At 36.9% G+C, this 144,179-nt stretch overlaps 10 protein-coding genes across 13 annotated transcripts; 9 read left to right on the top strand and 1 right to left on the bottom strand.

Moving 5' to 3' along the window:
• The first annotated feature begins 27,778 nt into the window (after positions 1-27,778).
• Positions 27,779-33,043, top strand: LOC110698022 (probable serine/threonine-protein kinase WNK5). Its single transcript, XM_021875431.1, has 6 exons — positions 27,779-28,250; positions 28,379-28,458; positions 28,535-28,677; positions 29,119-29,694; positions 29,826-29,890; positions 30,071-33,043. The coding sequence occupies exon 6, from the start codon at positions 31,088-31,090 to the stop codon at positions 32,249-32,251; it is 1,164 nt and encodes a 387-aa protein (XP_021731123.1). The 5' UTR covers positions 27,779-28,250; positions 28,379-28,458; positions 28,535-28,677; positions 29,119-29,694; positions 29,826-29,890; positions 30,071-31,087; the 3' UTR covers positions 32,252-33,043.
• A 3,838-nt stretch (positions 33,044-36,881) lies between these two features.
• LOC110697577 (putative F-box protein At3g21130) lies at positions 36,882-37,814 on the top strand. The gene has a single exon (XM_021874954.1). The coding sequence runs from the start codon at positions 36,882-36,884 to the stop codon at positions 37,812-37,814; it is 933 nt and encodes a 310-aa protein (XP_021730646.1).
• A 3,342-nt stretch (positions 37,815-41,156) lies between these two features.
• Positions 41,157-42,338, top strand: LOC110697570. The gene has a single exon (XM_021874944.1). The coding sequence runs from the start codon at positions 41,157-41,159 to the stop codon at positions 42,336-42,338; it is 1,182 nt and encodes a 393-aa protein (XP_021730636.1).
• An 11,469-nt stretch (positions 42,339-53,807) lies between these two features.
• Positions 53,808-54,563, top strand: LOC110697553 (serine/threonine-protein kinase WNK8-like). Its single transcript, XM_021874923.1, has one exon. The coding sequence runs from the start codon at positions 53,808-53,810 to the stop codon at positions 54,561-54,563; it is 756 nt and encodes a 251-aa protein (XP_021730615.1).
• A 2,558-nt stretch (positions 54,564-57,121) lies between these two features.
• LOC110697546 (probable serine/threonine-protein kinase WNK5) lies at positions 57,122-58,402 on the top strand. Its single transcript, XM_021874915.1, has one exon. It carries the CDS (start codon positions 57,122-57,124, stop codon positions 58,400-58,402), a length of 1,281 nt encoding a protein of 426 aa, XP_021730607.1.
• A 1,093-nt stretch (positions 58,403-59,495) lies between these two features.
• On the top strand, positions 59,496-60,902 carry LOC110697541 (probable serine/threonine-protein kinase WNK11). Its single transcript, XM_021874909.1, has one exon. It carries the CDS (start codon positions 59,496-59,498, stop codon positions 60,900-60,902), a length of 1,407 nt encoding a protein of 468 aa, XP_021730601.1.
• Positions 60,903-62,591: 1,689 nt separating this feature from the next.
• On the top strand, positions 62,592-67,515 carry LOC110698014. The gene is made up of 3 exons (XM_021875419.1): positions 62,592-63,106; positions 64,390-65,995; positions 67,060-67,515. Exons 1-3 carry the CDS (start codon positions 62,723-62,725, stop codon positions 67,317-67,319), a joined length of 2,250 nt encoding a protein of 749 aa, XP_021731111.1. The 5' UTR covers positions 62,592-62,722; the 3' UTR covers positions 67,320-67,515.
• A 15,140-nt stretch (positions 67,516-82,655) lies between these two features.
• On the top strand, positions 82,656-83,834 carry LOC110697238. Its single transcript, XM_021874601.1, has 2 exons — positions 82,656-83,243; positions 83,325-83,834. The coding sequence occupies exons 1-2, from the start codon at positions 82,803-82,805 to the stop codon at positions 83,748-83,750; spliced, it is 867 nt and encodes a 288-aa protein (XP_021730293.1). The 5' UTR covers positions 82,656-82,802; the 3' UTR covers positions 83,751-83,834.
• Positions 83,835-93,192: 9,358 nt separating this feature from the next.
• On the top strand, positions 93,193-101,956 carry LOC110697986 (transcription factor BIM1-like). 2 transcript variants are annotated; one of them, XM_021875395.1, is made up of 12 exons: positions 93,193-93,727; positions 94,056-94,331; positions 94,494-94,568; positions 96,767-97,138; positions 98,258-98,351; positions 98,434-98,558; positions 98,800-98,908; positions 99,531-99,600; positions 99,675-99,770; positions 100,249-100,703; positions 101,104-101,233; positions 101,338-101,956. In XM_021875395.1, exons 2-12 carry the CDS (start codon positions 94,292-94,294, stop codon positions 101,437-101,439), a joined length of 1,668 nt encoding a protein of 555 aa, XP_021731087.1. In that variant the 5' UTR covers positions 93,193-93,727; positions 94,056-94,291; the 3' UTR covers positions 101,440-101,956. The 2 variants fall into 2 exon arrangements, with proteins under 2 accessions (XP_021731087.1, XP_021731079.1); XM_021875387.1 differs by having other exon boundaries at positions 93,194-93,727; positions 96,761-97,138.
• Positions 101,957-103,190: 1,234 nt separating this feature from the next.
• LOC110698001 lies at positions 103,191-107,327 on the bottom strand. Of its 3 annotated transcripts, XR_002506636.1 has the most exons (3): positions 105,508-107,327; positions 104,778-104,952; positions 103,191-103,474 (listed from the first exon to the last, which is right to left on the bottom strand). XR_002506636.1 is itself a non-coding variant. In XM_021875405.1 (2 exons), exons 1-2 carry the CDS (start codon positions 105,785-105,787, stop codon positions 103,401-103,403), a joined length of 354 nt encoding a protein of 117 aa, XP_021731097.1. In that variant the 5' UTR covers positions 105,788-107,327; the 3' UTR covers positions 103,191-103,400. The 3 variants fall into 3 exon arrangements, 1 of the variants encoding a protein (XP_021731097.1); XR_002506628.1 differs by having other exon boundaries at positions 104,778-107,327; XM_021875405.1 differs by lacking the exon at positions 104,778-104,952.
• Positions 107,328-144,179: the final 36,852 nt, after the last annotated feature.

Below are 144,179 nucleotides of genomic sequence, written 5' to 3'. Positions count from 1 at the left end.
GCCATTGGGTAGATGATCAATGGTTGTTACAAAAACGAATAATCCATTTCAAAATGGTGGAATACCCCCACATCGGTATTAACATTGCTCACCATTTAATGGAAGCAATAAATGAATACAACATTCGAGAAAAAATCATGTATATGACATTTGACAATGCAACTTCAATGACATATACTGCTAATTATGTCAAACAAAACTTGACCGATGTAATATTAGATGGTGATGCACTTCATACTAGATGTGTTTGCCATGTTCTTAACTTATGTGTACATGATGGAATTAGAGCAATTGGTCCATACTACAACAAAATTCGAGATGCTATTATGTCTATTAATAGCTCAAACATGAGATACCAAGAATGGAAGAGTTTTCTAAGACAACAAAAGATAAAAGTAATAAAAATCAAAACCGATTGCCCAACTAGGTGGAATTCCACCTATGACATGTTAACCAAGGCAATTGAGTACAAGAATCCGTTGACAATTTTTTACAACGGAAAATTTCCAAACAATGCTATATATGAGGATGAATGGGATAAATGTGAACGATATATGCAATTTTTACAGTTATTATATAACATGACGTATTGTTTTTCTTCTGTTTATAATCCTTGTGCTCAAAATTTTCTTTCAAATGCATGTTTACTCGCCCAACTTTTCGCTGATCATCGCAACCAAAGTGATTATGATTAGTATCTTCTAGCAATGGAAACAAAGTGGCATAAATATTATAGTGAAATTCCTTTGATTTATATTTTTGCTTCCATATTAGATCCTAGGCAAAAGTATGACAATACATTTATGTTAGTTGACATTTACTTTCAATGCATGCTTCTTCACGATGATGTAGAAACTTATAAGACTAATGTGAAGGATCAGTTTTTTGCTTTATATAGAGTCTATGAAACCAAATATGGCACCGTTCCTCGCTCAGGCCCTTCCCAACCATCCAAAAACGTAAGTAAGAAGGCCAAACATTTATTTTCACTATCTACTAACTTGATTTCAAGGTTTTCAGGTGATTCATCAATAAGGAGAACGCAAAGCGATGTCTCGGAGTTGCAAATGTACCTGAGTTACGACTTCACCAAGGACATGGACGACGATGAGATAAACAACCTCGCCTCCTCGCATGGTGGAAACAACAAAGCACGAAGCATCCAACTTTGGCGGCAATGACACGAGACATTCTTGGTATCCAAGTCTCTTCTGTTGCCTCCAAACGAGCTTTCAGCTTATCCGGGAGGGTTTTAGACGATAGGAGAACGAGTCTAAAACCCGAAACACTTGAAATGTGCGTGTGTTTCAAAGATTGATTGAATGCGGAAAATCACTCACAAGACCGTTCTTACGACGACAACGACAACGATGAAGGAACCTCCGCTTCTGACCGTTCGGGTTCGGCTAGTTCCCAATCTATGCAACTATGGCCTTGAAGCCGAAGACGAAGACGACCAAGAAGAAGAAGAAGAATAGACAATTTTTGTATATTGTACGATTTTTATCATTATCAATATTATCATTTTACGATTTTTATCATTATCCAATTTTTGTTTAATATCCTTGTTCGATTTTTATCATTATTATAATTGTACAATTTTTTAAAATAATAATAATATGAAGTATGCATTATTCACATCCAAAGTCCAATTTACCTTTTTTTTCCCGTTATGTTATAATTTGAAAATTAATATATCAAAAAAAATTATAATAATTAATAATATAAAAATAAATATAATAAATTATAGACATTAACTATAAAGTAATAGTATAAACTAAATATATGAATATAAATATTAAGTATAAAAAATAATAAAACATAAATATTAAACTTAATTTGTTTTTGAAAAATAATAATATAAGATTATAAGTTATAAACTATTAATAAATAATAATAATAAAAAAAGGCGGCAGCCCAGGCCAGCACGCAGGCCAGCCCGGTATGAGCCCATTAGGCACTTGGGCTGTGCCGTGTCATGAGCTTACCTGCGATTTTGGCCGGCACGGCACGGCACGCTGACTTTGGCACGGTGGCCCGCCAAGCACGGCCAGCCGGTACCTGTGGCCCGCCAAGCACGGCTCGCGGCGGCACGGCCCGGTACGGTGCCCACCTTTATTCTTCTCCCTTCCTTAACCCCACTTGAAGCACTCCCCTGCCGAAATCAACTCCCATTACCTGTCACCCCCCACATGAACGGTTGAACCGTCACCTGAATCCAAGCTCTTACCATTTCATCATTCTTACCACTAGAACTCCTCTCTCTCTTACTTCTCCTTTGAAGCTCTTAACAATGGCGTCTCAATTTCAGTTTACCATTTTCCTCTTCTCAATTTTCACCTTTGTTTCACTCATTTCTGCCATTAAACAACTTCCTCCACCTTCACCTTCTTCGTCGCCATTTCCGTTCACCTTAGTTTCCATCATTCTCGTCGCCATTGACCTCGATTTCTCTCTCCTCTCACTACCATCACCAAAAGTCGTCAGTGATCTCGGTTACCATGAGCTTGCAACGTCATACTTTTTCTAATGGAGGTTCGAGGTTGGGTTAGCTGGTTTTTGGGGTTTGGTGAAGGGGGTTCGATGTCCAGTGTGGAGGGTCTAGTGAGAGTGCTAGGGTTTGGTATTTTCGGGGGAGGGGGAACGTTTTTGAGGTGGGCTGGGTAAGGTGAAGGGGTCATGGTGGGGTGTCGAGGTGAGAGGGTGGTGGCCAAGGTGGTGGTGATAATGGTGGGTGTGATTTGTGAAAAGGGGTGGGAGGAGAGATTTGAGGAAAAAAAAAACTGTTGAAGAGGTTGAAGGGTAAAATGAATTATTTTGAGCAGCAAGGTGGGATTGTTTCAAGAAAACTAAAGATGGGATTGTTTTGAACAGAAGTGGTGAGGGTGAGATAATTCTTTTCAAAAAAAAATTCCCTTTTTTTCAATTTTTATTTATTATGTTGTTAATCTTGTGTGTATTTTTGTTTTGATCTTGATTAATTAGGCGTCGAGGCATTGGAAGTCGCTGGAGGAGGGGGAATGGGTTAATTATTTGAGTGGGGGGGTGCTAATCAGTTTGACGCCGTAGCTGGAAACTGCAATTGGGCTGGTGGAGGAGCAGGAGGGGGGTAGGGCCCATATGCCTTAGGCCAACGAAAGATGCCGAAGGCGGTGGAGGAGCGTAGTGGGTGGAGAATGAGGAGCAGTTTGAGGAAGAGGATCAAATGAATGAGGAAAAAGAGGGTAATTATGGGAATAGGATGAAGAGTAATCATCAGTGAAAAGGATAGGAGTTGGCGGAGGCAAAGGGTGGTGTAGAAGCGTAGTTGTGGCAGCGATGGAGAAAGGAGGGAGATATCAGGGGCAGCGTAATATTGAGCTAGAGTGGGTGCTTTGTGGTGGTGTATGGGGTGGTGATAGTGAGGAAGGGCGTTGAATTCGTTGGCTTGCTGCATGGGGTTTGATTGTTGGCGATGAGATTCATTAAGTTGATGGTCGTTACTCTTATGATCCCTCGATCTCAAGAGTACCGCTGCCTTGCTAATCTTCGTCAATTTTTGGGTATTATTTTCACTATAGCTCCCCTTATGTCACTCCTAATTACTTTGATCTTGGCTGTATATAAGTTCGAATGGCAAAAGAAGCATGGTATTTGGTGATAGTTCTCTACTTATTTATCATAATCGGTTCCTCACCTATGACAAGCTTTTAACCGACCTTTGTAAAATTGCTTAAAATAGATCTGCTGAACAAAATCTAAGGAAGACTAATATTGCTTGAACAAATTTAGTAAATAAAAAATGATTCTGAAATATGATTTGCTAATTCTTTTGCTAGCATGCTGGCATAAAAACGAATTTGTGGTTGGTATTTTTGGATGACAAAGATTGTTGATTTGATGTACTTTAAAGTATGCTTTGTGAAAGTTCTTGTTTGATTAGCTGATGTGTTGAAGAAAATAGTCCGAATTAGCAAGCTCAACCCTCTTCTCACAGCAGAACACCTGAAACAACTTTTGCCTTTTGTAGTACTTTAGTGGATTGCACCATTACCGACTCAAAGCACTCTGTTTACATAGAGTATACAAAACCTGAAGAGGCAATGGTTGCGCTTGCTCTCAATAACATGGATGTTTGTAGCCCCCCCTTGAATGTTGAGATGGCAAAATCACTTCCTTAGAAACCTGTTGCCTTTTCGGCTTCATCCATGATGGAAAATCACTTCCTTAGAAACCTGCTGCTTCTTCGACTTCATCCTCGCCAATCATGATGTAGATATAAGTAGCTATGCAACAGATGCACTTTCAGCGAGCAATGCTGCATGCAGCAGACGATGCCTGCACAGCAATCAAGCAGTCAACCATGCTGCTGCGGTGAAGTCTGCTACAAATTTAGCATCTGCTAGAGCTGCAGGGCTGATGATTTTGTAATTGATGAAAAAGAACTTGGGAAAAAATCTAGGTATGACTTTGGATTTAGTTTGAATAAGTCATGCTATTTTGGTTGTTTTTTTTTTATTATTGATCTAGTCATTTAGGTTTTTTTTTTGGGGAGGGGGTAGAGAAATCGTATAATCAAGGGTTAGGGTTTCCCCAAGTGGTTTGTGTTTGAAAATTGTTCAGCTTGCTGCAATGGGGTCTGTAGTAAGGTTTGTTTTACTTGGCTGTATCCGTTTTTAGTGTTGAAATGGGCAGCTTGGATCAAACATAGTTATTAAATGCACCATTTCTCTTTATATGTTATCACTCCCATTAATCAACCTTTTTGTATTTCGGTAGCTAATTTGGATTTGCCTGTTTGGCAAGTTGCTGGGGGAGATGTTTCAATTGGATGGGTACTTGGATATCTGGGTGAAGCCTCACAAACAGTCTAGAACTTTGATTCCTTCTCTCACAGTCATTTCCCTTGGCATAGGGAATGATCTGTCCAGAAGTTTTGGCTGGGGTAGATCCTCTCTTCTTTCTCATTTTTCCTGTTAATAATGGAGCTTTTTTGTTTATTGTTATTACCTAGATTGATTTAGTTCCTTAACAGTTTGACGCCATAATATTCTATTGGGTTCAAGCATTTATTTTCTGATGCGAGTAATCTGAATTTAATTGTTTTGATCATTAATTTATAAAGTGAATTATGTTGTCTAAGATACTCGAATATTCTTATGTGATTTTGTTGGTTATGGTTTTGATTGATTTTGTTTTTTTATTCAAATGAGCATGAAGATCCAAAGAAAACAAGAGAAAAGAAAAACAAGAACAGCCCAGCTACCACACTACTAACACCCAAGAAAACAACTACCTAAGGAGGGATAAGACGTGGGAAAGCCACGCTCCGCTCCTAGTATCCTGCTCTAAAACTTTACCAAGCTCGACAGGATTAGCATTATAAATAAGGAGACGAATGTCTTATGTAACCCCGCGGTTGGCCAACCAATCCACCACGCTTACCTTCACGATAAATGTGCACAACCCGAACCTTCCAATTGGCATTGTTTAGCATGTTTAGGCATTGATTTATATGATGAGCACACTCCTTAGTCCCCAACCCTTGCTTCTCCTCTGTGGAAGACTTGAACGCAAGCAAGTTTGTCAAGCTGAACCTCTAGCTGTTGTTTTTGGAGGTTCTGGGCTAGTTTTAGTCCACAAGTAAGGGCTAAAAAATTTCAGCTTTAAAGGCTATACAATGGCCAAAATTTGCTGAGATGCCTGAAATGAATTTGCCAGTATGATCACGAATTGCAGCTAGTAGTATAGAGTAAGACTAGTAGTAACTTTGGGCCGAAAAGTCCGTGCCCAAACCCGCCCGAAATGGACGGGCCAAAAAATAAATTAAATTTGCATAAAATAATATTTCCAATCCCGTTCAAAATTTCTGAAAAATTGGATCGGGCTGGATAATTATGCCCAAACCAGCCCAAATTCGGGTAGGGTCGGGCCTATCTAGCAGCCTAGGCCACTTTTGATCAGCTTAAAATCAAAGACATTGAATCAAACAATCAACATTGCAATTTACATTTCAATTGTTTAGGTTTTATAGTTCTTAGTGTTTTAATGTTTTAATGTTCTAGAACTTAGTAGTTAGATTAGTCATGAACCAATATTTTATTTCCTATACCTAACGTCTATAATCCTCTAGTTCCATTCAATTCTTTTCTAATATTTCATGCATGCTCCTACAAACTCAAGTTGCATGTCCTTAAATATTTTGATCGAAGTCGTCTATGGTCTTCCGATCTTCCCTTGCCTTTTCTAAGATCCACTTGCTACCAATCCTCAACTTTCCTTACTAGCGGGCCTTTTGATCTTAGCCTTACAAGCTTGAACCAATGATACTAGTTCTCCATTATCTCATCTTTAATGTTCCTAACACCAACTATCTGTTATGGGTAAATTTTAGAAAGTCAAAGTCAGCGCAAGTCAACAAGGGTCAACGACGAAGAGGGAGATTGGTGATTAAGCCAAGACTCAACGGACGAAGCAAAGGTAACAAAATCCCTTATTTTCTAGGAGGTGATAAGCTTCAAGGACTAGGTCTTCTACCAGCTAAGTTAAGTCGTTAGTGGGCTGGGTTGAGTGCCAAAAGTCAAGGAGATAAATCCGAATATAAAGGGGAGCATCTTATCACTTTGCAACGGCTACAACAAACCCTAAGGATCATCTATATAAGGGAAAGGCACCATCGACGTTAGACACAATGCAAACTAGCTACTAAAAACACATTGATCATACATTGTAATCCTTTTCGTTCAATATTTTACATAGTGAAAGTTTGGTAGATCCTCATTCTACCCACGGTTTTTACCTTCTTTTCCGCGTCACCAATTTCTTGTATCATTTCTGTACTTTCTTATTGCTCTCATTTAAGGTTTTTTTAGTTAATTCTAACCTAGATTTTGCTATTCAATCCCACTTGACGAAATTTAGCATAAAAAATTTGGTGCCGTCTGTGGGGATACAACTAGATAAAACCCCCAAAACCCTAACCCAACATTTGAAATGACATCTGATGATATGACCCTTGAGCAGATGAGAGGGGCCTATAAAAAAACCAAGGCCAACCTCCTCGCAGCCCAGGAATCCAACGAATGTCTCAGTCGAGAGAAAGAAGCGTCGGCATTTGATGCAGCTACCCTCCGACAGCAGCTGGAGTCCGCCTTGAGCAAGCGTCGTCGACGCCCAAGGTAACTGGAGATCATACCGCGTATGCGTCAGTTAAAAGTGTTGGACTCCCCGCATGATACCGATACAGAGAATAGTGGCGACGAAATAGATGCTGAGGCCCAAATCCCGAATAGCGCGCAGCAAGGAAGCTTCCAAACTCCAAGGAACGAGGAGCAGACTAATAATCGTGAGCCGAACCAGACTGAACTCCTACTCCAGAGGCTAATCGCTCTAGAGAAGCAGAACTCCAAAGTGCTGACCATGATGAAGAGGATGTCTGGCGTCCCGATCCCAGTCTAGAGAGAAGCTCCCAACGGATTCGCAGCAACCCCGTTCAGTGATGAGTTGTCTAGAGCTCGCATCTCCAAAAGATTGTCGCTGTCGACATTCACTTCGCTTTATGATGGCACAACCTGTCTAGAGCAACATGTCGAATACTATAAGCAGGGGATGTGGCAAGCTTTAATTTCGTTTGAGTGCTGGAAAGCATGCATGTACAAATCCTTTGTTGCGACACTGACTGGTCCCGCCCTCAAATGGCTCGACCAATTCAAATCAGGTAGTATCACTAGTTTCACTAGTTTCACTCTGTTAATTAATGAGTTTATTCACATTTGAAAGCAGCAGGAAGTTTGGCAAGCAAACAAGTGACCTATACTTGATCGTCCAAGGACCAAAGGAGAGCATCGGGAACAATTGGACCAGATTCAACAAAGAGAAAGTCTTGATAAAAAATGTCGACAACAAGACAGCCATCGAAGCCTTCCGTCGAGGACTGCATACTGACTCAGACTTATACAAGGACATGGTCAAATATCCCTGTTCAACATTTGAGAAAGTCCGGACGAGAGCGGTTGCCCAGATGCGCTTCGATGAGGATTTCGTCAACCGCAGTTCTAGCAATAGCGTCAGAAGTTCAACTGATCGAAAGGCCCAAAGCAATCAGCGTGGATCATGGCGTCACCAGCCTTACAAAACTTTAAGTAGATCACGATTTGTAAATAGTGTGCAGGAAGGACAGGTTGCCGATGCACCAGAATACCCAAAAATATCAGAATATGGGTTCGACGTCAATATGGTAGCAGTGGCGCTGGAGCCTTTAGGAAACAAGGTTTGTTGGCCGATGAAGAGCAACAAGCCAGATTCTGAAAAAGATATGAGCAAATGGTGCGGATTCCATAGCAACCATGGGCACAAGACGGAAGATTCTTGTGCTCTGCGAAAGGAAGTGGCCTTCCAGCTGAAGAGAGGCAACCTCATGGGAAAAAAGAAAGGAAGCACAACCAGCGACGCAAAAGCCGATTCAACAAACAGGCTGCCCTAATCGCCTGCACCTACGATAGTTATTAATGTTATTTCCGGTGGTTCAGATATTTGTGGAATACCTATTCTGCAGCTAAAAGAACTGCAAAGATGTCGTCAAGTGATCCTGCGGCTCCAGAAGAAGCAAGAGACCCTTTGGAGAAGAAGCTCGAAGCAATGGCCATCACTTTCGACGACGATGATATCAACAACATCAACAAAGAGCATGAAGACTCCTTGGTCATTTCATTGATGGTTGGGAATTGTCTGCTTAAAAGGGTGCTGGTCGATAGGGGAAGCTCCGCAAATGTCCTGTTCCAGAAGACCATGGAAGAGATGGGGTTGAAAGAGAGCTACGTCACCAGAAGGTCAACAGTATTGGTCGGTTTCAGTGGCGAGACAATGTCGACTCTCGGAGACATAACCCTACCCACCTATGCTGGCGGCCTAAACCCTCAAACCAAATTCAACGTCGTAGATTTCCCCTCAGCCTATAACGCCATCATGGGCAGACCCTGGATTCTTAAACTAAAAGCCATCCCTTCTACCTATCATCAAACCCTCAAATTTCCAACTCCTTAGGGAATCCAAGAAATTAAAAGAGAACCCCGCGAAGCTAAAAACTGCTACAAAACAACCTTTAAACCATGCATGAAGTCCACCTGGCAATTACATAAAGGCCCGACACCAAACAATCCCAACGATCTAAAAATCGACAAAATACCCCTGAACCCTTTAAAACCAGATCAAACCGTCCGTGTCGGAGCCAACCTAACACCTGACCTCAAAAACACCATCCTCGCCTTTCTCTGAGAGAATAAAGATAGTTTCACCTGGTCGCATGAAGATATGACGAGCATAGATCCAAGCTTCATCTCGCACAAGTTAAATGTTGATCCGAGTCACAAGCCTGTGAAGCAGAAGCGTCAAAAGTTCGCCTGGCTAGAATGAATCAAAATTATCAACGATGAAGTGCAACAGCTGATCGATACAGGGAAAATAAGAGAAGTGAAATATCCAGATTCGCTCGCAAATGTCATCGTCATCAGCAAGAAGAATGACAAGTAGAGAGTATGCATCGATTTCACCGATCTCAATAAAGCATGCCCCAAAGATCCGTTCCTGTTTCCGCACATCGACGCCTAGGTAGACGCAACAGCAGGTCATGAGCTCGTGACGTTCATGGACAGCTACTCCGGATACAATCGAATTCTCACGGACCCCGACGATTAGGAAAAGACGGCCTTCATGACAGATATAGGTATATATATTGTTATAAAGTTATGCCTTTTGGACTAAAGAATGCAGGTTCATCATGAGACTCGTGAACAAAATGTTCAAGGATCAGTTAGGCGACACAATGGAGGTGTATATCGACGACATGCTGTGTAATACTCCGTATTTTTGAAACGTATTTAATTAATTAATTATTATTTTCAAAAAAGGGTATTTTAATAATTTATTCTACTATTTGAATTTTGGAGCCAAAATGATATTTGAATTTTGGCGCCAAAAGTATTTTAAAACTTAATTATTATTTTTGGATTTTGAATAAGATTTATTATCTATTTATTTTATTTTAAAAATCAGATTATTTATATATTTTGGATATTTTAATTAAACAAAAGTATATTTTATTATTTATTTATAATGGCTGAAAAATCTTAATTCAATTACTATGATTTTCAGATTTTCTATGTGTAGAAAATCTGATTTTCTTAGTTATTTTATTTAGTGAATAATTGGTATTATCTTAATTAATTATTTTATACAATAGATATTATCTACACAATTATTTTTAAGCCTTAAATCTAGAAAAATATTTCCTAAATACTACAAGGATGTCCGAAATTTTGGAGCTATGGAAGGTCAAAAATTTCAGCCACTTGGTTGGATTTTTGGCTGATTTATTTTGGTAAATTGTATTTTTAATTATCTCTTTAAAATCTCTTATTTTCCTTAATTTTGTTTTTCACCTCCTAAATTATTTGATCATCTTATTTCCCTACTTTATTTTATCTTTGATTATTCCCCAAGTAAACCTCCTTTGCCATATTATTTTTCATGACAACATACTTTCCTTAATTTTATTATTCTTACTCACATGAATATTAAACTTTCCATGATTATTAAGCTCTCTTCTCCAAGTAATTTCCTTAATTCTTTTTACCATAATTCTTCCCACATTATCTTTCCATAATTCTTGCATGAGCTAGCCTATAAATACCCCCTCATACCTCTCATATTCTTCACACCAAAAACTCAATTCTCTTCTTTTCTCTTACTCTTCTTCTCCTCTTTTCTAAAAGAAAATCAGCCCGTATATCTTTGGAGCTAAGTTTCGGGAATTTCCGGTCAGCTTTGGGGTTTTAATATTTCACGGAAAATTGTTCCTATCTAAATATTCTTGAGGTTAGGCTCAAGAATCACCCAATTCGAAGTTATATTAAAGGAGTTATGGCCTCTGCAAGTTTTGCCTATTCTTTCCAACGCAAATCCAATTCTCTTTAATTTCTCTTCTCTTTTTCTTTTCTTTTCTTTCTTGCACCACCACCACCAATCACCACGACCACCACCTCCAGCCACTTTTCGGAAGGCTGCCCCACCTTGCCGCCACCTCTCTCTCTTTTCCTTGGTTTTCTACCTCTTCTTCTTCTCTTCTCTTATTTAATTAATTATTATTATTATGGGGGATTTATAAAAATTATTATGAGTAGTTTTAATTAAATAAAATCAGATTTTTATTCATGTTTATGAAATATTATATAAAAGGTTCATGTACATATAGTTGGGGGGTTTTTAATTTAATTGTTGTGATTATTTGTTAACCATATATTAATTAAGGTTATATTTATTTGTAGGGTGTGTTTGATCCAAGTGCTTGAAGTTTCTTTGTGTTTGCTAAGCAAGGACCAAATGTACGTTAGGTGGCTAGATACTTTTGAAATTGATTGGATTGTATAAGCATGTTTTGCATGATTTTTATGATGATTGAATTAAATTGAATTAAATTATGATATGAAATAAAGCATGTTTTAAATAATTGGTTTGATAAATAAATTGAAGGATTAATGTTATGTTTGAATGGTTTATCAAGCTGAATAAAGAAATTGATTTGAAAAGTTTGATGAATTAATAAAAAGGTTTTTCAAAGGAAGAATTATTGATTTTTGAAAGGTTATCAATATGAGATTTAATTCTCAAGTATTTTTTAAAAGGTTGATTTTAAAAGCTTATTGAATTAAATACAAAAGGAGTTTTTGAGTTATTATATTATAAAGGTTGATTTTTATTCAAAGAGGAGTTTCATGAGAATTATTGAATTATTTATTTTAAAAGCTTTACAAGCATAATTATTATATTAATCCCACTATGCGAATTCATTAAAGACTATGGACTTTGTATGACCTAGTCTTTCTCCAAGAATAGCCTTGAAATAGTAGGAGACTAGCTTTAATTGGGGGGTGTGCTCACTTAGAGAGAAGGTTGAGTTTTCGAAAATAATTGGTTTGACTAATCATTATTATTAAGTTATTGAGTTATTGGAATTATTTTGAGAATATTGAGAATTGGTTTTCAAAAGAGGAATTGGTTTTATAAATTGTTTCATCGAATTATTGAATTATTGGGAATTAGTTTAATCATGAATTTTGGAATTCATTGGATTGATTATTGGAATTTGTTTTTAAAAGCATGTTTGCGAATAAATTGAATTTACTTATCTTGCACTTATCGTACTTAGCATATTTTGCTAACCCGTATTTCTTATTTGTTTTGGTTCGCCCTGTTTACCGTAATGGTAAGCAGTGTTGACTAATTTCAGGTGGAGTCAAGGGAGTCTCGGGAATGTTCTTCACCTAGATTAGGAATGTTGGTCTTTGTTCAATTATGAGTACTCATGACTATGGTTACTATTTATATTATTATTAATAAAGAAGTATTGAAGTTCCTGCTACAAAGTATTAGTTTTGGTTAGTAAGTTTGAGTAGCCTTGCGTAATCACGCGGCGGTAATACGCCTAAGTCTATCGCTATGGTATAATTATACGTATTATACTAGTATTTTCGTAGAGGGAGATTTGGGGGTGTTACAAAGTGGTATCAGTTTTCAAGGTCCTAAAAAGATTAAAATTGGGAATAATAATAAAAATTGTGTGTAGACTTAAGAGGGCATATAGGATAGATAGAGTTTCGCATTTGTGTGTGAAAGTCAAAAGCTTTATTTTTATATAAAAACTATTTTCCTATTTGTGGAAAGATGATTGAGAAAAGGATTCTCGGGTTCTCTACGGAGGCTTATAATGGGTACACCTCTCCGTCTAGGAAAGGCTCTCCTCGACGCTGTAGGTAACTTTCCTGGGAGACGCGGGCTTGACCGTCCTACATCATGACTCAAGTACATTATTATTATTTTCGAAAACAAAAAGAATTGAAACTATTTGAAACTTGAGTTGTGTGATTATGTGTGCATTAAATTTGGTGTTAAAACACCTTAGGGTATAGTCTATGGTCCGAAATTTGTGAGCTATTACCCATGATTGGGTGATCTTGAGTTATACTTGGTTGATTGAGTTATGAATTGCTTATTGCAAATGGATTTTTGAATTGAATTGTTTATGTGATTTAGCATTGAATTGATTGTTTTGCATGTGTATGTGAAACAGATGGAAAGGATTGATGATATAAGAAAGAATTACTTTAACTTGCATTACTTGAAAGATGATGGAGTCACAGTTAGTGAGTTTATTACTGAAATTGTTGCTTTGGCCTTAAACCTTTATGAGAAGTATAATTTAGAAGCTTTGAGCCAACCACCTTGGATGGTTCTTTTGGCCTTAGCCCATCTACCTAGAGTTCCCAAATATCCCATTCTTTGACATGTATGGGGATGTGATCAAGAAGAATGGGTTGTGGAATGAAAAACACCATCATGAGGGGAAGTGGTTAGCAAGCATGTCTAGCCTTAAGAGAGACTTGCACTATGTGGAGCGTAAGTTTGAACCTAGAATAAGAATTGTGAGGTTCCCTAAACTCCCATCCAACACTTCATTGAGAGTAGATGAGCAAATGTACTACTTAAATGCCCAACTCCCTTTTTCATACTGAAAAGACCCTCATGAGTTTGTGTCATCCAGTGATGAGTCCATAATATACCACCTCTTGGTAGGATCAAGAATTACCTAGAATGAGAATTGTGAGGTTCCCTAAACTCCCATCCAACACTTCATTGAGAGAATTGAAGATGAGCAAATGTACTACTTAAATGCCCAACTCCCTTTTTCATACTGAAAAGACCCTCATGAGTTTGTGTCATCCAATGATGAGTCCATAATATACCACCTCTTGGTAGGAGCAAGAATTACCCTTCTCCTAATCGTACTTCAAGCTATGAACCTCTAAAACATCCAAGTCCAAAAGTTCGCTTTCATGTTGCAAAAAGGCCCAAAACTCGTACCCAAGCTGTCAATCAAAAATCACCTAATCCAAAAGTTCAAAAGCCCAATGCTTCTTCAAACCAAGCTCGTGGTGAGGTGAGCCCAGCCAAAAGTCCAAGTTACACTCCAGGCTCGGACAACAATCTAAGTGAATCTGGGTCAAGTTCATCAGGCCGTACTCCAAGCTATAGTGGCTATAACCCAACCTTCTTGACTGACCCAAGTGATAAAGATAAGTCCAAGCGAGATGATCCTGAATATGACCCGGATGAAGATGACTATGCTGAAAGTGTTGCTTGAATGATTGAACTATGATTATGTTTATTGTTTTCACTAATTGTCTTAGATGGCAAAGTTTTATTTTTCTATAATTGTTAATGAGATGAGATGATTTTTATTAAAATTTTCTCTATGTTACTAAGTGAATTAAATGCTTATGTGAGAAGAACTTTTTTTAATTTTCAAAGTATACCCAGGAAGTATGTCTTCAAGGATGAGAGAATAAGTGAGAAGTAAGCGCACTGGTTCCAAAGTAGGGAAGCTCCTTAGAAAGTTAACCCATATCACTGAAAACATCACCAAAGTGGTGAACAAAGGAAACCAAAATTCTGACCTTGACTCTCATAGTGAAGTTCTTAAGAGAGTTGCTGCAGTCAAACCACCTGTTTACTTGGGAAAGGAAGACCCAGCCAGTCTTGAAAACTGGATTAGGGAGTTTGATAAGTTGTTTGATGCAATCAATTGCCTAAGTGAGCTGAGGGTGAACAATGGTGTTTACTATTTGAGAGAGGAATCTGACTTATGGTGGGCCCAAAGAAAGGATGAGCTATTGAAGAGACCAAAATTTGGGTGGGAGGAGTTTAGGAAGCCTTAAGGGAGAAGTTTTACCCTTCGTACCTGAGAAAGCAAAAATGCATGGAGTTTACCAACCTGAGGATGGGGAACATGTCTATCAATGAGTATTACAACAAGTTCATAGAGTTGATGAGGTTTGCCACGGAAGTAGTCCCTACCAAAACCATCAAAACTCAGAGATTTGAGCAAGGTCTAACCCTGACCCTCCAAGGGAAGCTAGGGGGAGTTACCTTTGAGACACTAGACAAAGTTTATGGCCGTGCACCTCATCTGTTCGGGATCAAGGGGAGGGAGATGGAGCATTTTGGAGAGAAAAGGAAGAACCCAGACTCTTTTCACGGGGGTGAAAAGAGGCATAAGCCCAATGGTAACCACCAAGGGAATTCTGGAGATATGAGGGATAACAAAGGGAGCTTTGGGAAAGGGATTGGAGGCCAATCGGCCAATGCTAGGGGGAGTGGGAACCAAAAGGGTAAGAGACCTAAGAGGAAGTATATCTGCAAGCGGTGTGGGAAAGACCACCTAAGAAGGGACTGTGAGGGGAACCTGGTAACTTGTCCTTATTGTCAGAAGTTGGGACACCGTGAGTACGAGTGTTATAAGAAAGAGGCTGACGGTTAATTCAGGGAAGATGAAAAAGTCTAGTGTTCCTAGCAAACCACCTTAGTCTAGTGGACCTACACCCAAGGTTGGAACCAGTAGCGTTGCGGGAAGTGCCCCAAACGGTCGTGTGTTTGTGATGAGCAATCGTGAGGCTGAAACTGCTAATAATGTGGTAATTGGTGTTATCCTATAAGTTCTTTGCCTGAAAGTTTTGTTTGATTCGGGGGCATCCCATTCCTTTATTTCTAAGAGAGTAGTTGGAAGTCTCGGGTTAGAAAGTCCTGAGTGAGTCTCTCTTTAGATGTGTCTATTCCATCTGGGGAAGTGAGGATTTGTTCCAAGTTTTGTAAGAGTGTACCTATTTCCATTTTTGGGGTAGAATTTATGTCGGATTTGATCGAGTTCGATTTGAAGGATCTTGATGTAATTCTGGGTATGGATTGGTTAGGGAAGTATGAAGCAAAGATTGATTGTGCAGCTAAAAAGGTTACTTTAACTAGCCCAAGTCCAGAGTGGTGTATAAGAAGGAAGGGAAAAGTTCAGGGTTGAGAATAATTTCTGCGATGCAACTCCAAAAGCTTGTTAAAAAGGGTTGTCCTTTGTTTTTGTGTAGTGTTCAAGAGATTGACAATGGAGAAAAGAAGGGTGATGAAATTATACATGTTGTAGAGGAGTTTCCTGATGTATTTCCAGATGAGATTCCTGGTATGCCACCAGTAAGGGATGTTGAGTTCACTATCGAGCTAGTGCTTGGTACTGGACCTATTTCTAAAGCTCCATATAGGATGGCTCCAGCTGAGATGAAGGAGTTAAAGACTCAGTTGGATGATTTGTTGGAAAAGGGTTACATTCGACCTAGTTCCTCACCTTGGGGAGCTCCAGTGTTGTTTGTAAAGAAAAGGGATGGAAGCATGAGGTTGTGTATTGATTATAGAGAGTTGAATAAGGTGACAGTGAAGAATAAGTATCCACTACCAAGGATTGATGATTTGTTTGGCCAGCTGAAAGGGGCTGAAATATTTTCAAAAGAGACTTGAGATGAGGTTATCACTAGTTGAGAATTGCGGAGCAAGATATTGCAAAAAGTGTTTTCAGGACCCGTTATGGTTATTATGAGTTCACAGTTATGCCGTTTGGTTTGACCAATGCACCAGCAGTGTTCATGGATTTGATGCATAGGGATTTCAGGCCATATTTGGACAAGTTTGTAGTGGTATTTATTGATGATATCTTAATCTATTCAAGGGATGGGAGGAGCATAAAGAGAATTTGAGACAAGTGTTGTCATGTTTGAGAGAGCATCAGTTGTATGAAAAGTTGTCCAAGTGTGAATTTATTGATGAATTTTGGTTGGAAAAAGTAGCATTCTTGGGCCATGTGATTTCCAAGGAAGGAGTCTCGGTGGACCCAAGTAAGATTTGAGCTGTCAGTGATTGGCCAACCCCAAAGAATGTGTCGGATGTAAGAAGTTTCTTCGGTTTGGTAGGCTATTATAGAAGGTTTGTGAAGGATTTTTCAAGGATTGCAAAACCCATGACAAGTTTGATGAAAAAGGAGCATAAGTTCTCATGGACTCAGGAGTGTGAAGAGGCGTTCAAGACCTTAAAACAAAGGTTAACCTCAGCACCTGTGATGGCTTTGCTGGATGGAAGTGATCTATATGAAGTGTATAGTGATGCATCAAGGTTTGGACTTGGTAGGCGGTCGCACACCTAACAAAAATAACAAAAACCTAACTAAACCTCCTAATATGTAGTAGGGTAAGTCAGGGTCGATCCCACAGAGAAGGTTGGACTAAACAATGGTTTCTATGAATTACAATAGCCGAATCAAGATAAAATAATGAGTTGAATAATATATACTATGAACTAACAAAATAAATCTAATAATAATAAAGACTCTAGAATTAAGTATTACCACTAATAAAATCAATACAAGATAAATTCCTACCCCAATCAATTAATTATATGCTCACAAGGAAAAGTAATCCCTAAATAATACCAAGGACCTCTCTCGAGTATCAATGGCTTCTCTAACCCACAATCAAGCCTATTCTCATGGAATCATGCAAATTAGAGACATTAAGCACATTACTCTAACTTCCTAATTATCCATTCAACTACTCTCGTGATGAATATCAAACCCTTAATTGATCTATTCAAATCCGTTAAAACCCAACTCTCGCTGCGATTAAAACAATGGAATAATAACAATACTAATTATCTCTAATCTAGTATTGGCATAAGCGCAATCAATTAAGCATGAACAATATAAAAAATTAATTGAGAATTTAAAAGAATAAATCAAGTATTAACCATATTAGGGTTCAACCTAAATCTAGAACAACAATCTACTCTAACATATTAACAAAAAAAAAAAACAAGAACAATAAATAATAAAGAAAACATGAATAAATAAAGAGATTAAAAGAAAATACCGAATCTTGAATTGAATTGAAGGTAGAAAGCTTGAATCTTGAATTACAAAAGTAAAGGAAATAAAAAATAGAGAACTAGTTCTTAAAAATAGGGATTGAAAAATAAAATAAACTTAATGAATAATAGATAAAAAAAAAAGAAAAACAAGGCTAAAAAGATATATATACAAGCCCAAAAAGATAAGAAAATCGGCCAAGCCTTGGCGCACAAGAATCCCAGGAGGCACGGACGTGCCTCTCCATAGGCACGGACGTGCCTCTCTAGAAATAAAAAAACGCTGCAGAGTCTGTCTTCCAGGCACGGACGTGTCTGACTGCTGGGCACGGACGTGCCTGCTCTGCTGCGCGTATCACTCATCTTAAATCAGTCATAACTTCATATCTGGAGCTCCGTTTGAGGCGTGTAATATATCGTTGGAAAGGTCTTCAAGTCTACTTTCCAATGCAATTTGAATCACTCTATTATCATTTGTATATCAAAAGTTATGAGCATAATAGTGAACAGGTGTCATATTTGTCAAGTATTTCATCAACGTTTTGCTTCATTTCCACTCAATTACTCCGTTAATCCTGAAATACATCAAAAACAACGAAACTACCCATAAAAGCATCGAATCATCGAAACTAAACCAAATTACACCAAAATGGACTAAAACACTCGACTAAGCTAATAAAACCAACCAAAAATAAGCTAATAAATATGCACAAAACACGACTTATCAAACTCCCCCAAGCTAGACTAATGCTTGTCCTCAAGCATTTAACCATGAATCAAAAGGGAGGAGAATGACAACTCCTCAAACAATCACAATGTGCCATCAAGTTCAAAACCACGATAAAAACAAAATCAAGAGTCAACTTACACAAAAACCACCATTCATCTCATATACTTGGGCTTGACAACCAATCTTACCACACATCTCCCCATACCTACTCACACAAACATGAATAGTTCTCACTTTAGTTGTGAAAAATAAAAACAATAACGCTCATGTGTTTTCGGGATGAAAAATGATACCACTCAACCTAAGCATAGAATGCATATCAACTTCACATGAATCAACCTCTTTAGGCTTGCAATGTGACTTTCTCCACTTCTAATGATTGATGCAATTACGAAGATCATGAAATCCATATTAGGGTAAGCTTGGTAAATAAGGGCTGGACGATATAATTCGGGAATGTGATGCTCAAAATAAAACAAATCCTAATCCCACTACACATTCAAATGTCGGGTTCAATCCAACCTTATTTCCTCCAACTCCATATAATTATAAACATAGCCCCTTTTATTCTTTCTTTCCTTTTTTTCCTCTTTTTTTCACACAGAGAGGAAGGGATTAAATAAAAATATAATGGAAGACTTCTCTATTTTTTTCAAAGGCCTTTGAGACCATATTTCTTTTCTTCCTTTTCTTTTTTTTTTTCTTCCTTCCTTTTCTTTCTCATAATTCCCTTCTTTTCTCTTTGTTTTCTTTCTCTTTTTTTTTTCTTTTTTTTTCATTTTTTTTTCGCTTTTTTTTTCAACATCATTCACACTCATAGGGCTTAACAAATGTAAAATACCTTCAAAATAAACCTAGAAAAATAGCTCTAAGGCTTTAAATGTAGGGTATCAAGAAGGGGTTGATATGGCTCAAATTGGCTCAACCTACGGGTGAATGAAAAAATAAAATTTATATAGGCCTAGAATGTGGAGGCTCTATTCTCTACAAGGAAATTTCAATCATTTTTTCGCAACATGCATCATTCAAGTCTCAAACAGTCAAAGAGCAAGACCAAGAATTCAATTATGTGAAGGACAATCTAATCGCACATGAAGAAACACGACTGAGGTAGAGTGAAATCAGTTAAATATGGCTCAAAACTCTCACCGGGTACACAAACTATTCACATAAGTAAAGCGAGGAGACCATCCTGGCCACAAACCAACTCAATTCCAAGCACATCAATGAATGGGTTTTCAAAAACTCTTTTCGCAAAGCACACATATATGATTGTTATCATAGAAGTATAGGCATGTAATGGCATATCAATCAACACTAAAAAGAAATAAACTAACCAAATACTAAAAGAAAACTAATATATACATAGTGAAAAGTGAATCCTCCCCCAAGCTAAACCATACATTGTCCTCAATGTATGCATATAACAGTGTAGATGGACAAGGGGAAGGGGAAACAGTCTTACCACAAACCATTGCCATAAAAGGTTATATACCGTCTTACATAAATAATAATCAATCCAATGCCAATCAACTCATGACAAAAACAAAGAAAAAAACAATTTATTTTCATTCATAATCACTTGTTTCACAAATTGAATTGGAAATTCAAATAGGACAAGGATGACATCTAATGCTACACGGCATGAACAAATCCTAATCTCATAATCAAGTCAAACCAATATCCATGGCAAAAAGAGAGATAGATTCTCACAAACTTGAAAAGATAGATAAAGGGAAGAGTATACCAATGGTGTGGTGGGTGAAAACCCGCAAGTGAACCTCTTGAAATAAGATCAAGGACCTAGAAATAAACTGCAATGAACCATAGTAGGAACTCTTCTTAGATCATCACTTGCATAAAACACTAAAAGTTAGATAAAAATAAAAATAAAAATAAAATAAAAAGAAAAAGGAAAAGCAATGTTAGTAAGCTTGGTTCTCCTTGTTAAATAGCTCATCAATGCCCTTAATAGCTTGTCAAATGCATCTGCATGCATCTCACAAAATATTAGATAGCAAAATATAAGGGAAAGAATATACAAGACACAAAGAACTCTAATAAACTTCCAAAAAGAAAAACAAGACTCAAAAGAAGACTCAAAATAAAAAGAAAAGTTATTTACAACTGTATTAGACTCAATAGGAATAACAAAAGACATATTTACATTAGTGACACCCAATTGAGAATCCTTATCTGCAAAAGTATCATGGATTGATGGAGGTGAAAGGATGAAAGATGGAAGATGGAAAGGTAGAGAAGTAGGAACATCAAGTTTCCTTGCGAATGGGACGTGAGGCTCAAAAAACAACGTCTTGGATAAAGACTCACTAATCTCCTCTCTCAAAACCTTACATTCCTCAATAGTGGGCCTCTCATCCTTAAAAACATTTATTTCACCTTTACATTCCTCAAAAACCTCGAGATTCGAAAAATTACCCTCATCAACTTGACTTTCATCCACAATACTCCCTAAATCATCATCATCATCATCTACATATCCAAACTCAAGAGGACTAACAATACCAACATTGGTCTCAAATTCACTAGAAAATTTATTAGACTCTTCCTCATTCCATTGAGCATTTTTAGTTTTAAGATCATGAATTATAGATGATAATTTAGAGTTCATACTAGTAAAACTAGCACTTATCTCTTGTAGAGATATCTGGTTACTACTAAGGCTAGCACAAAACTCTTGTGTAGATCTCTCAAAACTCTCAGTATGATTTTTCATACTCTCAAAATGGTTTTTCATATTAAGTTCTGCGGAAGATATGAGCTCTTGCAGACGAGAGACAGTTTCAGAATCATATTGGGGCTCTTGTGGATGAGAGAGATTTTGGAAATCATAATAGCTGGAGGGGTCATAATTGTGCACATAAGAATCACTGTACGGGACATGAGATAAATTATAGGAATCCATGCAAATATTTTGAGAATTTTGATCAGATGTATCGAAATCAGAAACATGATAATCCCAAGCATTATAACCATAACCCCCATAATAACCATAAGGATAATCCCCATTATAATGATTCCAATCCATGATTAATTAACAAATAAGCACAAGGAATTAAACGAAAAAAAAAAATATTTACAGACTAAACTAATAAACTCAAAGAAAACCAAATTAATCCGTTACCTTCCCCGACAACGGCGCCAAAATTTGGTAGGCGGTCGCACACCTAAAAAAAATAACAAAAACCTAACTAAACCTCCTAATATGTAGTAGGGTAAGTCAGTGTCGATCCCACAGAGAAGGTTGGACTAAACAATGGTTTCTATGAATTACAATAGCCGAATCAAGATAAAATAATGAGTTGAATAATATATACTATGAACTAACAAAATAAATCTAATAATAATAAAGACTCTAGAATTAAGTATTACCACTAATAAAATCAATACAAGATAAATTCCTACCCCAATCAATTAATTATATGCTCACAAGGAAAAGTAATCCCTAAATAATACCAAGGACCTCTCTCGAGTATCAATGGCTTCTCTAACCCACAATCAAGCCTATTCTCATGGAATCATGCAAATTAGAGACATTAAGCACATTACTCTAACTTCCTAATTATCCATTCAACTACTCTCGTGATGAATATCAAACCCTTAATTGATCTATTCAAATCCGTTAAAACCCAACTCTCGCTGCGATTAAAACAATGGAATAATAACAATACTAATTATCTCTAATCTAGTATTGGCATAAGCGCAATCAATTAAGCATGAACAATATAAAAAATTAATTGAGAATTTAAAAGAATAAATCAAGTATTAACCATATTAGGGTTCAACCTAAATCTAGAACAACAATCTACTCTAACATATTAACAAAAAAAAAAAAAAAAAACAAGAACAATAAATAATAAAGAAAACATGAATAAATAAAGAGATTAAAAGAAAATACCGAATCTTGAATTGAATTGAAGGTAGAAAGCTTGAATCTTGAATTACAAAAGTAAAGGAAATAAAAAATAGAGAACTAGTTCTTAAAAATAGGGATTGAAAAATAAAATAAACTTAATGAATAATAGATAAAAAAAAAAAGAAAAACAAGGCTAAAAAGATATATATACAAGCCCAAAAAGATAAGAAAATCGGCCAAGCCTTGGCGCACAAGAATCCCAGGAGGCACGGACGTGCCTCTCCATAGGCACGGACGTGCCTCTCTAGAAATAAAAAAACGCTGCAGAGTCTGTCTTCCAGGCACGGACGTGCCTGACTGCTGGGCACGGACGTGCCTGCTCTGCTGCGCGTATCACTCATCTTAAATCAGTCATAACTTCATATCCGGAGCTCCGTTTGAGGCGTGTAATATATCGTTGGAAAGGTCTTCAAGTCTAATTTCCAATGCAATTTGAATCACTCTATTATCATTTGTATATCAAAAGTTATGAGCATAATAGTGCACAGGTGTCATATTTGTCAAGTATTTCATCAACGTTTTGCTTCATTTCCACTCAATTACTCCGTTAATCCTGAAATACATCAAAAACAACGAAACTACCCATAAAAGCATCGAATCATCGAAACTAAACCAAATTACACCAAAATGGACTAAAACACTCGACTAAGCTAATAAAACCAACCAAAAATAAGCTAATAAATATGCACAAAACACGACTTATCAGGACTGGGATGTGTTTTGATGCAAAGTCGAAGGGTGATTGCGTATGCTTCAAAGCAATTGAAACCGCACAAAGGGAATTACCCAACCCATGATTTGGAGTTAGCTGCAATAGTGTTTGCTTGAAGATTTGGAGGCATTATTTGTATGGGGTGACTTGTAGGATTTTCACGAATCATAAGAGTTTGAAGTACATTTTCACCCAAAAGCATTTGAATGGGAGGCAGAGAAGATGGTTGGAGTTTCTAAGTAATTATACGTTGGATATTCAATATCACTAAGGAAAGGCTAATGTGGTGGTACATGCGTTAAGCCGGAAGTCTGAACATTCAGTGAATGTGATGGTAGTGCCAGATCAGTTATGTGTGGAATTCCAGAAGTTGAATTTGGAAGTGATGGAGCATGGAGAAGTGACTAGGATGTTGAATGCCTTGGTGATTCAACCATCCATTTATGATGAGATAAGGGAAAGTCAACTGGAAGCTGAGAAGTTAAAGGCGATTAAGAAAAAAATCGATGAAGGTCAGGTGTTGGATTTCACCATTGGTGATGAAGGATCAGAAGTATTCGTTTTAAGGGAAGATGGTGTGTACCGCAGAGTCGTGGGGGTTTAAAGCAGAGATTGATGGAAGAAGCCCATAATTCTCCTTATTAAATGCATCTTAGAGGGGATAAGTTGTATAAGGACATGAAAAAGACTTTTTGATGGCCCAATATGAAGAGAGAAGTAGCTGAATTTGTGGCCAAGTGTTTGACATGTCAGAAAATGAAAATCAAGCATCGTAGGCCTCAAGGAAAGGTCCAATCTTTGGAGGTGCCCAAGTGGAAGTGGGGCTCGATTTCTATGGATTTTGTTGGAGCGTTGCCTAAGACCAAGGCAGGGAATGACACTATTTGGGTAATAGTGGACAGGTTAACGAAGTCAGCATCATTTATACCCATGAGAAGTACTTGGACTATGGATCAGTTGGGAAAAGCTTATGTGAAGTTCGTGGTGAAGTACCATGGGTACCCACAGATATCATTTCAGACAGAGATTCAAGATTCCTGTCCACATTTTGGCAAAGTTTGCAAAAGGCGATGGGAACAAAGTTGTTGATGAGCACAACATTTCATCCTACGACGGATGGTCAGACTGAAAGGACAATTAAGAAATTGGAGGATATGTTGAGAGCTTGTGTGATCGAGTATCAAGGGTCTAGGGAAGACCACTTGGATTTGATAGAGTTCTCTTACAACAACAGCTATCATGCAAGCATTAAAATGGCACCAATTAAAGCTTTGTATGGAAGAAGGTGTAGAAGTCCAGTTTGTTGGAATGATATAAGTGAAACTATGGTACTTGGGCCAGAGATGGTTGAGGATATGGTGAAACAGGTGAAGTTGATCCAAGAAAAGATAAAAGCAGCCCAAGATGACATAAAAGTTATGCTGATTTGAAAAGGAGGGAGGAAGAATATGAAGTAGGAGAGAAAGTCTTGCTGAAAATTTCCCCGTGAAAGGTGTAATGAGGATTGGTAAGAAGGGAAAGTTGAACCCAAAGTACATAGGGCCATGTGAAGAAGGGATCGGACTTACTGTTGGGAACTTCAAGTTCGTTGAGGAACTTGAATTGGAGATAGAGTCTTTAGCTTGTAATAGGTTGATTTCCCTATTCAAGTAAAGAATATTTCCCAAAATCCCAAGTGGTCGTGGTTTTTCTTCTTGTTAGAGCCAAGAAGTTTTACACGCTAAAATCTCTTAGTGTGACTTTGAGTTCCATTAGCTTAGTTTTTATATTCCACAAAAAGTTGGCTAATTCCCTTCGTATTACAATTCACCCGCCCTCTTGTAATATTCTTCTAAAGTAACATAGTTACTGATTAATACTTTTTCAATAATAAATTCACTTTTTAAATAATACATTTACATAATCAGTTTTTAAATGATATAATCATATTTGATATGATATAATCACATTTAAAAAAAAGTTAAACTGTATAGCTGATAGATAAATATGGGAGTATATATCAATATATCATTTAGTCACAATAGATTTTAACAGAAAAAGATAAATATACTACAACATACATATAAATTCATGGTAAGATATAATTTTGTGAAAGATATGATATACATGGAATAAATACATTTTAATAATCTTAACTATAGGCGATTTACTTCTAATACTCCCAATTAAAATTTATTTTTCAATAATTCTAACTAAATGTTCAAAAATATAGGCGTGGTGCACCTATTTTAGGTGCACCATGGTGTACCTTAAAATTTGCGTAGGTTCGGTTTTCGTATGACGACTTTTAGCAGATTAGAACTTTTAGTCGGCCTAACCGCATAAATTGGTTGAAATGAGCTTATGTTTGGGCGACAACCCAGTCTGTTCAATTATCATAAAGTGTATACGCATGTTCAAGTGTAAATTTGTTAATGGAAATTTAAAACATCATTAACTTGTAACTGTTGTAAATTTATATGAGTTACTAGTCTTACTATGGAGTAGTTACTACTATAGTACTATAATAATTACAAAATAAGTACTTATAAAATCACGGTTCAATCTTTATTTTATCCATTAGTAGTAGTTAGTTAATTCGGCTATCAATAAATTTTAGAATTTCAAATATATTTTTTTTTGAAAGTTGGTTATCAAGATCAAGTAATAGAAAATGTCCTTTCTCGATTTTTAATTATTTTTTTTTATAAATAATTCTTTGATGTGCCATACAAGTTTAGAATATTGTGTGAGTGCGCTATTACATTAAATCTAAAATGGATGTTAGACGGAATTTAGGGATTTTCAATTCATGTTCATAAAGATATCATTTTACACAATAATGTTGAGAATGAAATGGAAAGGTTGATAACAAAAAGTTACACAGTATACGTTATAAAAAAGTTAAGCTAATGAATAGGTATAGGATAGGAGTATAATTTAAAATTATATACAAGTAGATATTTATAGAAAAAGATAAATATACTACGAAAGTACATATGAATTCATGGTAAGATATACTTTTGTGAAAGATATGATTTGTGTTAGGATATAATTATGTTGTGAGATATATTTTGTGTATATATTTGTATATATCTTGTTAGGAATTTTTGGCTTGTTAGGTTAATGTTGTAAGCCTATATATATGTGTTTAATGGTAAAGGCTCATTAAGCCGTTTTCTCCTAAATTTCTTGTGAGTTTAACAGTATTAGTTCCAATCTCCCGTAATAACTTCAAATACTGACTCAATGGCGGAAGCATTGCCGGGTTTAACGATGGATATGTGGACAGAGATCTTAGCGAGGCTGCCGGTGAAAAGCTTAATGAGATTAAGGTGTGTTTGTAAAAGCTGGTGTTCATTAATTGATTCCTCTTATTTCAGTCTTTTGCATCTTCAAATTTACAACAACAAACCCAAGTACGCGATAGCCATGAACTGCGACAAAACTGCAGTTTATAGTATCGACACATTCAGAAAAATTGACGAAATATTTAAAACTCCTTTTAATTGTGAAGTAATATGCTGCGAATATGGATTAATTTTGATGTATGCGTTTTATGCAATTACGCCGGACGAGGTCGACGAGGATGAGATGGTATTTCATAATCCCTGTACTCGAAAGTCCTGGTCGATCCCCCGTTGTCCTTATATGACTTGGACATATCGGCTAGGTTTCGCTCCGTCTACTAATGATTATAAGGTTGTTGCTTTTGTTTATGATAATTCTTCGATAGTGGTTTATTCATCAAATGCTAACCTTTAGAGGATTAAAGATAGGTCGGATGCTCACGTTCGAGGCCTTTTAAGTTTTGAAGATGCGCATGAATTTTATTGTAAGGGTGCTTTGTGCTGGTTAGGCTTTGAAAAGGATAAACCTCCTGGCGTACATAATCATCTTGTATCGTTCGATTTTGATTCCGAGGAATTCGTCTTCGTGGATTTGCCTGATGCTCTTAAACAACCAGGTCTAGTTAAAATTAATTTTGTCCTTGGTGAGTCTGTAGCAATTTTCGCTATGTCTTCTCATAGTGCCTGCATATGGGTTTTGGTCGAGGATGGTGTAGATAAAATTAAATCATGGCGGCTTTGGTATACTGGAGATTCAAATTCAAAAGCTCACCGGTTTCTTACAAGAAGTTTTCGTACGGATATTTTCAATGTTGAGAAGAATACATTTATCTTTTCTTTTAGGAGTAATATATATTCTTATAACTTCAGAAGTCACCGGATACAACATTTGGAAGATGATTATTATAGCTATTTTGGCATTTATATGGAGAGCTTAGTAGTGCACAACCGAAACCAAAGGAAGATTTTGACATACCATAATGTGAATGGTGAAGAAAGTACAGAATTGGTCCGTGTTTAGACCAAATCTTTTACGGAGTACTCGTGTCAGTGTTTAATTTGCCTTTGGCTTTGCAAAAATAGAATAATAATAATAAATTCTATGATTTTCTCCTTATAATCGGGTGTTTTCCATGTCCTTGGTTTAGCTTATCTGGTTAGAGTCAGTACTACCAGTTTAATTTTCGTCGATCATATGAATGTCTGATGAACACAAAACATACAATATTCCGTACAATTTATATCTCGGTTGATTTCTGTATACTACGCTAATGTATGGTATAGAACGATGTATACTTGGCAAACAATTTATACCAAATAATATCAGCTAACTTTGGTAGACTCTAGCTTTCCTACATGATTGAGAGATATTGCTGACCTTTTTATGCTCAACTGTCTCGAAAACATAATTAATGTTCAGTTCACTTCCTCACTAAAATCTTACTTAAAAAGGAAGTAATCAGACCAACTGACCAATCAGATAAAAGGTAAAAGGTAAAATGGAACATGAGATATGAAATATCTCATGACACACCTAACAACCCCAGGTGAAACAATGCCATATATGATCTCATCTTTATCTGTTTTTTCACAACTATCCCTCAGTGTTTCTGCTAAAAAAACAGAACATGAGGTGTAAAACATGTGTACCTTTCATCCAAAAACACGTTGCGAAAGAAAGGAATATGCAATGCCAGCGCCAATATTTAGTTGCACAAGCTGAACTGAAGTTCGCGCTCTATGTTGCACTTGCTGTTCTCATGCTTTCCTATCATGCAGGTAATGCTCTGAGCTTGTATTCTTGTAAACACTGATAATTTTGCCAGAATAATGTTTATTTTATGATCTTCCTATCAACTGAATCTATTTGTATGTTTTCTTATTCAATTTATTCCCCAACATTACAGAGGCATATGATCCATTAGATCCAAACGGTAACATAACAGTCAAATGGGATGTTATGTCTTGGACTCCAGATGGTTATGTGGTAAGTACTGAATTTCTCATCTTGTTTAAGAAATCAACTTCTTAAACACAAGACATATATGTTGCACTTTTAACAGGCAGTGGTCACGATAAACAACTTCCAAATATATCAGAAACTGGGTCAGAATGCAAAGTCTAAACCTGATATGGATTTTTAAGGACATGCTGATCATTAAACCAAAGAGCTGTCGAGTCTTCGTCTGTGGGCAAGAATCCGCATGTAAACTCCTGAACTAAAGTCACCTTAATTTTGCTCTTCTTTTATCTTCAGTCATTGTTCTTATCTGCACTACTTATATTAAAACAAGAGCAATTAGTTCCATTTCTGAAGGTTACATGCACTACTTATATTAACAGTCATGAACTCATGATTTTATATAAATTATCCGTTAATTTAGAGATTACTAGCATAAAACAAACATAATCAGGTGCTTGAAAAAAAGGCTATACGTTTTCAGAAAGCCTTCCATAATTCAAGAGACTATAAATAGACATTACAAGATACCTTCATGGCTTAGCTCTTATATGGAGGATTTAATTTTATAAGAGGTTTTCTGATGAATAAATCATGGGTTAGTCACTTAGTCTTATGTATACCTGACATAAGAGTAATGAAGATGGGAGAAAAAATATGTTAAGCTAATTGCATTCAGTATTGCAGGTAAAAGTTCACTTTGCAACTCAAATCTCCTACAATTTTTCACCAACCAAACTACCATATGTAAACCAAGTCCGAACTTTGGTGAACCCGGTTGAACAAGCAATCAAATCAGAAGGGATGAAAATCAGTAGTTTCAAAGATGAAGACACTAAGATTACTATCTGGTATCTGGCTGGTCAGCAAGAACTGTATTCTCTGCATGACCTTATGTTCCCAGGGCATGGGAGTGCATCATTTTTCTTAGTTTTGTTGAGTATGTTCAGAAAACCGAGCAACAAAGAGATGAAAGATCCGGCTGAAATTGAAGAAGACTTGAAGTACTGGCTCAGATTCATCGTCTCTAATTCAAGGAGAGCAGTCCAACAATGCATGCTTCCGAATGTGACCATAGTTCTAAGAAATTACCAGGCAGGTTGATGCAAGACTCATTGAGCATGTTTCATCTTTGGAGGGCTTCACAACAGATGCAAAACGAAAATGGCAGACATTCTCGATGCAGGCTGAGAGTAATACGAATGATACTGTTCATTTATCAGCAGCTCAACATTGTAGCATGGAGTTGCTTTTACAAAAATGGTTGGTCTTCTGATCATCAATGGGCATGCATGTGTTCATTGTGGAATTGTATTTAGTCATTTATATATAATTTTTATTGGTTTTATCTTGCACAAAAATATTTGCTGACCTTTCTTTTATTCTTATTGAAGACAACTCATGAGTCTGTAAATGAGGAGTGCAGTAGTCAAGCTTCAATGATGGTATCTTTAGTGAGGTCAGTATTTGGTTACATATGCTATCAAGTTTTTGGGATTTTATTATTGATGCTGCTGCATATTGCATGCTCTGCCAGTCATGATTCTGGCTAACGTTTTTGATTAAGAGAATCACTATTGAGCTATCCAGTTTATTTTGTCGATGATACTATGTCATATATCATATTATCTATGTGCAGGAACATGTTAGAAAGCCTTGAGCAGCATGATTTCTCGACATACAATAACGATCGAAACACAAAACGATAGGCGCAGGTCTATGCTAGTTATTGAAAAAACCTTCTTCACAAAAATGTTAACATTTTCCAATAGTGTTCTTTCATATATATCAGTACTCACAAGTCACATCTTTCAGTATTTTCCACAAACGATTTTTTGGTAGTTAAACTAGTTATAAACTAGTCATTTTAATAAAAACTGTTAAACAAATAAAAGAAATATTAAAGGGCAAATTAAAGATTTTTTTAAAAATAAAAATTAAAATCAAGAAAGGGGATTTTCTAATTCTTGATCTTGATAACTGACTTAACTAACTACTATAACAAATAGATAAATTGAATATTAATCAGTTTGTATATATATTATGGTTTGGATACTAGTGACAACCAAGTACTAACCATTATAAATACCCTTGTACACTACCATTCTAATTCCTTTAATCTTCAACCCATTATCTCAAAATATGGAATTATGAACACCAAAAAATTTATTAAATAATGGACAAATTAAAGAAATTTATATCATAATTTGAAAACAATTAGAGTGTTTTATAAGCTTTCTCTATTTTTGTTAGATACTAATCACTTATAAGAAATATCTATCTCTTAAATAAAAAAATAAAAAATAAAAAAATCTTTATTGAAAAAAGGGGAAATCAAAAATTCAAGAAAAGGGTATTTTCTAATTCTTGATCTTGATAACTGACTTAACTAACTACAACAAATGGATAAATTGAATATTAATCGGATTATATATAAAATAGTTTGATTATAAGTAACAACGAACCAAACACTAACTATTATAAATACCCTTGTACACTACCATTGTTATTCATTTCATCTTCAACCCATATTTCAAACGTTCTGTTTTTCTCCTGATAACCCAACAAGAATTCCATCTTCAGAAATCAACTTAATTAGCTTGATTCCATTGCAATTCTTTCTTTAGTTCTGTTTTGCTGTTGTTATTAACTAGTAATGGCGGCTTCGAGTTCACGTGGAGGGAGAGGAGACGATTATACGATCATGGAAACCGATCCATCGGGGCAATACTCAAGATATAATAATGTGATCGAAGAATCTACGTCAAAAGTTGTATTCAAGGGATATGATAGGCTTAATGGGAAAGAAGTGGCTTGGATAAAGAAGACTGTTACAGAAAGTAGCTTTAGGGCTTTGGTGGCAGAATGTGATATGCTTTGCAAATCTAATTCTCATTATCTCTTGAAAGTTTTTAAGCATTGGATTGATTTACAGGATGGCGTTGCTGTACTCCATATGATCACCGAGTATTATTCTAATAATTTGGGGGAATATTGCAAGATTCATAAGATTTTGGGGGAACACAAAAAAACTTGCATTGCTAGGTGGTGTAAACAGATTTTGTTAGGCTTGCAGTTTTTACATGAACAAGATCTAGTGATTGTGCACTCTAACATAAATTTGAATGACATTGCAATTTCGGGAACTTCAAGCACTGTCAAGATAGCAGACTTGACTTCTGCAAAGTCTTTTCTGAAGTCTGATTCTGATTTGGATCATGTAAAAGAAGCACAATATTCCGAGTTGCGTTCTTTGGGACTGTGTGTACTTCTTATGATACGTGTTAGCAAGAAGTATGCAGATCCTATGAGGGCATTAGGTACAATAAACCCCCCAAAGCTGAAAGGGTTCGTTGACAGGTGTTTACGCTGTAAGGAACTGAAAGCTTCTATAGGTAATTTGTTGAGCAAAGGGTTAATGCAGTCAGTTACTATACCTGTTCCTGGTGTCCGAGCTCATGTGCTTAGATTACCCGCACCGCCTCCTACTGATGATCCTACGAAAAAAGTACTCATAGGAAAAAGGGTGGGCAATGAACTGTCTGTGACACTGAGGAGTATTGATGATGCTGAAGTTTTGCTCACACTCAGTATTGATACCCTTCCAGAAATGGACGGATTAAGAGGCGAATTAATTGGCATGTCAGAGGAAGACATCCGTTGGATGGTTCAAGGGGCTGAACAGGTCATGTCTGAATTTAACGATGAATTAATTGAGCCTATTGCAAATGTACACCATGACTCCGACACTTCTGAAGAAACGATTAGACGGCATGCTGATGTTTTCAACTTGGATGATCAGGAAGCACTTGCAAGGTGAGACGTCTGATGGGAGTGATTAAGATGAGGGAAGTGGCAACAGGAAGACAGAATATAGTTGCTTCAGAAATCTGTTATATCTTGGCATGTCAGTAGCTTATTTCTGGATTCGTCAGTTTAATTGGATTCATCAGTTTAATTGTTTAGTACAAAATTAGAGTTTGGTTTATGTCATAGTACAGAAATGTTCTGAATAATTCTAGGTATGTTAGTGATACTTAGTGTGTCAATAAGTATGAGTTCTCAGTATTAGGTCCAACGAACTGAGATTAAGTTCTTTTATTTCTTATTTGATCGATTTACATTTGTAAATGTGTGATTTACATATATGAACATTGGTAAATTTAGTTGTAAGATTTTAAAAGTTTGAGATTATGCAATTTGTTTTTCTTTTTTTACAAGTATATGTACCACCTCTTTAATTTTTAATCCTCTCATCTCGTTAGTCTATAATTAACTAATTTGAGAGTGATTGACCAAGAGCTTTAGGAGTTCATTCAGAAGTGTGTAGGTGGTGTAGATGTCAGACGTACTGCGATTGAGCTCTTGAATGATCCGTTTCTTGAACTGAGTATTGAGGATCCTAGCATGTATTTAAGACTAACTAGTATAGTGGAATTCCCGCCTCCTGGCTCGAGTGATTAGAGGCTAAGACCAGTACTGCAATATGAAAGGGAAATAGAAAAGGTAATTGATGATGACAAAGGAAATAAGAAATTTGGATTGAAAGGAAAAGTGAAGGACCGCAAAATGATACACATGGACTTCATAGATTATGATCATAAGAGGAATAAGTTTGATTTCTCACTCGAAACTTGTACAATTCTGCAAGTCATGGAGATGATCAAAGAAAAATTTGGCTGGTCAGCTGAAAATGCTGCATCAATTTGTCAGAGTATGGAACAACTGATAACAGAATTTGTGCCTATGAAAATATTAACAATGACAGTACACAGCTACAATCTCTGAGAATGCTCCGAATCATTCGAATATATCTACCGAGGAAACTTCTGGTGGCGGTCGAAGGACACATGAGACATCAAGAATCCAACACTGCCGCCAAGGCATGAAGCAGAAGCAGAAGCAGAGGTGGATATGTTAATGTCGTAAGACAAGTAATTAGGATGAGGGAAGTGAAGTGAAAACTGGAAGACATAACATAGTAAAAAGTGTCAATGTCTTAAATTAACTTGTGTTAATTGCTTGTCCTAACATTATAATTATTTTACTTATTAATTTAAAGCCAACACAGCAGCCTTGTTATCCATCTGAATTTGCAGGAATCCCCATTCACCTTTCCAGCTCAATAACATACTCAGCCTTAAATGAGTTGCACACCCAAAGCTTCATAGCATATGCATGCCGCATCTTCCTTGTAAAGCATGTCTATAGGGAAGGCAACAGGACTGCTGACTGGCTGGCAAACAAGGGTATCTCTCAAGGAAATCAGATTGATCTCATTCAAGCCCACCCCCCCCCCCCCCCCCTTGGCCTTAGGCCGTTAATTCATGATTAAGCCTTTGCTGGAATTATGTTTACACATTTTGAATGATATAATTGACATCATACTATTCAAAAGAGGAATCTTGTACCTTTACAAGGTATGGATGGATACAAGTAGGTATTTTTTGAGTTTTGAACCATTATTAAAATTAAAGCAACTACAATAATTAATCGGGTGATTTACCTAGAATAATCCCAACTAAGGATTATTATATAATAATCCCAAGCCAACTTTGGTACTTGTTAAATGATATAATTATCTTTCGAATAATATGATTTGTTGCCCTTGATGTTTTGATGATAACACAAGTCAAACTTATGATTGGACTAATGTCTTGATAAGTTGTGTAGTTTGATAAGTCAAAGATTGCAGAGCTATTCGAGGCAAAGGAACTGGAGCTTACAGAAACAGAAGATTAGTAGCAGTGTTCCTTTGAAGGAACAGAAGCTCTGGAGAAGAAGTGGGAGAATGAAGGCTTGGAGCAGAGACTTCCTAAGAGAAATTATAAAGTCTAAAGTATTTTATATTTAAGGTTTTATGTAAGTGAAAGTAATTTGAAGTTGGATGCTTAGTAGAATGCGATTAAAATTGGTTTTAGATAGAATTTAAAGATTGCTGAATTATAGGGAAGTTTGTTATTGAAAATATCTTTATCTGATTTGATCTCAAATTAATATCTTTTATTTTCGAAAAAAATATCTTTCAAAAAGCTTGCATAACTGATCTCCTAAACTTCCGCAACTAATGTTGATTAAGGGCCCGGCCTGTTCACTTCAGTTTAATTTCAGTTCAGTTTAGTTCAGCTCCTATCAATTTAGTTCAGCTCCTAATTTCCCTAATTCTCTCATAAAATATTCATTTCAGCTTTATTTAGTTCAGTTCAGTTCAGCTCCAATCAGTTCAGTTCAGCTTAGTAAATGGGTGAACAGGCCCTAAGTCTTCTCCACTTAATAAAGAAACTACTTCAATGAGGCTCAACGTGCCCTGGGTTCTAGGACATGTTTGAAACTCTGGAAGTGGTGGAGATTAGTGGCGTTGATGTGCAGCAGTAGTGGCGTAAGTAGTGGAGGTTGTGGCGTTTTGATCAAGCTATATTTTCCAATAAATATCGAAGTTGTTTTCTGGAAAAACATCACCCTTGCTCAATCATATTTTCTATCTTCTTTGTTTTTTAAAAGAGTCAAGAGTCGTATTCTACTTTAAGTTGATAACTTTCTTATTTTCTTTCATTAAAGTATTTCTTTCAAGAGTTGTAATTGGGGATTGGGAGTTTGAGTGAACTCTAGAGAAGTCAGAAGAAAAAGAGTGAGAAGTGAAAAAGAAGAGAAGAGCAACATGTTGAGGAATCGGACTTACTGTTGGGAACTCACGTTCGTTGAGGAACTTGGAGATAGAGTCTTTAGCTTGTAATAGGTTGATTTCCCTATTCTAGTAAAGAATATTTCCCAAAATCCCAAGTGGTCGTGGTTTTTCTTCTTGTTAGAGCCAAGAAGTTTTACATGCTAAAATCTCTTTGTGTGACTTTGAGTTCCATTAGTTTAGTTTTTATATTTCCGCAAAAAGTTGGCTAATTCCCTTCGTACTACAATTCACCCCCCTCTTGTAGTATTCTTCTAAAGTAACATAGTTACTGATTAATACTTTTTTAATAATAAATTCACTTTTTAAATGATACATTTACATAATCGGTTTTTAAATGATATAATCATATTTGATATGATATAATCACATTTAAAAAAAAAAAAGTTAAACTGTATAGCTGATAGGTAAATATGGGAGTATATATCATTTAGTCACAATAGGTTTTAACAGAAAAAGATAAATATACTACGAGGTACATATGAATTCATGGTAAGATACAATTTTGTGAAAGATATGATATACATGGAATAAATACATTTTAATAATCTTAACTATAAGCGATTTACTTCTAATAATCCCAATTAAAATTTATTTTTCAATAACTCTAACTAAATGTTCAAAAGTATAGACGTGGTGCACCTATTTTTAGGTGCACCATGGTGTACCTTAAAATTTGCGTAGGTTCGATTTTCGTATCTCGAATTTTAGCAGATTAGAACTTTTATTCGGCCTAACCGCATAAATTGGTTGAAATGGGCTTATGTTTGGGCAACACCCCAGTCTGTTCAATTATCATAAAGTGTATATGCATGTTCAAGTGCAAATTTGTTAATGGAAATTTAAAACATCATTAACTAGTAACTGTTGTAAATTTATACGAGTTACTAGTCTTACTATGGAGTAGTTACTACTATAGTACTATAATAAGTACAAAATAAGTATTTATAAAGTTACGGTTCAATTTTTATTTTATCCGTTAGTAGTAGTTAGTTAATTCGGCTATCAATAAATTTTAGAATTTCAAATTTTTTTTTTTTTGAAAGTTGGTTATCAAGATCAAGTAATAGAAAATTTCCTTTCTCGATTTTTAATTATTTATATTTTATAAATAATTCTTTGATGTGCCATACAAGTTTAGAATATTGTGTGAGTGCGCTATTACATTAGATCTAAAATGGAACGTTAGACGGAATTTGCAAATTTCATGTTCATAAAGATATCATTTTACACAATAATGTTGAGAATGAAATCGAAAGGTTGATAACAAAAAGTTACACCGTATACATTATAAAAAAGTTAAGCTAATGGATAGGTATAGGATAGGAGTATAATTTAAAAATCTATACAAGTAGATATTTATAGAAAAAGATAAATATATACATATGAATTCATGGTAAGATATACTTTTGTGAAAGATATGATTTGTGTTAGGATATAATTATGTTGTGAGATATATTTTGTGAATATATTTGTATATATCTTGTTAGGAGTTTATGGTTTGTTAGGTTAATGTTGTAAGTCTATATATATGTGTTTAATGGTAAAGGCTCATTAAGTCTAATAACTTCAAATACTGACTCAATGGTGGAAGCATTGCCGGGTTTATCGATGGATTTGTGGACAGAGATCTTAGCGAGGCTGCCGGCGAAAAGTTTAATGAGATTAAGGTGTGTTTGTAAAAGCTGGTGTTCATTAATTGATTCCTCTTATTTCAGTCCTTTTGCATCTTCAAATTTACAACAACAATCCCAAGTACGTGATAGCCATGGAATGGGACAAAACTGTAGTTTATAGTATCGACACATTCAGAAAAATTGACGAAATATTTAAAACTCCTGATAATTGTGTTGTAATATGCTGCAAAACTTATGGATTAATTTTGATGCATACGTTTAATGAAAATACGCCGGACGAGGATGAGATGGTATTTCATAATCCCTGTATTCGAAAGTCCTGGTCGATCCCCCCTTGTCCTTATATGACTTGGACACATCGGCTAGGTTTCGCTCCGTCTACTAATGATTATAAGGTTGTTGCTTTTGTTTTTGATAATTCTTCGATAGTGGTTTATTCATCAAATGCTAACCTTTGGAGGATCAAAGATAGGTCGGATGCTCACGTTCGAGGCCTTTTAAGTTTTAAAGATGGGGATGATTTATATTGTAAGGATGCTTTGTACTGGTTAGGCTTAGAAGAGGATAAACCTCCTGGCGTACATAATCATCTTGTATCGTTCGATTTTGATTCCGAGGAATTCATCTTCGTGGATTTGCCTGATGCTCTTAAACAACCAGGTCTAGTTAAAATTAATTTTGTCCTTGGTGAGTCTGTAGCAATTTTCGCTATGTCTTCTCATAGTGCCTGCATATGGGTTTTGGTCGAGGATGGTGTAGATAAGATTAAATCATGGCGGCTTTGGTATACTGGAGATTCAAATTCAAAAGCTCACCGGTTTCTTACAAGAAGTTATCGTACGGATATTTTCAATGTTGAGAAGAATACATTTATCCTATCTTTTAAAGGTTATATGTTTTCTTATAACTTCAGAAGTCACCGGATACAACATTTGGAAGATGATTATTATGACTATTTTGGCATTTATATGGAGAGCTTAGTACTGCACAAGCGAAACCAAAGGAAGATTTTGACATACCATGATGAGGATGGTGAAGAAAGAACAAAATTGGTCCGTGTTTAGACCAAATCTTTTATGGAGTACATTTAAATGATTTAATATTTTTCGTGTTAGTGTTTAATTTGCCTTTGGCTTAGCAAAAATAGAATAATAATAATAAATTCTATGATTTTCTCTTTATAATCAGGTGTTTCCCATGTATTTGGTTTAGCTTATCTTGTTAGAGTCACTGGTTTAGTTTACATAACCTTAAACATCTCAATACTACCAGTTTAATTTTCGTTGATCATCTGAATGTCTGATGAACACAAATAACGCTTACACTGATTTACACAACGGACAATATTCCGTACAATTTATATCTCGGTTGATTTCTGTATACTACGCTAATGTATGGTATAGAATGATGCATACTTGGCAAACAATTTATACCAAATAATTTCAGCTAACTTTGGTAGACTCTAGCTTTCCTACATGATTGAGAGATATTGCTGACCTTTTTATGCTCAACTGTCTCTAAAACATAATTAATCTTCAGTTCACTTCCTCACTAAAATCTTACTTAAAAAGGGAGTAATCAGACCAACTGACCAATCAGATAAAAGGTAAAATGGAACATGAGATATGAAATATGAAATATCTCATGACACACCTAACAACCCCAGGTGAAACAATGCCATATATTATCTCATCTTTATCTGTTTTTTCACAACTATCCCTCAGTGTTTCTGCTAAAAAAACAGAACATGGGGTGTAAAACATGTGTACCTTTCATCCAAAAACACGTTGCGAAAGAAAGGTATTTAGTTGCACAAGCTGAACTGAAGTTCGTGCTCTATGTTGCACTTGCTGTTCTCATGCTTTTCTGTCATGCAGGTAATGCTCCGAGCTTGTATTCTTGTAAACAAAGTATTAAAGTTATTATTCCATTTTGGTTTATGTTACTATATATAAACATTATTTTATATTTATTTTAATTACTACTTCCTACGTCCCTTAATACAAAGCCTCATTTTTTTTGGGTAAACCAAAATATAATGCCTCTTTCTATTTAAAGGTTATATTTTTTTTACATTATTACCCTTTTTTGTATTTTTAACATCAATTTCCAACACTTTTGCTCTCTATCTCTTTAATTATTCCCGACTACGTTTCTTTCTTTCTATCTCTCTCTAACCCCACATGCACATATATACTTTTAATCATTAGTTTTAAATAATTTATAACTTTCTTAATTCTCGGGCAAAAATCAAAAGCGGTTCTGTATTAAGAGATGGAGGGATTATGTAGTAAATTAAATAAAGATAATTGTTAATCAGACCAAAGATAGCATCAACCATTAAAATGAAGAGGTAAGGGGAGAGCAGATCTACTCAAAACAATACCACCTTTTTGAAATTAGGAAATAATCCCACATTTAACCCCCAATTTCTCAAAACGATCCTTTGACCAGTTTGTAAAATAATTGATAATCTGTTTTAGAAGGTGGCTTGACCAAGCCCGTCCCTGGGGCAGTGAATAAGGGGCTGCTGCCCAGCTTAATGTAAATTACTAATTACTACTTATCAGGTAGTAAATGAATATAAATGCTCTCACAGTCTTCCATAATTCTGTATAGTTTCCTTCATTAATATGATTTTCATGCATGCTCCTACAAACTCAAGTTGCATATGTCCTTAAATATTTTGATCGAAGTCGTCTATGGTCTTTCGATCTTCCCTTGCCTTTTCTAAGATCCACTTGCTACCAATCCTCAACTTTCCTTACTAGCGCGCCTTTTGATCTTTGCCTTACAAGCCTGAACCAATGTTAGTAGTTCTCTATTATCTTATCTTTAATGTTCCTAACTCCAACTATCCTCCTAATATCTTCACCTCTAACACTTTATTTGGATTAAAGGAAATGGAGGGAATGGAATTGGAGAAATGAGTAATAACTAATAATTTATAATTCATAAATCAAATAACATAATACTAAAACATACATCATGAAAACTCCCTCGAAAGATAGGGCAAAACTCTCTTGAGAGAAAGACCGTATCTCCGTCTCGAACGATACTCTCTGTCAAGAACGATCAAACTCCGACATTATGGCTAATGAGTTGGCTCAACAATACTCAACGCTAAGGTTGGAGGAGGAAAAAGGGGATCTGATAGACTTGTGTAATATTGATGGGGAGGATTCGAATGATAACATTGATCTGTTGCTGGTGGGGCGTGTGTGTACCAGTCGTCCGTATAATGTTGAGGCTTTCAAGCGAACGATGCTGAAGGTATGGAACCTCTCGAATAATTTAGTGATTAGGGTTCTTAGCCCTAATTTATTTGCTTTTCAGTTTTTTCATTGGAAAGATAGAGAAAAAATATTAAAAGGAAGACCATGGTGTTGGGAGAATCATCTACTAATTCTGAAAGAAATTGAAGGGGATGAACAACCTGATCGTGTAAAACTTAATCAATCCCCTTTCTGGGTTAGAGTGATTAATGTGTCGTTTAATTGCCGTTCGAAGGCCTATGTCAAAGCCATTACTTCGAACTTGGGAACCTTTATGGAGTTAAAGGATGATGCTTTCGGATTGGAATGATATAGGAGGGTTAGAGTGATGATAGATGTTGAAAAACCTTTGAGACGTTATCAGTGGATGAAGGATAAGAAGGGGAAGGAGGTGAAAGTGGAGTTCAAATACGAACGATTTCCATACCTGTGCTTTGCGTGTGGTATTATCGGTCATTTCGAAAAAGATTGTGCTCATGTGTTTGAGGAAGAAAAGATGCAGAAGTTGGGGTGGGGTTTATACCTTCGGGCGTCTCCGAGGAAAGGTGTATCGAAGAGGGCGGGGGAGGAACCTCTAATCTTGGCTAGAAGAAAGCAGTTGTTCATAACAAATTAAAGGAGAATGATCCCTCCTTTATGGGCACTAAATTAGGTGAGGAGAGCTCATCAGGAAAGGTTCTCACTTTGTCTAGTGGATGTGAAATGACTAATGAGGTTGTAAAGGAGGGTGGGTTCGTGCAGTGTAATGAGCAGATTATTGCCCCAATTATGAGCACAAATCCCAATAATATAGTTAAAGATGCGGGTGAATCTAGGGGGCAGTACAATGTTCCTAGAGATATGGCACCTCTTTCTTTTCAGGTGGGCTTGGCTAGTCCGAAAAAGCAAGGCAGGAAGGTCTTTAAGGAAGCGAGAACTCGAGGGAAGGGCCAAGCTGCTATGGAGACTGATGAGGGTGTTGGTGAGTTGCTCTCGGGAAAAAGAAAGGCAGGGGTGCAGTCAATAAGGGAACTTATGGAGCAGGAGGGGTACACACTGAAGAGGGTGAAAAGTATTGTGGACAATGATGAGTTGTCTGTCTTTAATTAGCCAAGTAGCGGAGGTTGGAGATGTCCAACCCCATGAAGAGCAATGAAAACCTTAATTTGGAACTGTTATGGGCTTGGCAACCCATTAACAGTTAAAGCTCCTCAAGATTGGTGTTGGATAGATAGGTCGAATATAGTTTTCGTTATGGAAACAAAAATTGATTCTCGTCGTCTTGAGTTGATTCGTAATAAATGCGGTTTTGCTAACGGAGTTTGCGTAAGTAGTAATGGAAGAACGGGTGGTTTGGGACTGTGGTGGAGGGATTTAAACATGGTGGTTGCTTCTTTTTCTGCACATCATATTGATACTAATGTCTGTGATGAGACTGGCTCCCCAATATGGAAATTCATTGGAGTTTATGGGTGGCCCGAAACGGCTAATAAACACCGTACGTGGGACCTCATGTGCGGTATTCATGCGGGCTGTACTATTCCGATGATTTTTGGTGGGGATTTCAATGAAATTCTGGGGTTACATGAGAAGAGTGGTGGGCAGCTAAGAGGTAAGAGACAAATGGATGCATTCCGGGATGCTCTTGATGAATGTGGCCTTCGTGACCTTGGTTTTAAAGGCAATATTTTCACATGGGAACGAGGACTTTCGATGGATGCTCTGGTCTTGGATGGGTGGTGCTCCCTATTCCCTTATTCTGAGTTAATTAATTTCCCCATATGTCACTCGGACCATGCTGCTGTTTTATTGAAATTTGGACAGAAAAATGAGTGCAACCGAAAAGGGAAATTATTCCGTTTTGAAGCTCTTTGGCTCTTGAATGAAGAATGCAACAAAGTTGTTTCCAATGCGTGGGTTTGTGGTGTGACCAAGCCTATACACAAGAGAATAACAAGGGTGGGTGAGGGTCTTTCTTCTTGGGCAGGACACAAACTTGGTAATATAAAGAAAAGGATAAAGAAAGCCGAAAAGAAGTTACAGGAGGCTCAAGGTGGCTGGTTTGATGCAAGTAGGTTGGCGCTTTGTATCAATATTAAAAAAGAGATCGATGAGTTGCGAAGACTTGAAGAGTCGTATTGGCATACGAGAGCAAGATCAAATGAGCTGAGAGATGGGGACAAAAATACCGAGTATTTTCACCATAAGGCGAGTCAGAGGAGGGCTAAGAATTTCATTTCAGGTTTGTATGATGATAGTGGGGTATGGAGGAAGTCGGTGGACGATATGGATGGGGTAATATCTGATTACTTTGGGTCTTTCTTCAAGCACTGATAATCCGAGTAACTTTGAGGAAGCCACTGCCGGAATTAATTCACTTGTGACCGAGGACATGTGGCAGAGTTGGAAGTAGAGCCGACGGGGGGTGAAAGTAGAGATGCTTTGTTCCAAATGCATCCAATTAAGGCTCCGAGACCGGATGGTATGCATGCCGTATTTTTTCAGAAATTTTGGGGTATCATGGTAGAGATGTGATTAATTTTGTGAAAAGTTGGTGGAGGGGGGAGATTGAATTGAGGGAGATTAACCGAACTTGCATTGTGTTGATTCCAAAGTGTAATGATCCAATGAGGATGTCGGAGTTCAGACCTATTAGTTTATGCAATGTTTTGTATAAAATTGTGTCGAAAACACTGGAAAATAAAATGAAGTATATGCTTGGTTATGTTATCTCTCCAAATCAAAGTGCTTTTGTGCTTAATCGTCTTATAACCGATAATGCACTAATTTCTTTCGAGGTATTTCATGCTATGAAGAGGAAAGGGGAAGGGAAGGAAGGATCAGTGGCTTTGAAATTAGACATGAATAAAGCTTATGATAGGGTGGAGTGGTGTTTCCTCGAGAGAGTCATGCAAAAAATGGGATTCCCGCAGTCTTGGATTGATCATATTATGCAATGTTTGGATAGTGTCTCCTTCTCTTTTAAATACAATGGTGGGATTTCTGGCTCTGTGGTTCCTACTCGGGGCCTACGGCAAGGTGATCCAATCTCTCCCTATTTATTTATGATTTGTGCCGATACTTTTTCTATGTTACTCTCAAGCACGGCCAATGAGAAAATAATCCATGGTGCTCGAATATGTAGAGGGGCCCCAAAAATTTCTCACCTATTTTTTTGCAGATGATAGTATTTTATTTGCTAAAGCTACATTGAATGAATGCTCTAAAATTGTTGATATTATCAGTGTGTATGAAAGGGCATCGAGTTAGAGTGTGAATCTGAGTAAAACTGAGGTAGCTTTTAGTAAATGTGTGTCGGCAGATCGGAGAAGGGAAATCACTGATACCCTCGGGGTGAGGGAGGTAAATAGGCATGAAAAATACCTTGGCTTACCAACGATTATAAGGAGATCAAAAAAGGATATTTTTGCTACTTTGAAGGAGAGAATCTTGAAGAAGTTACAAGGATGGTAAGAAAAGTTGTTGTCTCGTCCGGGCAAAGAAGTGCTGATCAAAGCTGTAGCGCAAGCGATTCCCACATATATGATGAGTATTTTTAGAATTCCCGATGGCTTAATTGATGAAATTCAATCGATTTTGGCCAAGTTTTGGTGGGGTTCAAAAGGGTCGGAAAGAAAGATGCACTGGCAAAAATGGGAGGCACTTTGTCTTTCAAAGTTAATGGGTGGAATGGGTTTTAGGGATTTGCGTGTGTTTAATCAAGCTCTCTTATCAAAGCAAGGATGGAGACTTTATAATAACACGGATTTTGTACTTCATGGTATCCTCAAGGCTAGATACTTTAAAAATCTGGTTTTTTGGAGGCTCCTAGGGGGTATGATCCGAGCTATAGCTGGCGGAGCATTTGGGGCGCAAAAGCTCTTCTCCTTGATGGTTTGAAGTGGAGAGTTGGGAATGGATCATCAATCAAAGTGTGGGAGGATGCATGGTTGTACGGGCAGGGCACTCATTTTGTTCCTATTCCAAAACCGGACAACAATTTAGAGCTTCGGGTTGAACAACTTATTGACATGGAAGGTGGAGGCTGGAACATTGACGTGTTGAATGAGGTCTTCTCTCATGAAGATAGACAAGCTGTATTGAATATTCCGATATCTCCAGAATTACCTAGAGACAGTCATTATTGGTGGCCTAATCCGAATGGTTTCTATTCCGTAAGGAGTGGCTATTGGCTTGGAAGATTGGGTGTGTTGAGATCATGGAAACTTGTTAATGGCACAACCGAAAAGGATATTTGGAGTGTGATTTGGAACCTAAATGGACCTCCAAAGTTGAGCCATCTTTTTTGGTGTGCGTGCAAGGGTCAGCTAGTTGTTAGTGATGTTCTCTTTAGACGTCATATCGGTGAGGCAAGCAAGTGCAAAGTCTGTGGGTGCAGCGCAGAAACAGTGATGCACTCAATGTTTGAGTGCAAGTATGCTAGAGAGATTTGGGGCTATATCGATTTTGGGGACCTCCTTCTTGCTTGTTCAAGGACAAGTTTTGCTGACATTTTGTGTCGGTTTGCAAAGAGGATAAGTAAGGAACAACTGAGGGTCTTCATGTCGCTATGCTAGGCTGCTTGGCACTGCCGCAATGAGCATATTTTTGAAGGGCCTAGGGACATCAACGCTTTAAGGATGGCTATGGGGTTCGTACAACTCTCTTTTGATTATGGGATATATAATGCGAAGCTAAAGGGTGGGGGACCGAGAACAACATGTACTTCAGCTAGTTCATGGTCTTTGCCCCCTAATGGGACAGTTAAATTAAATGTTGATGCCCATATAGTGGAGGGGGTTGGAGTTCAGTTTGGGACAGTAATTTGAGACTGCAGTGGGGTGTTGATGGTCACTATGGTCACCTGACATGGCTAAGGCTGGTGCAATGAGGTACGGGGTTGAGCTGGTGCGTAGGTTGGGCTTTGAGAAGGTTATTCTGGAAAGTGATGTGTTGTTGTTGTTCGAGTAATTCAGACGAGACAAGTAGGTGCTACTCCTATCTTTCTTCTCCTTGAGGATGTGCTGAAAATGAGTAATGACTTCTCTTTCTTTTCTTGTAATCATGTTAAATGAGCTGGGAATATGGTGGCCTATTTTGTTGCTAGATGGGATACTAGTACTTCTCCGGAACGGGTTTGAATGAGTTCTTTCCCCCAAAGCCTACAAACTTTGGTGGAGCTTGATTTAATATAATTTCGCTCGTTTGGCTTCAAAAAAAAAAAAAAAAAAAAAAAAGAATAAACACCATGAATGAACATGTGTTACTTCGCGGTGCTGTTTTTTCCCTCCAAAACTCCCCCTCCCCTTTTAGCAATTTTTTATATTTTTGGAATATTTGTATAAGACAACTATAATAATATATTATTTCTAATCTTATTATATTATCTTTATAATAATTGTATTCATTTTATTTCGTGTTCTATTTACTTATAATAGTTACACAATATTTTTGAAACCTTTTAATTATTGAGAATCTTATATATAATTTAAGAGTTGTTTTTCCAACTTTTATTCACAGCACTCCAATTTCCCATCCTTGCAATTTAAGGCCTTCTATTTTTTTTTCTTTTTTTATTTTTTTTTTTGTGAAAAGAAATAATAACTAATAACCACCTTTTTTTACTCATAACTACCCATATCACTAAATTAAAATCTAGTCCTTCTATGTTTTTTTTAATAACCAATAACCACCCTTTTTACTCATAACTTCACATCACTTAATTAAAAAAAAAAAAACCAATAACCACTCTTTACTAACTTTTACTTCTACTTTTTTTTTCCTTAAACATACATACCACATATATCCCGTGCATGAGCAAAGTTACACTCTAGTAAACTATAATTTAGAAGGTTAATATATGGTGGAGAATACAAATCTTCTAAATTTGCTCTAATTATTGTTTAATTATAATGGGAATGGTGTTAGGGGTTAGTTGTACAAGTTTGGTAATTATTAGATCAATATCCTAAGAGTTGTGAATTTTAAAAGTATGTATTTATAACTTGTAAAATTTGGACAACATGTATATGTATATGTATAGTGTGCATATTTTCGATTAAAAGACGTCTCAAGGTGTTGGTAACATACTATCTAGACCTATGAATGCTGTGGTGATTGATTTGATAATTTTTTAGTGTAAAACCATATGTGGCATCTCTGTTGATCATTAATAATTATTGATTTGAAATTTATTATTTTATCATATCCTTTGTTGATTATAAGATAGGAGCCATTGGGCTACGATTTATAAGATGGTTAGAACATGCTACCTACTTGGGCTGCATGGTTAATTGTTGTCGTCTTGGAGGTTCAGAGATGTAAAACCATATTTGACCATTCTTAGCCATAGTCTCCTGTGAGTTGATTAGAGGTTTACCTGAAAAACCTTAGAAAGTGGACTAGTGTTTGATCCTACTTTAGTCAGATTATTTTTCTATGATATAAATTATATTTTTAAATTGCTTAACATGTTTTGTTTATTTGAATTGTATGAACTTTAATAATTATTTTAATATGTTTTCATGTTCTAATTTACTAATTTACCATAGTTTCTGTTAAATAGTTTCTTTCTCATCTTTTTTTCTTTCGGTTCATGTCTTGTGACTTTGTTCTTATATGTCTTTTTTTTTTCTTACCTTGTCTTGATTCTTGCTATGTGATTTCCTTATCTTGCTTTGGGAGAACTGCTAGTTACTCGCCACTGATTGTGGGACCTAAATGTTATTTAAAAGTGAAGAGTAGGTTCTGTTGAGTCTGGGCTGAGAGCACAGTGTTTAGTTTGTTTCTTAACAGTTTTATAGACTTCCTTCTATAATCTTTAGACCTTCTCTTTTTAGGATAGTCAGATTTAAGGTTGTTCTGCCTCATGGAAATTAAAGTTTTCTATGTTCATTTATTGAGATTTTTCTCAATTTATACTAATTTATTTCCTTCAGTTTTTCGTAGCATTTAGAGTGACATTATCGTCTCGACGTTATTTCCACTAATGACTCACCTTCTATTTTAGACGAGAGGTTATAGTCATTTTAATAAAAACTGTTAAACAAAACAAAAGAAATGATCTTGATTAAAGGGCAAATTAAAGATTTTTTTTAAAATAAAAATAAAGAAAGGGCATTTTCTATTTCTTGATCTTGATAATTGACTTAACAAACTACAACAACCGGATAAACTGAAGATTAATCGACTGGTTTATATTATGGTTTGGATATTAGTAAAAACCCAGACACTAACCATTATAAATACCCTTGTACACTACCATTCTAATTCGTTTCATTTTCAACTCATTATCTCAAAATATGGAATTATGAACACCAAAAAATTTCTTAATTAATGGACAAATTAAAGAAATTTATATTATAATTTGAAAATAATTAGAGTGTTTTATAAGCTTTTTCTCTAATAATGATTATGATTAAAATATAAAAATAATAATGGTCGTATAATTGTTCACCAAAAGACATTTTTGTTGGTTATTACTCCCTCCGTCTCCTAATACAAAGCCTTTTTTTTGGTTTTTGCGCGCTAATTAAGAAAGTTGTAAATTCCTTAAAACTAATGATTGAAAGTACATATGTGCATGTGGGGTTAGAGAGAGATAGAGAGAAAGAAAAAGTAGTTTAGAATAATTGAAGAGATAGAGAGAGAAAGTGTTGAAAATTGATGTTAAAAATACAAAAAAGTAAAGGAAAAAAATGACAACTCATCAAAAAGAGGGTAATAATGTCAAAAAATACAACCTTTAAATAGAAAGAGTGTTAAGTTTAGAGAGAATAATGTCGTATATTTTCTATTAGAGTATAAACAAGTATATATACAACTCTGATTAGGGCTCAACACATTGGCCCGATAACTAGACACTAATATAGGGCTTAACACTCCCCCTCAAGTTGGAGCATGTAAGTCACAAATGCCCAACTTGCCAAGTAAATACAAAAATTGATTCTTGCCTAAGGCCTTAGTGAATATATCCGCGAGTTGTTCAGTCGTCTTGACGTATGACGGACTAATAATCCCTTCCTGAATTGCATCCCTAACATAATGACAATCTATCTCAATATGCTTAGTACGTTCGTGGAATTCAGGATTATGCGCAATATATAGCGCTGATTGACTATCACAAAACAAGCTCATTGCACGAGGATGCGATACTCCCAAACTGTCAAGCAATGCCTTCAACCATTATAACTCATCTGTTATATTAGACATCGAACGATATTCTGCCTCTGCGGAAGACTTAGAAACAGTATGTTACTTCTTAGTCTTCCAAGAAATAGGAGAACCACCAAGAAACACCAACCAACCAGAAATCGATCGTCTTGTCAAAGGACAACTAGCCCAATCCGAGTCACACCAACTTGTCACATGTAAATTGCAATCTGAGCTTAATAGGATTCCTTGACCCGAACACCCTTTTAAGTAACGGACCGTACGAATAGCGGCCTCCCAATGTTCTTGACGAGGTTGTTGCATAAATTGTGATAAGATATGTACTGTGTAAGCAAGATCAGGTCTAGTAAAAGACAGGTTTCAGACGACCCACAAGACGACGATACCTTTCCGAATCAGCAATAAGAGGAGTGTCAGATTTTGCCAGAGTATGATTTTGTTCAATAGGAGTACCTGTCGGACGTGCCCCTAATTAACCGGAATCTGAAATAATATCAAGATTATACTTCCGTTGACATAAAAATATTCCTTCCGGGCTCCGAGCAACTTCAATACCAAGAAAGTACTTTAACACACCCAAATCTTTCATATGAAAACAGTCACTCAAATATGATTTAAATGTCGAGATTGCGGAAGAGTCATTGCCCGAAATTATTAAATCATCAACATACACAAAAACACTCAGATGAATAGCCCCATTATTCAGAGTAAATAACGAATAATCAGAGTACTATTGCAAAAATCCGTACCTTTTTAGAGAATTGGCCAATTTAGAGAACCAACATCGAGGTGCTTGGCGTAGACCATACAGGGACTTCCGAAGACGACACACCAAGCCAGATTGAGTGCCATATAAACTAGGGGGGCTTCATATAAACCTCCTCATCAAGGTCACTGTGCAAGAAAGCATTATGGACATCCATTTGGTATAACTCCCAATTTTTCGCAGCAGCAACAGCAAGAAAAACACGAACAGTGACCATTTTAGCAACGGGAGCAAAAGTCTCGTTATAATCGATACATTCAACCTGATGATTACCAAATATAACGAGACGAGCCTTCAACCTTTCAAGTGTGTCGTCTGAGTTAAGCTTGACCTTGTATACCCATCGGTAACCAAGAGCTTTCTTACCCGGAGGTAATTTTTCTAGCACCCATGTCTCATTCTTTTCAAGAGCAGTTATTTCTTTTTGCATAGCCTCTCGCCACCCCTCATACTTCATTGCCTCATTGAAGTTTCAAGGCTCAACCAATGTATCAACAGTTGCAATAAACACACGGTGCCGCAAGGAAAAATTATTACAATTCACAAAGTGTGCTAAGGGATAAGGAGTGCCTGAGGAGCATGGAGTAGACGATGAACTGGTAGGGATAGATGAACTCAGAAGAGATACAGTATGTGCGACATAATCACGGTGCCAACTCGGAGGATGTCTCTCCCTATGACCACGGCCCATAGCCGTAGAGGTAGGGGATGAAGAATGCTGAACAGCCGTGGGGCTGCTGTCCGAGGTTGCAGCCGAAACAGAGGAAGTAGCAGAAGAGGCTGCAGGTGGGTCGTTGGATGGTCTATCGTGAGGAGCAGTCGTAGCTGTGTGCTCCACAGCATGAGCAGGAGGGCTGGTCGGACTGTCGGGCACATGAGAGTCCTCACTAACCTCTAAGATGTGCTCTAAGTCATCCAGAAAGTTAAGATCCACCCCAACATTGTCGGTTGGCATGCCTTCGGGACGCACACTAGTATTAGGTGAATCACTCTTATGCACATACGGAAATTCATTTTCATAGAATTTAACATCACGTGAGACAAATATGTCACCTATTTCTAGATCATACAACTTCCAACCCTTCTTGCCATGAGGGTACCCCACAAACACGCACTTCCTACTTCTAGAGGCAAATTTTTCGCCCTTTGCTTTTTGGTTAGGCACCCAAAAACACACAATTCATCAAAATTAGAGGCGGTGCCAAAAAAAATTTCATACGGAGTTTTATCAGCTAGTAAATGGGAGGGAGTACGATTAATCAAATAAACTGCTCCAAGAAGTCAAGAACATATTCACCCCAAAAATCAATTGGCAAATTTCCTTAAAACATCAATGCCCGACTCACATTTAAAATATGCTGATGCTTACGCTCAACCCGACCATTTTGTTGTGGTGGTGGCACACAAGAGGTTTGAAACAGGATGCCATTTTCATTAAAATATGGAAGCATGGGTTTGAACTCCGTACCATTATCACTCCGTACACATTTTACATGAGCATCAAATTGACATTTAACCATAGCAAAAAAAGAGCAAAAGGAAGAGATTCAATAAATAAACCTAAACACCTCTCGAAAAATCATTAACAATAGTAAAAAAAATAGTGAGCACCACAAGTAGAGGGTGTCTTATATGACCCCCACAAGTCACAATGTATTATTTCAAAAATACGACTAGCCCTACTGTCACTATTAGGGAAACTATCCCGTGATTGTTTAGCTTGTGGACAAATTTCACATGCTTTATTCAATGATTTGCTACCAAAACTAGTACTAATAGCAGGAACTAACTTGACAATTTTATTCGACGGATGACCCATACGTCGATGCCATAACTCGAACGCAGATACCTCCGAATTTGTCACCGCACATACTTTAGGAAGTCGTCGGAAATAGTAGAGTCCATCTATTCGTTCACCGTCTCCAATCAGGCTCCCCGACCTGTATAGCACATAAAGAGTTAGTGAATTGTACAGTACAATGTGAATTATCGATCATTCTAGACACGAAAATTAAATTGCAATTTAATTGGGGAACGAATAAAACGTTCTCAAGTATAATTCCGTTATCCAAACACACGCGTCGTTCCTTTGTAGCTATTGCTTGAGCACCATTCGGTAGCCCGACAGGGCAAGGAGAAATAAAGTGCACATCCAGTAAACATAATTCATCACCCGTAACGTGATGAGAGGCGCCGGTGTCGATGATCCATGATAAAGAGAAATACTCACCCGTCATCTTGTCTTGTTGACGATTATTAACAATTGTCAAAAGAAGACGAACATGCTTGGGTTGTAGCTCCGATAAAGCTGAAAGAGTTTCCTGGGAAGGCAGAGGGGAGGCAGCAACTAGCGAAACGCCCCCACGGCATTAGCACGAGCCGTGGGCTTGCTATGATCAGACACAGACAAAGTAATAGCAGCAGACGAAGAAGGGAAGGAAGAAACCGACCTGCTGGGCACGGCTTAAGTTCCTTGCTGCGCCGAGAGAGGAGCCCCCCCACCCCCCCCCCCCCCTTTCTTCCCATATTTCTCGAGCCACCAAGTGGGATAGCCATGGAGAATGAAGCATCCCGAATTGTCATGACCCGTCCGTTTGCAGTGAGTGTAATAAAGTTTTGACTTATCGACATAGCCACCACCGCGAGAGGTAGACTGAGAAGGCCGGCGATCGGAGGGTAAAGCAAAAACGTGCGCCTCAACCTTCTCTGATTGATTATTACCCAGAGCTATACCACGGGAACGCTCCTCCTAGAGAAACGCCTGGTAAGCACGGTCAAGCGTGGTTAGTGGCTGTTCCGAGAGGAGGTTCGTACGCACCACATCGTACTTGTCATCATCAATACCAATCAAGAACTGATGCCATTTCTCCTCTTCCCTGTCCAATTCGTACTTTGCAGCGACATTACACGTGCAATGGCCACATTCACAGCCATGAGGGGGCTTGAGACGAAGAAGGTCATCGAAGAACCCCATTAGAGTAGTATAGTAGTCTTCCACAAGCATTGATTTCAATTGTTTGCAGCTCGTAATTGAAGCCCTCAATTGCTGGAGACGAGGACCACTAGCAACACAGAACCGTTGCTCCAAGCAATCCCATAATTTCTTCGCCTCCTCAAAGTACGGGATTGAAGTCGCAAGCTTAGGATCAATTGAACGCAGAATCCAGCACACCAACATCGAATTCACGGTCTCCCAATCCAACAACTTGCTTGCGTCAGTCGATTTGGAGATGGTTCCATCCACAAAGCCGAATTTTCTCCTAGATTTCAAAGCCAAGGTAATCGCCTGAGACCAAGCTAGATAATTCTCGCCCTTCAATAGCACGTGGGTTATGGTGTTGCCGGGTTGATCTCCGGCGCCAAGATAGAAAGGGGAAGAGGGATCGATCTTGCCAACATCCATTGCAAATCAATCAAACAATCGAACAAATAAAGTAGAGATTATAGAACAATAGCAAATAGAGTAGAGATAGGAAAAAAAAAATCAGATTTTCAGGGTCAATAGTATTAATTTTAGGGTTTAGAATATAGTGGCTCCGATACCATGTTAAGTTTAGAGAGAATAGAGAGAATAATGTCGTATATTTTCTATTAGAGTATGAACAAGTATATATATAACTCTGATTAGGGCTCAACACATAGGCCTGATAACTAGACACTAATATAGGGCTTAACAAAGAGACATTGTATTTTAGTTTACCCAAACAGAAAATGAGGTTTTGTATTAAGGGACGGAGGGAGTACTAATCACTAATAAGAAATATCTATCTCTTAAATAAAAACATAAATAATCTTTATTGAAAAAAGGGTAAATTAAAAATTAAGAAAGGGTTTTTTTTTTTTTCTAATTTTTGATCTTGATAACTGACTTAACTAACTACGACAAATGGATAATTAAGATTAATCGGTTTATATATAAAATAGTTTAATTATAAGTAACAACGAACCAACACTAACTATTATGAATACCCTTGTACACTACCATTCTAATTCATTTCATCTTCAACCCATTATTTCAAACATTCTTTTTTTTTTTTTCTCCTACTAGGACTAATGAACAATATGCGAACTGCTAATAATATTTCTACCCCCATCACTTTAGACTACTACTACGAGTAGAGCGTAGAGCCACCTTAACTTAAAACAAATGTGTTTAACTAGACCCACTAATATTTAGTTGAACCGGCTTACTTAGGTTGGAGTAAAATATTAAAATCATTCCTATCGATGTAACGCTTCAATCATTTAATGATAATTATACCCGTCATCAACAAAATGTGGAAATATGAACACTATTTATATTAAATAGTAAAAAAATATTCTTGAATAATGGACAAATTAAAGATTTTGAAAATAAATTGGGTGCTTATTAAGATTTCTCTCTAATGATTCTTATTAAACAGTAATAATCCTAGTATAAGTGTACACCTAAAATTGATTTTTGTTACTCGTAGTTACTAATCACTTTAAAGAAATAGGAGAAGAAATATCTCTTAAATAAAAAATAAAATAAAATAAAATAAAAAATTGAATAGAGGGCAAATTAAAGAATTTTTTTTATAAATAAAAAAAAAAAGAAAAAAAAATCAAGAAAGGGCATTTTCTAAATCTTGATCTTGATAACTGACTTAACTAACTACTACAACTGAAGATTAGTCAGTTTGGATATAACAACCCAAACACTTGCCATTATAAATACCATTCTAAATTTCTAATTCATTTCATCTTCAACCCATTATTTCAAACATTGTGTCTTTTCTCCTAAGAATCCAACAAAAATTCCATCCATCTATAGAAATCAACTTCATTAGCTTGATTCCATTACAAATCTTTCTTTAGTTCTGTTTTGCTGTTATTAACTAGTAATGGCGGGTTCGAGTTCAAGCGGAGGAGACGACGATTATACGGTTGAGGAGACAGATCCTTCAGGGGATTACACAAGATATAAAAATCTGATCGAAGAATCTTCATCAAAATCAGTATTCAAAGGATATGATAGACCTAATGGGAAAGAAGTGGCTTGGATTAAGAGATTGAAAGGAATGATCGTTGCTGAAAAAGAAGCATATCTGATGCGTTTAAATCATTCAAATGTATTGAAATGTTACTACTCTTGGGATAATCAAGAAACAAATACATTAGACCAAATTACAGAAAACTACTCTGGAAATCTGAGTGATTTTATTGAAAATCATACAAATTTCAGTGGTACATCATTAGCTGTAATACAAAATTGGAGTTTACAAATTATTGAAGCTCTTTTGTATCTTCATGAGCAACATATTCTTGTCATTCAGAATAATCTTAGGATCGAAAACTTATATGTTGTTGGAGAATCTGGAACAGTTAAGATTGGAGATCTGAGTGATGCAACGTTCATAACTACAGAAGCTTTGTTACAGATGGAGATGGAAGCAGGTGATCCTGCAACTGATGCAGCTGGTAGGGCAATGCAAGAAGAGATACAACGATTTGGACAATGCGTCCTTCAGATGGTGACCAAAAGTTTGAGGGGTAAACTGATCATAGACAAACAATGCAAGAATTTCATAAAAAGTTGCTTCCTGCCAGGAGATACACAGCCGACACTTGAAGAACTATTGCACCAAGCTATGCTATAAGAGGAGGTCGTAGTGGTTCATTACCGATGTTGTCTGCAACGGAAATCGGCGGAGAACGTCAGAGGTACATTCTTAAAGGAAGATCAGATGATAATGGGTTGATACATATGACATTGAAAATGAGAAACCTTCGCCATCAGTTTAGTTTCTCACTTGGGCTTAATAGAGTTCTACGCGTCATGGAAAGTTTGAAAGAACATCTTGACCTATCTGATGATGAAACCGCATCAATTTCTGATGGTATGGGACAGCTTTTAACAGTTTTTGTGTCTCAATATGGCTTACATGAAAGGAGAACTGTTGTAATATCAGGCAGTGCTTCATCTCTTCGGATAGCTGCGGAGCAGCAGAATCAGGAACAGCAAGCAGGGTGAATTGTCTGATTGGTGCACATAAGATGAGGGAAGTAGCAACAGGAAGACAGAATATAGTTGCTTCAGAAATCTGTTATATCTTGGCATGTCAGTAGCTTATTTCTTTGCTTATCAGTTTGATTGTTTAGTACAAAATTAGACTTTCGTTTATGTCATAAATGTTCTGAATAAATCTAGGTATGTTAGTGATACTTAGTGTGGCAATAAGTATGATTTCTCAGTTTTAGGTCCAACTGGGATTTAATTGTTTCGTTTCTTGATTAATTTTTGTTATAAATTGAACGCGGGAACAAAAACAGAAAAACAATGTTACCGAGAATAAGACTGAGTCGCTCTCTTTAGAACATTCGCGGCACTGCCTCAAACTTGTGCAAGCAGCTCGTACCAAACCGGATGCCCCCCAGGATAAAACAGTCTGTCAAGTATATAAAATACCGGCGGTTTTGCACCGAACCACCGGACAACGAAACACCAGAAAATCTGAAAGAAACTGCTCGATTGTTTTGAGAGAAAGAGAAAATATATTTTGCAAAGTGTTGTTTTCTGTGTATTTAAAATGTTCATCCGTTAAGCAAGGAATTGAACCCGAACCCAAACCCGACCCAGCCCAGCCCGGCCCGGTTCGACGCGTGTGATAGATGGTTTACCATATAGGTCCTTCCTCTCCACAAAATGTGGGTAGCCCAAGGGCCACACCCCTTTAGCCCACTCTCTATATTATAAAGAGAGTAAAACTCTCATTTCCCACCAATGTGGGACTTTGAGTTTTTTCACAAAATTCACACACTACACACTTGTTGTTCCAACAATTTTCATTGTAATTGTGTGATTTAGACGTATGAACATTGGTGTATGTGTTAGTTATAAGATTTTAATAAAAGCAGAAACTCTGCAATTTGTTTTTCTTTCTTTATAATTAGTAGCTTCTATGTCCTTTTTTTTTTTTTTTTTTAACTTTTTAATCCTTTCATCTCTTCACTAAGCACGGGCTATAAATTTATGTCACTATAATTCTTTCAATAAAGCGTTCAACTTGAGCGGGATCAAGTTAGTGTGAGCAATTTGAGTTGGTTGAGTAGAATCCTTTGATTAAAGTGCTCAACTTGAGCCGGATGAAGTTAATAGGACCAATTTAGTCGAGTCGAGTTATGTTGTGTCATGTCATCTTGAGTATAATAACGTCAATCTAATATATAATTCGATAATCTAATGTATTTTAAGTTGCAACACACAACTCTACAAATGAATTTGATTATATAATACGTAATCAATTGAATTGATTGGATTTAATGGTGCATAAGTTTGGTTTTAATACGTGATTAAATTTAAATTATTGTGTTTTGTAATATACATTAAATGACTTGATATTTACTAAACTTAAATTATTTTGACGTAAAATTATTTTCTTCAAATAACAAGAATATGGCCTAAGGTGACATGATGAGTAACTAACCATGCTTTTGGGGAAAAAAACAAGGAAAAATTTACAAAATAATCCCACCTTTTGGAAGTCTTCTCAAATGGTCCGAATTATAAAAAAATCTGGAAATAATCCCACCTTTTAAGGCTATTTTCTTAAAAAAAAAAATAATGAAATAAAAAAAAATCAGTCCATCGGCTCATCTCAGCCATTTCCATCTTGATTAATGGACAAACTAAAGAAATTTTATATCATAATTTGAAAATAAATTGAGTGTTAAATAAGATTTCTCTCTAATGATTCTGACTAAACAATAATAATCATTCAATCATTGTATAAGTGTTCACCAAAAAACGATTTTTGTTACTGGTAGTTACTAATCACTTTTAAGAAAAAGGATAAGAAATATCTCTTAAATAAAATTAAAAGGCCAAATTATTGAATTTTTTTTTTACAAAAAAAAAATAAAAAATCAAGAAAGTGCATTTTCTAATTCTTGTTCTTGATAACTAACTTAACTAACTACAACAAATGGATATATTGAAGATTAATCGGTTTATATATAAAAATGTATGGTTTGATTATAAGTAACAACCAAACACTTACCATTATAAATACCCTTTTACACCACTATTCTAATTCATTTCATCATCAACCCATTATTTCAAGCATTCTGTTTTTTCTCCTAATAACCCAACGAAAATTAGCTTGATTCCATTGCAAATCTTTCTTCAGTTCTGTTTTGCTGTTGTTATTAACTAGTAATGGCGGCTTCGCGCTCACGAGGAGGACACGATTATACGGTTACGGAGACAGATCCGACAGGGCAATACTCAAGGTACAGTAAGCGCATTGATCAGGGAGATCTTAAAGAAGTTTGTTTGGGATATGATAAGACTAATGGCAGAGAAGTTGCTTGGTGTAAGAAATTTCTAAGAACTAATAATCTTGATACTTTGATTACAGAAGCTGAGTTGTTGAGGAATTCTGACCATGATAATATAATCAAATGCTTCTATTATTTTTGGGTCGAAAGGAAAATCGAATTAGATACCAAAGTTGAGTTTAACATGATTACTGAGCTTTATTCTGGGAATTTGAGGGACTACACTCAGAAACATAAGGTTAAAGAAAATAATCCAGCAATCAAGAAATGGTGTCGACAGATTCTGACAGGGCTCGATTTTCTTCACAGTCAAAATATACCGATTATTCACAATAATCTCAAGTGCGAAAACATCTTTGTTGTTGGTAAATCAGGCACGATTAAGCTAGGAGATTTGAATGCCGCAGAGACTCTTGTACTGACTAGTCCAGAGAATGATGATGCTCGTATGATAGCGCGATCTGAGGTATACTGTCTTGGGTTGTGCGTACTACAGATGTTGAGAGACGAAAGATTGCGTACAATGGATTTTAGCCTATTAAACAGAATACAAGACCGACAGCTTAGGAACTTCATTCAGAAGTGTGTGTATCCTGCAGATATCAGACCTACAATAACTCAACTCCTGAATGATCCGTTTCTGTTACCGAGGACTGCGCCTTCTGGCTATACACCAGTACCAGCTACTAGCCCCCCGAGAGCTCAGCCTGTATTACAACCGCGGTCTGCAACAGAATTCGATACAGAACATAGGAGATTCACATTACTGGGAGAGAGGATAGACAGAGAACTGATGGCAGTGACCTTGAGGACTACTGAAGTTAAGAATACTAATTTTGTGTTCTCGCTCAGAACTGATACAGTTCCTTATATGATGGATGTAATCACAGCAGAAGTTAATACTGGTGCAGACGTCGAATTGATGTCTCATACTCTGGAACGACTGAGGTTCTACATAGCCAACATAGGACTAGGAGGTCCGCGACTTGATGAGCCTCAAGAAGATAATATTAGTGAACCTCTCGAGATTAATGTTGTTATTGAAGAACAAGTACGTGAGGCTGATGGTAATGTAATCAACAACAGTAACGCAGCTGCTGCAAACTCTGAGGGTGATATCGACGACAGTAACATAGATCTTTCTTTTGAAGAAGCCTGACTGATGGCAGCAGAAATCCCAAGGTTCTGATCGGAGTAATTACGATGAGGGAAGTGGCAACAGGAAGACACAATGAAAAGTAAATTTTAGACTCATCAGTTTGATTGTTTAGTGCAAAATTAGACTTTGGTTTATGTCATAGTACATAAATTTTCTGAATAAATCTAGGTATGTTAGTGATAGTGTGTCAATAAGTGTGATTTAGATGTATGAACATTGGTGTGTTAGTTTTAAGATTTTAATAAATTTGAGACAATTGCAATTTGTTTTTCTTTCTTTATAATAGTATCTTCGCTCCATGTACAATTTCTTTACTTTTCAATCCTCTCATCTCGTTACTCTATAACTTACTGTTAAGCGTCTAACCTACTATTAATCGTCTCAAGAGTTGGTTAGTTGAGGCTAACTTGACTGTTTATGCAACCTCGCTCAACTCCTCTAACATTCAATAAGCGTCAAACTTACTATTAATTGATCGCATTGGTCCTTGAAGCAATTAGGCTCAATCAAACTTATGTTTCAATAAAATCAGAACTTTAATGTAAGATAAACTAGAACGTACCTATTTCATGTGACGAAAAGTATACTTAGATATTTTGGAACCTAACAAAAAGGAAGATTAGATGAAATGTAAGTATATGTTAACCGCTAATAATATTTCTACCACTAATAAATGGTACTAATTAACAATATTATGTGATAAAAAAATGTGTTTAATTAGATCCACCAATACTTTAATGATTAGGGAATAATATAAATTCATTTAAAAAAATCATTAACGAAAGGTAGAATTAAAAATTAAAAATCAAGAAAGGGCATATTCTGTTTCTTGATCTTGATAACCGACTTAACTAACTACTACTAACGGATAAACTGAAGATTAATCACTTTTAATATATCTTGGTTACAAGTAACATCTAAACACTAAACTATTTTTATAAATAGCAATCTACATTACTGCTATAAATCATTTCATCAAATATTCTGTTTTTACTTCATAACTAACAAAAGTATCATCAATAAAAATCACCCTCATTCCATTACAAATCTTTCTTTAGTCTGTTTTATTGTTCTTAGTTAGTACTCTGCAGTAATGGCGGCTTCGAGTTCACAAGTAGACGAACTCAAGATCGTGGAGAGAAACCCGACAAGGCAATTCGCAAGGTACGATGACATTATCATTGTACAACCGGTGCTAAGGCTAAAGCCATCATCAGGAAACAAATTTATCAGAGAACCGAGCAGCGAATCGAAAGTAGTCTATAAGGGATTTGATGGAGTTACTGGCAGAGATATTGCTTGGAGTAAGACAGTGTTAACTACTGAAAATCACGAGATATTATACGAAGAAGCTAAGCTGTTACATAAGTTAGAGCATGAAAATGTAATGAAGTGTTACGATTGTTGGGTCGATTTTAAAAATGATTTAGTAACGCTTAACATGATTACTGAAATTTATTGTGGGAATTTGAGAGATTATTCCAAAAAACATTGGATTGGAAAATTTGAAGATACTACTCCAATTAAAAACTGGTGTAGGCATATTCTTAGAGGGATGATTTATCTTCACAGTCTTAGTCCGCCGAATTATCTTCGTAGTCTTTACTCGGAAAACTTCTTTGTTATTGGAAATTCGGGCATAGTTAAGCTTGGAGATTTATGTAGCGCGATGGTTCTTGAACCGGGGAGTAGTACTGAGAGCAATAATGCTGATGTTGTTGCAAATGCGCGGTCTGAGATATACGAGTTTGGGATGTGTGTACTACAGATGGTGTATAAGGATACTGTAGAGAGGAGATGGAGGGACTCGCGTGACAAGCTACAGAGAGTGATTGACAAAGAACTTAAGGAGTTCATTCAGAAGTGTATAGGAGGTGCAGATGTCCGACCTACTGCGATTGAACTGTTGAATGATCCATTTCTTGAACTGAGTGTTGAGGATCAGGACCCTAGCACGTATTTAACAGGATGCAGTCTTCCGAATCTGAGGCTAACTAGTATTGTGGAATTCCCGCCTCCTGGCTCGAGTGATCAGAGGCTAAGATCAGTACTGCAGTCTGGAAGGGAAATAGAAAAGGTGATTGATGATGACAAAGGAAATAAGAAATTCGGATTAAAAGGAAGAGTGAAGGACCGCGAATTGATACACATGGACTTCGTAGATTATAGTCGTAAGAGGGTTATGTTTCATTTCTCACTCGAAACCAATACAGTTCTGCAAGTCGTAGAGAAGTTCAAAGAAGAATTTGGCCTGTCAGATGAAGATGCTGCATCAATTCCTCAGAGTATGGAACAACTGATAACAGAACTTGTGCCTGAATATGCTAACAGTGACAGTAAAACAGCTGCAGTTTCTGAGAATGCTCAGAATCTTGTGAATATATCTACTGAGGAAACTTCTGGTGGTGGCCGCCGGACATATGAAACATCACGGATCCAACACAGCCAAGGCGCGAAGCAGAAGCAGAGGAAGATATGGCAACAACGTCGGAGTAATTAGGATGAGGGGATTGAAGTGGCAGCAGGAAGACAAAATATAGTAGCATTGGAAAGCTGTCATTTCTTGACAGTAGTAGATTTTAAGCTCAACTTGATTCTTAGTACACAATTAGACTTTCAATTTAATTTGATTCTAAGCATGTTGTTAGTAATATTAGAGTGTCAAAAAGTATGATTTCTCAGTTTTAGGTGTAACTAGGATTCAATTCTTTCCTTTGTTGATTGATTGTCATTTGTACGTGTTTAATCTAGATAAATGAACATTGGTTTTGGTTAATACGCATTTTTTTATCTTCTGTGTAATACTTTGTAATATCTTTGCAATCCTCTCCTGTTAATAACATATACCAGAAAGTGTTTTTAAGCATGGACTATGTGTTCAAGTTATTGAAGTACGCGATCAGCTTGTATTAGCACAATTAGAGTTTATTAATCGTATCGTGTAATCTATAGTAAAGTCTGATTATTAAATAGGCGGGCAATGCAAAGTACTCAGATGACCAATTTGGCCGGCGGCTTGTACGTTCAACTCCTGGTGTTGGCAGGTTCATTGGCCGTACTTACACGCCAATGGCCTATGTATGTTGCTCTCTTAAATTTACTTGTGTTAATTGCTTTTCCTTTCAATATTGATACAGTGTATCACTTTGTTGCATTTTTTAAAAAAAATTATATTTATAACTCGTAAACAAACGGAGACTAGGGATTTTTTATGACAATAGTTTGTACTTTGGATTATTTAGTCTTTGTTTATTTTCTTTTTGTAACTGAAATTATATTTATGAATTTGGAGTAAAGAATTTTACTTGAAACTAGTGACGTATTGTGCACAAGATTTGAAATTATTTATGGATTATCCAAATTATACAAGTGCTCGTATTGTTGGGGTGTTCCTTCCTATAATCCTACTTGGAGGAAGTAGTCCAATTCATTGGACTAATATAGTGTTAAGCCATATGGGTTGTATAGTTTTTTGGGCCCATATGAAGAAATAAGAGTAGTAAGTTAATGTGGGGGTTGAAATAGAGTATGGCCAACTGGAAATTAAGTGTGCACAGCAAGCCACAAGCAAACCCACGCACTAAACAAGAGGGAGGCAGAGAAGGAGAAAGGAGAACTCTCCATAGAAGCTGTCACGATTTTGCTCGATCGGATGGTCAAACATTGCTCGATCGACTCCAAATTGAGTTTATCCACTTATTAGTATTGTACATGGAGAATGGTTTGTGTCCAAACTTGTTGTTTTATGTTGTAGAGCCTCTAGCATTGTTTAGAGAGGGTTAATTTGGTGTATCCATTAATTATTATTGATCAGTGGAAGAACTTGGTGCCGACTTACGATACCCGTGGTTTTCTCCCATTTGGCGGTTGGTCTAAAATTTTTTGAAAACCGCGATTTGATCATTTTCGGAAACCGCACCGCAATTTTCAAATCGCACTCTAAACATCCCTAAACACGTATAAACTAATCCTAAGTATAATTCATTAATTTGGCTTGGTTAATGGCAAATTGGCAATGACAATTTTGACACCTGCTCCGGATTCCTATCCATACAAAGGTTAAAAGTCAAATCTATTCATATTTATATCCGAATCAAAATTCAAAGCCCAATAAGTCCAATAGATTTACTCCGTATTAAAATACTCGTAATAATGTATTTATGACTTTAAAACCACTAAAATTAACGCAACTCTAATAATTATCTCCCTTGACCCCTGGTAAAAAAATAACCATATTTGGTGGGAAAATCTCACCTCGTTCATCATCCTACTTCATCCAACTCACCTCACTTGGTCGAGGCACACTCAATTTTCTTCATCATGGAAACCCTAGACCCCATTTTCAATCCCAATTCACCAAACAAACGATTGAAATCGGAATCCCTAACCCTAGATCCTGCAATTCCGTCTTCGATTGACAAAGGTAAAGCTCCGATTATCGACGACAATGACGGCGAAACCTACGATTGTTGCGAATCGCCGACGAATGATGGCTGCGGAATTTGTTTCTCGGAGGAAGGAAGAACTGTTAGAGGTTTTATTGATAGTTGTGATCATTACTTTTGCTTTCTTTGTATTATTGAATGGTCGAAGATTGAGTCTCGGTGCCCCTTGTGTAGAGGGAGGTTTAGTAGTATTCGTCGTATGAGAAAGGATGGGAGCTTCATTGGTCAGGGTTCGGTTCGGGTGCCGGTGCGAGATCAGGTATATAATTTGTTTTATGTTATTGTTGAATTTGGAGTTTTCATTGTTTGTTTATCGATGTGATTTCTGATAATTGAAGTTGTGTTGTTCGTAATTGATTATATGTTATGTATGTTTGTGTTTATGTTTATGATTCTGGCCTGTTTGGTAGGTGATAATAAATCGCGGTAATGAGAATAATGTAGATTTTACAATGGAAGTATTGCATCCTTAATGTTAAGGTTTGTGATTATGCAATTCAATCCCCAAAATTATGGGTTATTTAGTAAATTTACATTCCCACACAATTGACGGATGGTTATGAGGAGTTAGGAAAAAAAAAATAAAAAATACTTAGGGGTTGATAAGCCTTACAATCGGCATTTACATCAGAGATTTTCCTCACCAAATATACAATTTTGTTCCCCAAACACCTACCAATCAGTCCTGTTGGGGAAATAGGCTTTTGAAAGGTGATATTATAGTACAAATAGACGTTAAAAGAGTAAGAATGGTTGACCCTTAGCCCATTATAGGACATAGAGTCATATAGCATACCTTTAGGGACATAAGAAGCTTTTTTAAAGTAATTTTTCCAATTTTGGTGTTGTAAGGACACTATGGTATCTCATAATATCACTTAGGTTACTTGATATTGCATATTTTCAATTTGGTGACTTGAAAATATGAAATTAGCTTCAGTTTAGTGATCTGTAATAATGTTGAAGTTTGTGTCCATTATGGAGTGTCTAGAAAAATTTTATTTGTAATCTTATAATTTAGACCATTGAAGTTGAATATGAAAGTTATACTCCAATATTACATCAATTTAATCGGGTCTCTAATTTATTTATTTTTCAACAGTAAAAATTTAATATTCTGTAAGAAATCCTGGATGACACATCACGTTTTACTGGAGTTTAACAACCTTATTGTCTAGCCAATGAGATGAAACAATTTTTTCAATAGGTTACCAATGCAGAATTTTGTCATATGTTAGAATACCAAATGCAATTTATTTGTTTTAAATGGTTGGTGTAATACTTTGATGCTGTAGAAACTAGAAAGTAGCTATTGTGAAAGTTATATGACATCATAGGTCCAGCTTAATTTTGCTGTAAATTGACCATTGGATACCGAGCCTTTCCTTAATAATTCACTTTGAAGATTAAGCCTCCACAGCTTCGACTGTTGGCCAAGATACATGTTTTGTTGTCCTGCTGACTGCGCTGAGCGTGATGGTATCTTTGATTGCTAATGCTTAGTATCTGTTAATTATTAATGGTTGTATGTCTTACTTGCAGATCTATGATCCTTTTGGGGAACCAGTTGACCCATATGCACGAGCAAAGTGCTCTGTCTGCAATGGTACTACGGATGAGTGCCTTCTTCTTTTATGTGATCTCTGTGACTCAGCTTCACATACTTTTTGTGTTGGCCTTGGTGCCTCTGTACCTGAAGATGATTGGTTTTGCCGGGATTGTGCTCTTCTACGGGATGAGCAGCTTGACAATGATATGAGTGATGATGTTGTTACTTCTATTGATCCTCCTCCTTGTGCTGAGGAATCGTTGCCAACTTCAGCTTCAGTCTCAATATTTGATATTGTGAGAGACCCAAATAGGTCAAAGGAGTTTGACTCTGAGACAAATAGGCTTCTCAAATTGGTGTCTCAAAATCCGACAAAGTTTTCTTCCAAAGCTACTGCTTCTGATCAGTCAAATATAGCATCTGCACAAAGTGTACCTGGTGAAAGAGATAATTTGCATCCTGCTGATATGTCATCTAGTGCTAGAACACTGCAGAATTGCCGAAATGCTCACAGGCACATTAATGTCTTGCGTGAGAATTGGGGTGCTTTTAGAACTGGATCCTTGAGCTTCTCTCTAGTATTTTCTGATTCCTTAAGTAAAGCTAGTAAGAAAAAGAATGTTAATGGAACAAGTGGAGAAAAATTTTGCGAATTGCAATCCATTTCATCTGCGAGCTCTTTGCAATCAAAGTCTTATGATGACACATGTGATAAAGATTCCTACAATGTTGACAGAGCTTGGAAATTGATGACAAAAGCAAAGACTGTGCAGCAAACTGCTAAGTCAAAAAATACTCCTAAGATTTCTCAAAATAAAGCACATAGTTTAAAGATAGATAAATTTGTACCTAAGTGTGTAGTGTCTGGAAGAAAGGATCTAATGTCCCCTAAATTTGAGAAGCAAAAGCTTACTAATAAGGTAAGTGGAAGGCCTTCTGAGACTTCTGGAAAGCATCGTGTGACTAATTTTACCTCACAAGCTGCTAATGCCTCTAGGAGCAAGCATCAGAAGTCCTGTGTTCCTAAATTATCTATGCCCAGAGAAGTACAAACTTCTTCAAAAGCTAATATTTTTCACGACGCAGCGCTCTTAGCATCATCTAAAAAGCTACAGGGAGGAGACTCTACTGTTCTTGAAGATGGCTCTGCTTGGCCAACATCTTCATGTGGGCAAATAGCAGGAATGTCTGATGTATCACATCCCAGATTGCAGAGGATGGAATCATCTGCATGTCCTGTGAAGAAAAATGGCCTTATGATTATCTGTGCATCCAGTAAGCAGGAGCCACAAACATCAGCACAGGCTGAGAATTGTCGTGATAAAACTGGCTTACTTTCTGATGCAAATCTAGGAAGAGGATTGTCAAATATTTCTGATGAACGGAATGGGTTTGCTAGCTCGACATCTTCATATGATCCTATAGTGGGCGGCTCTGATGCATCTAATGTCAAGTTGGAAGGGAAGAAAATATCAGCATGTCCTGGAAGTGTTGGATTTAACAGCAGCAGCAAGGGTAACAAGGATGATGACGCAAAGGGTGAGATTCAATCCCTAGTCAAGCTCAACCTGAAGCTCCTTTGTAAAGACAAACGATTAGGTATGCTGATAAAAATCTCTCTAAGTATGTGTTGCTCTTTTGTTAGGCTTAGGCATTATCTTCTTTAGAATACTTTGAAAGAATCCTTTACAGTATATATTTTTTTTGCTAGAAATAGTCCCCTATTCGGCCCTTTCCTTCACCAGAGATCTACAAGTTCTGGGTTTTCATAGAGAGTGATTGTATTGAATTTTGTTTGTTGATGGAATAATTATTTGATAACCTGGATCAGAAGTGACGTGAGATGATTTAGATGTGATGCATTTGTCATGTCAATATTGGTCCAAATGTCCCATGCCTTTAAAGGGGTTCCCATTTTGGGCAGAGTAAATGGTGTCGTATGTGGGCACCTTACCCTTGTGTTGATGAAGAAACTGATCTTAATAAATCTGATACATATGACTTTGCTACTTCCTAACAAAAATATACTAGAAACAATGCAACAAGTTTTAACATTCCAATAAATTAAAATTGTGAAATCTTTGATGATATTGGAAATCGAGATTATGATTGTAAAATAAATCATAAAGGTGTTTCCAGGCTGTGTATAGTGGAGGTAATGCATAAAGACCCTTCTCACTGATGAAATAGGATTGACGTGTACTATTATTGTTGACATTGCCTTGGTACAGCCCTTTTGTGGTGATCGTTCTATGACAGTGGCCTTCTAAATCTTTTGAGACTACTATGTAGGATGATTAAAAGTCAAGTTTTATAGTTTATCTGTATGGAAGAATTATATGTCGCCTTTGATCTTAATGATATTCTGCAGAGTTCTTGACCCTTTAATGGATAAAAAATCTACTATGTTGTTTACTTTAGAATAATAAAGACACTAGTTAAAATGACTTGCTAAACTACCTGTTCTTTTTTATAACGTTGAGGTAGCAGTGTAGTGTTGGATGAATGTGCAATTTGAAATTCCTTTTCTATATTGTTGTATTGTTGAGATTTCTCATATCTAACCCCTTAGGGTGGACGCATTTAAAAGTATTGCGGTAATATTGATTTTGTTCTTGACCCAATCTTGTATTATCATTCTTTCTTCTGTTTTAATGTACTAGACGTGGATGCATTCAAGGAAATCGCCAGGCTTTCAACACATACAATTTTGGCTTCCTGTGGCTTTGAGCATCGAAAAATTGTTAGTCCACCCCCAACATTAGTATGCCATCACGGTGATCAAACTCCACAGTTTCATAGATCTACGGTAGTGCCTAGCTCTTGCAGGGAATGCTTCTACGTCTTTGTCAAAGATGTAGTTAATTCGATCATGTCCAAGAAATTGAATAGTGCTAAGGTTGCTGCTAAAATTGTATCTTGATAAAAAAAATTATATGCTGAATTGCTGATGACGTAACTCATCATCTTTTACCAGTACAGAGGTGAAAGATTTTGCGACTGATTCAGGTATATTAGATCCTAAATACTCCTAGTCATTGTATATAATAATTCATTGTATTTGTAACATTTATGTCTTTATTGCATGACCAAAAGTATTGCACAAATGATTACTAGCAGATATGATCTTTACTTGTTTCTTTTTTTTTGATGAATAATCTTTACTTGTTTCTTTTTTTGATGATTAATCTTTACTTGTTTCATTTGCTAATTGCTAGAGTAACTAGGAAATGGTTAATGAGACTTATATATGCCTTTTTTTGGAACAACATAAACAGCAAGTGAAATTCACAGGCTTGTTTTACTCTTTTACTTGAGAAAGATATAGGGATGACATATGGGTATGATTATGTAGACTCTACAAAGCATTCGTCCAAGATAGAGGCATGTGTACGACTTTGATGGATGGTGGACTAGTGTGCATGTATTAATATTTGCATGTTTTGAAATCCTACACCCCATATCCGCTTATCTCACATTCTCACCTCGCACACCCCCACCCCCACCCCCTTCCCTGCCCGCCGTGTGCGTTCCTTTGATTCTAATATTACCTGTGTTCAAATTTGTAACTCTTTACGCTCCAATCTCATGTGGTAACAAGCGGATGATTGATATTCAGTTATCTACTTGGGTAGTATACTAGTAGGTGACTATTAGGTGGATAGTACTAGTAGATGTTCACTCTGATGGTGGGGGTGAGTGAGAGTCTAGATTTTAACTGAACTAAGCAAATATCAAAATATGATTGTTAGCTATATATGTATACTCACCATGAGTCCATGACCGGTGGATTTTAACTGAACTGTCTTTTTTTTTCTTTTTTTTTTTTTCTTTTTTTTTAACTAAAATTATATTAACAAAACTGAAATTATTTTTTGCTGAACTCAAATTAATTTTATTGAATTAATTTTACTGATTTTCTATTAAATTTCTTCTTTAAAGTTATTGATTTTTACTAAATTAAAATTATTTTTACTGAATTTTTTTTTTTAAGGTGAAGTGAACAAGGCCTAATACAACTAAAAATAAATAAATTAAATTTAAAATTAAAATCTATTTACCAATATAGAGTTTTAATTATCACAAAATCTTAAACTGTTCACTTCACCTTAGTATTGTTGAATTGATTTTTTTATTTTTTTTTTGTTAATTCTTTATTACATTTCTTCTTTAAAGTTCCTTATTTTTTACTAATTAAAATTATTTTACTGAATTGAACTTATTTTTACTATTTAAAATTATTTTTATTGAATTGAAATTATTTTTACTGAATATTTTTTTTAGGTGAAGAAAATAGGGCCTAAACAATATTTCATTAACTTATTATTACCCTAAAAAAATTTAAAATTAGTCTTATATACTTTAATTTTACCTTTTATATAACATAAATTTTATCCTTACAAACACTCATAATGCACTAGATTAATCATATTAGCATTTATAATATGTATCCATTAGAAAATACACATTAAAGTACAATCAAACTTATTGCAAATTAAAAGTAAAATTGTTGCGTAAAAAAAAAAAGGAGTTAAATTGTTCAAATCCTTTCAATAAAAAAAAAAAATTTAAAAAAAAAAAGAAAAACAAAAGTCTGCTTTATACAAGTACAAAACTTATTATACCATTATTTCAGTCATTTATAAATTAGACCGCGAACCTAGACGCATATTTATTTTTTTAAAAATAAATAAAATATTTAAATTTTCAAATAAAAAATAATCTGTAATACTCAAGGAAGATGGTGTAAGAATGTAGATAACGTTGGGGAGCAATGCATTTACTGTCACAATTTACACAGATTTTGTTTCTCTGGTTATGATGCTTAGGGGCGATATAATCACAGGTGTCAGTTTTCGGTGGACGGTTGATAGCATTCGTCGAGCTAGTAAGGCATTTACATGATGTAGCATCCACAGTGTTCAGAGAGATCGTGTAAACAAGGCGCACATTCTCGCAACCACAGCTAATAATAGTTTATCTTTTTTAATAAATGTTATGTAGTTTACATGTTTAAACTTATGTAAAAAATATATATATAATAATAAAAATTAAAAAAAAAAAGAAAAAAAAAAAGTGTAAGATAACGGAAGATAAAACGGAACGGGAGAAGGAGGGTATAAAAGAATGGTCCCCACTCGGCAGGCTGTGTGTGTGAGTGTGGCATATGAACGGCAGGGGATGGGCGCACGTGACTGGCTGCTTCCCTCACTCACGTGCGTTCTTTCCTACTGCTATAGCTTAAATTTACATTTTCAATTAATTAAAAGACACATACGAATTATGTCTTGTCACATCATTTTATGTCACATACGCAATACTTGGGCGATCACTCCCTTCATGTGCCTACCCTCACCCTCTCTCTCTCTCTCTCTCTACACTGTTGTATACTTGCATAGTAGTTGCATCATTGTATGGCATCATTTATCTACCATTTCATGAGTTCCCTACGTTCTAAATCGTCAATAAATAAAAGTCTTATTTATATAGTTTTTATTTATTACCCGTAAATGTTTTTTTATAAATATTCTAAAAGTATTTTGTTTATGTCAGTTGCAACAAAGGGCTATTATTTTGTAAAATATAAAAGATTCCTTAATTATTGCAACTAAAAAGTTCAAAAGTAGTATTATAGAACCCAACTCAAATTTGTATGTGTTAATGATAAAGAATTTTTAACACAAACATTTTCTTAAAAATAAATATTTACTATGGGATGGAGGAAGAGAATATCTAATATTCTTAATGGCAAAGATGGATTGAAAGTGGATTTATTGAATTAGTCTTTTATATGAGCGAGATAGCTCGCAGATAAGCTAATCTAAATTACAAGTTAGGTTCTTTATGGTGAAGGAAATGATAAAGGAAATATCCACTTTTAAAATTATAACTAAACGAGATCATACAATGTTTGATATTTAAGGTTACAAGGTAAACATCCTAATAACCTACAAAGTACCAACTACACCAAATTGATTGGATAAGCTCAACTTGCAAATAGTTATATATGTTTCAACTTTCAAATTGTTTATTAAAGGTTGAAAAATTTAGGAACATGTGATCTAGGGGTGAAAAACAAATTAGGTAACTACACAGCCTAGCTACATTCATGACTGCTTAAGTTATTGGATATGGCCAATGCCCTTTTATAAAAACTATGGTAGATAATGTTGTTTTTTTTAAAAAAAAAAAAAAGAAAAAAAAATTGAACAAATCTAAGAGCCAAAGCCAATTCAACCCTTCAATTATATTTAATAAATTTTGTTATGATCGATTATCTTATACGGAGAAAGTAGTACAAAGTAGTTGGAACATGCGGAAAAAAAAAAAAAAAAAAAAAAAAAAAAAGTAGTTGTTTCATCTGTAATTTTTACAAATTACTCTTGTAAATATCTAACACGCTTTAAGTTTTAGTATAATTAGGTCATGTTTTTTTGAACTTCTGAGCAGAGCAAAGCAAGTGTCAGCAGAATATTAAAAATCAATAAAGCAAGGGCTCAACAAAGCAGAGCATATTTTAGCAGAGCATACATACCACAATAGCTCAAAAGAACAGGGTCTTATTTGAATATAGTTGTTCTTTTTTAATTGACATGTTTCATTTATTACACTTCTAAATACATACGGAGTAACTTTAACCAATAATAATTTTAAATTTTGATAAGCAAAAATTATACAAATTAGATATTTTAACAGTATTTTTCGCAATTTCTATCTTACTCCCGGAGTACCATGTAGCGTGAGCATGGTACTCCCGGGTCCAAACGACATCATTTTTAGTTTAGGCAATAGGTATATAATCAGCCTCTTCCTCTATTATCCCCTCCTTCCCGAGTTTCTCCCTTTTCTTCCTAATATACTTTGTTTCCCTCTAATCCTCATTTTTCCAATTGCAATAATTTTTCGTTCTGATTTTTCTCTCAATCCAATCAATTACTCTTTTTCTCATCTCTTTTCGTCAATTATTTTTCTAAATTGAAGATGATTTTGCGCAATTTGCTAGGTATCGAAGCCGATGATGCTCGTTGTAGTGGTATTGAATCTGCTCTTGCTGATTTTGATGCTGAAATCATTACAGATCTAAAATAACATTTATTAGTTCTAAAATAATCTAATCTATTTATAAAATAACATTTATTAGTTCTAAAATAATATAATCTAAAATAACAGTTACTAGTTCTAAAATAATATTTTTAGTTATAAAAATAGTATGCTTCCATTTGTAAAATAACATTAATTATTTTTAAAATCATAAAATCTGAAATAACATCGAGTAGTTCTAAAATAATATTTTCAATAACAATAAATAACATGTTTAGTAAATGGAATAATATATACCTTTAACAAAGTTAATGAACTTGAACTACTTGCTGCTTCAGTGGAATAATATATAACATGTCTTCGATGGATGCAATTGAAGAATTTTCAACTGTTTCAAATGGTGAAATAGAGAGAGAGAAAAGAAGAGTGATAGTGGAGAGTGAAATGAGGATGGTGAAACGAATTGATATATATATGTGTGTGTGTGTGTGTGTGTTATTTCGTTTTGTTAATTTGTTATTTCTTTCTAGTGCGGTTTTTAAAGTTGGGTTTCTAGCCTATTTATTAGATTGACCTGGAGTATAATACTAGGTACTCCATAAATACCTAATACTAATTGGTATTTTTTAAGAGAATTCTAACAAGATCTCATATAAAAAGGTTAAAAAAGAGATGTGAATAATACAAGAGTTAAAGTACATCAAGTAAAAAAAACGGAGAAAGTATATAATACTCTGACATTATACTCTTTTTTCTTTCTTTCTTTTTTTTTTTTTTTTTTTTTAAGGACTCTGACATTATACTTAAAAACTACAGTTATTTAAAATAATCGAACAAAAAAAAAAACCGGGAAGAGTGTTACAAAATGTAAGCAATAACACGAGAAAGAGGAGCAGCAATGAATCTAAAAAACAGGTATGAATAAAAGGGAAAGAGAAAGTGGATCGCGTAAGAGAGAGAGTAGGGCCCACCACACCAAAGCGTGAGTTGGGCCACGTGATTTGGGAGGCGACGTTGTGGTAGGCTACCCAATTTTTTTAATCACGTGATGCGGTGCATCAACCATGCATGCTTCGACACGTATCACTCTTTTAAATCAAAAACACACTCATGAATTATTTTATTACATTTCATTAATTTATTTATTAAACTATTCAGTGAGTAGAGTAGTACATTAAATTAAAGTAAAAGTATCATTATCCTAAGACACGTATAAAGATAGATAAAACATTTATTAACTGATCCCTATATTGATACTCTTAGCCAGAGAATGTCCATCTTCTAGCTCCCCCCTTTTTTTTTCTTTATTTTTTTTTTTTTCCTTTTCTACAATTGATTCGATTTTTAATTGTTTCACTTTGACTTTGATATTACTAACGTATCTTGTTTAGGGAGTATATTTTGATGATGGTATTTCATTTATCATTTGATCGACTATTTAGTTGCAAATTTCTAATACATTAGATCCAAAGCTACTCAAAGAGCTACCACAAAAATATACTCGGTACAAAGTATGTTACACAGTATAAAGAAATACTTAAAGACTAATGGTAAAATATACTTTCTCCGTTTCTTAATAACTGCAACATTTCCCTAAAATTGAAATGTCACAAAAGTTGTAACACACTATAAAATGAAGGTTTTTAAGATGAAAATTGCACTATTACCTTTATTTAAAGCTTGTGGCTCACTTGAGTATACTCCTAACAACCTCTTAACCCCATTTTAATTGTATTATATCATGTGAGATCCATTTTTCTTAAATATTGTAATAAAGTGTGTGTTACTATTATAAACAAATGGAGGAAATATATAAATATATATTTACACAATATATGTGATAAATGAGGTGAAGCACCTAAAATAATTTGATATAGTAATAATAGTTAGTAATTCAATTAAAAAAGTGGAAATTTTAAAATAAATTTACAATTAAGGAACTACTTTTTTTTTTTTTTTGAAAAGATAGGGTAAACAAAAACTAGTGAAGTTTTCTATGGAGGGTGTGTTTTATTCTTTGATTTTTACTTATTTGAAATTATTTGAATTTTTTTATTAGACCTTTTCAAAATTTATTTTCTTTAAATAAGTAAAAATAAGGTATATAAAATTAGAATAAGAAGAAAATTTGCTATATATCTATAAAAGTCGATGTCATGATGAGTTTGTAAGTAGTGTCCTATCGCAACAATGTAATTTGATTGCAATTGGCTTTCTGATAGACACGAAGATAATCAATTGGGTGCTCGATATAGAAGATATTAGCTAAGATGTACAAAAATTTGAGTTTGAAATCTAGGATGGTAGGAGAGAAGGTCTAAATTATAATGAGGTGGGTGTAGTGGAACTATTATATATTCTTATTTGGGGAGGGTGGGGTGACAAATCGATCATGTGACTAGATGTGGAGGCCAATGTCACATTATTACTAACCCATCTCAAAATACTCGTCACTCCTTGTTATTCAATACTTTCCAACATGCTTCCTCATTTGTGTAAATGCTAATTATATAGTGGATTATTATATTTGTATTCTTCATGTGATTAAGTCTTATTTTGCGATTGTACATACAATTGTACTCCCCCTTTCCTCTAAAAAGGTGTTAATCTATGATTACAAGATTTATTTATACTAATTAATTAACAACTTAACATTTGAATATGTTGATGCAATTGTCTTTTTCACACACTAATAATTAAGGGTAATGACGTACAATGAACCATTAGGGTTGTGCATCAAATTTGATATATATTTTCTAAATCAATATTAAAATTAGGAATATATGAGTTCATGTATCGATGGATATAATTGTCGTTTGAGTTTGATTAAATTAAAAAATTTACCTTTAGATCATTAATTTAATTTATAAGCAACTTTAAGGTTTGCTTGTATATATTATTATTACACCCCTCTTTATCCAATTAATTTGGCCTTTTGTAAAAAAATTAAATGCGCATATTTGAGTGTAAAATCTTCAACTATAATATAAATTCTAATTATATTAGCTTAATACTTTGAAATTATAGATTGAGACGAATCTAATAAGATTAAAAGTTTGATTTTTTCCTTGTATATATAATGAATTATTCATGGTGGTCATCGAACTGTGTCCGTTTCAAATGGAACAAATTAACAAAAGGAAAAGGATGGTGTAAATGTGTAATAATAATAATAATTAATTAACTAGTATCTACTCCCATCAAAATTAAATGATCTAAATCAATTATGTATAACATTAAAAAAAATTAGTCGACAATTCCATGTGACAACGTACTACTAATTGCCTCTAAAAAGCTTTGGTCCCTAGCTATCAAATTAAACTAATGGATACCTAACAGAAGATAGCTTAATATTATTAATTGATTGTCATTTACTTAGGCTACGAAGACACCCATATTGGGCATATTCCCACCAATTATAAATAATTTCATTTTAAAGTTAATTAAAACTTTGGTTCAAAATGTAATCCAACCATCATATAGTATATCTTTCAAGCTTCATTATATTTTATATTATATTGTAAGGTCGTCGAATTACCAAATCATGTACCACCGTCATCATAGGTTCAACTAATTAATTATATTCATACACTTATATATAAATCTAACCTTTATAATTGTTTAATTAGTAGCCTAATCTGTAAAATGAAAAGAGACATTGGTATACTACCTGTATACATGCACCTCAATTGCTGTCTTTTCATGTATTGGAATCTTATTATAGCCCTCTTTAGCTCTCAATAATTAACTAATAAATTAATTAGCTAATGTTTTCTTATATATAGAGGGATCATAGAAAACGTAATGTATAGTCATAAACTCATAATCAGACCTACCTTTGCAAGTCGCCATAGATGTATGTAGTAGCATACTCTAAAATTATCGGATAAGACTAGCTAATAAAATTTAATTTACAATTAAAATAGTATTATTATGTACTGTATTATAAAATCACGTAAATTTGAAGGTCGGATAATATTTTTATTGTGAAGAGAACGGAGCTAAACTCAAAAATGTAATAATTCGTGCAAAAGAGATACCATTTTTTTTCCATGTGTTTTGGTAGCAAGTCTTCATTTCTACATTATCCACGACATTACTATCTTGGAAGCTTCCGAAAAGGGCTAAAGTCATGCAAGTAATAAGAAAATAGATTTAAAAGGGGAAGTACCAGTATCTACAGCAATAAACTGACAGGAGAACAAAATTCTAAAGTGACCTTAATTTAATATTTAATGTACAAGCTATTTATTTAACCTGATTAAGAATATCACTATCAATTGTCATGTTTTTTTTTTCCTATAATATTTTTTTTCTTTTTTCTTTTTTCTTTTATTGTTTTACTTATGACATTGGTGACTATGGCGAGTAGTTTCAAAATCATAGGTGCAATGTAAACATGCTTTATTTCAAGCTAAATCTTAATAATAAAGAATTTGGAAAACACAACACATACGACTTTGTTAATTTAGCCACTTCCGCATCCATAAATCACACTAGAGCCTTTAATTCGTGGTTATATTTATCAAAAATTATATTTAGTATACATACATATTGAAAGCGATAATCTTGTTATCTTCTATTCAATACTTTTACTTAACATTGTTAAAAACTACTTGTCAAATAGTCATGCACAAAGCTAAGGTATAGCATATCTATCTACAAAATAAATTATATCTCATAATCGTCCATCTAACAGCTCGATTATGGTCATAATATTCTTAGAATTGATGTGATTTGCTTAGCATAATAGTACGAAGTTTCACCTTTTCTAATTTTCTGTACATGCTATTAAATGACGAGCTTATGTCTTGCAAGGTAGGTTGTGATGTAATGTTTAATGTTATCTAAGTTTATCTTTATTTCAAAAGACAAAGAAAATAAGTTTACATAAAACTATGAAAGCCTTTTTTAACTTTACAAACTTCGTTCTTATATTTAATTTGTTCACTTAACTTTTTTTCTTCTTTTTCATTATTATTATTTTTTTTATTTCTCATACTTGTATTAGTTTGTTCATTTCTGAAAATCACCATACCGATTAATGTTTGATAATGACTATATACAATCTTTTTGTAAAATTATGTGTAAGTGATCAATGAGAAAATACATTAAAACAAATATATAATGGGGCGTGTTCCGTGTTCTATTATCGTGAGTTTCACCAATGAAAAATTTACATACCTGAATTATAACTATTTGTAGTAGCAAATTGAGGTTAGGTCTCCTTTATTAACCCTTAATCCCTTATAAAGAAAATTATAGATAAGTAACAAAGTAATATTCCATAGAAGTAAAAAAAATAACAATTAAAAAAAAAAGATAAATAAATATTCATGCATATGATGAGATAGTTGGGAGAGATAATCAATAATTAAACTGATAAAATAATTATACAAAAGTGTTGCAATTTATCAGAATCAAAAGAAGCATACAAACAAGTGAAACATAAAAAAATTTAGGAAACCAATGGGATGAAGTAAATGCTAAAAACAAGTAGTAGTACACACACTCGTCACTCGATGGAAGTATTAATTGGGGGGTGGGTTGGAGGGTTTGATTGGGCAAGGAAGTGAACACGAGTACAAAGTTGGCTAAATAGACAAGGACGATGTAATTTTAGTGATGCGACATGTCTTATATGGACATGACTACATTCATGTTTTTGCATGACATGATAACGGCCTTCCTACCCCCAAGTGCTTTCCATGTGCACCGTTTTATACAACTACTTTTATTACACTTTTTTTTTTAGAAAAATTATTATTTTCATTTTAACCAATATCATTTACTCAACTCGTGTTTTTATTTTTTTATTTTTATGCACGTACTTGCCATGGGTGACTTCTTGTTTAATTCTATCGAAGGAAATGCTCTGTAATCTTTTAGACGTCAACTCGGTGCAAGCTAAGGTTTGTGGGCTGCTCCATGACATATCAATCACATCAGATATCTGATCCCTAATAATCCCTTTCTAATCTTCAAGATAACCGGAATATACAACATGTCTATTGAGAGAAAAGCAGACAGCGGATTGAATAACTAATATTAGTCACTTAATGGATATTGTCCCATATAACTCTACCTTATTTTCCATTATATCTAATGCATCATGTGTTTCTCTCATGCGAAGGCCTCTTATTCTATTTTCAAATTTCTTACCTTATTAATATTTTCGTATCTTACAAATTAAATTACCATACCTAGTATTGGTCTTGAGTTTTTGGATAAAGATCTTCTTTCTATTATGTGCGAAGATGAATTTTATTACTCCTTTTAAGATGACAAGCTAGTTTTTCTCTCTAGCTACTTCAATGATATAAATAAACCTACTTCAATTCAATTGTTATCTTGCCCAAATTGTACACTATCTTGAATGTTTAAGCATGGCAATTAAATTTGATGTGTTCCCTGTTCAATATGTAGGAAAAATTGCCAAATTGAGCGTTTTTGGAAAACAATTTCCCAAACAAGACGCGTGGCAAAACTATTTACCAAACTAAGCTTTCAGGGTAAAACGCCAACCAGGGTGGCGTTTTACCCTGGGCAATTTTTTTTTTTAATTTTTAGTCAAAGGTAAAACGCCATCAAGGGTGGCGTTTTACTGCTGGGCAAATTTTTTCAAAAAAAACATTTACACAAAAACGCTAACGCCGTTGGCGTTTTACTTTTAACACAAAAGCGCTAACGTCGTTGGCGTTTTAGAGTCGGGTATTTCTAACAGCATATATCGCTGTTCTTCATTATTCAACCAAACCCCCAAATTGCAAACCCTTAACCCCGCGCATACCAACTTCCAATTCTCCATATTTGAAGCAATTTCATCACATTCCGTAGCTTAGTTTTGCATCATAGTCAATAAAAATTAATCCTCCTTCTTTGTTCAACACTGTTACGCCCTACTTTCATCGAAATTGAGGTATGTCTTGAATTTAACTATTTTACTTGTGTATGATGTTTTTTGGGAATTTATGTTTGTAATTTACAATGCATGTACTATAGTGTTGTTCAAGTATGCGAAATATGTATAACTACATAATACATTGTTGTTTAATTATTGAAATTAAGTATAGTTATATGTATGTTGTATAATTTCGTATAATTTATATGAAGCATTTAGTTGTTGAACTACATATATGAAGCATTTAGGGAATTACGAACTACATTGTTGAGTTAAGTACATTTAAATGTATCTTACATTGTTAGATTAAGTAGGTAAGTTAGTATGTTGTCGAACACTGCGTTGTATGTACGCTTTGCTTGGGGATTTATTGGAATCATTGTGGTTTTAGTTGTGCATATGTGTCACCTAATATGTGGTCTGATGTTATGTAGAACATGGCTTCACAATTGATTGTTTTGTTATGCCGTTGGGGGGGTGAAATTTTGTGTGTCGGACCCAATGTCGAGTATAGAGGAGGAAAAATGGAACCGCTAGCATTTGAACCTTGTATGACTTACAATGATTTGTTGAAGAAAGTTTATACTATAATTGGTTCAAAGCCAACAAGTGTTGAAGTGAACATCAAAATGAGGTTTGAAAGTGTTAGCGGGATTCAAATCTAACCTGTTTTGAATGACGACCATTTGGAGGTTTTGAGGGGTGTCGTTGCAATGAGGTCTCTTCCTACTGATTTGTATGTGGAAACGGTGCCTGTATGTACTCAACAACCAACATTTCTTCCATCATACAATGCAAGCTCTCTACAAATGCCCGCATATAACATTCCATCATCTGAATATGGAATGGGTTCTTTCAGTAGAATGTTACACGACGATCAATTTGACATTCCATTCAGTTCACAATTTACGGCGTCGGGGTCAATGCAGCAACCTGGTCCATCTACCTCAAACAATGACATTTCATCATCGATGCAGTTGCAAAGTTACTCTCCCACGCAAGAACATATTGAAACACCACCGTTTCAGACTTTGGTGAATGCTGAACTTGTTGTAAACAACGAGTTGTCTGTTCTTGATATGTATAATGACGCAAACGACGAGGGTGAAGACGGAGATGAAGAAGATGTTATAAACAACGATTTGTCTGTGGATGATGTTGTTGCTAGAACTCCATTACCTTGGTTCAGTCAAATAAACGAGAACTATGAGGTGGACATACATTGGGGTGATTCGGGGAGCCAGTGTTCGTTTCGTGTCGGGGGAGAATTTGAGAAGGGCATGATTTTCGACAATAAGAAAGCGCTACAGGAAATGGTGAAATCATTTCTACACCACAGTGACGTCGAATGAGAATGTCCTTCATTTAAAGTGCAAGAGGGGGTGTGGTTGGTCGCTACGTGGTACAAAAACAAATCTAACCACACGTGCCTTTAAGATCGTATCTTACAAGGGCCCACATCGCGACAATTGTGTTAATGAAGTTCCGCCCAGAGATCATCGACACTTGGACTCCTCTGTTATCTGCGACTATGTGAAGTCGTTTGTGCAGAAAGATCCATGTTTGAGAGTTGAGTTCATACAACATGTCATCTCCAACAAATTTCAATTCGATGTTCCATATCGAAGAGCGTGGTATGCCAAACAGAAAGCGATTGCGGAAATTTTTGGGGATTGGGAGAGTTCATACAACAGACTTCCTTCATTCATGCAAGCCCTCCAGGAGTCGAACCCAGGCACTGTAGTTCTGTGGAAATACAAAGCTATTGCTGAAGGCGTTTATTACAGCAACATGGAGGTATTTGAACGAGTGTTTTGGGCCTTTAAGCCTTCCATCGATGGGTTCAAACACTGCATGCCTCTGTTATCTATTGATGGGACACACTTGTATGGGAAATATAAAGGCACACTTTTGGTTGCTACAAGTGTTGATGCTAATTTTCAGGTATTTCCTTTAGCATTTGCAATAGTTGAAGGGGAAAACACCTCGAGTTGGTCCTGGTTTCTAAGCTGCATTCGGGTTCATGTTACTGATCGAGAGGGCCTATGTGTTATATCTGACCGACATGCGGGGATTATTGTTGTGATGACTAACCCGGATGTTGGATTTCATGAGCCACGGGCCTTTCACAGGTTTTGCGTTCGACACATGGCCTCTAACTTGAGGACCCATGTGAAAAACAACGACATGAGAGACAGGTTCAAGGCTGCTGCACACCAACGCCAAGAAAAAAAATTGGTTGAAGATATGCGTTCTATCGGCGAAGCTTGTGTTAAGTCCCTAGAGTACATCACGGATGTGCCGTTTCACAGATGGTCCTTGTTTCATGACGCTGGTCGGAGGCATGGTATATGTACTACAAATTTCTCAGAAACTTTTAACAATGTGTTGAAGGGAGCTCGTTTTCTGCCAATCATGTCCCTTGTCGAGTTAACTTTCCACAGAGTTAACAAGTACTTTAACAGAAGCAGAGATAGTTCACTTGCTAGGCGTGCTCACGGATATGCATACTCACCTAAGGTCACCGCCATTTTGGAGAAGAATAATAGAAAGGCAAAATACCATACAGTGGATGTTTATAGCCGTCAGCTTGGTATATACCAAGTAACAACACACCGAGGAGAAAGGATAGGGAGAAAAGGGGGTCATAAGCATACCGTTAACTTTAATTTAAGAACATGTACATGCAACAAACCGATGATATTTCACCTACCATGTTCTCATGTTCTAGCCGTGTGTCTTAAGTATTCAGTTTCTGAGAAACCGTGGGTGGACAGTTTCCTACGATCATAGGCGTATGCAAATACTTATGCCCCACAATTCTGGCCTATTCCTTGTGAGACGACGTGGAGGTCATACAGAGGGCCTAAAATCATTCCTGATGAGATCATGGTCCGAGGACACGGTCGCCCACCGTCGAAGCGTATACGAAATGAAATGCATGAGACAAACCGTCCACCAAGCAAATGTAGTCGTTGCCGTCAGGAAGGACACAATAAGAGATCTTGCCCTTTTCGAACGGACGGTGACCGGTAGTGGTGTTAGTTTATGTATTATTTTTATACCATGTTGTGTGTATGTGTTCAAGTAGGATGTAGCTGACTTTTTGTTTTACATTGTACGCTGAACAGAGATCATGGAGGGACAGGATCAGGGGCAGACACGACATGACCCTGGACCAGCTGACCCTTCAGTGCTGACACTTCAGGATACCCATCGGAGCCGTGACATATGGGAGCAGATAGTAAGTTTTCATCTACCAAATATTTATTGTGTTTGGCATTTATTTGGTTCACTGATCAAACAATTTATTTTTTGTTCTTGTACAGGGTGATCCAGCACGTTGCTTGGTTTGCAGGCACCACGTTGCCACCACGGTGGTAGATTGGGTGGTCGACCCCCGTGTGCTACAGTACATCGATTTTGTGGGTTTCGGCGGATTTCATAGGATGGCCTTCACACCGATCGATCGAGCGCTTATTACTGCGCTCGTTGAGAGATGGAGACAGGAGACTCACTCCTTCCATCTACCAGTTGGGGAGGCCACCGTCACGCTCCGAGATGTGGCGATACTTACACGGCTCCCAGTGCATGGTAGGGCAGTTACAGGACCGATTATACAGGACCCTCGTGGCCTTGTTGAGAGGGTGTTAGGGGTGAGGCCTGAGGCGACCGATGTTAGAGGCACAGGGTTAAGACACATATGGTTACGAGAGACATTTGGGGTGTTGCCTCCTGATGCTGATGATGGGGTCGTCCAAAGATACGCTCGAGCGTACCTGTTCATGTTGATAGGATCATTATTCAGTAACAAGAGTGGTAGTCACATACAGTTGATCTACCTACAGCTGTTAGAGAACAACTGGGAGGGTATACGTGACTACAGCTGGGGTAGTGCGTGTCTGGCAACCTTATATCGACATCTTTGTAGAGCATCCCAGCGTAGTAGATGGGAGATCAGCGATCCCTTGATTGTGCTTCAGGTAGTCTTGTACTTTCATACCATTTTCTACCTATTACGTACTAAACATTGGCTAGACTAAACTTTTGTTTTTTTTATTACAGTTATGGGCTTGGGAGCACATCCACGTTGGTAGGCCAGCTATGCCTGCTAGGCGTCGACGCGAGGAGGAGGAGGAAGACGATCAGGAGCATGCATATGAGGCGCCGCCACACCCACCACCGGACTTAGCATACGGTTGCCGGTATGTATGACTTATTGTTAAGTTATCCACATATGGTTTTACTTTTCTATTAATTTTGTCATGAACACTGTTATTATACATGTAATCAGGTGGCTAGGGCAGAGACTTACTCGTGTGCATGCAGCAAGGGGTCTGCCGTATTATAGAGATGCATTCGACAGACTGAGCGAGTCTCAGGTTATAGTTCACTTTAAAAACTAATTTAACACCGTGTTCATTATTTTAATAAGTTAATTATGATGTTAACGACTGCTTGTTAATGCAGATGACGTGGGATCCGTACGTCCCTCACTTAGTCGATGCCATGCCCCAATATCTTCTTGATCACCAGATGGAGTGGCGTGCCATGACAGTGCTCATCTGTTTTGAGTTGGTGGAGGTTCACCTCCCCGACAGAGTCATGCGACAGTTCGGCCTTTGTCAAGCCATCCCCGCCCCGTGTGACACGAGTGTCCAGTTGCACAGGACAGACCGACGAGGAAAGGGGGAGGTTAACTGGGCAGTTCAGCATGCCCCTTACATTGACATGTGGGACCAGCGGCTGCAGCATGTCGCGGATGGTGCGCCTGTCCAAGGCCTGATGGAGTATCACGATCCATACATGGTATGGTACAGGAGCATTACCCGACGCTTCATCAACCCTAACTACACCCCACCCTCAACGCATTACCACCCAGCTTTTGGAGACATCAGTGGATATGTGAGTTTTTTGTCATTTTTTCTTTTCCTCCAATTTATAGTTTCTTTAATTATTAAAATGGCTGATTGTTGACTAATGCAGGCGTCTGATATGCTTGCTATACATGATGCACTAGAAGTCTTGAGCATATCATATCCCACCATACCGCAGTTGGATGACATTCACGCAATGACTGTGAGTAGCTTACAGAGACATGGTCATGGCCATCTTATCCCCCAGGGCCGGGACCAATCACACCGCCGTTCACACCGTGAGGTAGGCAGCAGTAGTAGGGGACAGACTCACACGTCCCCTACAGGGTCCCCCCTGTTTTTTGATGATCAGGAAGATATCGCCATCCACATGTCTGTGCCATACTCATCTCAGGAAGGACCATCTTCCAGCCAACAGACTCCTCCCCAGACCTCTGCCCCAGATCCTTTCACAACGGTATCTCAGTACTACCGTCGTAGAAGACCGCGATTGGATAGACAACACTTACATACAATAGATGAATCGGGATCTTAGAACTTCTTTTGTTAGTTGTAATCAGATTCTATAGTACATTGTATCCAAATAAATATTATCAATTTTACTAACCTTTTTAGTTCATTTTCTGTACATTATCAACTTCACCATACGCATTCATTCTTTTCATTGTATTGGTTGCTGGTGTTGTTGTTGTTGTTGGTGTTGTTAATGTTGCTGATGTTGTTGCAGTTATTGTTGTGGTTCCTGTTGTTAAGGTTGTAGTAGTTGTTGTGATTGTTGTTGATGCTCTTGTTGGGGTTGTCGCTGTTGCTCTTGTTGGGGTTGTCGCTGTTGCTGTTGTTGTAGTTGTTGTGGTTGTTGCTGCTGTTGTTGTTGCAGCTCCTGTGGTTGTTGTTGTTGTTGTTGCAGCTCCTGTGGTTGTTGCTGCTGTTGCTGTGTAGCTGTGTTTGTGTGCAGAGATAAAATGCCAACCATGGTGGCGCTTTAGGGGGGTAAATTATTTTCAAAAAAATCACTCAGGGTAAAACGCCAACGGCGTTAGCGTTTTTGTGTAAATGTGTTTTTTTAAAAAAATTTGCCCAGCAGTAAAACGCCACCCTTGATGGCGTTTTATCCTTGACTAAAAATTAAAAAAAAAATAAATGCCCAGGGTAAAACGCCATCCTGGTTGGCGTTTTACTCTGGAAGCTTAGTTTGGTAAATAGTTTTGCCACGCGTCTTGTTTGGGAAATTGTTTCCCAAAAACGCTTAGTTTGGCAATTTTACCCAATATGTAACAGTTGTTTGTTTAACAATTATAAATATTTGACAAAGTGTATAAAATCATGATCCCTTTTAAACAAATATCGTACACATATAAACTTGTCATACAATTATAAATAGGACATATATATAAATATAATATAATCGCTTGTCATTTTTAAATAGTAGTAAGAGTATAACACCTAACTAATTTGAAGAGAGTTATCTACAATTGATCGATTAGTTTGCAAGAGAGTTGTTATTGTACTCATATAAATTGTGCTACATTGATAAAATTATTGAAGTTGAAGTCAAGTTGGATGAGACAATTAGTAGTATAATCAATTAATCAAGCATTTATACAGCATGACGAGATATTTACAAATTAAACTTTGAATGCAAATTAATTAATAAGAGATGGGTCTTAGCATTATGAATATAATTCTTTCCTATTTTTTTTTTTTTATTTTTTATTCTCTACGTTTTGTGGTCCACTTTTCAAATTTTGACTTCTAGAACTAAAACTCATCACTATTTTAAATATCAAATATATATCACATATGTAGAATCTATCGACTTGAAATGCATTTTCAAAGTATTCCCTCCGTCTTTTTTTTTTTTTTTTTTTTTTTTATTACACTTTGGCCTTTACGACCTCCAATACATACACATCTTTGGCCACATATATCTTCAACATAGTTTGAGTAAAAGTTCTTAAAAAATTGATAATTTGAAAATTCATTTCAAGACGAAATTAATAACAATCCACATGATATGATCTTGATCTTTAATTTATATAGTAGTACATATATATTTATAGTCAAATAAGTTTTTAAATGTTGATCACCAAAGTAAAAATGTAACGGTAGAAAAGAGAGAGGGACGGAGTATCACCTTTTTTTTTTTTTTTTTTTTTACTCATATCTTATTAAAATGTGCATGACAACCGTAAAAGTTAAAATATAAAGAATAAAGAGGAATGGATGGAGCTCAATCTGGATCAATGGCGAAGAGACCATCGAAAAAGTCTTGAAAACAAATAAATATAAGAAAGCAACTAAATCTCCATTTAAATGACTCATTTATTTATATGTGGGTTTTTCATGATTATGATCATTTAATGCAAATTATACATTTATTTCATTAACTAATTTGTTTCCCAATTGAAAAAATGACTTGTAATTTTCCTTGATTGAAATCAATCATACTCATATCACCTCTTCAGTACTAATAATCAAACGGAAATACTCGTACAATTTATTTTCTGACTATATTTTTCATATGAAAAAGGAAAATTTGCAAATTGCAGCCATTTAAAGTTAATATTTTGCAAATTGCAGCCATTTAAAAAAAAAATATTGCAAATTGCACCCCAAAAGTTGTTATAAATTGTAAATTGCAACCTAATTCAATTTTTTTCATTGGTACGGTTTGCGTGTCGAAAAATGTTCGGTTAAGGTTTTAGCAGTCATTTTAGTTCTCGAGGTTCCAAATTAAGCTCGGAATTGGCAAAAAATTAACGTAAGTGCCTCGTTTTTACAGCAAAAAATAATTGCCCACAAATCGATACATTTTTGTCACGCAAAACGAGGCACTTACGTTTTTTTTTGCTAATTCCGAGCTCAATTCAGATCCTTAATAACTAAAATGGCCCCTAAAACCTTAGTCAAATATTTTTTAACACGTAAATCGATGAAAAAGTTGAATTGGGTTGCAATTTACAATTTATAAGAACTTTTGGGTTGCAATATGCAATTTTTTTTTTAAATGGCTACAATTTACAAAATACAAACTTTAAATAACTGTTATTGACAAATTTTTCTATGAAAAACACGACTATTCTTCGAATATCTCAAAAATAACATTACTCGATTATTTGTAAAATCTCAAAGAAGAAAGTACTCCGTAATATATACTGTAAGTTAGTAACACAAAATATTGGTACGGGGTAACAAATTGTTAGGTTCCAAAAAAGATTGGGGAGTTTGAAAATTGCAAGTGTCACGTGAATGAAGGTCGGGGGTAAATATAGTGAGTTGACTTAATGTAGTAATAGTTGACTTAAAATAGGACATTTACTAGTAGTACAAAACCTAAGATATGATTAGTGCACAGATCCCACTTAGTAAATGTAACTCAGTTTAATTAATAAATTAAACAGAAAATAACTATTTTTAAAAAAAACATGGTACGGTATAAGTAAGATTATTAAAGAAATTCAATTACTGAGTAATTATCACATCAAACAAATTATAAAAAAAAGAAAAAGAAAAAAAAAAAGAAAAAAGAAGTAGAGTAATAAGCAGAGGATGTTGGTACAATGGCAGATAAAGGGGGGTCACGTGCCAAGTGCGAAAAACCAAAGGTGCCAAGTTGACAACCCCATGCGAATCAGTTGGTTTGTTGCTGGAATTAAAAAATAAAGAAAGAGAAAGAGTTGTTGGTTTTATAATTTATGTGAAGAGGTGGTAGGGTAAGTAGGGTGGCTACTATTTTTATTTTTTAAGCTGCGCCGGAAAACCCGGGACTCGTACTCCTGCCAACCCTTCACTATCCCCATGTGTCTTCCTTTCTTTCATTTTCTCACTCCTCACATTTTTTTTTTTTTTTTTACTTTGATTAATTAAGTAATTTTAGGTTATGTTAAATTCAACTTAGAATCTGTTCTGTCCAGCTTAATTTTACTTCATTTCAGCTCTAATTAGTTTAGTTCATTTCAGTTCATTTCACTTCCTAATTTTCTTCTCTCATAAACAGTTCAATTCACTTCAGCCCCAATCAGTTCAGTTAAGTTGTTTTCAGTAAATCGGAACAGGCCCTTAAGCCCTGTTCTTTTACATTTTTCTGTAGAATTTTTCAGTTCATGTTATTTCAATTCAGTTCAGTTCAAATATTTTCATTTTATTTTTGTTTAATGTAGTTATATATGTTATTAACTAGGATACACGGACACTTCATCCAACTGTCGTGTTCGTGTCGGACACCGTTTAGACGCCGACACTTGTGGGACACATGACGCTACGTCTCGGACTGTATCCTACTATGATATGGGCTGTTTAACTTTTTTTCTAATGAGAATATTTAAGTAAAGTAAGAAAAATAAGGTAATTATTAAATAATATGGGTGCATTCATATATAGCTCATTGTTAATATGATACAGTATGATCTAATGAGAGGACGAAATGACAAATATATGGTCAAGTTCTTTTTTTTTTTTGAAAAAAAATTAATAATATATGAATTTTAACATTCTGTACCCGTGTCCCTTATTTTGAGATAGATGTTTTCCAGTATCCATGTCGATACCCGTTCTTGTGCAACCTATTATTACTCCCTCCGTATTTTATTATTTGCTTCATTTCTCCATACGTGGAGTTTTAGGAAGAACAGTAAAAAGTAATGAAATACTTCATCCGTTCTAAATTAGATAACATGTTTCTTTAATAACATTTGCCAATGCAAAAGTTCAATCGAAAATATCTTTGATTATATTATTGTAAAAAATACTAAAAATTGAATTTAATTAACACATTGAAATGAATCTAACAAGATTCCACATGATTATGCTTTATTTTTATACCTATTTAAATCACAAATATTAGTCAAAACAAAGTTAATAAATAGTGTCAAAAGTCAAAATGTGTCATCTAATTTAGAACAAATGAAGTATATGATGGAAGTGGGGTTGGTTAGTTGAATAATAACAAAATTTAAAAAAAAAACAAAATTGAGTATAAGTGGGGAAGAGAGAGAATATGATAAATATTAAAATATGATATAAGAGGCCTACTAGCGTGGAGGAAAATAGTAAAATATTATTTAAAGTTTCTAAAAAAGGAAGTGGAGCAAGTAATAAAATATTAAAATACCGCAAAAGGAAAGTGGAGCATATAATTAAATACGGAGGGAGTATTAATAATAATAATAATAATAATAATAATAATAATAATAATAATAATAATAATAATAATAATATATCATTGTATTTATTGATAATAATAATATTTGGCCGGCTAACACACACCAAAACACTGACCGAGTAACCTCTGTCCAATTGAGTAACCCTTGACAGATCGAGATACACTTGACCAAATAATCCCTGATCGACCGAGTAACTCTTGAACAATTAATCACGACCGCACGGTGTGGGCAGCCACATATAAAACTTTATGATTATTCAATTAGTAATTATTATGATTAATTATATATTATTAGTTATTAATTAATAATAATTATTATTTTATTAGTTATAATTATCATTATGATATTAATAAATGTTATAAATAATAGTATTATATATAGCCTTATTATGTGATAATTATAATTCGGTTTTTTCACCAAATACCACTGAGTTTTAACATAATTCACCAAATGCCACTAACATTTTTCAAATTCACCATATAACATTTCGGTTTTATAAAAATGTCACAACATGCCATTTTCGTTAAATCAATTAGTCATTAACGTTAATTGTGCTATGTGGCAGCTTGTAATTGGTTCTAATTAATATTATTTAATTAATTAATTAACTTTAGAAAAATTATTTTTAAAAATAAAATAAAAATTAAACACCATCAATACAAGCCACCGCCACCCCCGCCGGTGACAATCCCGACCCCAGCCACTTCTCGGCTGGCCGGCGACTGCCCTCCTCCCCTGCCGGCGACAACCTCGACCCAAGCCAGATCCTTATTCGAAAACCACAACCACGAAACCGCCACGAAACCGCCGCCTAACTTGCTAAAAGTACCACCACAAAATCGCCGCGAAACCACTACAACGAAACCACCACAAAACCGCTGCCTAACTTGCTGAAAACCACCACCATAAAACCCTAAAACACCAAAATTGAAACCCTAGATTTGGGTTTCAGGGTTTCGGCGTACGCGGTGGTTTAGTGGGATGGATATGGCATATGGACGGGGTGAATTTGTTCGCCGACGTGGGGAGGGGGGTTTGGGCGTCGGCCTGTGGTTAGGGGAGGGTTTTCGTGGGAGATGCGGGCACGACGATTCAGGGGAAGGGGAGGAGCACCGGCAGGGGGTTCTGGTCAGATTCCGCGCCGACGCGGGTGGTTATGGTCGGATTCCGTGTCAGCGGAGGGTGTTGGATAAGGTGGTGGCTGGCTGGGGGACGTTGGTGGTGGCTGTTTTTTTTCTTCTTTTATTTTTTATTTTTTGATGAATAATTAAATAATTATTTTAAAATTAAATAATTAGGAAGGGAACCAATTATACGTTGCCACATGACATTATTAGCCTTAATGACTAACGGTGTTAACGTCCGTTAGTCATTTATGGCATTTTGTGACATTTTTATAAAACTGAATGTTATATGGTGAATTTGAAAAATGTTGGTGGTATTTGGTGAATTATGTTAAAACTCAATGGTATTTGGTAAAAAACTGTAATTATAATTAATATTATTATTTTTTTTATATCAATAATAGTAATAGTAATTATTATTAGTATTACATTATTAATTATTATTACTAATAATTAATTAATTAATTAATTAATAATAATAATAATAGTAATAATAATAATAACAATAATAATAATGATGATAATAATAATAATAATAATAATAATAATAATAATAATAATAATAATAATATAATTCAGTTCAGTTCAATTCAGCTCATTTCAATATACTCCTTCCGTTTTTTTTAAATGCATCACTTTCCTTTTATGGGTGTTTTTTTTAAATGCATCACTTTCTTATTTGGTAACTTTATACTATATTTTATCATTTTTCTCTCTTACTTTAAACCCCTTTTAAATTATTTTATCATTTCTCTCTTCTTTATGGTCCCCACTTATATAATAAAAATATTTATTCTCCCTCACATTCTTTCTTTTTCATGGTCCCCATTTAACTTTTATTATAATAAATTATTCACCCACTCACAATATTATATTACTCTTCTAAAACTCTGCGCATCACCAAGTGATGCAAATAAAAAAAAATCGGAGGGAGTAGTTTTGTTTAGTTCAGTTCGGTTCAACAAATTTCAGTCCAAAAGAAAGGGGCCTTATTTATATTGATATCAATTTAAAGAAATTCAAATGAAATCAAACTAAATCATATTAGATCCTATTTTTTATTTGCGTTTATTTATTGTCAGATATCTTTATTTTTGTAATTTAAAAAATATTGAAAACATATTTAGAAACTAGATATTAATATGAATATAATGACATCTTATTCGTTAATTGTTTATTGTCTTACAGATTAGTGTACAAATTAGATCAAAATTTGGTCAACTCTAGAAATTAGATCGATTAGAGGAATTTTCAAAATTAAATTATGAAGAATTTTCAAAAGGATGACCCAAAGAGGAGCAAATTTTAAAGGATATATATAGTATGTAGAGTATATATAAATTAGATAAGATAGAGGAACGATTTTCCACAATATTGTCAAAGCTAAAATAAATTTCTTCATTTTGTTGGTTTAAAAACTTATTCCCAAAATACTGTCCACATAGAATCGGTATTGGGTGTCCATTTTTTAGTTAGGTTCAACTTACAACCGCTAACAATATTAGCGGTTTTTCTTTGAAAATTACAGGCAAAGAAAACCTAACTTCAGTAGCGAACAGTTCTCTTCCCTTCCTTACTAAATAACAAAATCATATCCTATAATAGTAGGGTAAGTGCTCACCAGAATGCCTAAAATTGTCAATGATAAATTCAAAGAAAACTGGATGAATTAATTACTAAACATTTTCTTAATAGTTTTATTAGTTAATCAAAACCATTTAAATTCATTCACTTATATCAACGTAGAGGGTTTTTAGGGTTTGTAAAATTTCCTTTTTACGGCAAGAGGGTTGGCTTAATCCCACTTCAATATATATATACCTATCCTTGTAGGCTCGTGTGTGATTTCTCTTATTTTATATTAGTCCATGATGAGCTGTTAACCTTTTGATTTATGGTGTCTGCCAGTGGCGGATCCAGGGGGTACACAGAGGTACAGCTGTACCTCCATTCTCAAAAAAAAAAAAAAAAAAATGTTAATCAAAGAGATCAGTTTTTTTAAATAGGCGCTCTCTTAGGTTCGAAAATAACAGCCTTCAGTAGCGCTTCAAATCTAGCGCGTGGGACTATTGAAAGTGAAAGAGCCCAGTTGTTCTAAATAACTGGTCTCTTAAGTGTTCTCTTTCTTATTCCACAGATTTGCTTAGATCTAGCGCGTGTTCATTGCTTCATTGCTATACTATTCAAAGTTAAAGAGACCTGTTATTGAACAACTGGTCTTAGGTGTTCTCTTTTTTATTGGAATTTATTCTAAGGGAATTTTATGTGCTATTGTTTGCCTCAATTTTCTTTGTAGTTTGTAATTTATTTCCACCAACTTAAATCGATTATGGAGTAGATATATATCAGGTATTCTTCATATTGTAATTGTAGAACGTATCGTTTAAGCCATGTATTCTTGTGTGTTAGAATGTGACAATGTATTTAAAGTAAGTGTATGTTATTAGCTATACTAAATTAAATTATATATTACAATTATATATCTTTTAATGTATATATCTTAGTCATTAACTTATAATTATAATTTGGTTAATCTAATTCTTTAGCTTAGGTAAGTGTAACCTTGCTTTAATTTATATAATTGGTTTCTTTGTTTTGCTCAATTGTGTTCACCATTTAAGTGGAATGAAATACAAACATGTAATGACGACTAATAAGGGTGTGGAATTATAACTAACAGAAATTCTACATTACCAAATTTTGTGTTTTTATTATTTATTTATTTATTTATTATTATTTTTTTAACAAACCTAATTTCGTACCCCCATACCTTAATTCCTGGATCCGCCACTGGTGCATGCAGGCCTGGTCATTTAGTATTCCATTTTGGAACTCAGAGTTGTTAATTGTTGGATAACATTACTTTTGTAACGGCACACTATAAATTCATTAATGAATCCTCTACATTAAAGTGATATGTACACGTGTTTGTTTGTTTATCTTTTTATGGCGGTTAATTATTTTGAGAGGATGTCATACGATTCTGTAATCTACAACTTGAATTTATATGACAAAAAATACGAGCTCAATAAATTTATCACATTGCAATAAACTACCATGAATCTCATCACTTGAACCTCTTATCAAATTTTCAAATATTTTCCACTTCTCTTATCTTTAATAATCTATATTCTCAATGTAGAATGCATGACAAATTTGGTAAAACTTAGATTTTACTAAGAAAATTATTTGAAAAATTCATAGCCGTAAAAAATGATGAATAGCATAATTCGTTACATCATTTTTTTTGGTGTTTAAAGAGCCATAAGGGTAGCCATAAGGGTGGGCGATAAGAACCGATCCCAAGATTTCTTGAAATCAGGAAGGGGAGCTCTAAAAATTCATAGCTGTAAAAAATGATGAGAAGCATAATTAGTTGCATTGTTCAAGCATCCAAGCGCACTTCTATGAATGCACATCCATCTTAGTACTATTAAAAACATGCAATAACCCAACTGTCTTTAACTACCCTAAAAAAAATGTTATGTTAGCAAACTTAACACTAACATAAAACCTAGGACACCAAAAAAGGAAACAATGAATCACAGGACACATATAGTTTTGACATCTAAATAAATTTTATAATTACTAATTTTTCAACTCTCAAACTATTTTTATCTTTTTCATTTTCCAAATAACCTTTTTTTTTTTTTAAAAAAAAAAGACATAAAAAAAAAAAAAATTAATGTAATGAACTTTAGTGTTGGTCCAATGTGATTATAGTGCAAACCATATTATAAAAACAATAATATAATGAAAGGGTATCTGAGATTATTATTTTTGATTAAAGTGCTCCTCGGGATTGCCAAAATCATAAAAAATTCCCAAATCTTAACATCTCATTATCATCATCTTTAAATCTTAATATTACTCCCCACACTCCCTCATTTTTTTATTTTATTTTTTTTCATATTTATAAATTATTCATCATAAATAAAAAATAAAACACCTAATTATGTTAACGGAGAAAATCGTGAGTAAAAACGCCGTTAAAATACCCGCCGCAACGACGTGAATATAACGCCGTTTACACAAACAGCAACACTGTTTAAAAGATCTCCTCACTGCAGTTAAGAGGTTTTTCGAAGAGAGAGAAACTCGAGTGCTAGAGAGAGAAAGTGAAGAGAGAGAAAGTGTGAGAGAGAGCAGAGCAGAGCAGCGCCTATCTCGCGTCAAGCAATTTTCTTGAGGAGAGAGAAAATATATTACTCACCAAAGATCAAAGCGTAATTCTTACTGCATTTTTTTGTTGATTATTTTGAATTTTATAGGATTTGATTCTGCTAAATTGTTGTTGTTGTTGATGAGTTTGATTTTTGTTTGAGTTTTTTCGTTGTTAGATCTTGTGATTGATTATGAATTCTATTGGATTGTTTGTGATTTCGAGGTTTTTATCTGAATTATGCATAAGTCTGTTGATTTTCGTAATTTTGATTAGTGTTTCATCTGAATTTTGCATAATTCTGATGTTTTTCGCAGTTTAGATGCGTAATTCAGTTGTTGTTTTCACGTTTGATGCGTAATTCTGACTTTGTTTCTGGAATTGAACTGCAGATTTGCAGAAATTTGAATTTAGTTGAAGAAGAGTTGACAGAAGCAGCAATTTTTGAAGAGAGAGAAAGTGAATGTGGTTTTGGATCTTCTGCGTAATCTCATTCATGCAAATTATGATTGCATGATTTTGGATCTGATTTCTGGATTTGAATTTCTCCAACGTTCAAATTATTGCGAAATTCAGCTGATTTTGCTTCATAATTTGATAATTCAGTTGGAATTTTAGGGTTTTTTTTATGGAGCTTCCTCAATCCCGCCCTTTCGGAGCCACACAAGGTAGAATTTCCGTAAAAAACGTTTCGATTAATTTTATTTTTATATTTAATAATTGATGAAATGAAAGATAAAATTCACATGGTAATTCGTATTTTTGTACCGTATATTTTCATTTTTTAAAAAAACTTTTTATTAATTTTTTTTGGTTGGTTGAAAGTACAGGTAGAAAAGCTACGCATGACTTTCTTTCTCTCTACAGTCACTCATCTCTTCAGCAAGATCCAAGGTCTTCTCACGGTAAATTTCTTTTTTATTTTTTCTCTCTCCTTATCGGTGATCGGATTTTCTGATTCTTAGTGGTACTGTAAGAGGGTGACACGGGGTAGAGTCTTGTACGCGTATATGGAATTATAGATTTTGAGAGATTTAAATATTTCTACTAGTAGTTAAGTGAAACTTTTTGTTTTGCTAAAATTTAATAAGCACATCTAATGTTTTTACGGGTTGGTTTGCGCCTTTATGCATGTGAGTTTTATAAAAGGGAAAAGAAAAAATAAAATAGTTATACTTTATAATACAGTAATAATTATTTGGCTAAAGATGGGCTTGGAGGAGGGGGGACTAGGGGAGCATATAAAACCATATAATATAATTAGGCTATCACAAAAAAGATGAATCATGCATGTGACGACCAAAAATGAAATATCTTTCCTCCTAACAAATCGCATTTTATATGTGATTTTGGTTGGTTAGAGCGATGACTTTTGTTGGATGAGAAAAATGGTAGTGAAAGTAGGCTTCTATTCTTTCAGCCCAAATCTGGAATAATAGATCTGGGTTCTGGCCCATGGGCCCTAATATAAAGCCAGAAATTTGGAGGGCCACTTAGTCTTGGACACGTCACACGTGAGGGAGAGGGGGTTGGCTTTTGTGGGCCCCATTTTGGGGGAGACACTGACTGATTGATGTTACGTGAAGCCCAACCCACATTGAAAATGCAAAATCCTTTTTTTTTTGATGTGGGTCTTCAGAAAATACGCACGCTCTTGTCTCTGACAGTGATGTTTGGGCATTCAAGACTAAGAAGAGAGAGAAAGAGAGAGATCCAAGTCGTGTGGTTCAGTTGTTGTCCTTTATGCAATTTGGCTTTTACCCTTTTAAATGTAGTCCTGTCCAAAATTGTTTTTGAGTCTGTTTTGGTATAAGTTCTTTTCAAGATTAATCATACTTCAATGTTTAGGCCAAGTTCTCGGATTAAAATAATTTTACCGAATTAAATCTTAATTGAAATTGATTTTTACTAATTAGAAGTTAGAACTGATTGTTCTAATGACAAATTCTAGTGATGGACGGTCTAATGGGTTATATTGGGTAAACAAATAGGGAGTACAAAGTAGATAATAAGTTCACAAGGATGTAAATGTCGCCTTCTATCGATCAATGAAAAAGATAAAAAAAAAAAATGCGTATATGATAGGGGACTGATTCGCATTGCATCCTATTTGAATTTGGTTTTAGAATATATTCCATTACCCTCTAATTGACTACACACTCCCTATACCACAGAAGATAGAATTACTTTGCAATTTGTTACATGGAATTTGAGCCAAGGATTGATTGCATGTAAAAATCTCGGCAATGTGAAAAATCTAATTTCAAGCTAGAAAATTTTCGTTGCATACACAAGTAGTTCTTTGAAGCTCGAGAAAAGTACATCAAATTGGAATGCAAAGGCAGAGTATCATTGTGTGTTTGTAGTCTTTGTACACAGATTATACACAAACATGAATTAATGTCAAGAAGCATGCCTTAAAAATTATTTCTTGCAATCACTTGGACTCAAATTAAACTCGGCTATTTAATGAAAACTATCCATGAACATGGACTATGATCTTACATAAACTGTCAAAGTATCCATTCCTATGTACACCATATTTTCCCTTCATATTTTTTTTTTTTCAATTTATAAATGGACAATAAGCTTCTAAATTTATGCCTTGTAGCTGTAATGTTGTTTTGTTTCAAAAATACTTCTCAATAATGATTAGTGATTGCATTGTCTCTTTGATGAGCATGGATTTCACAATTATGGCGACATGGTAATTCTAACATTTAGACCAGGATGTTTCATTTCTTTGCTGCATTAGTTTCAGTTAAGTATTTGTTTGCAGTCTAAATTATTATGCTTGTGACTCATGGTAGCTGAACTACAGTGTTTTGCAATTGCTAAACATGGCCACTGTATAAATACTATTCATGTAATATATTTACACAGCTACATGTATCTCGTGTAAATCTATTCTTCACGCTTTTTTATTGGTCTGGTTTGAATGTTCTTTTGTCTGAGGTCTTACAAATTAATAATTAATTGAGCAGTAATATGAATGATCGAAGAAGAAACAGTTGATTGTTTGCACTTCCTTATTTGCACTTCCTGTGCAGTAAAATGTTTAAGTGTATGACTTTATCTGTCTTTTCAACTCTGAAAGGAGCAGGAGGTTTGCTTAAAACACATAATTTCCTCCAACCACTTGAAGGGGAAGAAAAGCCTGGTCCTAAGGAAGACAACTTGGTAGATATAAATGCTAAGCCTCCATCTGCGGCTCCTCCTACTTCAGTAGTTGAACATGTATTGCCTGGTGGGATTGGAACATACAGCATAAGTCACATTTCCTATTTTAATCCAAAGGTGCCTAAGCCAGAGGAGAATATCTTCTCAGTGGCTCCAGCAACCAGCAATGATAAAAATGATGACAATTCAAATTGTAGCTCATATACGGGAAGTGGTTTCACATTGTGGGACGAATCAACTGTGAAAAAGGGAAATACAGGGAAAGAGAATTTGGGGGATGAAAACATAGTAAAAGGTAAATGTCTAATTCATTCTTTCAACTTAGATTAAGCATTGCATAGCAGGTTGATACCCGATTTAAGTAATTTACTATCTAGACATTAGTCCAATAATAATTATTGTGTTCATGTTTTAGTTTGGCATACAAGACAACTTAGAGGGCCAATTGAAGTAGAAAGGTAATATACTATACAGACTTTTGCAAGCATGATGCTTGTTGTCCTAGTGATGCTTTCAAAGCGTTTTTATGGGGATTGGAGGTTACACTCACATCAATTTACCACTCCATCACATATTAGACCTCTCACTTATATATTAGGAATAAAAAAGAGGCTATCTGGTAAATTAGCTCACTGGTGAACTAGAGAGAGGAAGGGCAGTAAATCCCACATAAGTGTGAGTATCAAATTGTCCCCTCTCTCACAGTTTGCTGGAGAACTATCTCTCTAAATAGCCTTACTTGTATTTTAGGGTGTCACAATATAATTTTTTCTTGAAGTCACTATCTACTTTGATTTCTTCATCACACCAATCTTCATGTCATTTAAAAGGAAAAATATGGGATTGAGGGAGGATTTAATGTTGCTACAATCGCATTTGAGTTGAAAACAGTTTGCTTGCACAAGCGCTTTTTTCATGATGGAATTTGGACATGCTAATATGTACATTAGACTTTGATTTGGACAGGGTGTAAGAGTGGCAAGGTTAATTGAGTTAATTTAATTTTAAATGCAGAGAAGCAGATAATATGAAAGGGGTACAAAAATGGGCTCATATAAAATACATAGAATTGAATACTTGCAAGTGTTGTAACTCTCAAATTTCCTCTTGGGAAGTATTGATATAAGTTTTGGTTGAAGTGATTGCTCTGGGTCAGAGACTCAGAGTACTACTCAGTAGTATTCCACATAAATCTACTTTCCAATAACTGTGGGCTTTCTTTACATAACTTACCTTCCTGTTCTAACGCTAACTAGATCAAAATTTATCAGGAATTTGATACTTGATTTTCGATAAAGACTTTTGTTCCATCCCAATTTCTGATACTAGGGAACTTGTGAAGTTTCTCTCTATAAGTATTACATTTTTATGAACTTCACTAGATTTTGAGAAATCCCTTGATTTTGATGTACAGAGTCAACAATAAAAATGGGGCAATGGCCTTTGGACCGGCCGTCACAGTCTTCTTCCAACCACCGCAGCAGTGTCAGCCCTCTCTCGTCTTCTCAGTCAGTAACTTACCCCATTTATATTTCTCTCATCCTCACCAGCAACTATGTCCAACTGATAAGGGAATTGGAAATTTTATAGGGCATTAATTCAGAAGAGTCAAAGCTTTATGGAGATGATCAAATCAGCAAAGGGTCCTCATTCTGTGGAGGAAGAGGTTGAAGAGGATTTGAGCCTAAAAAAGGAAAGCAGCTCTTCTCTAAAGGGTTAGTATTCTGCTCATTGTAATAGGAGTTGGGTTGTATTTGGCGTCATGAACTTCTTTATATCACTCTGTCTCTTTTTTAATTGATACAGAAATGCAGTTGTAGATGAAACTTGTCTTTGAACTTATGTTTTCTCTTGATAATACAACCTTTTTTTGATTGACTTCATGGGTTATAATTAAGAATATCTCATTCAATTAAGATGTAGAGGTTCTAACCATTGAAATTGATGATTCTACAGGAGAATTACGTGTAAATGTTGGTGGAAAGAGCAGTGATCAGAAAGCTATCACCCCTCGGTCCAAACACTCTGCAACAGAGCAGCGAAGAAGATGCAAAATTAATGACAGGCAAGTTTACCTCAGCCTAAATAATGAACTGATTTGTAAACCAAAGCAGACTTTTTAAAACTGTCTGAATTAGATGGAGCACCTGCTAGATGCACCATGTGACTTGTGCCTCAGAAGAAATTATTTATCTGTTCCCATTCCTTTGATTTGTTGCTGCATTATCTGGGAGTTGTCATCTAAGTGACATCTGATTATTTGCCATATTGGATTGAAACTAAATTTTTTGTTTCCAGAGTCTTTAGCAAGATAAACAGTAAGAAGATATCAAATTAATGCAAAAGAGCATTTCCTATATGTAGAGTGTTAGACTCATCAATAGTGTCTGATTGGATAGGGTGTCCGACATCTATCTGCCGAATTTTTTCTAGGTTTTCTGATATTCTATGAAAAATCACACCCATCTCAACCCAGGTTTTCTGATATTCAATATTTCTATGTAGATGCAATACGGTCATGGCAAGGTAGGTGAAGAATTGTGCAACATAGATTCTAATTGTGAAATGTGGTCCCAGAAAAAGTCGCCTGTTAATCTAGCTTAAAATTCTCCTTGCATGCATTTTAAAAACTTGATGTCCCAAGCAAGAGTTACTGTCTTATTGACACCTCTTTTTTGCCTTTGCAGATTTCACATGTTGAGAGAACTCATTCCTCACAGTGACCAAAAGAGAGATAAGGCATCTTTTCTATTAGAGGTATGAGCACAGGCACCTTCTCTTATCTGACATAGTGCTGTCCAGAATACACTCTCATATCTGTATTTATGCAGGTCATTGAATACATTCAGTTTTTACAAGAAAAGGTAAATAGATACGAAGGGTCATACCCTGGATGGAATAGTGAACCACCCAAGTTGAATCCATGGGTAAGTTCTTCAGTGTTTTTTACAGGTTACGCTAGCAATATGTATACTCTGAAAGGACTTCTTCCTTGCTTCAGGGCAACAACTATTACACCAGTTCATTCAGATTGATATTGTGTAGAGTTAAAAGTAATGTTTGTTAAGTTAGGTACCGTTAGATGGTTATAGTGGTATTTGATATAATCAGTGTATGGCTGTTACTTAGCAAATAGACCAACTTTTAGGTTAGAAAGCCAAAAGCCATCTCCAAAAGGTTACTCAAACTAACTTTTGCATTTTGGCTGAAAGGCCGAAAGATTATACCAAACAAATTTTTTGATTGTTTGACCACATGAAATAGTCATTAGTTACTAAAAAAGTAGTAAAAAAACCATTTACCAAACAAGGGCTTAATACTCATTTTATTATTTTTGTGTGTTTTGAAGTATCATGGAAACTTTTTAAGTAAACCATTGTTCATTTTTTATTTTGTTTAATGCAGAGAAATAGCCACGTGGCAACTGAGAGTTTTGTTGATCAGTCTCGAGCAGTGAATGCTAGTCCTGTGTTGATGTTCGGTGCTAAAGTTGACGAGAAAGCTACTCCTGCTGTTTCATTGAATTTCCCGCGCAATCCCCAAACCCCAGCAGAGAGTAGCATGATCAATGCTATCAATGTCAAGACAGTTGATCAGCAGCCTGGAACAACTAATAAAGCAGGATCAGTTTCTCCACCACTGCAGCATGATATCCATGCTCCTATCATTAATAGTTGTGCTGTTGCACCACCTCCTGTGAGGCTTCCATTTGAGGGAGGCAATGCTTCTTTCCCTCAATTACAGTTATGGCAAAGTAGAGCTTCTGCATTTGAGCCATCTCTTGCCACCGATAAACTGAAAGATCAAGAGCTGGCTCTTGAAGGTGGTACAATTAACATCTCAAGCATATACTCTCAGGGGTGAGTAATCATAAACTCTATTTGTAGATGCTCTGTGATTAGATAAGGCAATATTTCACACTCTTCGTATGAATCGTATCAAAGGTGATTGAAGATTATGCATAACCATTTTTGTACACTAAGTGAGAAGCAAGGATTCTGTCCTTGAAACTGTAGTATAGGTTTATAAGGGCAAACGTTGCTTGTCGTAAATAAATGAACAGTAACTGAGTTTTCTCTTAAGTCATGATAATGTTTAACGTACCCAGTTTGCTGATCAGCAGATTAAGTTTATCCCTATTTTGGCAACTTTTTTAAGAGAATAAATGATTTCAGGGATTGATTGTATGTATAAAATATTAATTCTCCTGTTTTTTTTTTTTTCTTTCTACTAACTTGAATGGATATTAATTTCGAACAGGTTGTTGAGTACGCTGACACGAGCTTTGCAGAGTTCTGGGGTAGATTTGTCTCAAGCAAGCATATCAGTTCAAGTTGACATAGGAAATCGAGCACATAATAGACAAGATTCCCAGGAGGCTGCTGGGAAGGTAAGCATAACTCAGTAACTGGGCGAGTAAGAGAAAATTTTTAACACAAATGTTTCTAATATTGTGATTATATCTAAGCAAAAGACCTGTTTCTCTTTATTCAGGGTGTTGAAATTCCCAGTGGTAATCCATCTTTGCAACATGCTAGAGTTGATAACACCAGTAGCGAGTCTGATCATGCAGTGAAGAGGCTCAAGACAGGCTAGATGTTGGGAGGTTTGGTACATTCTTTTGCTATGTGATTAGATCATTTTTTGCGGAGCTGTCCTGGCCCTCTGGTAAAATCGCCCATCCCTTCTTCGCCAGATCAACCAGTTGATAGCTTGAGCCAAATTGTACATGTTATTAATTTCTCTCTTCAATTTGTTTTTGCTTAGTCTTTCAGGACTTCTGATGAGTGAATAGGTAGTCCTACTTAGAATATTCTTTCATCTTAATTTTTCTTAATCTTTTCAACTTATGTATTTATATATAGGCATCCATATTAGTATACGAGGAGCCACCTTTTAATTATGAGCTTCCATATTGAGAAGCTTTTATTAATTTTTTTTTTTTTAACTTCATTTTATAACTTGTATCTTGGGGGCTATAGCAGATTAATTAGCAGCTTATATACTGATAAGCATACTCTTTTTGTTTTCCTTGCTACATGTAAGCATACTCTTTATTAACCAATTAAATTCTTGAGATCAAGTCATTCAATGGAGTTTGAAATTTGGAGGATTTTGGCCATGTTCTCTTCACTTATTTAAAAATCTTGTTGCTTAATATCTTTAGAATCATACCATATTATATTAGCTGATTAGACCAAATCTTATGGAGTATTTGTGTTTTGATATTACCAATATTTGGGGTTATGTATTAATATAAATTATGAATTACAAATACTCTAATAAGATTCCACTTAATAGTGCGTTTTTTTTAAAATTGTATGTTAGTCTACATATGCGGTGAAAGTTAAGTTACATCAGATTAAAACTTACTAAAACACCTTATTTAAGTTGTGGAAAACATAGCCTTTGGTAGGTTACAAGAATAAAAAACCACACATTCACACTTCACTTTTATATCAAGGTCCCAAACTTTTAATCAAGCAAAATGATGTCATTGAGCTCTTTTTTTTTTTTTTTTTTTTTTTTTTTTAATGACAAGGAATTCCCTAACTAGACCTCAACCCTCATGATTTTTTTGGTCTTATATTTGCAAGCCAGACACTTAAGAGTTAGGAGCAGAGGGGAGGGTAAGGAAATCCATACCTCCCAAGTACTCTCATTTGGTAGAATTCAAATCCCGAACCTTTAGAATATAAGGTAAGAACTTTACTAAGTAAGCCAATACTTTATTGGTTGTCATTAATCTTAAATGCTTTTAAACAACTTGTGAAAATACTTGATCCAAACTTATTTGCTAAGGGTCGTTTGGTATCAAAACACCTTTTCCGGTTTTTGTAATTTTGTTTTAAAAGGAGATATGATTTATAATGAAATCATAATTACGTAGTATTTAGTTTACTAACAACAACAAAGTACAAACCATTTTTTCTGGTTTTGATTTTAAAAAACAAAAAACTGAAATAAAAAAAAGATAAGTAACGACGATTCAAATTAACAAGTCAGCTTGGAAATCTTCAATTGTAATAACAAAACAATAAGAAACCTAGTAAGCAAACGTTGAAAATCCCCTGAGCAATACTTCGTATATTTCTTTATAATCTAATACTTCGTATGAAGTACAGGACAGAATTGTTACTAGCCAAACAGTTGCAAACTCACATAAGAATACAGCTGGGTAAAATTTCCTTGCAAACGAAATATATTGTATAATTATTGTAAATAATTTGATTGTATGAATAAACAGATTATATAAATTAAGAAACTAAATTCAGCATTCAGCAACCAGTTTTAGAAACATGAATTCACTTTTAAAATGCCAAAAAAGTACCTAATCCTTCAAAACATCATAGTAATAGAATAAGTTAGAATTTCAGAACAGTGCACAAAAGCTAGATCAGGATAAGTTAGCTAGTTAAAAGCTATTACAAAAGAGTTACTGGAAGTCGATTGCTTAGAAAAGATGATAATATAAAGAGGGGAGTACTCTCCAGTCTCCATTACAGTCCGTAATAATTAGTAACCAGAAAACGCTGCAGAGGAAAAGAGTAGGAACTTCAAGCAGAACAATCAGCCAGCCACGCCAAGGTGCAAAATAAAACAACCATCCTAAACCCCAAGCTGCAAGAATCTGCCAGAATTGAAGAAAACGAAAAAGAACAGAAAGTTAAGCATAAGAGGGAATTGCCAAATTTTTAAAAACATTGTTAACGAGTGTATCTTTTAAAAGATTCCCTTAAACCTCATAATTCCAGATGCAGCAAATTTTCAAGCAAAAAACATAGTACATGACAACACTGTCAAAACTGCTCTCAAACAAGCGAGACTTGAGAGTGTGAATGGTTGGGAAGGTACATTTATAAAGGATATACATAGTATAATCAATTCAAAAAACATCCATGATAACACTCTCAAAACCAATTTCAAACAAGTGAGACTTGTGCATACAAATCCTGAGAAGAGCTAACACCATCCTTCCTAACAATCTGGCATCACTATAAAACTAGGAGCCAATGAAACCAACAAGCTCTCTTAGTAGAACCTTTAATACAAATCCTATCTGAAAGCTCACTTTGCCGATTGAAATCTGGTAGTAGAACCCTTAATCCAAGTTCTAACCACTATTATGTTGGTTGTGACTATTATTGAACAATTTAATAAGAAGCCTTTTATTAGCAGCTTGTTACCAAAATCCAATTACACACACAACAAAAGATCCATTAATTAAAACCGGTAGCTATAAACTATCAGATCAACCAGGGATTAGCAAGTTATCTGATTCTGATTTCATTGATTCTTCAAGCTATATACAGGTACACACAATTCAACATTATCAATCAAGTAGCAACCAGCAAAGTTTCTGCACTAATTTAACTACAACATGCATTAGAATTTAGAATGATACATTTAGTGGCTATTTCTTTTTTGATTCAAAATAACATACTATATAAAAACCACCAAGTAACAAATCGATATTGATTTATCGGACGAATCAGAATTCACCACCAGTGATCTCGATCAACAAAACATCTAAGCTTCAAGTGAAAGGTCATTAGGAAACCGTGATTTATACAAGAATGACTGACATACAAACTATATAGCTCTGTTTTAAGCAATGAATTATTTCAGATTGCATAAAGCTCTTCTATATGTCAGTTCAAGGAAGAACTTGGAAGGTCACATACATTTTAATTAAGAAGTTATGGTTGAAAACTCTTAAATACAAGATACAAGTTGTAACAAAAACACCAACAATCTATAGAGATTCAAACTTGTAAAAGAGACAATGTCCAACAAAATTACTAATAATGCACAAACAAAGTGTAACATGAAACAACAATAAAGCATTTATCAATATCAAAACTTAGGTATCAATATATGAAAAGGAAAGATAGTAGTAATATTTAAAATAATTAATAATAAAACAAAGATACCTCAAAGTAGCAAAGCAGGCCCATTGAAAAAGTGGCCAAGGTGGGGAGCTCTAAGGAAAAACTTTCTTTCCACAAAGACATCCAAGAAGGTGGAGTATGCAGGATGATCATGGATATCAGGCAATTCTCCAGAAATCATCTTATAGATAAGTTGTTGAGAAGGCAATGGAACAAGCTGGAAAGTCATTGTGTGAGACAATGGAACAAGCACACATTCTAATGACATTTTCTTGTATCGACTTCAAAGGAATAAGCACGTTCCTAAGCATGGGTGGATAAGGATAAGGAAGAATTACTTTAAAAATAACATGATACAAAGATTGCCTTGCATAAACGGTTCCATCGGGGGTGGCTAGGTACGCACAGGGCTCAATTAGAAGACTAATGCCAACATACAGTTGTCTACCTTGCTCGTCGAGTCCGAAGCAGGGCAGACCCGAGGGTATAGTCATAGGAAGAATATTGATTAAATGAGAGGTCATGTTGTGTGAACAATACCATTTTTCTTTGAATGTATCAAAACAAAAACATTCTTTAGATGTTTCAATTGCAAAACAATGACCAAATACAGCATATGCATAAATGACAGTACCCGAACCAGCAACGAAGAAAGGAGGAACTGGAAGGGTTCTCCATTCATCGATTTTTGAATCAAAAACCTCAAAAGGAATTTCAGATTGTGCAGTGAAACCTCTGTGTACAAAGCGAGAGTAAAGGACATATAGATTACCTCCAATCTCTTCAACAATAGGACACGCTTTACCAGATTTCATCCTCGGAATAGTAGCATCAGCTAATTCAATTCTGATATTCTTAATATCACCATTAGGACCACTAACTTCTGGAATTAGCTTATACACCTCTCTCGAGGCATGCGTAGAACAATATGGTGACGAAGGATTCTGTAATTCTCCACCAATTAGAAGTATATTTGAATCAGAAGTCGTTGAACATGGAAGCAAAACCCTAGAAGAAGGAGAAGAGGTAGTCTTGAAATACTGTGCAATCATTACAAACACACTTCATTCCTCTCCCTTTTCAACCCCATTCAACTCAAACACCACCAACCACCACCAACAACAACAATACAAATGAACACCTTCTTCACTGCTTCATCATATACACCTCTCTGCACCTGTATACACCTTTTCCACTGCTTCATCATATACTCCTCTCTTCACTGCTTCATCATATACACCTCTCTTCACTGCGGAGAAAATACAGGTGCAGAGAGGTGTATATGATGAAGCAGTAAAGAAGGTGTTCATTTGTATTGTTGTTGTTGGTGGTGGTTGGTGGTTTTTGAGTTGAATGGGGTTGAAAAGGGAGAGGAATGAACATGGAAGCAAAACCCTAGAAGAAGGAGAAGAGGTAGTCTTGAAATACCGTGCAATCATTACAAACACACTTCATTCATCTCCCTTTTCAACCCCATTCAACTCAAACACCACCAACCACCACCAACAACAACAATACAAATGAACACTTTCTTCACTGCTTCATCATATACACCTCTCTGCATCTGTATACACCTTCTTCACTGCTTCATCATATACACCTTCTTCACTGCTTCATCATATACACCTCTCTTCACCGCGGAGAAAATACAGGTGCAGAGAGGTGTATACGATGAAGCAGTAAAGAAGGTGTTCATTTGTATTGTTGTTGTTGGTGGTGGTTGGTGGTTTTTGAGTTGAATGGGGTTGAAAAGGGAGAGGAATGAACATGGAAGCAAAACCCTAGAAGAAGGAGAAGAGGTAGTCTTGAAATACCGTGCAATCATTACAAACACACTTCATTCATCTCCCTTTTCAACCCCATTCAACTCAAACACCACCAACCACCACCAACAACAACAATACAAATGAACACTTTCTTCACTGCTTCATCATATACACCTCTCTGCATCTGTATACACCTTCTTCACTGCTTCATCATATACACCTTCTTCACTGCTTCATCATATACACCTCTCTTCACCGCGGAGAAAATACAGGTGCAGAGAGGTGTATACGATGAAGCAGTAAAGAAGGTGTTCATTTGTATTGTTGTTGTTGGTGGTGGTTGGTGGTTTTTGAGTTGAATGGGGTTGAAAAGGGAGAGGAATGAACATGGAAGCAAAACCCTAGAAGAAGGAGAAGAGGTAGTCTTGAAATACCGTGCAATCATTACAAACACACTTCATTCATCTCCCTTTTCAACCCCATTCAACTCAAACACCACCAACCACCACCAACAACAACAATACAAATGAACACTTTCTTCACTGCTTCATCATATACACCTCTCTGCATCTGTATACACCTTCTTCACTGCTTCATCATATACACCTTCTTCACTGCTTCATCATATACACCTCTCTTCACCGCGGAGAAAATACAGGTGCAGAGAGGTGTATACGATGAAGCAGTAAAGAAGGTGTTCATTTGTATTGTTGTTGTTGGTGGTGGTTGGTGGTGTTTGAGTTGAATGGGGTTGAAAAAGGAGAGGAATGAAGTGTGTTTGTAATGATTGCAGTCATTGCACAGAGAAAATGAATACCTCACGTTTAACAAGTAATTAAGTTAGTTTTTGTTATTATTATTTAGGATGATTTTTTTAATTATACTTTTTTTTAGAAAGTGTGTGATAGATAAAATTACCTGGCCCTAAAACAAGGAGTTACATGTGTAGTATGTTTTTAACTTATATTAGTTGAAAGATAAACAAGGGAAATCTTCCTTGATTGGAGCAATCAAGGATCCTGATCTATATGAAATTGCCAAAACTCTAATTAAGGTCTAAATATATATTTTTATTTATGATTTATTTTTCTTTATTTAATATATATATATATATATATATATATATATATATATATATATTGGTGCAAATTTTATTTAATTTTACAGGCTTAAGTACCGTGCTATGCACGGTCTTTAAAGAATTTTTAAATAAATTTCAACCTCAATTAGTGTTACAATAATTCAGGAAAAAAATGATTATTTTTGTAAATATCAATAATATAAATTGAATATTATACCTATACTGTAACAGGTACATCAAGGTTAGTGCCGAGCTGATATCCTGTTCACCCTATTTAGTTGACAAATATGGTTGGCATAAATCTTAATGTTTTAGAAAATAATATAATTGAAAATTTATTTTGTTTTTATTGAGTACGCCATATTAGGGAGAATTTTTTTTTAATTATTATTATAGTTAGGGTGCGTTTTATTCACCTGATTTTTACTTATCTAATCTTATCTGAACTTATTAGCCCTTATTAGGACTTATTTTAGTTATAAATTGAACTTGGGTAGCCCTGATTAACCTTTATCACAACTTATCTGAACTTATCTTATCTGAACTTATTTGAACTTAGGGTTTGTTTAGTTCACCTTATTTTTGCTTATCTGAACTTATCTGGTCTGGTCTGGTCTGATCTGAATGTCAAATTCGACCAAACTTTGACCTCAAATATACGATAATCTATACGGAAAAAATATATCAAGTGGGGTCTTGTTAGATTAGTGATAATGTGTATTTTATTAATATGTGATTTTCATAATTTTTTTCAATACGAAATTGAAGATATTTAGCAATAAAAAACTGCACATAAAACGTTAATAGTATTCTAAATCATATAAAACCAAGTGACATTGACAGTAGCTTTATGTTTCCTTTTTTTTTTTCCCTTCACTTTTTCCTATCATATACCTTTTTATTAATTAAGTTTCCTCTAAACTACAGTAAAAATACCCCATTGTTATTAAAATAAAAAATTAATAAATAAATACCTCACGTTTGAGTGTTTAACACGTAATTAAATTAGTTTTTGTTATTATCTTATTTGATGATTTTTTTAATTATACTTTTAAATAAGGTAAGTTTACCATAAACAATTTTATTTATTTATTATTATTTTATTTTTATGAGAAAGTGTGTGATAGATAAAATTACCCGGCCTTAAAGCAAGGAGTTACATATGTAGTATTTTTTTTAATTCGTATTAGTTGAAAGATAAATAAGGGAAATCTTCCTTGATTGTAGCAATCAAGGATCCTGATCTATATGAAATTACCAAAACTCTAAATAAGGTCTAAATATATTTTTATTTATGATTTATTTTTCTTTATTTAATTTATATTTTTTTTTGGTACAAATTTTATTTAATTTACCGGCTTAAGTACCGTGCTATGCACGGTCTTTACATAATTTTTTAAATGAATTACAATCTTAGTCAGTGCTACAATAATTCATGAAAAAAATGATTATTTTTTTAAATATCAATAACATAAATTGAATATTATACCTATATTATAACAAAGACATCAAGGTCAGTGCCAAGCAATACCCTATTCACCCTATTTAGTTGACAAAATATGGTTGGCATAAATCATAATGTTTGAGATAATAATATAATTGAAAATTTATTTTGTTTTTATTTAGTACTCCAAAGTAGAGAAAATCTATTTTTTAATTATTATTATAGTTAGTGGGTACTTTTATATAAAATTCTTATAATATTAAAAAAAATTTGAAATTTCTTAAAAATACATTTTATGCATATTTAATTATTTAATGAATTTGTGAAAAAATTCTTAAATTAATTAGTTAAGATTACATATTGTATTGGAGACTTAGGGGTATATTTTCTACAAAAGATGCATTATTTATAAGGGTAAAAATAGTTGCAGCTCCATATATTTACTTTTCATTGTAATATTGATGGGTTCGCCACGAAAAAAAATTACAACATCTGCATATTGGACGGAAAAAAAAAAAACCTAAAATCATATAAAATTACAAAATTATAACAAAATGTTAATTGTATTCTAAATCATATAAAACCAAGTGACATTGACAGTAGCTTTATGTTTCCTTTTTTTTTTCTTCTCTTTTTTCTATCATTTACCTTTTTATTAATTAATATTTCTTTAAACTATCGTAAAAATACCCCAATGTTATTAAAATAAAAAGTTAATAAATAAATACCTCACGTTTAAGTGTTTAACACGTAATTAAATTAGTTTTTGTTATTATCATTTATGATTATTTTTTTAATTATACTTTTAAATAAGGTAAGTTTACCATAGGCAATTTTGCTTTTTTTTTTTTTTGTTTTTGAGAAAGTGTGTGATAGATAAAATTATCCAGCCCTATAACAAGGAGCTATATGTGTAGTATTTTTTTTAACTCATATTAGTTAAAGATAAATAAGGGAAATCTTCCTTGATTGTAGCAATCAAGGATCCTAATCTATATGAAATTGCTAAAACTCTAATTAAGGTCTAAATATATTTTTTTTATGATTTATTTTTCTATATTTAATTTATATATTTTTTTTGGTGCAAATTTTATTTAATTTACCGGCTTAAGTACCGTGCTATGCACGGTCTTTAAAGAATTTTTTAAATGAATTACAATCTCATTCAGTACTACAATAATTCACGAAAAAATGATTATTTTTGTAAATATCAATAATATAAATTAAATATTATACCTATATTATAACAAAGACATCAAGGTCAATGCCGAGCAATACCCTGCTCACCCTATTTAGTTGATAAAATATGGTTGGTGTTTCGGGGTTTTTGGAGTCCCTCGGGAGAGTTTCAATTCCAAGAATGCGCGTCGACCGTCTATACCTGCAAAACCACGGAAACACCAGTTGGGTGGAGTTCCGCCTCCGACGATCAAGTTAGAACATATCCGGATGTATAAGAGTGCAGAATGTAAAGGTTTTTCTCTCGGTTTCCGAGAGAATTCTGCAATTAATATTGCTCGGATTTTGTGTGTATATTTATGAATCTGCAATAAATGATGATTTTTCTCTATTTATAGTGTGAGGGGATCAGTTCCCCTCTCAAGGGTTGGAGTTCCACGTGTCACTAGAGGATTGGTTCTCTTGGAACCCCTATGAGCCTGACACGTGTCAGCATACGATTGGTCCACGTGGAAGGGGTATTTTTACCCTAAACATTTGCCCCTCACAGGTGTCATGCTCTGAGAAGGTGACGTTTCGTCTCCTTCTCTCTTCTTCTTCTTTCTTTTTTTTTTTTTTTTTTTTTTTTGTGAATTCGAATTTGAACTTGGAAGGTGACGGTTCGCCTTCTGGAGTTCTCTATAAGTAGAGACCCCTTCCCCTCATTTTCACACTTTGCAATTTTTGAGAAATATTTCTGAGAGAAAGCTCTGATACCAGCTGCTATTTCTTGCACAACCGTCTTTATTTTCTTCACTCAACCGGATTCCGTCTGAATGCTCATCACCCAAAACACATTAAAACCGCCTGGGGGTCCTTTGATTGATTCCAATTGCTTTCAATATACCCGTAGCCGGTCGACCGTCTGGGGTAGCTTTTGAGGAACGGCTGGGTTGTTCAACAATTTTCAATTGCTCTTCAAGAGGGTACATCCGGGCAACCGTCTGGGTATCCAGCAAGCAACAAAAAGATTTCCGACTGTTGATCCAGATAGCCAACTTTCCCCACTCAAAGCATCTTCAATGTACCGTCTACTCCTTGCAACTTTTTTGAGATTTTCCGGTTGTATAGCTTGTAAAGAATAATGGACTCACCCAACACACACACCCGGCACGACCTAGAATAGTTGTCAGCTGGTCACCGGATACGGCTGAGTCTAGGACTGGGGATGCCTTCTGAGGGTGTTTGGACCACCCTTACTCTTCTGCGAATTCGACCGTCTCTGTTCATGTGCAGGACAAAATGGCTCGGACGAGACGGGCGACTATAGACCCCGAATACCAATCAGATGGCTCAGCCGAAGCTCCGGCTGACATTGTACATTATGACCATCCGGGTGTACCTAGCACACCCAGTGATGATATCTTGGAAGAGTCCGAGGATATAGGCGGTGAAGAGATCGTCCAACAATCAGACTCTTCAGAGTCTACCATGGAACCAGATGCCCCCCAAGAGGATGAGGAGGCGTATAAATGGCCCTCCATCAATAATCCAATAGGCAACAGAGGCACACATGACCGCCAGGGATGTGGTCACTCTAAACGCTACCTTACCCGGATTTTTACAGAAGCGCCCGGTTGGGGTAGGATGGGAAATTGTGGTGCCGCCTGTAGAGGCAACCGTCATCTAGGATGATGACCTTGATCATGCCGACGACTATTTCGGCTGTTATGAGGCGGCATTCAAAGCCGGCCTCCGCTTCGCCCTCCATAATACAATAAAAGCCATTCTAAGAGGCTACGACCTTGGCATTTGGGAGTTAACACCCAATTCTTGGGTGAATATATTAGGGTACATTGCCGGCTGCGAGATGCAGGACAACGCCTATCTGGGAGGCGTTTGCACATATGCACTACCTCAGCCGTGCCCCAGGCGGCTGGAATGCGTGGCATACGTTGACCACGCATCCGGAATACATGATGACGCTTAACAAGTCGTCAAAGTGGAGTAGCTGGAAGAGCAAGTTTTACTTGGTTTCTTCCCCATCGTCGCGTGTAAACCACTGGCCGCGTTACTACAATAAGCACTCGGCTCTCCTTGGAAAGAAATGTGCCCTTCCTAAAGTACCGGAAGAGGCTTGGATGCAAATTAAATAATGGAGATGGGGCTCTTTAAGAAGACCTCCCTGCCTTTGGATGATGGGACTGAAGTCATAGTCCCCAAGAACTGGGTCTCTCATCCAGACAGCTAAAGGACGAGGCGTTCCTTTCCGCCTGTGGCCTTAGCACAATGTTTAGTAGACGTATGTTGACTGATAACCGGCACTTTATGCCGTCTGAATCATGCTTGAATGGATTTTGACTTTTTTATTTTCTTCTTTGTAGAGAAAGGATTAGAGATGGTGCCTCCAGAGAAGACACCCACTAAATCGGCTTCTCAGATCCGGAAGGATTAGTTAGAGAAGAAAAGGGCCCAACTGGCAGCCAAGGATGATGGGGGTAAGCTCCGGCTGATATTACCGTCTGTATAATTTGATGTTAATTCCGATATTAACCGGTTGCTTTGTTTCTTTTTCAGACGGGGAGCAAGAATGTTCCTCTCGCTCCCTAACCAAGATGCTAAAAAGACCGGGCGAGGAGCCCTCCCAGCCTCCTTCCAAGTCTAGGAGGACTCCGGCTGCCTGTGCCTGAAAGGCCCACCTCAGCAGGAAAGAGCCTGAAAGACCTTAGCCTAAACACTGGGCCGGCTGAGGTTGAGACGAGGGAGCCCGAAACTCCCTCAAGCCGACTGCTTGCTGTAGCGACTGGTTCCAATGCGGCTGGGGGTGGGATGACCCCTCAGCCTGAAAATGAAGGTATGGCTCCCACCTTTGATCCCCCTGGCCGCTTGGGCCTATGCGAGTCAAGTCCCAAGCTACCTAATCAGGGTATTTTTCAAGCAGCCGATAGAATGTAGGTGTTGTCTATGTTCAATACTTAACAAATAAATTTATTGATGGACATGCCTCTTCTCGTTGGCCTGACCTCCAACAATATGCCAAGTGGATGCTGAAGACCCTCACCTGGTCCGAAAAGGAGGCGGCGCCGAGTGTGCACCAGGTCAACATTGACCGCATCAACTCGCTGCTTGCTGAGGTAATTGGCCGGTTAGGGTGCTTTTGTACAATTTACTCTTTTGCCGGTTGTACCATAATTGAGAGACTAAGGTTAGACGGCCTCAAGGTTCCCTTGAGGAAGAAGCAAGAGGAGGTTGGAGACGCCAATAGGTGGGAGGCTGACCTTATTGATGTTACTCAATACAACACCCTAATGTATGAAATTCAAACTAAAAGTCGGGAGATGAAACAGGAGGAGAAAATCAAGGTGCTCACGGCTGTTACTGAAACGACCAACAAGAAGACGGCTAATTTTGAGCTGCAAGTTAAAAACCTCCAGGCGGACGTCAAAGCGCTGGGGGATGCCGACAAGGAAAACACCCAACTGAGAGCAGACGTCTCCCAGCTGAAGAAGGAGCTGGCCCAGACGCAGGCTGATCACAAAGCCAAGCTGGAAGCCGAGCAAGACCGTCTGGTTGCGGAGAACGAGCGGGACTACGAGGCTCGTATGAAAATGGCCTGGACCCTCATCCACCTGGACACCTAATGGGAGTTTTTCGAGCTAAGGTACAAGTACGCCACCGAGGTGTATGACGCTTAAACCCTTGGGCTTGAGAAGTCGGCTCCCTTCGAGGAATGGGCTGGCATTGTCGAGGAAGAAGAGGAGGAGTAGGCGAAAGAACGAGCGCCGGGTGAGGCTGATGAAGCTCAACCCTAGCAAACTCAAGATGCTCCTCCATCCGGCCTGGGCTAGACGTCTCAGCCTCGCCAGCAGCAGTAAATCTTGATTGTTTTTCTTTTTTCTATCTCCGGCCTGCGAGCTGAGTATTCCATGTATTTTTTTTTCCCCGGACGTAGTTCCATCCAGGTCGAGCTTCGGTCAAGAATTCCAATGGAATCATGTTCAATGCTTCTTTTTTCCATGACTTCCCAAAAGACTAACCTAGGCGTATCACAAGAGGCGGATGATGCCAACTTAGATAGTGCATCCGCCTGATTATTTTCTGACCTGGGCACCTGGCTTAGATGAAATTCGTCAAGTGTCTCAGCCTCGTCTTTGACCGCCTGCAGATATTTGATCATAGTCGGATGGGTGGCCTCGTAGTCACCATGATATTGGCTAACGATCAACTGAGAGTCAGAGCAGGCGTCAACCTTTTTTGCCCCTACAGCCTTACACATGCGGATACCGGCTAGCAGGGCCTCATATTCCGCCTCATTATTTGAGGCTTGGAACTTGAACCGCAATACATATTCATATTTGTCCCCTTCCGGAGACTTGCAAATTACGCCTGGACCACAGCCGTTCATAGTAGAGCTCCCTTCTACATATACCTTCCAAAACTGATCAACATTGTCTGGCTGAGCTGAGCTCCCATCTACATATACCTTCCAAACTTCTTACTGTTCAGCGGCGCCTTTGCGTTAATTGATAGCTCCAATGCCGTTTTGAGGTGTGGGTTTTCAATTGACAGCAACTATAAACTTGGATAAGCAGAGGTAAGAAATTTGAGTTAGTGGTTGCAGTTTGCTATGGTCTAATTGTAGCTTGACTGGGGTATTCTGGTTTTGCTTATGATTAGTTATTGTTGCTAATTAATTAGAGAGTTTGCAATTTAGTCTGAGCTAATTGTAGTTTAAATTGGTAATTATCTATTTTGATTTATAATTAGGTTGCTGTTGAGTATTTCTAATTGTTTCATGCATTGTTTTTAGGTTAATAGTTTAGTTATTGTTGCTAATTAATCAGAGAGTGTTTGCAATTTAGGCTAACCTAAGTGTAGTTTGATTTTTTTTTATTTATCTATAATAAATAGTTTACCGTTTAGGATTTCTAATTGTTTCATTTATTGTTTTTGGGTGGGTATGCTTTTAGTAAGGCCTTACTGGGTGATGCGGATCGGAACTCAAGTTTTTCTTGTATTTGTGGTGGGTGTGTGCTGTTCAGGGTAAAAATACCCTAAGACACCTGGCCCAATAAAGGCTTGCCACGTGTAAAGCTTGCAACGGTCAGCAAAGGCCCAATCCCTTTGCGACACGTGTCATTGTACCCTAATTGAGGTACAGCTCTCCCCTACTATAAATAGTAAGGGCAGACCTCATTAATGGAGATCGAATCATTTTCCCACAAACCAACAAAACACAAATCCCCTTGCAAACGCTCTCAACTCGAGAAGCATTTATTGTCTTATTTCCCCATTTAGAAAGAGACTAACTTAATCTTCGGAGGCGGAACACCCCAGCCCCAGCCGGAGTATTCCGTTATTTGTGCAGGTACAGGCAAAGGAAGGAGCATACTAGGAAATTGTAACTCTCCCGTAGGACACATAAAAAACCCCCAAACATCTGGCGCCGTCTGTGGGGAGAGTACTTTCTAGATGACTTCAGAACCGGTACTGCCGGGTAAAAGTAGTCAATCTGCTTGTGAGGCTGAGGTCCACTCGGACCAAGATACAACCGACAATCATGAGATTGAGACTTACACAGCTGCCGATGGTTCTTTCAGAACCAAGCATACTCGTTCCAAAGACAGAAGGGAACGGGCAGAGCAGCAGGCAGACCCAAACCATCCCACCAGGGGACCGCTTGGATTAACTCCTGCTTCAGAAGGGGCTACCCCAGTCTCCAGGGATGAATTCATGACCATGATGATGAGTTTCAAAGGGGAGATCAAAGGCCTTCTGGATAATACAGCTGGCCCCCGTAAGGGTCAGACGGAAAAAAGACGGCTTGGAAAAAAGACGGCCAGAACAGTAAAGGGTAGGGCATCTACCCCGCATCCGAAGTCAAATATGCCGGCTAGGCCCTTTGATTTCTTAAAGATATACACTCCCATAGATGGAGTTAGAAAACCCGTCTGGCACATACAGCCGGATGGAACCAAGAAAGTCTATTCTGATGCTCGGACGCTCATTCAGGATAAAAAAAACTCAACAGCGTTCCGAGTCGGCGTCAACGTCGACCTTTAGAGACAGCTTCAACGCCACATCAGGGAGGCACTCGAGAACAAACAATGACAGCCGGACGACCAAGGTTTCCGCTCGATCCGACCCTCATATGATCCAACCGACATTACATGGAACACCATACACGCCTTTTGGATCTCCCTATGCATAGCCGGGTCTTTTCGGGGGACAGCAGCAGCCGCCTCTCCAGCCTATGGACTGGCAGCTCCGGCTGCTCAACCTTGGGGAACAGGCAACGGCGTTTTCCAGGGAAATCACCGAGATGACCCAGCCGGATAATATTAAAAACGTGTTGGTAGTTGCCTATGACGGTACCATCAACCCGAAAGATCATCTTATGGCATACACCAACCTGATGTATTTGCAGGGTTTGGATGACGCCTCATGGTGCAGGTGCTTCCCGGCAACGTTGAAAGGGATTGCTCAACGTTGGTTTGGTAACCTCCCAGCCGGATGCATCAATAATTTCAGGACGTTGGCCTACTGGTTTACGTCCAACTTTTCTATGAACATCCCTGCCAAGAAAACAAGCCTTGATCTAGGGGCAATCCAGCAGGGAGATAAAGAGGGGCTCCGGTCATATGTCAGGCGGTTTAACCTGATGAGGATCCAAATCCATGGATTATCTGATGACGTTGCCTACACTGATTTCTTTAAAGGCTTAAAAGACGGATCAACTTTTAAGTTTGACTTGGTTAGGAAGAGGGTCTCTACTCTTCACGAGGCGCTTATGAAGGCGGAGGCTTACATTCAGGCAATGGAATTGTGTGCTGTGAAACTTCCAACGAATTACAAAAGATCCGATAAAAAAGAGAATCGGCCTACCCAGTCAGCCGAAAAGGAAGACAAGAGAAAGGGGGTATGGGCAGCAGACTCATCCGGGCAACCTTTCCTGAAAAGAAAGAGGTCGGATCCGTATGTGCCAAAGTACGAATTCAACAAAGATTGTGCCTCCATTCTCAACGAAGTAAAGGACCGGTTGAATCTTGAAAAACCGGCTCCTATGAAGAGTCCTGTTAGCACCCGGGATAAAAGCAAATATTGCCTTTTTCATGAAGAAATTGGCCATGACACTGAGGGTTGCTTTAGCCTCAGGCGGCTCTTTGACCGGCTGGCTGATGAGGGGGCTCTCAAATCATACCTATCCAAGTCAAAGGGTGCTCCCAAACAAGTAAAAGGACCACCCCCAAAGAAGCCGGCTACTCAATCGGATACGGATGAGGAAACCATCCTGACCATAGCCGGTGGATTTGCGGGAGGTGGGCCTACCATCCGGGGCACAAAAGATAACATTCGAAAACTGGTCAACTCAGTGGATGAGGGCCAGTCGTCTGAATATTCATTTCCGGAAGTTAACATCTCCGAGAAAGATAGAGGAGAGGTTAGGCGGCCTCATGATGACCCCATAGTCATCGAGTGCAAAATCGCCAATCAAAGAGTTGGCCGGATCTTGATTGATACCGGGAGCTCATCTGACCTCATAAGCTACCGGTGCTTAGAAAAACTCAAGTATAAGCCTAGTAGCATGCATCCGGCCTCATACCCCTCTTGTAGGTTTTGGGGGAGGAGTAGTACATCCGGTGGGCATGATTGATCTACCCATCCGGTTCGGAGAAAAGGGAAAGGGCCGACACATGGTTGTCAAGTTTCTTGTTGTAGGAGAGCTGACTGCCTATAACTTGATTATTAGCCGCCCAACCCTTAACATCTCAAAGGCTGTCATCATCCCATCTCTAATGTTGATCAAGTTTGAAAGGGATGATGGCACAGTCGGTTACTTGAATGGGGACCAAAAGATGGCGAGAGAGTGTTATCTCTCGGACATCAAGCCAACGCTTGACACAGACGGTCAAGAGAAAGAAATAGTTGAACTTGACGACTGTGATCAAAGCTTGCCGGCTACTAAGCCAGCCAGTAAAAAGAGGAAGGCGGACCAACTGGCGCCTGTAAAGGAGAAACAATAGCAATCACTGTCTGGGGAGAGGCCAGACGTCCTTCGCCCCTATCCGGCTGGAGAAATAATTGACATTGTCCTTGAAGACAGCCGGCCAGACAGAACCGTCAAGATTGGAACGGTTGCTTTTGAAAGCTTGGGACCTGAGTTGCTCCTTTTGTTGAAGGAGTTCAAAGATGTGTTTGCCTTTGAAGTAGAAGAGATGCTGGGTGTAAGTCCGGATCTCGCTGTTCATATACTCGCTGTGGATCCTAAGAAGAAGTCGGTCAGGCAAAAGAAAAGGTACCATGGTGAGGAAAGGTCCCAGGCGGCAGCAACAGAGGTCAAGAAACTCTTAGATGCTGGGTTCATCCGGCAATGTTACTACCCGAATTGGGTAGCCAATGTCGTCCTTGTGAAAAAGCCGAATGGAACCTGGCGGATGTGTGTAGATTACACGGACCTGAACAGGGCTTGTCCAAAAGATAGCTACCCGCTCCCAAAGATAGATCATTTGGTAGACTCTACAGCCGGCCATGCCCTGATGAGTTTCATGGATGCCTACCCCGGCTTCCATCAGATACCCTTGTGGAAGAAAGACCAAGAGAAGACGGCTTTCGTCACCGATCAAGGGCTATACTGCTACACGGTGATGTCGTTTGGGTTGAAGAATGCGCCTGCCACTTTCCAACGAATGTTGAACTCGGTCTTTTATGATCAGATTAGAAGGAATGCGGAGGCGTACATCGATGACATGATAGTCAAGTCAAAGCTACAGGCGGATCATCTTTCCGACCTCCGAGAAACCTTCACCACCCTCAGGCGGCATAAAGTCATGTTAAACCCGAAAAAATGCGTCTTTAGAGTTGAGTCTGGGAAGTTTCTCGGATTTTTGATTGATCAGAGAGGCATAGAGGCCAATCCGGACAAAGTGCAGGCGGTGATTGACATGCAATCGCCTCGTACCGTCAGGGAGGCTCAAAAGCTTACCGGTTGCCTGGCAGCATTGGAGAGATTCCTCAGCCGATCAGGTGACAAGTGCCTGTATTTCTTTCAAGCAATCAAAAAGAGGTCGAGGTTTGAATGGGGTGAAAAGGCTGAGGCGGCGTTTCAAAGGCTGAAGCAACACCTACATTCTTTGCCAAGATTAGTGAGTCCCCTACCCCAGGAGGCTCTCTACATGTACTTGGTCGTCTCAGATCATTCCTTAAGTGTCGTTCTCCTTGTTGAGAAAGACGACAACCAGCTCCCGGTCTACTTTATAAGCCACGTCCTCCGGAATGTTGAACTTCGATATCCCATGATTGAAAAATTCGGTCTGGCATTGTTCAAGGCAGTCAAGCGGTTGAAACCATATTTCCTGGCTCATCCGGTGACCGTCTACACTGACTAGCCGCTCAAAAGGACTATGACCACTTTAGAGTTATCCAGAAGAATGATTAAATGGGCTGTGGAAATTCAAAGTCTAGAAATCACTTTCGAACCCAGACGAGCAGTGAAGGGTCAGGCGTTTGCCGACTTCATTGTTGAAATGACAAGGCCGATACACCCGGACAAAACTGATCAAGTCTGGAAAGTTTATGTAGACGGGAGCTCTACGTTGAATGGTTGTGGGGCAGGCGTAATTTGTCATTCTCCAGAGGGGGACAAATACGAATATGCTCTACGATTCAAATTTCAAGCTTCGAATAATGAAGCTGAATACGAGGCCTTGCTAGCCGGTATCCGCATGTGTAAGGCAGCCGGGGCAAGGAAAGTTGACGCCTGTTCAGATTCTCAACTCATCATTAGTCAGTACAACGGTGACTATGAGGCCACCCATCCGGTGATGGTTAAGTATCTTCAGGCGGTCAAAGAGGAGGCTGGGGCATTTGATGAATTCAATCTAAGTCAAGTACCCAGGTCCGAGAATAATCAGGCGGATGCATTATCAAAACTCGCATCATCCGCCACATGTGATACGCCTAGGTCAGTCTTCTGGGAAGTCATGGAAAAGAAAAGCATTGAACATGACCCCATCGGAGTTCTAGATCGAAGGTCCACTTGGATGGACCCCATCCGGGATTACCTGGTAGACGGCACCCTACCGGGTGTCTCATCAGAAGCGGCTGCTCTTAAAAGACAAGCATTAAGCTTCGTAATGCACAAAGGTGAACTCTTCCGGAAAGGTTACCTGCAGCCGCTATTCAAATGTGTTACCCCAGAAAGGGGAAAGGAAATACTGGAAGATCTGCATGCCGGCTTCTGTGAATCACACATTGGCGGGAAGACACTTGCCAAAAGAGCCAGGCAACAAGGATACTTTTGGCCTACCCTCGAGGCAGATGCATTACATCTGATAAAAAGATGTGACAAGTGCCAGAAGTTTGGCCGACTGATCAGACAGCCGGCCACTGATTTAACAGCTATTCACAGCCCAATTCCCTTCGCCAAATGGGGCATGGATATTTTGGGGCCATACACTCCTGCCCCAGGCGGCAAAAGATACATTTTGGTTGCTGTTGATTACTTCACCAAGTGGGTTGAGGCCGAGGCGGTAAAGGGCATCAAAACTAAGGATGTCATCTCCTTCATCTGGAGAAATGTCATCACCCGGTTCGGTGTACCAATGTCAATGGTCTTTGACAATGGCCCCCAGTTCGAAACGCCTGTCCTAAAGACTTGGTTGCAAGATCAAGGGATTTACCATTACTTTGCATCCATGGTCCTTCCTCAAGCAAACGGTCAAGTTGAAGCTTTTAACAATCTCATCTCAGGCGGCATAAAGAAAAAGATTGAGAAGGCAGGCGGCCTTTGGGCAGAAGAATTGACTCATGTTCTTTGGTCCATCAGAACTACTGAGAAGGGGTCAACCGGTGAAACTCCATTTCTTATGGCATATGGCACAGAGGCGGTGCTTCCCATTGAATTGTATGAGCCAACACTTCGAATCATGTTATATGATGAAGAGGCAAATTGGGAAGCCATGCGCCTGGCTCTGGATACTCTTCCTGAAAGAAGGGCAATGCCACCTTGCGTCATGAAATCTACCGTCTGCGAATGACGAGGGCCTACAACAAAAGGGTGCGTAAACGCCCCCTCAAAGTTGGAGATTTTGTTTTACGAAAGCTTAAGGCAACCGGTAGGGTGAATGAACACGGGAAACTGACCCCAAACTGGGAAGGACCCTACCGGATTTTTGAAGAAGTTAGAAACGGCACATACCGCCTGGAAACCCCAGACGGAATGCGGCTGCCTCGTACCTGGAATGTAGATAACTTGAAAAAGTACTACTTCTAAGGATTTTGTAATCTTTTGTAAATAGTATTGAAATGTGAAAGCCTATAATTTCCATTCATACAATTGTATTAGCACCTGTCTAGTGAAAAAATACAGACGGAAGAACACTTGTTAAAACCACTGCTCCAAAAAGAGCAGTCATCCGGCGACACCCATTCGGGTGAAATCGTTGAAGAGAATAGCTCCCTTCCGGGTGGTACATAGTTCTAGCGATCCAATAACTCAAACGACATTTTCTTAAAAGAAACTTGCAGCCGTTAGAAGTGGTCCTTCGCATCTAGGACTCACCCGGCAAGGACCCAGACGTGGTCCATCCGGCAAAATGAAATTCCTAGTGGGTTACTACAACCGGGTTTATCTAAAAACCACCCAAACGGTTTTACAACCCATCCGATGGTTTATTGTGCCAGCCGGGGCAAGAGTAGATCAACCATTGATCACCCATCCGGCTGCCACTGAAACGACTGCCTGTTTACCGTTGGAGTAAACAGTTGGCCATTTCAGGGGCATTTTATTGTGCCAGCCGGGGCAAGAGTAGATCAACCATTGATCACCCATCCGGCTGCCAATGAAACGGCTGCCTGTTTACCGTTGGAGTAAACAGATAGCCATTTCAGGGGCATATCATGGTATCGTTACTTCATCCGGCGAAAATAGAACGGCTGATCATGTTAACCGGTTGAGTAGTAAACAATGTAAAAACTTGTAAAAAATGCATAAATTGTTAACCAGTTGAGTAGTAAACAATGTAAAAACTTGTAAAAAATGCATAAATAAAAAATCAAATGCAAAAAGTAGAATAGCAAAACCGACTGTGTCGGTTAGTAGATTTAAAATATTTTAAATAGAAATGTTAACCGGACCCCCGTCCGGGAAAGATACATACAAAGATACTCGGCTCGCAGGCCGGAAAAGAAGATAGAAAAATTATTTATGGTTGTTGTTGAGGTTGTTGTTATTGTTGAGCTTGTTGCTGTTGAGGCTCCGGCTGCTGGGCTGCTTCAACTGGAACTTCTGCCGACTGCTCCACCGCTTGCTGATCCTCCGCTTGCGCTTCTTGATTAGCCCCATCCTGCTGAATCACATTGTTGCGCTCAACCCACTCGTCGAAAGCGGGAGGAGGGTCAGTTCCGAGCACCTTAGCCTCATAAACTTCAGAGGCATACTGGTATCGAAGATTCTAATATTCGTACTCGAAATCCGGGTGGATCAGGCTCCAAGCGAGCTTCATACGTTCTTCGCAGTCGGCCTCATTTTCTCCAATCAGGCGGAGTTGTTCTTGTTCCAGCTCTTTCTTATGAGCCGCCTGATTTTTTGCAAGTTCAGTTACCAGCCGGCTGTTGTCCTTCCGGAGATCGACATTTTCCTTGTCAGCATTTTCCAGGGCTTTAAGGTCAGTTTGAAGATTTTTGACCTGGAGCTCAAGCTCATCAACTCTCTTTAATGCCGCCTCCCCAGCCTCAGCCGCCTTCTTCAGCAGCTCCTCCTGTTGCAACTTCCGTTGTTCAGTTTCCAAGTCATATGAAATGGCATTGAATTGGCAAACGTCAATAAGCTCAGATGCGCGCTTCTGAGCGTCTCTTACCTCCTCCTGCTTCTTGCGAAGAGGGACGCTAAGCCTATCAACTCTCAGCAGCGTCTGCAATATCAGCCGGAAAAAGTGTTAGGAAAGATAAAAAAATATACATGCATCCGGTAAAAAAGGGTATTTCTTAAACATAGGCCATCCGGTTTATGTACCTCAGCAAGAAGAAAAGTGATCCGGTCAAGATTGACCGTGTGCACAGCCGGCACATCTTCTCTCTCTGACCGAGTGATTGTCTTTACCATCCTCTTAGCATATTGCTGGTAGTTTGGACGGCTGGAGGTGGTATCTGCAAGCATAGAATCATCTGTAAGGTATTGGGCATATGCCTCGCCAATATCCAGGCGGTGTCCAGAAGAATCCCCGGATTGGCTTGCTTGGGTTTTTACTCTCATATGCCCACGCGGCCAGGGGGGATCGAAGGCAGAAGTGTTACCTCTCTCGGACTGTAGGGTCAAAGCCCCCCAGCCGTTAATGAACCGGAGCTCGTCTGAGTACGAGCATCCGGTCTTGCCGACTCCACCACCATTTCAAAGTGGGGAGTGAATTGCAGGCTCTTCCCTGCAGTTGTTGGCCTGTCCTTGTCAGGCGTTTTTTGTTTCTGACCTGCAGCCGGGGCAGGAGCCGCCACCCTAGGCACTTTGGCGGCTGGCTTGGGAATATTCCCAGCCGGACGTTTTTGCATACTCGCTACAGAGCGAGGTATGACTTGGCTCCCAGCCTGAAAATAGTCACAATAGGATGCATCCGGTAAAAACCTTTGTAACAAGGTAAAAGGTGCATCCGGCAAAAAAAAATGTACAGAAAGATGGTTCAAAAAAGACTACCCCGACATTTTTAGCGGCCATCGCCGCCTTCTTCTCCTCTAGCTGCTTCTTCCTCAAGAGGATGGCAGAGGTAGCCGGAGTCTTCTCTGGCGACACCATTCTTCTTGCTTCTTCTACAAAACAAGAAAAGAAAACATGGTTAGAGATCAAACAAAGCATACCCATCCGGGAAAGACTTGATCAATCAGTAAACCTACCCTTGCTGAACATAGTGCTCAAGTTACAAAGGGACAAAAAACCCTCATCCTTAAACCAGTCCGGATGGGGTACCCAAAATTGGGGAACTATAATCTCACCCCCGTCATCTAGTGGGGCGGTTGTCTTCAGAAAGAGACCTTCTGCATTATTTGGTCCCATGCCTCTCCCGGTACTCTAGGGAGAGCGCATTTCCTTCCCAGCAAGGCCGGGTGCTTATTGTATCTACGCAGCCGGCGGTTAAGTTGGGGGGGGGGAAGAGACTACATAAAATTTACTCTTCCAATTACTCCACTTAGACGGCTTGTCCAAAGTCATCATGTACTCAGGAAGTGTGGTGAGAGTGTACCACGCATTCCACCCACCCGGCGCTCTGCTTAAATAATGCATATGCGCAAACGCCTGCCAGCTTGGCTTGACACCCTGCAGCTCGCAGGCGGCTATATATCCAAGAATGTTGACCCATGAATTAGGGGTCAACTGCCATACACCCAAGTCATACCCCTTTAGTATGGCTTTTATGCAGTGATAGAGGGGGAACCGGAGGCTGGCTGTAAACGCCGCCTCGTAGCAGCCGAAGAAGTTGTCGGCATGGTCCACGTCGTCTGTCCAAACGACGCTTGCCTCTACAGGCGGGACGACCACTTCCCATCCCTCTCCAACCGGCTTCTTCTGTAAAAAAAGCAGGGAGTGTGGCGTTCAAAGTGACCACATCCCTGGCGGACATGGTCATATCAGTCGGGTCGCCCTTAGCCGGCCATTTGTAGGCCTCTTCTTCAATGGGAGCCGACTCTTCAGAAGACTCTTCATCAGGGCCAGGGCCGGACTCCCTATTATCAGCTGACCCCTCCCCGGATTTTTCACCGGATCCCTCTCCGGATAATTCTCCGGATTTTTCACCAGATTCCTCTCCGGATCCTTCTCCGGATTCCTTAGCGTTGGAACCAGAGCTATCCAAGATACTGTCACCCGGTGTGCTTGGTGTACTCGAAGAATTTTGCGGAACCTCTTCATTAAGACCCAACTCAGCCGGTTCCTCGGCTTGCTCTTGATTTATAGGATCAGCCGGATCAACGGCTGGGTCGTCGGACTGATAGTCAGGGTCGATTGCCGTCACTCTGATCCGAGCCATTCTGTCCTGCACATGAACAGAGACGGTTGGATTTGATGTAGGTGAATTGTTCCAAGAACCCCGAGACGGCAATCCCAGTCTTAGACTCAACCGTTCCTGGTGACCGGCTGACCACAGTCGTAGGATGTGCCGTGTGTGCATTGGTGGAGTCCATATCCTAATACTATGCAACCGGAAATAAAAGAAAGTGATAAGTATAGGATGCAGGCGGTACCTTTGATGTGAGAGTTGAGAGTTGTCTTGAAGTCACCTCAGACGGGGAACTCCGCGAAAATGTTTAAAGCTGAAAAAGACAAAGTAAATACTTAGTCGGTTATTCATAAACTCGCCCAAAAACCCCCCAGACGGTGTTCAATGAGGTGGGCCAGAAGTATCCCAGACGGCATAAGACCGGATGGGGGTTCTTTACAGACGTTTGTAATGACTAGCTAGAGTATTGTAAAGCTCTCTATGATACCCCAGACGGTATTCAGTGAGTTGGGTCAGAAGTACCCCAGACGGTATAAATACCGGATGGGGGGTTATGACTTGAATTTGTAATGACTAGCTAGAATATTGTAAAGCTCTCTATGATACCCTAGACGGTATTCAATGAGCTGGGTCAGAAGTACCCCAAACGGTTAAAAACCGGATGGGGGGATATGATTTGCACTATTGTAAAAAGCTTAGCTAGATTATTTGTACAGTTCACTGAATAATACCCCAAACGGTATTCAGGGAGCTAGGTTAGAAGTTTCCCCAAACGGTATAACACCGGATGGGGGGGTTGTGATAGGAATTGGCATAGTAAAAAGAATTGGGGCTCACTCCATGATACCCCAGACGGCATCAGGAAGGTTGGGTCAAAGATACCCCATCCGGTAAAGATGCCGGATGTAGGTGCTGCATCAGCATCTAAGGTCAACAAATTCCTCAAACGGTAAAATACCGGATGGGTATATAGAAGGATCTGTTTCAAAAAGGCATCTTCAAAATTGAAAAGGTCTCGGAAAGACAGGGATGGTGACCCAGCCAGCCTTGAAACCGGTTGGGGTTTTTTGAAATTATCACTTGCCATGGCAAATACCCAGACGGTGAGTCACCGGCTGGGGGTGCATTGAACGCATCTTAAAAAAAATTTGAAAACCGGTTGGGGTGAGTCACCGGATGGGGGTGCATTGAAGGTAAGGATGATGACCCATCCGGCTTCAAAACCGGTTGGGGTTTTTGAAATCATTTCTTGATAAAAACTCAGAAATACCCCAGGTGGTGTTAGAGGATAAGTCTATTGGAGGAAGGTTCAAAGACCCCCCGGACAGTGTTAAACCGGATGGGGGTGTTTAGAATGCATAATGCTTAAAAGTTGAAGACCCCTCAGACGGGGCTATGCCGGCTGAGGGAGAAGATTCAACACTGGGATATGGGTTAAAGGCCCCCCAGGCGGCATGCAACCCGGATGGGGTGAAACGTTCAAAATCCTCAAGCGAAAGTAAAAAGAAAAGGGCAGCCGGTACCTTAGAGATTGAAGAAAGAGCACCCAACCGGTCGCTGGATGTGCTTGATTTGAAAATGCCGGATGCAAGAAAACTTAGGAAATAATGCAGCCGGTATCAGAGCTCTCTCTCAGAAATTTTTTGAAAAATATGCAAAGTGTGGAGGAGAGAGAGGGTGTCTCGTATTTATAGAGAAGGAGTAGAAGGCGAAACGATGCCTTCTGCCCTAAAAACTTGAAATTTGAAAAAAGGAGGGAAGAAGATGAACTGTCTCCTCCCATGCGTCTGACACTTGTCACAGGTGACACGTGGACATTCCACGTTACACCTGTGAGGGGCAGATGTTTAGGGTAAAAATACCCTAAGACAAGTGGCCCAATAAAGGCTTGCCACGTGTCAAGCTTGCAACGGTCAGCAAAGGCCCAATCCCTTTGCGACACGTGTCATTGTACCCTAATTGAGGTACAACTCTCCCCTACTATAAATAGTAAGGGCATACCTCATTAATGGGGATCGAATCATTTTCCCACAAACCAACAAAACACAAATCCCCTTGCAAACGCTCTCAACTCAAGAAGCATTTATTGTCTTATTTCCCCATTTAGAAAGAGACTAACTTAATCTTCGGAGGCGGAACACCCCAGCCCCAGCCAGAGTATTCCGTTATTTGTGCAGGTACAGGCGAAGGAAGGAGCATACTAGGAAATTGTAACTCTCCCGTAGGACACATAAAAAACCCCCAAACATGTGCTGCTTGGATTAAGATTTTTGGTTAGTTTATTAACCCACTTCTCCGGCAGTGGCGACTTCATTGCGGCAACAAACTCACGTAAGTGCTTTCAATTTTTCAGTTTTCATTTTAATTTTTTTAATGTTCCAAGCTTCCTACAATCCTACTTTTAATTTAATAATTTATATGTTATTCTGTTTACTTGTTTAATAATTTTGGTTTGTTAATTTGTTGAATTAGTGAATTAGTTTTTATTTTTCAATTTCAATAGTTGAATTAGTTGCTTTAGTGCTTGTTAGATTACTTAGATTATGTTGAATTGTTGAATTAGTTGCTTTACTGATTGATGAATTGTTTAATTAAGTTAATTTAATTTATTTTATATGCAATTCATGCCAAAATTTATTATGAATTTAACAGAATTGGAAGATAAAAAACAAAATTCTAGGGTTTATGTAATTTATGAAAAACAAAATTCTAGGGTTTATGTAATTTATGAAAAATAGAATCCAGTAAGTTTCAATTTAATGTAATATGTTTTCGACTCGTTATTGGATTCAATTCATTTTGTTTCTCTTCTTCTTGAATACACTGGTTATATAATGATAAATCAAAAATATCACCCCTCTGAGTGAATGGGCAGCGTATAATTTTCTTCACCCTAATTTAATTTTTGCTTCTAATTTTTCGAGTTCTCTTGTTGCTTGATTTTTTGAGTTTTGCGTGAGTTTTATTACTACAATGAGATCATGTTTTTTCCGGATTATATTGTGATGAGATCATGTTGATTTACTCCCTATTCTACAATTATGATATGTTGCTGGCGGGCTGGATTATTGTTGTTGTTCTGATTTATTGTTGACTGAGATGGAGGATTGTGTGTTGCTTGTTGATATATGGTTGCCAGCAACTGTGATCTGTTGCTGGTCAGGGGATGTATAATTGTGATATGTTGTTGTTGCTATTGATGTTGGTGTGTTTGTGATATGTGCCTGAGTTTCTTGGATTATGTCCTTTTTTAATGTCCCTTGATTAATGTTATTTGGAATATGTCCCTTAATTATGTCCATTATTTAATGTTGCTTGGAATATGTTCCTTGATTATGTCCCTTGATTAATGTTGCTTGGAATATACTCCTTGACTATGTCCCTTTTTAACTGACCCCTATATAACAAACCAATGCGTTGAGTCCCTTGGCCGTAAATAGTTACTCTAGGATAATCCATATGATGAAGGGACTCACTTTCATCATATAGCTTCTCATTGTGATTTGCTCCGGTTTGTCCGTTGAGGTAACACAATTTGAAAAGTTTTTAGATGAAAATAAAACCCCTGATGGATTCATGAATTATTTGCTTTATTTTGATGAAATTTGCAGCTTTTGTTGTTGTGTTTGAATAGTCATTGAATGCCAAGCTAAGAGTGTACTGTTGATTAATTGATGTATACATTGTGTAAGAAGTAATCAATAACTCCAGGATACTGGAAATGGGGGGCGAAGGGGGATGGGGTGTAGTTGCCTAGCATAGCCTCAATGCTTATAACCTTTTTTATTATGTAAAATTCCTAAGATAATAGATATATGATCTTGTGATTACTTATTTACTTGCTAATTGGCCTAGCAGAGGTAATTTTTTTTATCTTGTTTATTTGGATGCTATTTCTGCATTGTTATACTAGAACTTCTGCATAATGCTTCTGTGATCAAGTGTAATAACTGTTTTTTGAGGTTTGCCATTGATATTTCTGTTGAAGATATTAATAAGTGGTGGGTTAGTTTAATATTAGGCGCTTTTGAAGCTAATATGGTGGCTGAGTGATGAAATAAACCCCTGGGAAACAGACTGGGAAACTTCCCTATTCTGGGGGAAAATATGTTATTCATTTAGGGAATATGCTCATTTTTTTACTCTCCTATTCTATTTGTTTTCACTCTGCTTTATTATTGATGAAGTTTTTGCTATCTTGTATCATTAACGTATCCCATTTTTATGCTTGTATCCCTGTGCAATTACTAATGTCGTCGTGTGGCCAGGAGAGCATTCGATCCCTCAGTCAAGAAGGAGTGACTTACCCTTAAACACTCCCTCGTCTTTTCCTCTTCGTTGTCTCTTCGCTCTCTTTCCTCTCCAAATATCGTGATTAAAGCTTCCTGCTCTTTGTCCATTTCAGCATTTTTTCTATTGGCCTCTTCAAGATATAGGTTCAGAATAATAGAATGCAAAGGTATCAATTTATGATCAATCAAGGTATGCTTTCAGTTTTTACATGTAAAAGAGCAAATATTATATGACTGTATGTATGAAAAGATAGCAGCAACTTGTGCAACTAACTATACACTTACTTGAGCTTCAAGGGCTCTACTCCAATCTCTTTCTAATTGTAGCTCCCACAGCGAATTATCCCTTGATTCAGTAACCTTTTCTAGCCTACAGCAGAATTAATGAAAAAACAAAAGGTAAATAGTCTAAAAACAAGAATTGAAACAGAAAAGAATGAGCAAAAATAACTGTTCTCATCGCGCTGGGAATTGATACCTCTGTTTCAACTCGAGGTTCTCTTTTTGTAGCATTTCAACATATGCTTCTATTTCTGGAGATGTATGCTTATCATTGTTGATCTATTCCGCCTATGTAGTACAATTGATAAACATACATTAAAGTCATATTATATATTTAGAAAGAGGATTACCTATGTATATACAAACAATTCACTTGTGTAATTAAAATTATACTATTTGCAATAAAAAATCTGTTGAATTTTATTGTACATTGATGAGGTGCAGTTAAATCATGCAAAGATTTGATATACTTTTATGTCAATTCTCAAATACCTTGTTACTACTAGAAAGGTTGTGTTGGATTCTTGGTGATGGTAACTCGATATGATTATTAGTCATCTCATCATCTTCACTTAAGATTCAACAACTGGTGAAACTAGTTCAATTTTCTTAACAGAATTCGTCTTTGTATGACTTTGTAAAATTTGAAGTTTCTCTGGAGCTCCTTGTTATCCGTTTTCTGTGTTGTGCCATGTAATTGCTTATTGCAGTTATTAATGAGAATTGAGTTAAATAGTGCTAAGAAAGTTCATGTTGGTTTCAGTGGAGCATGAAGTTTTGGAAAGAGAAATAGGCCGTCTTCGGGCTTTGTACCAACAGCAGCAGCAGCAGCAGCCACACCAGCCACGTCAGCAGCCGTCATCTAGCCCCAGACGTACAAATAGCAGAGATCTTGATTCACTGTTTGAAAATCTCAATTTAAAGCATAAGGAGTGTAGTTCAGGGCCTGACTCCTTCAGCGGTCCAGTTGGTATTTGAACCTTGGGATTGTCAGAGGAATTTGTATGTGCTTTGTGTCCTTCAATCACTGATGCCAACCTTGGGATTGTCTGTTTTTAATTTTTTTTTTAAGTTTTTTAAAGTGTAATATTACAAGTTATTGAAGAAAATATATGTGTTTTATGTATATTATGATTATATAAGTATTTGGTACAATTTAAGTGAAAAAAAAAATTTAATTTTTTTGGGCATTTTTGGCACCGGTTTTTGAAAAGAACCGGTGCTAAAAGTTTTTTTAAAAAAAATTTTGGGGACTTTTGGCACCGGTGCCAAGTAAAAACCGGTGCCTATTGTACTGAAATTAAAAAAAAAAAAAAAAAGCGCACCATGGGTAATTGGCATCGGTTAACCGGTGCCAAAGAGTGTATTTAGCACCGTTTAACCGGTGCCAAATCTTTAAATAGCCACCGGTTTTGAACCGAAAGCCAAATCTTCAGAGATTTGGCATCCCTCAAATACCCAACGGTTTAAAACCGGTGCCCAAAGGGGGGTTTGAACCGGTGCCTATTTATGTTTTTCGCCTAGTGATCTCTGATTCTAGTTCTAAAGAAACTTCTGTATCACTAGAATCAGATGGGGGTTCCAAAGGTGTAATACCCTCAGAAGTAGCTTGTACCTGTCTAAAAAGATTCTTGCTTATAAAAAGAACGTTCGATTTCAGGATCGAATGGAATGTAACCTGATCTAGAACTCCTGGGCATAAACAAAGAACTAAACAAACAAGTATGAGAAACTGTCCTAAAGAACTTGCGTTCTCTGAGACTAAAGAAAATAATCTAGACTACAAAAATAATCAGAAATAAAAATAAAATTGTTTCCCCGGCAACGGCGCCAAAGTTTGACAGGCTAAAGTCGTATCACCTAATCAAAAGTAATTCCTAAAACCACTAACTAATATAGATAGGGAAGTAGGGTCGAATCCACAGAGAAACAAGTCTTTCTATTCCTAATTAATTAATATAATTTAAATTATCAAGTAACCAAATTGTTTTTGTGAGAATTAAACTAATAACTAAACTGAAGCAAATTAAATTAGGGAGGAAAACAATAATAAAAGGCCTAGGGTACAGGTTCACCAATAAATAATATTCTAGGGTAAAACGTAATAATCAATCATCAATGCATAAATTAATCAGATCATAAAGGGCTTTCGCTACGTATCACGATCATAAAATTAATCTACCGGTATTAAATCGCATCTCTCGAATCTTGACTTAACCATTTATAAATTAATCTTCCTATTGAAACTAAGCCTAAACATTAATTCTCATCTCTCGAATCTCGAATCAATATTGCATAACTCATACAATTAAACCTGCGCAAATCTAATTGCATAGCATTAAATCAATCAATAGGAAACACAATTATGACCATTGGGACGGGGAATATATATATATATATATATATATATATATATATATATATAATATATATATATATATATATATATATATATATATATATATATATTATCAGGTAGCAGGCGCATTCTTCAGCCCAAACGACATCATCGTATAACAGAATAACCCTTGATCAATGACGAATGCCATCTTCTCTTGATCTTTTTTCCACAAGGGTATCTGATGGAAGCCTGAATAGGCGTCCATAAAGCTCACCAAGGCATGACCGGCTGCAGAGTCGACCAGACTGTCGATCTTTGGAAGTTGTTAGCTATCCTTCGGACATGCCTTGTTCAGATCTGTGTAATCAAGACACATCCACCATGTACCATTCGGCTTTTTAACAAGGACAACGTTTGCTACCCAATCCGGGTAGTAGCATTGCCGAATAAACCCGGCATCCATCAGCTTCTTGACCTCGGCGGCAGCCGCCTGAGATCTTTCCTCACCGTGATTCCTTTTCTTTTGCCTAACCGGCTTCTTTTTTAGATCCACGGCGAGTTTGTGGACAACAAGATCCGGGCTGACGCCTGGCATCTCTTCCACTTCAAAGTCAAAAATGTCTTTGAATTCTTTCAACAGTTTGTGCAAATCTGCGCCTAACTTGGCAAAAGCAATTGTCCCCACTTTAACGGTTCGTTCCGGACGGCTGTCATCTAGAACAATGTCAATATTTTCACCAGTCGGCTGGGGGCGAAGATCATCTGATCGTTCCCCGATCAATGATTGCTATTGTTTCTCTTTTTTTACGGCCACCAAGTGGTCCGCCTTTCTCTTTTTGCCGGCTGCTTTGGGAGCAGGCGCGACTTCCTTGAAGTCATCAAGGTCAATAGGTTCCTCGACTTGGCCGGCTGCGACCATAGTAGGCTTGACGTCTAAGAGATAGCACTCCATTGCCATCTTCTGATCCCCATTCAGGGAACCCACTGACCCATCATCCCTCTCAAATTTGATTAGCATGATGGATTGGATGATGACTGCCTTGGACTCGTTGAAGGTTGGACGGCCCAAAATCAGATTATAGGCGGTCAATTCCTCGACTCCTTGACGACCATGTGTCATCCCTCCCCCTTTTCTCCTAGCCGGATGGGTAGGTCAATCCTCCCCACCGAATGCACTACCCCTCCCCCAAAACCAACTAAGGGGTGAGAGACTTTGTGCATGCTGCTAGGCTTGTACTTGAGATTCTCCAAGCATTGATAGCTGATAAGGTCAGATGAGTTCCCGGCATCGATGAGGATCCGACTCACTCGTTGGTTAGCAACATTGCACTCGATAACTATGGGGTCATCATGAGGCCGCCTAACCTTGCCCCGGTCCTTCTCATAGATGATGACCTCAGGGAAGGTGTCTTTTGACGCCTGGCCCTCATCCACTGAGTTGACCTCCAGCTTTCTGATGTTGTCCTTGGTGCCCCGGATGGTTGGACCCCCTCCCACGAAACCGCCTGCTATAGTAAAGATTTGCTCTTCATCAGTGTCAGAGCTTATAGCAAGGTTGTTAGACTTCTTGGACGGTTGTCCACTGTTTGTTCTGGGTTACCCTTGGACTTCAGAATATATGACTTTAAAGCCCCCTCACCAGCCAGGCGGTCCAGTAACCGCCTGAGGCTATAGCAGCCATTGGTGTCATGGCCTATATCATCATGGAAATGACAGTACTTGCTCTTATCCCGGCTTTTGATGGGACTTTTCATTGCAGCCGGTTTCTCAATGGTCAACCGGTCTTTAATCTCCATGAGGATGGAGGAGCAATCCTTCTTGAATTCGTACTTGGGGACGTACGGCTTCAACTCTTTCTTTTTCTTCTGGGACGGTTGACTAGAATTGTCCGCTACCCAGACTTTTTTTCTTTTCTTGCTCTCTTCTTTTTTGGCTGGCTGAGCTAACCGGCTCTCTTTTTTGTCGGACTTTTTAGGTTTCGACGACTGCTTAATGGCACAAAGCTTTGTCTCCTGTATATAGGCTTTGGCTTCCATCAGAGCTTCTTGGAGGGTAGCCACCCTCTTTCTGACTAAGTCGAATTTGAAAATCGACCCGTCTTTCAGACCCTTGAAGAAGTCTGTGTAGGCAACTTCGTCAGACAGCCCTTGAATCTGAATTCTCATCAGATTGAACCGCCTAACATAGGACTTTAGCCCTTCTCTATCTCCCTGCCGAATAGCTCCTAAGTCAAGACTTGTCTTTTTGGCGGGGATGTTCATAGAGAAGTTGAAGGCGAACAAGTATGCAAGCGTCTTAAAGTTGTTGATGCAACTGGCTGGCAGATTGTCAAACCATCGTTGGGTTGTATCCTTCAATGTCGTCGGGAAGTATCGGCACCAGGCGGCGTCATCCAACCCTTGTAGGTACATGAGGTTGGTGTAATCCATTAGGTGATATTCTGGGTTGGTGGTACTGTCATAGGTTCCAACCAACACATTCTTAATCTTGGCAGGCTGAGCCACCTCAATTATCTCCCTAGAGAACACCGACAACTGTTCCCCAAGATTTAGCAGCCGGAGCTGCCAGTCCATTGGACATTTTGTGTCGCCTGACCCCCAACGAGGGTCGGCTGCATGTAGGGTGATCTATACGGCATGTATGGCTGTTGAGGCACATACGGAGCCGGCTGGATAATCTGAGGGCCAGTACGGGCAGACAAGCCGCGTGACTGACTTTCTCGGTTTGTCTCCGAATACTTCATAGAAGTATTCTGGAAACTATCTGGGTAAGTCGAAGTTGAGGCCGACTAAGACAACTGTTGACTTCTCTTCTGCTCGATTAATATCCGGGCATCTGAGTAAGTCCTTTTTTATCTATCCGGTTGAACTTGTCGGATGGCCTTCCTTTTCCCTTATTCAGGGAAACGGAGCTTTGAAAGGTCGATCATGGGCCCATCCGTCCCCTTTGGTTTAGGGTGAAGAGTAGGCACACGATCCTTAACGTGCTTCTTCCCTAAGGGGGAAGGCTTCTTGGCCGAATGACCCTTGTTGGTGCCAGTTGACTTGTTTATCAAGTCCTTGATTTCCCCTTTGAAACTCGTCATGAATTTCATGAGTTCGTCTCTAGTAACGGGAGCAGCACCCTCAGCCGCCTGGGGTAATCCAGCCGGTTTGACGGTTGGGTTGCTTGGACCAGCTTTGTCTTCACTCCGTTCCCTTGTTTCCTTGGAACAGGTGCGTCTTGTTCTGAATGACCCGTCTGGGGCCACATAGGTGTCGACTTCGAGGTCGTCACCACTCTCTTGGTCTGTATAGACCTCTACTCCGACCAAAGGCTGGTTCTCATCAACAGGCGGTACAAACTGCTATGAAGCCATCTCAAAAGTACTCTCCCCACAGACGGCGCCAAATGTTTTAGGGTTTTTGGAGTCCCTCGGGAGAGTTAAAATTCCAATAATGCGCGTCGACCATCTGTACTTGCAAAACCATGGAAACTGCGGTTGGGTGAAGTTTCGCCTCCGACGATCAAGTTAAAACGTATCCAGATGTATAAGAGTGAAGAATGTAAAGGTTTTCTCTCGGATTCCGAGAGAATTCTGCAATTAATATTGCTCGGGTTTTGTGTGTATATTTATGAATCTGCAATAAATGAGGATTTTCCTCTATTTATAGTGTGAGGGGATCAGTTCCCCTCTCAAGGGTTGGAGTGCCACGTGTCACCAGAGGATTGGTTCTCTTGGAACCCCTCTGAGGCTAACACGTGTCAGCATACGATTGATCCACGTGGACAAGGGTATTTTAACCCTAAACAGTTGGCATAAATCATAATGTTTTAGATAATAATATAATTGAAAATTTATTTTGTTTTTATTTAGTACTCCATAGTAGGGAGAATCTTTTTTTTATTATTATTATAGTTAGTAGGTACTTTTATATAAGATTCCTATAATATTAAACAAAAAAATTGAAATTTCTTAAAAATAAATTTTATGCATATTTCAATATTTATTGAATTTGTGAAAAAATTCTTAAATTAATTAGTTAAGATTACATATTGTATTAGAGACTTTGGAGCATATTTTCTAAAAAAAGATGCATTGTTTATAAGGGTAAAAATAATTGCAACTTCATATATTTACTTTACAATGTAATATTGATGGGTTCGCCACAATAAAAAATTACAACATTTTCATATTGGACGGAAAAAAAAAACTTAAAATCATATAAAATAGCAAAGTTATAACAAAGCGTTAATAGTATTCTAAATCATATAAAACCAAGTGACATTGACAGTAGCTTTATGTTTCCTTTTTTCTTCCCTTCTCTTTTTTCTATCATTTATTACCTTTCTATTAATTAAGATTCCTCTAAACTACAGTTAAAATACCCCATTGTTATTAAAATAAAAAGTTAATAAATAAATACCTCACATTTAAGTGTTTAACACGGAATTAAATTAGTTTTTGTTATTATCATTTATGATGATTTTTTTCATTATACTTTTAAATAAGGTAAGTTTACCATAAACAATTTCCTTTTTTTTTCTTTTGAGAAAGTGTGTGATTGATGTTTCGCTTGAAACAATGTGGTCAAAAAGCGTGTGATTGATGTTTCGGTTGAAACAATGTGGTCAAGACGTTGACCTTCTGTTGTGAGTCGAAGATTCATTGGTTCGGTCCTTGCGATGTTGGGCCAAAGATCACCTGTATAGAAGGGCCGTTGACTGGCCTCAGGGGTGCGTCCGAGGAAACCCCTCCGATGCGTACGTGGGATTGAAGCTATAGGACATAATTCAATGCTTGCAAGTGTAATATATGTCAATTGATTTGTAGATACCTTGGTAGGTATAAATTTGGGGTATTCATCCCTCTTGGAAGGGCTTAGGAAGCCATGGGATGACTTGGGCCAAAGGACAAATGGATAGTCTTAAGGCAAGTTGGACTTAGGCATGGAAGAGCCCTTTTTGGACTTGTGACTATTAAATGGACTGAGGTATTTTGAGCGCATGCTTTTTTATCTCATTCGAGAATAGGATGTCGAATCGGGGCTCAAACAAAGTTATTTGGGCCCCAAACAACTTGCCCCTGAATCCCGATTCAAATGGAATTTGAATTGGGTTTTCGGATTAGCTTTTGGGGGGAGATTTAATAGGGATTCAAATTTTTTTGAATTTTTGTGGAATGGGTATATTAGCATTTAATGAAGAGAATTTGAGGAGATTTTATGTAATCCCCCACGATTTTGTGAAATTTAAAATTATAATTTAACATATTTAGGTGAATATATAATTATGATTATTTATTTACATAATTTATTTTACTATGATTTAGGGAATGGATTGATGAGTTGGCGAATAAAGCGCTATGAGCCTTAATGTATATTAGATATAAAGGCGATAAATGACGTCAAAATTGTTCTAATTTACCGAAAAATGGCATGAGGTAGTAATCTTACAAATTAATTAGTTTTAGTGGCAGTAATTAATAACTTTTTTTTAGGGGTAGTAATTGACAAGACACCCTTTTTAAGGTAGTAATTGACAAATTTTCCTATTATAAAATAAAGGAAGGATAATAAAAGGACACCATTATATGAAGAGTTACAAGAGAAGTAAAAGGACACAAGAAGAGTTACAAGGGAAGTGGAAAGACCAAGAGATATAGAAAGACGTAAGGGGATAACGAACGTACATAATTATATACTTTGTATATATTTTATAACAGATTAAGTGAAGAGCTTGATTCATTAGATAAAAATATTACTCCCACCATTTCAAATTAGTTATTCCATTTATTTCATATTAATTTATTTCATTTTAGAAAAGAATTCACTTATTATTAAAAATCTCTTTTTCTACAACCATAAAGTTATGGACCCATTGTGTTCAAAAAAAAAGTTATGGACCCATGTTCTCTTATACTTCGTATTTGATAAAGATCAAGGCTTGATTTGCCATAGTTTTAAATACAAAATGCAAATCAAGCGACAAACATGAAATTCTCTTGTTTACCAATATTTGGCGCATAATCAACTAGTCATGCCATGAAATTTTTCACAACGTGTTAAATTACTTGTCACCATAGGTTTTTCTTATCATACTCCCTAGTCCCTACTTGTCAGGTTATGTGTAATACGTTGAGTGACATAATTATAAGTGCAAAATTTTAACCATTCATATCTTACAAATAAGTAAAATTTATAAAATTTGATACATTGAGAATATACGTTCAAATAAATCTAAAACATTTAATGTACATACATTTGTTTTTACATGTTAGTTAAATTTATGGTTAAAAGAAGACGTGAATAGTGAAAAAGGCAATCTTTTGTAGCTAACTTAAAACATAGGGAATAACTGGCAATAGCCTAATGAATCCATATATACGTCCTAGTTTTCTAAATGCTACTCATACTTCCTCTGTTAATGTTGTTCACCTGTCCAAGACCAGATTGGACCGGATCAAGCAGGCCGGATTTCAAGAACCGGAGACCGGACCGATTTTGCTCAGACCGAGACCGGATTTCGATTTTTTCAATATATTTTAATAGTTTTTATTATTATGAAAAATAGAAAAAATAATATGAGGAAAATGCTTATTTAATGCCTATTTTTAACATCTAAAATGAAATAACTTATAATATAAAAATATTTATAACATATTGAATGTAAAAATTAAACATTTTAAAGGTATTATTTATAATTTTAAGCATAAAAACCAGTCCAATCCAAGACCAGTTTCTAGGGGTTTTGGACTTGACCGGACCGAAGACCGATTTTTTAAATTTCTCGACCTGGAGACTAGACACATATCTTCGGTTAAGTCTGGTCAGGTCCAATTTGGGGTCGGTCCAGTCCGATTCAGTCCATTTTTCTGGCCCGGACCGGTTTTTGAACACCCCTACCCTCAGCTTTGTCTTATAATAATTGACATATTCAAACTTGGCACACATGTCAATGCACTAACTGACCTTACATATATATAATTAAATATTAGTAAAGGATTATAAAAAAGTTGATCTTATGAATTTTTTTTTATTAATATTTATCGAACAACATATTTTTTGATAAATTTGTTTTCAATACGACTAAAAGTTAAACTATAGTCAAAATTAGTCTATAAATTGTGCAAAAAGAAGTTAACTTGTAAATTATCTTGGGATGTAAGAAGTTATAAACATTCCAATAAATGATACTCCATAGTTTAATTAAGGTCAGGTAGAGAGATTCTATTGGATTTTTTTGGACAATATATAATTTCCATCTTAACTAGAGAATACGCCTAAATAGGGGTGTTCAAAAATCGGTCTGGACCGAATTGATCCCTTAACATCCGGTTTTGGATCGGATCGGTATGTATTTTTGTTTAAAATTATGAATAAATCCTTTATAATGTTTAATTTTTATGTTCAATATGCTACACATATTTTAATATTATGAGTTATTTCATCTTAGACGTTCAAAATAGGCATTAAATAATTATTTTTCTTTTTTTTTAATAATAGAAACTATAAAAAAAATATAAAAAATAGAAAATTGGTCCAGTCTCAGATTCTTAAATTTTAAAATTTCGATCTTTAATCCAATCCAGTTCAGTTCGATCTTGGAACCGATAAATATCCTACTCCAAAAAGATTCAATAACATCAAAATTCTAAGTAAAAAGTGTTTCGGATGAAAACAATGTGAACCGGGACGATCCTTAGTCGGAGGACAAAAGAGTGAGCCCGATCCCAGGAATGTACGGATCGAGGGTTTCCTGTAAAGTGAAGCATGTAAGCCTAGTCTCGGGGTGTCCGAGGAACTCCCCTCCGATGCCTAAGTCAGTACGATTCAATACCAATTGACATTAGAGAATGCTATACAAGAGAGTTAATGCTTGAGGCTATATGTGAATATCTGGAATCTGGTCAGATTGGTAGCATTTATACCCTTGTGGTTGGTAGATATAGTGGGCCCAGTTGACCTGTGACTAACATGTGTCAACTCTTGGTTTCTTTGGACAATTGAAGACCTTTTAGGGTTTTGACTTGGCATCCTTTAGTCATTGGATTTTTGAAGCCTTGATTGGTATTTTGGCCCAAATAATTTGGATCATTTGGCACCCAAACAAAAAGTATTACTACGTATTTGATTCAAAATTTTGTAACGTTGAAAAAGGACAGTAATTTTCAAGCAACAAGGCCAACAACACAAAGAATCACGGATAGTAGTAACACTTCTAGCTGTTTCCAAATTTGGCTTTGAATGACAAAGATCTATGTGGGGTTGTCAATATCTTTGGCTTATTTGGGCGCCTTCTTCTTCCATTACCTGTATTATTATTATTGTGGCCACAAGACAGTGTCTTATAATGTCTCTCCCCCAAATGCCAAAATAGCAATCCATATCATCCAGCGCTGGATACAAAAGGTACAAGAAAAGCAACATGTCTCACTTGGGCCTTGTTTGATATCTTTGATGAGGCCCATACTTTGAGGAAGATTTTAGATAACGTAAACTAAACAGATAAATTAATCAAAATATTTATATAAATACTACATCCGTTTTTTATTATTTACAATAAAGGGTATTATTTGTGAGACATAAAAATCTCATTTGTTGCAAATAATAAGAAACGAAGGTAGTACTAACTAACCCTTCTTTGCTATTTCTAGTGCTAAAATTATTTTATTAAAGTCATTTGCTTACCTTTTCTAATCATCTTCTAAAACTGTGTGTAAAAAAAAATGAGTGTGTATGAGACAACTAACGTGGTGGTAAAGCCACACATCTAACATAATCACCTAAAATGATATCTAGCTCTAAAGACAGTGAATTAATAATTAGAAAATTTGTCAGCTCGAGTAACTCTATACTCCCTCCGTATTTTATTATTTGCTCAACTTTTTTTTTGTGGCCGTATTTTATTACTTGCTTCAGTTCTTTTTTTGGAAACTTTTAACAATATTTTACTATTTTCTTCTCCACTAGTGGTCCCCTAATATCATATTTTAATATTTTTCATATTCTCTCTCCTCCCCACTTATACTTACCTTTGTTTTTTCAGATTTTTTTTATTCTTCAACCAACCCCACTTCCATCATACTCCCTTGATCTTTTTTTTTTTTTATTTTTTTTTTTTAATGCCATAATTGAGATTTTACACTATTCATATGTTACCTTTGACTTAATATTTTAGCTAATATATAATATATAAATATAATCATGCAATATGTTATTGGATTTTGTCACGATGTCTACTTTTATAAATTTTTTTTTAAAAATTTTTACTAATATCTGAGTAAAAATATTAATGGTCAAAATTCTGCCTAGGTAAATGTGCTAACCCAAGTGTAGCATTTAAAAAAAAAAAACGAAGGATGTAAAATAATACTCTGTACTTTCTACTATTCCTCTTAAAACTCCGTATCCGAAAAAATGAAGTAAGTAATAAATACGGAGGGAGTAATTTACTAGCTAATCGGTCACCGATTTTCCTTTTCTATAATAGAGCATAAAGACGACTTCCAATCCAAGAGCTTAACTAGTTTGAATCACGAGTTTATCGCATGTAGACATTTTACATTAAAAAATAAATAGAAAAATTGTCAAAAATAATACAAATTTTAAGCGATCCGCCAAAAATAAGTCAATCTTTTGATTATTTTTGAATACAAACTTTGGGATGCATTCACTTTAAACAGGTTATAACCGGTTGGTGATTTAATTAATAGGTATATGGGACATGTGTCGTTATTCTACAGGTTTGACAATTTAATTTGATTTTTTAAAAAATTTTATTTAATGTTTTTCATTTTTAAAAGATATGAATTAATATTTATTATTATTATTATTATTATTATTATTATTAACAAAAAAAAAAAAAAAAAAAAAACCAACCCTCCCATACCAGCCACCCCTTCCCCTCCCTGCCAACATCCTCTTTTCCCGGCGCCCGGCCCTCCGCCAATCCCCTGCTGGCGCCCTAGCTCCCTCCCCTACGCCAAACAACAGCCACACCTACCATCACCAATCAATCATTACAGCCCACACTCACAACTCCATCAACCATTTCCAGCCATCCCCCACCCACAACACTACCATCACCACCTTGCCTAGTATTTCCTCGCAACACCAACCCGCAATTGAAGCGACCACCAAAGCGCCGCAACAATCAACAACACCCTTACCAAGGGTTTCGAGGGTGGAGGGAAGGGCGGTTGGGGGTTTCGGGGGTAGGGGAGGGAGTTTCGTGGGGAAGGGAAGAGGGTTTTGGGGATGGTGCTCCAGGGGGAAGGGTGGACCGGCGAGGGTGGTTTGGGCGACGCCGGTGAGTGCTCTGGGGAGAGTGGTGGTTTCGTGGTTGGTCGGTGATGGAGGCCGGGGAGGGGGGTTAAATCACAATTTAAGGGATTTGTTAAACATCGCCCACAAATTACTACATAAAGCCCACAAAATTCACTTGGTTTCCCAAAATTGCCCTTGACCTTAAAAAAAAAACACTTACACTCTCATCACTCACACTCTCATTGCTCATCTTCTTTCAACCTCTCTAAAAAAAAAATTCAAAATAACGGCAATGTCGAGGCGGCAAGGCAAGGAAGTGGCGGCGGCGGCGGAGGGAAGGATGTCCCAAGGAGGAAAGGTATATTTTGTTTAAAAAAAAAAAAAAAAAAAGGGGAAAACCGCCGTGAACGCGGTGGGGCGCCCTGGCTGGACGCCCAGCCAGCGGTGGTGGCGCCAGATGCAGACGCCGCCACCAGTTGGCTGGCGCCTGGGCTGGACGCCACAGCCACGGTTGTGGCGTTTATTCTAGGCGCCGCAGCCGTGGCTGTGGCGTCCATCCCAGGCGCCAGCCAACTGGTGGCGGCGTCTGCATCTGGCGCCACCACCGCCGGCTGGGCGTCCAGCCAAGGCGCCCCCCCCCCAATTTTTTTTTTTTTATTTTTTTTTATTTTTTTAAAAAATTGTTTTTAATTTTTTTTTTTTTTTTTTTTGTAATATAATTTTGAATTGTTTTTATATTTTGTTGTTTATTTTTATAAATTTTTTCAATTTCGTTGTATTTTTTCTACGTTTATATTTTGTTTACAATTATTTGTATGTTTTTAGTTTATTTGATTTGCGATGATGATTATTTATCGTATAAATTTTTGTATGTTTATATATTTTAAAATTTTGTGTAGGGTCGTCATGGTGGGGGGAAGAATATAGAGCTTCTTAGTAGAAGTTATTCAGTGGAGAGGTCGGGGCATAGACATGTCAGATCCCGTGGTATTTCGGCCTCAGTTCGTAGAGAACGGATCCACCGTCGGGATGAGGATGACGATGACGATGATGATGCTGAGGAGGGTGACCAGGAGGAGGAGCAGGAGGAGGGCGCAGATGAGGATGAGGATGTGGACGATGGCAGTGGACCGTATGATGATTACGGTCCATTCAGTCAGAGGGTTGATGACATGTACGAGACGCATATGGTGGAGGTGCGTAAGGGTAGGGGTGGTAGGTTTGTTAGTAGATCTGGCACATCATCTGCGTCCACTGTATCTGGGGCAAGCAGGAAACGATCGAGGGCGGGTAATGATTCTTAGGTTGTTAGGAGTGAGGTGCCCGGTGGGCCTGTTGACGGGAGTGTGATTCCTAGCTTTCTAGGACACATAGCTGCCCGTATTTGGGAGGACCAGGAGAGGCCTTCAGTTACGGGGTTGTTGAAATGTCATACCCGGGAAAAGACTTGTAGCTTTTTGCGTACATGGGCTGAGGCCTGGCCGGCGGAGAGCGAGATGTTCGAGCGACTGGAGGGCACTGGGGTGAAGCACGTTCCTGCCACCATGCACGATAAGATTGACAGTACGCTGATCACGGCTTTCATTGAGCGATGGCAGCCGGATACAAACTCTTTTCACCTTCCGTTCGGTGAGATGACGATCATGTTACATGACGTCGAGGCCATTCTGACCCATGCAACATATAGAATGCAGTAAGCAATACAATATAAAATATTAATGTTCTCATTAAAAGAGCAACGTACAAATAAGATTACAAATAAAGAATGTAAACATGAAAAACTAAAATGCAGCTAGGGTGTTCCATTCGTGGATCCGGTCATTATATAGCGCATCCCAACCCTCTACGCTCG

The sequence above is a fragment of the Chenopodium quinoa genome, unplaced genomic scaffold (genome assembly GCF_001683475.1).
Source record: "Chenopodium quinoa cultivar QQ74 unplaced genomic scaffold, ASM168347v1, whole genome shotgun sequence".
Lineage (NCBI taxonomy): Eukaryota > Viridiplantae > Streptophyta > Magnoliopsida > Caryophyllales > Amaranthaceae > Chenopodium > Chenopodium quinoa.
This window is presented reverse-complemented; position numbering and strand designations above follow the sequence as displayed.

What these genes read in the sequence shown, in the direction of transcription:
- LOC110698001 (XM_021875405.1), bottom strand. Translation starts at nt 105,787, where the DNA reads ATGATTGCACAGTATTTCAAGACTACCTCTTCTCCTTCTTCTAGGGTT. An exon ending in TATTGTTGAAGAGATTGGAG is followed by an intron (nt 103,475 to 105,507) that starts GTAATCTATATG and finishes CAATTCTGGCAG; the next exon opens with ATTCTTGCAGCTTGGGGTTT.
- LOC110697553 (XM_021874923.1), top strand. Translation starts at nt 53,808, where the DNA reads ATGGCGGGTTCGAGTTCAAGCGGAGGAGACGACGATTATACGGTTGAG.
- LOC110698014 (XM_021875419.1), top strand. Translation starts at nt 62,723, where the DNA reads ATGGAAACCCTAGACCCCATTTTCAATCCCAATTCACCAAACAAACGA. An exon ending in GGGTGCCGGTGCGAGATCAG is followed by an intron (nt 63,107 to 64,389) that starts GTATATAATTTG and finishes TCTTACTTGCAG; the next exon opens with ATCTATGATCCTTTTGGGGA. An exon ending in TTGTAAAGACAAACGATTAG is followed by an intron (nt 65,996 to 67,059) that starts GTATGCTGATAA and finishes TTAATGTACTAG; the next exon opens with ACGTGGATGCATTCAAGGAA.
- LOC110697570 (XM_021874944.1), top strand. Translation starts at nt 41,157, where the DNA reads ATGAAAACCTTAATTTGGAACTGTTATGGGCTTGGCAACCCATTAACA.
- LOC110697546 (XM_021874915.1), top strand. Translation starts at nt 57,122, where the DNA reads ATGGCGGCTTCGCGCTCACGAGGAGGACACGATTATACGGTTACGGAG.
- LOC110697541 (XM_021874909.1), top strand. Translation starts at nt 59,496, where the DNA reads ATGGCGGCTTCGAGTTCACAAGTAGACGAACTCAAGATCGTGGAGAGA.
- LOC110697238 (XM_021874601.1), top strand. Translation starts at nt 82,803, where the DNA reads ATGCAGATGACGTGGGATCCGTACGTCCCTCACTTAGTCGATGCCATG. An exon ending in TTGGAGACATCAGTGGATAT is followed by an intron (nt 83,244 to 83,324) that starts GTGAGTTTTTTG and finishes TGACTAATGCAG; the next exon opens with GCGTCTGATATGCTTGCTAT.
- LOC110697577 (XM_021874954.1), top strand. Translation starts at nt 36,882, where the DNA reads ATGGAATGGGACAAAACTGTAGTTTATAGTATCGACACATTCAGAAAA.
- LOC110697986 (XM_021875387.1), top strand. Translation starts at nt 94,292, where the DNA reads ATGGAGCTTCCTCAATCCCGCCCTTTCGGAGCCACACAAG. An exon ending in AAGCAGCTCTTCTCTAAAGG is followed by an intron (nt 98,559 to 98,799) that starts GTTAGTATTCTG and finishes ATGATTCTACAG; the next exon opens with GAGAATTACGTGTAAATGTT. An exon ending in CCCAGGAGGCTGCTGGGAAG is followed by an intron (nt 101,234 to 101,337) that starts GTAAGCATAACT and finishes CTCTTTATTCAG; the next exon opens with GGTGTTGAAATTCCCAGTGG.
- LOC110698022 (XM_021875431.1), top strand. Translation starts at nt 31,088, where the DNA reads ATGGCGGCTTCGAGTTCACGTGGAGGGAGAGGAGACGATTATACGATC.